At 37.8% G+C, this 144,179-nt stretch overlaps 1 protein-coding gene and 1 pseudogene across 1 annotated transcript; both read right to left on the bottom strand.

Annotated features, from left to right (window-relative positions):
- Positions 1–58,738: 58,738 nt before the first annotated feature.
- On the bottom strand, positions 58,739–106,159 carry LOC100976178 (nck-associated protein 1-like; annotated as a pseudogene).
- Positions 106,160–117,001: 10,842 nt separating this feature from the next.
- LOC129395372 (endogenous retrovirus group FC1 Env polyprotein) lies at positions 117,002–123,951 on the bottom strand. The gene is made up of 2 exons (XM_055106627.1): positions 122,937–123,951; positions 117,002–120,236 (listed from the first exon to the last, which is right to left on the bottom strand). The coding sequence occupies exon 2, from the start codon at positions 119,486–119,488 to the stop codon at positions 117,734–117,736; it is 1,755 nt and encodes a 584-aa protein (XP_054962602.1). The 5' UTR covers positions 119,489–120,236; positions 122,937–123,951; the 3' UTR covers positions 117,002–117,733.
- Between the last annotated feature and the right edge of the window lie 20,228 nt (positions 123,952–144,179).

Raw genomic sequence — 144,179 nt, 5'->3', positions numbered from 1 at the left:
ACTTAAATGTAAGACCTAAAACTATTAAAACCCTAGAAGAAAACCTAGGAAATACTGTTTCATACAGAGGCTTTGGCAGAGATTTCATGATTAAATGTCCAAAAGCAATTGCAACAAAAACAAAAATTGACAAGTGGGACCTATTAGGTTGGTGCAAAAGTAATTGCGGTTGAGAGCATTACTTTTAATGGTAAAAACCACGATTACTTTTGCAACAAACTAATAATTAAACAAAGAGCTTTTGCACAGCAAAAGAAACTATCAACAGAGTGAACAAGACATCCCACAGAAAGGGAGAAAATATTTGCAAACTATGTATCTGACAAAGGTCTAAAACTCAGAATCTATAAGGAACTTAAACAAATCAACACGCAAAAAGCAAACAACCCCATTAAAAGAATGAGCAAAGGAAATGAACAGAACTTCTTAAAAGAAGACATATATGCAGCCAACAAGCATATGAAAAAAAGCTCAATCACCACTAATCATTGGAGAAATGCAATTCAAAACCACAATGTAATACCATCTCATGCCAGTCAGAATGGCTACTATTAAAAAGAAAGAAAGAAAAAAAAGACACATGTTGGGGAGGATATGTAGAAAAGGGAACACTTATACACTGTTGGTGAGAATGTAAATTAGTTCAACCCCTATGGAAAACAGTAAGGAGATTTCTCAAAGAACTAAAAACAGAACTATCATTTGACCCACCAATCCCACTACTGGGTATCTACCCAAAGGAAATCATTTTATCAAAAAGACATCTGCACTTGTATGTTTATTACAGTGCTATTCACAAAAGCAAAGTCATGGAACCAACCTAAGTGCCCATCAATAGTTGATTGGAGAAAGGAAATGTGAGGTATATATATACCATGATATACTATGCGGCCATAAAAAAGAACAAAATCATGTCTTTGCAGCAACATGGATGAAGCTGAAGGTCATTATCCTAAGTAAAGTAACTCATAAACAGAAAATCAGATACCACATGTTCTCACTTATAAGTGGGAGCTAAACAATCGATATACCTGGATATAAAAAATGGAAAAAATAGACACTGGGGACTCAAAAATGGGAGAGGGTGAGAGGAAGTGAGGGTTGAAAAATTACCTGTTGGGTACAATATTCAATATTTGGGTGATAGTTACACTAGAAGCCCAAACCTCACCATTACTCAATGTATCCATGTAACAAATGTGTACGTGTACCCCTGAATCTAAAACAAAATAACAACAACAAAAAAATATGTGCCTGAATCTGATTATGAAAGTACAGGAAAAAAGCAAAAAAAAAAAAAAAAAGGAAAATTATCTCAATAATTGTCGTGGGGAAATGATAGGAAAGATACTTGTGACCCATAGTTTTACCCTTAGATGTTTTATCACAATTTCAACAGTATGGGTAGTAAATGAAAGTAGCTTGAAATTCTCACACAAAGAGGTTAAATAAAGTTGACTAAGTGTCACTGAGACTTGGGAAGATAGTCAATGAAAAACTGCAATTAATGGTAATAATCTATTCAAAAATAGAAATCACATCAGATGTTGCAAAGTTACAGAGCAAAAAAAAATCCATGAATCTTGAGGCAAAAGCATAGTGAGGAGAAATACCTAAATAACATTATCTTGCGAATTCCATATGACCTGTTTGGCCACGTGGAGGATATATGGGGGATACTTTGAGTATTTGTCACACAACTAACTGGTGCATTGGCAAAACAAACTTTAATGGGGACTTGAATTTCAAGAACTATGCGTCTCAGTATTCTGAAAGCAGAGCATATGATGAATTCTTGACTTGCCTAACAATTTTACCTTATAGTCATTCTTCATTGAAGAAGGAATGAAGAAAACGATTTCTCTGAAAGTAGGGTTGTCAAGAATATGTATTGCACACACATAAAGTATTTTGATTTCAGCAAAATATATAACAAAAATGCTCTATGATTATTAGGGACAAGATGCTAAAATATGTATATGGATTGTACTATCCAAGCAGTTTCTGAGAGCACTGGGCAAGACACCGAACAAAAGAGTGTTATATTGATTCAAGGCAACATTTACTTCTGGAAGCAGAATAAACAGTTACATTTGAGTAGCTTAAATAGTCATGAGTCATATGAGTTTCAAAACACTTAAATGCATAAACAAATAAATAACTTTATCCCTAGAAACTGAAACATAAAGTGACACGGTGACTACTTCAGCTAAGTATACCTCTGTAAAAAACAGACTTTAACCTACTAATTCAAAGACCAGGAGTATAAAGTTAAGGCAATCAAAATTCAGCAGCAAGAACAAGCTAAAAGGATATCATACATGCATAGAAATTTATAAGTGGAGTCTCCTTTCATGACCTCTTATGGGTCAAACAACTTTAAAGCCAAGCAACTAGATAACTCCTCAAGGGACCTGGGAATGTTCTCATCACTTAAGTGGTCACTTGCAAAATTATAAACTTCTTATGGACTAAATATAAAGATAATTCTGGCAATTGCCTACACTAGCTACCAGTGGGATAATAACTGCGGAGCAAAGAAGGAGGAGGGTGTTAAGAGAATTTATCAAAATAATTACAGGAGAATACTTTCATTAAAAAAATAAATTGGTATAATTAGAATAGAATCATAACTCTTTCACAAGTGCTTCTGCGTACACTCCATCTTTGTTACCTTTAACGATTTGACGTTCAGTTAAAATTAAGTACTTCTTCCAGAGTATGGAAAAATTCGGATTTACTGTTCTATTCAATTCTTTGCATAATTGGAAATGATGCAGAATTAGTTACTTTTAGCAAGAGATTATCTGTCTTAAACTTGTTGAATTGTATCCACTCTCTGCAACTAAGTAATGCAGAAAAATGAGAATAAAAAAAGGTGACTTGTCAAAATATAACCAAGAGTGTCTTTCCTGTAGGACAAAGAAATACTAAAAATTAAAATAGAAAGAAACAAGAGTCGGAAGAGTTATAAATACCTAATAGGATTTGTCAGTTATAATAAAACCCAGTATGTTTATAGCTCCTTTTGTTTAAAACCCAGATATTTCTTGATCCTCAAATATATTTTACAAAGACATTAAAAGGGAGTATAAAGAGATACTTTTCAAGTCTGCTTTGAATTCCTTCAAAATAGACTCTCTAAGACCCTGATAACAACCACATTATCATAATTGGCTCATACATGTCCATGTTGTGAGGACATGAAAAGCAGCCATACATGGGCAAATACTTCATGACAAAAACACCAAAAGCAATTGCAACAAAAGCCAAAATTGACAAATGGGATCTAATTAAACTAAAGAGCTGCTGCACAGTGAAAGAAACTATCATCAGAGTAAACAGTCAACCTACAGAATGGGAGAAAAATTTTGCATTCTCCCCATCTGACAAAGGTCTAATATCCAGCCAGAATTTACAAGGAACTTAAGTATATTTACAAGAAAAAACAAACAACCCCATCAAAAAGTGGGCAAAGGATATGAACAGACACTTCTCAAAAGAAGACATTTACATGGCCAACAAACATATGAAGAAAAGCTCAACATCACTGATCATCAGAGAAATGCAAATCAAAACCAGAATGAGATACCATCTCATGCCAGTCAGAATCTCAATTATTAAAAAGTCAGGAAACAATAGATGCTGGTGAGGCTGTGGAGAAATAGGACGCTTTTATACTATTGTTGGAAATGTAAATTAGTTCAACCATTGTGGAAGACAGTATGGCAATTCCTCAAGGATCTAGAACCACATATAGCATTTGACCCAGCAATCCCATTACTGGGTATATACCCAAAGGATTATTAATCATTCTACTATAAAGACACATGCACACATATTTATTGCAGCACTATTCACAATAGCAAAGACATGGAACCAACCCAAATGCCCATCAATGATAGACTGAATAAAGAAAATGTGGTACATATATACCATGGAATACTATGCAGCCAGAAAAAAAGAATGAGATCATGTCCTTTGCAGGGACATGGATGAAGCTGGAAGCCATCATCCTCAGCAAACTAACACAGGAACAGAAAACCAAACACCACATGTTCTCACTCATAAGTGGGAGGTGAACAATGAGAACACGTGGACACAGAGAGGGAAACAACACACACCAGGGCCTGTTGCAGGATGAGGGGTGAGGGGAGGAAACTTAGAGGATGGGTCAATAGGTGCAGCAAACCATGGTGGCACACGTATACCTATGTAACAAGCCTGCACGTTCTGCACATATATCCCTTTTTTTTTTTATGAAATAAAAAGAAAAGAGAGAAGAAAAGAAGCCATAAGGAGCCACGACACCCAAAATACGTACAAATTGGAAATAAGCATTTCTAAAATATTTTCCCAAGTAGAGGAGTTCAAAACTTCAGCTTGTTCCCCTAATATTTTCAATGAGTCCACACTGTTGAAAAAACCTTTCTTTCCCCAATTCAACTTCCCTCTCCTTTTTCCTAATTTCCTAGCTATATTTCCTTCAATATGTCTTTTGTACATTAGTATCAAATGCAAGTAAATTTCTACCAGGTATTAACATCTCTGTACCTTGATATTTAGGTATTCGAAACATTTTTAAAATATGCAAATCTTTAAAAATGAATCCAAATGCAAAAATTCAGGAAAAAATCTATAATATCAAAATTAATGAAAATCACAAAGTAGATAACATTTTCTCATATTTAAAAAGCTTTATAAGAAATACCTTATCTGCATTTTCCTCTTCCCATTTTGCAGATGAGGAAGTTGACACACAGCAGGACAAAGGTGTTTGCCCAAGGCCATATGATATAAGTTCTCTTACCTTCTACACTTGTGTCATGGTTGACTTTGGCAACTTGTAATTCTGCAACTTCAGATTCAAGAAGTTGCCTTGGGAAAGCTTTGGCAATGGTAACACAGTTTTAAGTAAAAAGCAAGGATATTGAATAATGGGAAAACTTAAACTAAGATTAACCAATTATCTCACACAGCATGAAAACATGATTCTTGAATGTCTGACTCTACTTAAACTTAATGCATAAATAAATAAATGAAGATAAATGAAAATCATTTTTCTTGGGCTTAGTGTAGTTAAGAAATCATTTAATAATATGCGTCGGTGCAAAAAGTGAAAGCCTGGGTACAAAGGATACAGAGAGGAGTTCATTTGATGAAATTAATGAAGTCCATAACTTATGAACTAAATTCTAATTTACAGAATCATTAACCTTTGAGTTGGAGGCAATTTAGTAGTCACCTAGATTGGTGGTTCTCATCCCACACCTATTAATTTAGACTTGATGGGGTTGCTGCAACTGGTCTATGGATGAAAGTTTGGGAAGTACTGACCTCATCCATCCACTATGCTATTGCAGGAATCCCCTCTACAACGTCTCCAGTATATTGCCATCTACTATGACCACCTCATAATATAACAAGGAACTTATGGCTTCAAAAGGCAACTCTTTCTAAAAGCTCTGATTTCCAATCAAACTCAATTTGACAAGCATATATTCAGAGCCTACTATGTTCCAGGCGCTTTATATACATTTTTAAATTCTTACAATAACTCCAGAAGAAAGGATTAATTCTCCCATTTGCAGATTAAGAAAAATGAAGTTTTGAGAAGTTGAATGGCTTCTCCAAATTCACATATCTAAGGGATGGAGCTGGGATTAAAACTCTGTACTGCTTCTTGCATACATTTTCTCATTTAATTATTAAAAATACCTTATAGAGTATATATTATTATCCCAAATTTACAAATGAGAAAACCAAGGTTTGGAGAGATATAGTGGTTATCAAGGTCAAACAGTCAGTAAGTGATGGATTGGTAATTCAAACTCAGTTCTATCTGATTCCAAAATCTGAGATCTTAACCATTATGCCTTAGACCTTCTCATACATTTTAATATAATACTTTGTGATAAATTTTAAAAAATAAAAGTAGCATGGAAGAGAGAATAGCCAGCTCTAGTAGCAAAGGGGATCAGTTCAGCCTTCTAGGTGAGGTGCTATCTGAGCTTGATTTCAAAAGGTAAACGGAGATCATCCAGGCAAATAAAGGAGTGGAGGACAAATGGGGGAAGATGAACATGTGAAATGGTGTAGAAATATGACACGTCATAATTCCAATGTGTCTTCATGTATCTTCTACACACAATTCTCTGGAATGATGTTCCTTTCCCATTCTTTGATCTGTCACCTTACCATGCTTTTCGTTCTTCAGAGCATTTATGACTATAACAATAATAGTTATTACTGAATACTTACTTTATACCAGACACTGTCCACAGAACTTTACATGGAGTGCCTCATTTAACCCTCACAGAACTCTTTGAGGTAGGCACTATTAATATCTCAATTTTACATATGAGAAAATTGAGTTACAGAAAGAGTAGATAACTTGTATAAGGTCACACAGAGCTGGTAAGCGTGAGCAAAGATTTGAAGCCAGGCAGTCCAGTTCCAGAGCCCTCACTTTTAACCACTCTCTGTCTGGTATTACATTATGTAGCTATCTGTTCAGTTTATCTTCTCTCTCCTCTCCTTAGAATATAAGTTCTACAAGGACAAGGACCATGTTTGTTTTGTTCAATGCTGTATACTGAGCGCTTAAAATAATAACTGCCATATAAGAAAATAATTTTTCATTGAATGAATTTTAACAACTTTTTTTTTTGGTATCTACTGTGTACCAGGCTGTGCTAGGTACTAAATGTACAGAGGAAGCCTAATCATTATTAGATCATTATTAGAATCATTATTAGAATCATTTCTAATAAATAGACACTCTTTTTTTATCCCTTTTAAGTTTCTTCTTTTCTAGAATCAATAGCCCTAGTTTGTTCCATCTTTTCTCATGTGACATGATATTACCCAGGCCTTCCCCTCTGGACATTAGCAGTTCATCAATAAAAAAAAAAAAAAAGCAGCACAAAAACTTAACAGAGTGCTTTTGGAATGATCTAACTCCCTTTTCTTGTACTCTGTGCTTCCTTTAACTCAACCCAACATAGTCATTTGCTTTTCTGGCTGCCATATCATAGTGTTGGCCCATGTTGAGTTGGCAGTGCAATAAAAGGCTGAGTCTTTTTCATAATAATGCTATGATACTAAGCCATTCACCATTATGAATTGTACAGTGGAAATTCTATGAATGTTTCTATGTCTAAATCAATGTATAGAACTTCATCATTACCCCCATTAAATTTCATCTTATTACTTTGGGGCCATTCTTCCAACCTATATATGAGTTTGAATCTTGAGTCTTTTATTCATCTTACCTGTTCTCTTTCTCAGAATTGAATCATCAGCAAATTGTACAAGCAAAACTATTGTGTCTTGATCCAGATAATTGTTCAATATATAGAAAGGAACAGAAGCAGATACAGAGTTTTGTGGCAAGGCACTAGAGATCTTTCTTTAGGTTAACAATGATCCCCAATCAAGACTTTGCATTGAGTTATTCAACCAGTTATGAATATGAACCTGCCTTTACAGTATGGTCCATATCCCTATTTTAGCATTTAATCCACTTTTGTAGATTAAATCATTTTTGCCATATGTTTTGCTGAAATCACAATACCTCATACATAATGCATATTCTTTGCAATCCTAATTCCAGAGAAAGCTTTCCTTCATTGCTTCTTCAGTTGCCGATAAGGTAAAATTGTTAGGCAAGTCAAGAATTCATCATATGCTCTGCTTTCAGAACAGTGAGACTTTAGACATATCTCTTGAAAATTCAAATCCCCATTAAGATTTGTTTTGCCAATGTGCCCACTTGTGTGATGGGTGTTGAAAGTATCATTCATATCCTCCATGTGGCCAAACAGTTCATATGGGATTCTCACAATTATGTTATTTTGGTATTTCTCCTCACCATGCTTTTGCCTGGAGATTCATGGATTTTTTTTCACTCTGTATCTCTGCAACCTCTGATGTTTTTGCTCCTGTTCAATCTGTTTTTGAACAGATTATTAGCATTAGTTGCAATTTTTCACTGAGTATCTTCCCATCAAGCTTCAGTGGCACTAATTAGAATGTATTCAACTTATTTGTGTTAAAATTTCAAGCTAATTTCCAAAAGGATTTGCTAGCATGTTTAAAGGGGAGATTTTCCAATGTTGGTCAAAAGGTACAAACTTTCACTTAGAAGAAATAAGTTTTTGAGGTATATTACAAAGCTTGGTGACTATAGTTAATAATAATGTATATTTTGAAGTTGTTAAGAGAGAAAATTTCATGTCTTACCAAAAAATAAGTGAGATGATGGATATATTAATTAGCTTGATTTAATCATTTCACATTTTATGTATCTATCAAAACATCACATTGTGCCCCATAATTATGTACAATTATTATTGGCCAAATAAATCTTTTAAATTTAAAATATTTTTTAAAATTGTTTATATAAGAATAAATACAGGAAAGTTCTAGTATCACTGTGTCTCACTCATTCTCTTTATAGCTATTCTAATTCCAGCACCATTTTGCTGGCTTCCTCCACCTTCGTCTTTTCCTGAGACTATCTCAAACTCCACCTCAGATGTCTCATTTCCAAAGAGGCAAACAGTCCGTACTAGCATATATTCTAAGTATCTGCCATATAGCAGAAGAAAGACCATTGATCTTGCTCAAAAATTGCTGTTCTCATGGTGCTCCTGAAATAAACTAGATTCAATGAAAGAAAAAATTTAAAACTGATTATAATGTGCTCATATATTAGATAATATGGATACTAAGCAAAGTAAACAAATATTTATGTGAATTTAAATTAAAGGAAAAATGCAAAATTTGTGTGTGCTTTTATCTGGAAAACTGATGTCTGAGGATAAAAATTAGCATAAACCTCATTAATGTATAATATTATTGTTCAAACCAGCAGATATTACACTGCAGTTAATTGTATTAACAATTAAGACAAAGGAAATCCTTTATAGCTTGAATAGCAGCTTTAAACTACTCATTTCAAACATGGGAAATGAAATGAATAATTTTGTTTAAAAAGCATTTGTCCTTTGAACTTCAGTCTATTCAACTTCTGAAATGCTTATTAAAACAGAGCTCTGCTCAGCACATTTTAAACTTTAAATAATTATACCACCCAGTGTGCATTTCCGTAAAACATCAGTGGTTGACAATACTATTTCATAAAACATTCATATTAGATTATACAGTTGCTCTTACAGTTCAAAAGGAAAAAGAAAAAAAGAAAAACTTTGTTAATAAGGTGACAAACTGAAGGGAGTTACAGGGAACTTGTTCAAGGACCCCCAACCTTCCTAAATGATCCAAAGCCTTAGAACTAATGACGGTAATGTCTTCAACTTGCTAAAGGAAATCAATACATTCTCTGATTGTTATTCTCTTTGCCAGTTGGTCAGGCCCATATCTGATAATGACAAAATGAGGTCTTCCTCTGAGTAGTGTCAGCTCAAAAAAGCTACCTGAACAACTATTGCTAAATTAAGTATTGATGCAACTATAAAAACCTTTCCATCAAAAGATAATCCTTTCAGGTTCGACCTTATCATTAGAAATATACAAAAATATTGAGTTCTATTGCAAAACACTTCATTAATGTATACCAATCCGCAATGCAGATGGACAAACACAATGGCTTTAAACATACAAACACACACACACGCCATCTCACAAGGCAAATTGGGTTAAGAAAAACATGGTAAATTCAATGTGTGTCATAGAATTTAGTGTCATCACTTAAGACATTCAGTCCTCTGCTGGCTTTAAAGTTCATACAAAGTTTAAAAGTATTTCAGCAATGGAATCAAGGCAAGCCCAATGTTTTCCATTAGGAAGGAGATGAAGCATAAGGAGTATATTTCCTACTTCAGTTCATAACTTAGCCCTATACCAAAACACCCAAGCTGGAAACCAAATTGCTTAGTAACTTCCATGCAATATAAATTATTTAGTGCCAAATACACAGAAATGAATGGGCCAGAACTAATAACTCTTTTCACGAATCTAAAACAGAAGCAGGGAAGATAGGCAAAGGAAATCTAGCAGGGAAGATACACAATTAAATAAGTAATCACCATAAAATGTGAAGAGTATTTTGTAGGGTATTAGGAGGGAACATACTTGAGAGTGTTTTTTTAGGAGATAACATCAGCTGTGAAATCTGAAGCTTTAGTAGGACTTCCAGGTGAAAAATTAACCAAGTATAAAGAAAACAAGGCCCTTGCCCCACCACACGTGAAATGGCCCAAGTCTTCAGCATTTCTTACCTGAATTATGCAATAATTTTTGAACTGGGTCCTGTTGTCTTTCTCCAGCCTAACTTCTCTACAGTGCTCCCGATCGTCTTTCTTAGAGATCAAAATTCTTCAATGACATAATGCTCTTGAGTCTAGAGAATGACTCGTAGGCCTCCTAGCAGACATTTGAGCTTCAGAATGTTACTCCAGCTTCTCTTCCCAGCTTCATATTCCATCACTTTGGGAATGTAATGGCCCCCAAAGATGTCTATGCTCTAACCCCTGTATCCCGTGACTATATTACATAGCAAAAGAACTTTACAGACATAATTAAGACTACAGAGTTTGAAACAGAGAGAGTGTCCTGGATTGTTCAGGTGGGTTCAATTTAATCACATGAACCCTTAGAAGCAGAGCACTTTCTCTGGCTGGAGTCAAAGAGATGCAGCAGAAGGAAAAATCAGAATAATCTGAAACAAGAGATGCGCTCAATGCACCATCATTGGTTTGAAGATGGAGGGAACGATGTGATAAGGAACCCAGACGGCCTTAAGGAACTGAGAGAGGCTCCCTGCTGACAACCAACAAACAGAGACCTCAGCCCTATGGCCACAAGGAACTGAATTCAACCAGCAATCTGAAAGAGGTTGGAAGCAGATGCTCTCTCAAAGTCCTCAGATAAGAGTTCAGGCCAGCCAACACTTTGATCTAGGCCCTGTGAGACTCTGAACAGAGAGCAATGAGGTGTTTATCACAGCTCTCGAATCCCTGTGCACCTCAGCTATCCCAACCTATACGCACAGAGATTAAAGAAAGCACTAAAAATTGAATGTTAACTGATTGAATTAGTGATTCCATTGGCTCCACTGCATGCCTATGAAGTTAGTATTAGAAGAATTAAGTGAAAGAAGGAAGAAAATTGTCTATCCCTAAAGGTGTTTAATTAGAATATCCCTTTCTTTGTGACTGCTCTCTATTTTTGGTAAGAGCATACTTTTTTAAATTGAAACAAAAATTGAATATTAATTGTAGTCAGCACTCCCCTCATTTCCATATCTACTTCTATCACCTCTATTTTACCTTGTGCTGAAATATTTAAGTAACCAGAAACTAAGTTATGGTAGGCAGAATTCTAAAGGTACTCTCTCCAGCTTCTTGTCTCCGGACAATGAAATAACCCAGACACCATTGTGAAGGAATTTTGCTAATGTAATTAAATGTCCATGTCATTTGACCTTAAGATCTGAGATTTTCTGTGTGAGCCCAACCCAAAAGGAAAATAGGTCTTAAAGTGAAGAGCTTTTCCTGAGTAGTGGCAGAAGAGAAAGGCAGAGAGGGAAGTCAGGACGATTCAACTCACAAGAAGGAGTCAATATACTGTTGTTAGCTTTGAAGATGGAGGAAGCCATGAGGCAAGGAAGGTGCACAGTTTCAAGGAGCAAAGAATGGTGCTGGCCAACAGCCAGCTAGGAAATGAGACCTCAGTTCTACAACCTTATGGAACTGAATTCTGCCAACAACCTGAATGAGCTTAAAAGCAGATTCTCTCCCAGAGCCTCCACATAAGATCCCAGGCTTTCTGACACCTTGATTCTGGCCTCGTGACAACCAAAGCAGAGAACATAGTTGAGCCCACCTGGATTGTGGACCTACAGAAATCCTGAGATAATAAATGATTGTCACAGGGCATGATGACATGCAACTGTAGTCCCAATGACTTGGGAGACTGAGGTGGAAGAATCACTTGAACTCCAGAGTTCAAGGCCAGTCTGGGCAACATAGTGAGACACCACCTCAAAAAAAAAAAAAGTTTGTCATGGTAATTTGTTATAATGAACTTATAACAATTGAAAACTAGTATTAAATGTATTGACATAACTACAAATCTAACACAGCTCCTATGATATCCATTCCGAGTGGCTTTTCCCTAAAAAGTCTGAAAACTATCAGTGTGGTTTCTGGATATTCTTGTCCAGTCTTGCCTTAGTAGGTGTCTCATATGCTAGGGTGACATGTCCCAGTTACTTAATCTTTGAGAGTCTCAAATTCCTAACCTGTAAAATGCAGATGATAAAACAAAAATAATACCCACTTCAAGGGATTAAATGAGTTAATGCTTATAAAATACTTGGACTACAGCCTGGCACATAGTAAATATTCAAAAAACACATTTCATATCATTTTGTCTGCTCTCAAATGGCTCTTCTTGCTTCATGCCCCAATAACCAAGTCTTGGTCTTTGCAGGTAACTTTGCTCAAAATTAAGTCTTTATTCATTGGTGCCAATGAAAGATTAATATGGAATTTCTCTCTCTACAACCTGAGAGTTCTGAGTTTCTTTTGCTAGGAACAACTAAATTAACTTTGTGGTATCTGTGCGTGGTTTCTTATGCTGCTCTAGGCTTTGGCTTGAAGAATCCTTTCCCCCTTGGGAGAAGTTTCCATTTGTGTAGCATCATTTCATTCCCAGTGTAACATTGTTAATATCTCCAGGCAACCATGGCTAGAGACATTACTGATTGACCATTTGGTCCCACTTAATGCATTTTATGCAAATTTTTCATCCATTTTTCTGTAGTTGAGACTTAGTTTTTAAGAAACATCCATTTTTAAGATGAATCATTCACCCTCCTTAGTAAACAAATTAACTGGTATTATACCAACAGGAAGTATGAATTAGATTATTAAATCCATTTATTTCTTTCTGTTTGGTTTTGTTTTTTGGGGGCAGAGTCAGCACTCTGTCACCCAGCTGGAGTGCAGTGGCGCAATCTCAGTTTACGGCAACCTCCACCTCCCAGGCTCACGTGATTCTCGTGCCTCAGACACCGGAGTAGCTAGGATTACAGGCGCCCGCCACCACACCCGGCTAATTTTTTTGTATTTTTGGTAGAGACGGAGTTTCGCCACGTTGGCCAAGCAGGTCTCCAACTCCTGGCTTCATGTGATCTGCCTGCCTTGGCCTCCCAAAGCGTTGAGATTACAATCCTAATCCAAGTTTACATCCTGGCCTGTAACGTGTAACACTCTAAGTACGTATCATTGGTTTTCATTCCAGTTGATACGTATGTATTATGAAATTTCCTCTGAAAAAGTGTTCATTCAGGAATAATCCTTAGATCTAAGCTCTAGATTCCATATTATAATTTAAAATTACCCAGATCCTCCAAACAATATATCCTCCTTCATGAAAACCACTAGCCCTACCTTTCTTTTTTGAGCAGGGGTGGGGGTGGGGAGGAATCAATCTCAACAAATTTTATAAACAGTAAAAAGAAAAAGAGATACAAAATAATATGTATAGTATAAGTCTGTTTATACAAAGTTCAAAACCAGTGTTTGCCATATTTTCAAATGGCTCAGCAAATAAAGTACATATGTATATCCATCTCTTGACACAAAGAAAACATGGGAAAATGTTAACAACTGGGAGTCTAGGTGAAGAATATGAAAAAGTTCATTGCACTATTTTGCTACCTGTTTATAGGTTTGAGATTTTTCAAAATAAAAAGATAGGAAAGAATTCAAAAACCAGACAAAACTAATTTATATTGCTAAGGAGTACAAACATGGGTAGTAAAACAATAAAGAAAATAATTATCAAAATTCAGAATAGTGCCAACTCTGGGAAGAAGGATGAACTTTTGCTGAGGGAGACCCTAGTGAGAGGCTTCTGATGCTTGCAGTTTCTTTGCCTGAGTGTAAATATGTGAGCTTTCCTTTATAATTATTTATTAAACTATCCATGTAGAGTCTATGCATTTTATGCATGCATATTTCACAAAAGAGAAACGGTATTAATGAAAACAATGTGATGAGGTATATAAAAATACTTGCAAAGAAAATGTACTAGATGATTGTTAAACAATATTATTTTTTAAATATCCTGCTTTTGCTTGGTAACAAGCAAACCTAAGTAAGGGGGGCTTTTGCTATGTGAGTCCTTTACTCAAGATCATTTATCAAAAGGTGCTTATAAGGACCAAGTTTTGAGGCTAACAATATGATAACATTTTATTTTTACATGACATAGTTTTTATACAACCATCAATTCTGAATCTGAATCTTGTTTAGTTTGGTATCAGGTAATACATTCCTTTAAATAATTCCCATGAACTGCAATGTGATACCCCAATACTCATTTTGGCAGATATTCTAGCATAGGCAACTTGAAAAATTATTATAAGAAAACTCTGGGCCAGGCATAGGGGTACACACCTATAGTCCCAGCCACTTGGGAAGCTGAAGTGGGAGGATCACTTGAGCCCAGGATTTCAAGATCCTTATCTCAAAAAAAAAAAACCCAAAACAAAATCCACTATGAATGAAAGTTTTATAATTCTTCTAATATCATACATGATTTATATTGCTCTTGTATAAATTTTGCCTATTTTCTATAGCTATTTCCTCTACCCCTGTATTTCACTCAGCTCTGCAAATTGACTCAGCTCCAGGTAAAATCGAGAACTTCTCCCGCAAACAGACCTTCAGCTTCTCCAGTGAGGGCGTGTTTGGGAAAGGAGGGTCTCTGTTTCCCACTTCAGCAGTTGGGGCACTCACAGTTTTGAGGGGGTCTCCTGGGTCCTGCAGGAGCAGTCTGCCTCCTTCAGAGCGTCTGTGGGTCCTCCGACTCATTGATTTTTTGAAGAGTTTTTCGTGTCTCTATCTCCTTCAGTTCCACTCTGATTTTGGTTATTTCTTGTCTTCTGCTACCTTTGGGGTTTGTTTGCTCTTGGCTCTCTAGTTCTTTTAGTTGTGATGCTATGGTGTCAATATGAGATCTTTCTAGCTTTTCGATGTGGGCATTTAGTGCTATAAATTTCCCTCTTAACACTGCTTTAGCTGTGTCCCAGAGATTCTGGTACTTTGTTGCTTTGTTCTCATTGGTTTCAAAGAACTTCTTGATTCCTGCCATAATTTCATTATTTACCCAGGAGTCATTCAGAAGCAGGTTGTTCAATTTCCATGTAGTTGTGTGGTTTTGAGTGAGTTTCTTAATCTTGAGTTCTAATTTAATTTTTAATGTTAAACCAATCTTGCATTATTGGTATAACCTTCATTTATTCAAGATATATTATCTTTTTAACATTTTTAATATACTACTGGAATTAGTTTGTTAATATTGTACAAAGAATTCTCTATGTGTGGCTATATGAAAGATATTGGTTTTTTATTTTTTGTTCTTTTAATGCCTTTCTCATATTTTGGTAGCTGTATTATCCTGGCCTCATAAAACACATTAGGAAAGATTCCTTCCTCCTTTATTTTCTTAAAACTTTCATGTTAGATGAATGTTATTTTCTTCTTAAATGTTTCACATAATTCATCAGCAAGAACTGTGATCTAGGGGTTGTGTGTGTGTAAGTACTTTTATTACACATTCCATTTCTTTTATAAATGTCATGTTAATAGGGATTTTTATAGTTTTTACATCAGTTTTGGCAATTTGTGTCATTGAAGGAATTAGTTCATATCATCTAATTTGTCAATTTTTTGGCATAAAATTATTCATAATATTCCCTAAGTATCCTTTTAAAGTATGTGAAATCTGGAATAATATCCCTGCATTTATTCCTGATACTTATAATTTGTATTTGCTCTTTCATTTGTTCATTGGCCTACATTAGATTTCATCTAATTTATCAATCTTTACAAAGAACCAGCTTTTTTTATTTTCAGATTGTTCATATACTCACTAATTTTTTATTTAGATGGTCTCTCACTTACTGAGAGAAGAATGTTACTATATCCAACCATGATGGTGCATGTATCTATTTTCTCTTTAGTTCTGTCAGATTTTGCTTTTGTATTTTGAAGCTCTTTTATTAGGTATACATTATGGAATGTTTTTGTCTTCTGGATGAATTGACACTTTTATCAGGATAAATGTCTTTATTTTCTTCAGTAATCCTCCATTTCTTGAATTCTATTTTGCCTGATATTTTAATCAATTCAGCTTTCTTATGCATTTATATTGTATATACAAATACCATTTGTATTGTATATATTTTTACATTTTTTAAACTTTTGTTATGAAAACATCTTTATACTTAAAGCTAAGGTAGCATATAGTTGTGTCTTGCTTTTTCATGTAAAAAAATCATTGCATTAATCCAAGTGGGAACAATAAAGGAGAAACAGAGAGAAAAAAATGCAGAACAGCTAGCAAAATGATAGATTTAAACCTAACCATATCAATAATTACATGAAATGTACGTAGACTAAGCAATAACTTCCAATTAAAAGCTTTCCTTTGGCTCAATCTAATAATTTTTATTATTCCATTTTATAATATTTCCTCTATTGGATTTTTATTTTTACCTCTTTGTATTATTTTCAGTAGTTTCTCTAAGAATTAAACAATGCATCTTTATCATAGCATGGTGTACTTAGAGTAAATATTTTACCAATTCGAATAAAAAGTAAGTACCTTGAAAGGTAGAAGTTTATATACCCACCGCTCTTTCTGCTATTATTGTCATCTGTTTTATATCTACATATGTCATGAACTGAACAATGCAATGGTTTTTACTTTAGTCAGTTGGCTTTTAAAAATATCAAGTAGTGGGAGAATATTTTTTAAAATTTACCTACATGTTCATCATTCCTGATGACTTTGCTTTCTCCAGGTAGATTAGAGTTTTCATCTATAATTTTCCTCAGACTGAATAACTTCCTTTAGCATTTCTTGTAGCTTTGTATTCTAGTAACAAATTTTCTCAGCTTTTGTTTATCTAAAAATGTCTTTTTTTAGCACTTTCAAGATGTGATTCCAGTTTCTTTCAGTCTCTATTTTCTTTTTTAATCTTTTCCTATAAGCTATCTATCATTTTGCTGCTGATTTCAATATTATGTCTTAGCTTTGTCTTTTCATAGTTTGACTATGATATGTCTAAATGTGGTTTTCTTTGAATTTATCCTACTTTGTGTTTGCTAAGCTTCTTTGCTGTGTAAATTAATGATTCGTTATTTTGTTTCTTTGTTTGTTTGTTGACTAGTTGTTTCTCATATTTTACTAAATTTGGAAATGTTTAAACTTTTATATTAACAATATTTTTATACTCCATTATTTCTGTGTTCTCCTCCAAGAGTCTAATTTCATGTATTTTAAATGCTTTATAATTTATTAGAAGTTATAAATACTCTCTTCATTTTTGTGTCAGTCTTCCTTCCTCTTTGTTCTTCATATGAATAATTTTGATTGACATATCTTCAAGCTCACTTACCCTCACTTCTATTATTCTCAGTTGGCTGTTAATCTCATCCAATGGAGTTTTCATTTCTTTGTTTTGATTTCTACTGGCCTCCAAGTAATAATAATTTTTCCTTTTTTAAACTTTTATTTTATTTTATTTTATTTTATTTTATTTTATTTTATTTTATTTTTAAGATGGAGTTTTGCTCTTGTTGCCCAGGCTGGAGTGCAATGGCGCAATCTCGGCTCACCACAACCTCTGCCTCCTGGGTTCAAGTGATTCTCCTGCCTCAGCCTCCCAAGGAGCTGGGATTACAAGTGTGTGCCACCACACCCCGCTAATTTTGTATTTTTAGTAGAGATGGGATTTCTCCATGTTGGTCAGGCTGGTCTCAAACTCCCGACCTCAGGTGATCTGCCTGCCTTGGCCTCGCAAAGTGCTGGGATTACAGGCATGAGCCACCATGCCTGGCCAACTTTTATTTTAATATTTTTTAATTTTTAACATTTGTGGGTACATAGTAGATGTATATACTTATGGGGTACATGAGATATTTATATACAGGCATGCAATACATAATAATCGCATCATGGAAAATAGGAGATCCACCCCCTCGAACATTTATCTTTTGTTATACAAACCATCCAGTTATACTCTTTTAGTTATTTTTAAATGTATGATTAAATTACCTTGATAGTAGACACCCTGTTGTGCTATCAAACACTAGGTATTATTCATTCTTTCAAACTATTTTTTGGTGCCTATTAACCATCATCACCCCTCCCCTGCCCCCACCCCCCACTACCCTTCCCAGCCTCTGGTAACCCTCCTACTCTCTATCTCCATGTGTTCAAATGTTTTGATTTTTAGACCCCACAAATTAGCGATAGCATGCAATGTTTGAATTTCTGTGCCTGGCTTATTTCACTTAACATAATGATCTCCAGTTCCATTCATGTTGTTGCAAATGACAGGATCTCCTTCGTTTTTATGGCTGAATAGTACCCCATTGTGTATAAGTTCCACATTTTCTTTACCTATTAATCTGTTGATGGATACTTAGGTTGGTCCTAAATCTTGGATATTGTGAACAGTGCTGCAACAAACATAGGAGTACAGATATCTCTTCCATATATTTATTTTTCTTCTTTGGGGTATATATCCAGCAGTGAAATAGCTGGATCATATGGTGGCTCTACCTTTAGTTTTGTGAAGCACCTCCAAGCTATTCTCCATAGTGATTGAACTAATTTACATTACCACCAACAGTGTACAAGGGTTCCCTTTTCTCCACATCCTTGCCAGCATTTGTTATTGCTTGTCTTTTGGATGTAAGCCATTTTAACTGTGGTGAGATGATATCTCATTGTAGTTTTGATTTTCATTTCTCTGATGATCTATGATGTTGAGAACCATTTCACATGCCTATTTGCCATTTGTATGTTTTCTTTTGAGAAATGTCTATTCAAATGTTTTGTCCATTTTTTATCAGATTATTATATTTTTTCTATAGTGTTTTAGTTATACCTAGAAATCAAAAACAAGAGGAATTTTGGAAACTATACAAATACATGGAAATTAAGCAGTATGCTCTTGCATGACCAGTGGGTCAATAAAGAAATTAAGAAGGGAACTGAAAAATTCCTTGAAACAAATAATAATGGAAACACAAAATACCGAAACCTATGATATACAGCAAAAGCAGTACTAAGAGGGAAATTTATAGCTATAAGTACCTACATTTAAAAAAGAAGAAAAACTTCAAATAAATAACCTAAGGATGTATCTTTAAAAACTGGAAAAGCAAGAGCAAAATGAACCCAAAGTAAAGAAATAATAAAGACCAGGGCAGAAATAAATAAATTTGAAGTGAAGAAAACAATACAAAATATCAGCAAAACAAAAGTTAGAATTTTGAAAATAAAACAAAATTGACAAACTGTTAGCCAGACAAAAGGGAGAAGGCCCAGATAAATAAATCACAGATGAAAAAGGAGGCATTACAACTGATACTACAAAAATTCAAAGGGTCATTATTGGCTACTATGACCAAACTATCTGCAATAAATTGGAAAATTTAGAGGAAGTGGATACATTCCTAGACACATACAACCTACCAAGATTGAACCATAAAGAAATCCAAAACCCGAACAGATCAATGACAAGTAATGAGATTTAATCCATAATAAAAAGTCTGCCATAGAGTTTTTCAAAAACAAACAAACAAACAAACAAACAAACAAACAAACAAAGTCTGCCAGTAAAGAAAAGCCTGGGAACCAATGGATTAGCTGCTGAATTCTACCAAACATTTAAAGAAGAACTAATACCAATCCTACTCAAACTATTCTGAAAAATATAGGAAAAGGAATACTTCCAAACTCATTCTACGAAGCCAGTATTATCCTGATACCAAAACCAGACAAAGACACATCAAAAAAAGAAAACTACAGGCTAATATTGCTAATGAATATTGATGCAAAAATCACCAACAAGATAGTAGCAAACTGAATTCAACAATGCATCATTCATCATAACCAAGTGGGCTTTATTCCAGGTATGCAAGGATGGTCCCACATATGCAAATCAATCAATGTGATAAATCATTTCAACAGGATGAAGGATACAAACCATATGATTATTTCAATTGATGCTGAAAAAACATCTGATAAAATTCAACATCCCTTCGTGATTTAAAAAACCCTTAAAAAAATTGGATATAGAAGGACCATACTTCAACATAATAAAGGCCATCTATGACAGACCCACAGCTGGTATTGTTTAATTTCCATATAATTATATGGTTTTGAGCTCTTTTCTTTGTATTGATTACTACTTTTATTGCACTGTGGTTCAAAAGTATGGTTTGTAGGATTTTTAAAAATTTGTCAATGATTGTTTTATGTCCAATTGTATGGTCAATTTTAGAGTATGTGCCATGTGCAGATGAGAAGAATGTATATTTTTATGTGTTTGGGTGGAGTATTCTGTAAATGTCTATTAGGTCCATTTGGTCGTGTGTCAAGTTCAGGTCCTGAATATCTTTGTTAATTTCTGCCTTGATGATTTGTGTAATATCATCAGTGGAGTGTTGAAGTCTCCCACTATTATTGTGTGGTTATCTAAGTCTCTTTGTAGCTCTCTAGGAACTTGGTTTATGAATTTGGGTGCTCCTGTGTTGGGTGTGTATATATTCAGGATAGTTTGGTCTTGTCAAATTGAACCCTTTATCATTATGTAATGTTCTTCTTGGTCTTTTTTTATCTTTGTTCTCTTAAAGTCTGTTTTGTCTGAAATTAGAATAGCAACCCCTGCTTTTTTCTGTTTTCCATTTGCTTTGTAGGTTTTCCTCCATCTCTTTAATTTGAGCCTGTGTGTTTCGTTGCATGTGAAATGGGTCTCTTAAAGACAGCATAGTATTTGGTCTTGCTTCTTTATCCAACTTTCCACTTTGTGCCTTTTAATTGGGGTGTTTAGCGAGTTTATATTCAAGGTTAGTATTGATATGTGTGGATCTGATCCTGTCATCATGTTGTCAGCTGGTTATTATGCAGACATTTATATGTGGTTGCTTTATAGTGTCACTGGTCTATGTACTTAAGTGTGTTTTTGTAGTGACTGGTAACAGTCTTTTCTTTCCATGTTTAGTACTCTCTTCAGGACTTCTTGTATGGCAAGTCTGGTGGTAATGAAATCCCTTAGCATTTGCTTGTCTGAGAAATATCTTATTTCTCCTTTGCTTATGAAGCTTAGTTTGGGTGGATATGAAATACTTGGTTGGAAATTCTTTTCTTTAAGAATGCTGAATATAGGTCCCATTGTCTTCTGACTTGTAGGGTTTCTGCTGAAAGGTCCTCTGTTAGCCTGGTAAGGTTCCCTTTGTAGGAAAACTGCCCCTTCTCTCTAGCTGCCTTTGACATTTTGTCTGTCACTTTGACCTTGGAGAATCTGATGACTATGTGTCTTGGTGATGGTCTTCTTATGTACTATTTCTCAGAGGTTGTCAGCAATTCCTGCATTTTAATATTGGCCTCTCTGTGAGTGAGGTTGGGGAATTTTTATGGATGGTATCCTAAAATATGTTTTCCAAGTTGCTTGCTTTTTCTCTCTGTCTTTCTGGGATGCCAATGTGTCATAGATTTGGTCTCTTTACAAAATCCCATATTTCTCAGATATTTTGTTCATTCTTTACTGTTTTTTCTTTATTTTTATGTGAGTTATTTTAGATAACAGGTCTTTGAGCTCTGAGATTCTTTCCTCAGCTTGGTCAAGTCCTCTGTTAATACTTGTAATTGTATTATGAAATTCTTGAAGTGAGTTTTTCAGCTCTATCAGCTCAGTTTGGTTCTTTCTTAAAATAACCATTTTGTTTTTCATCTCCTGTATCATTATATTGTATTCCTTAGATTCTAAGGATTCCTTGGATTGGGTTTCAACTTTCTCTTGAATGTCAGTGACCTTCATTCCTATCCATATTCTGAATTCCATTTCTGTCATTTTAGACATTTCAGCCTGGTTTAGAATCATTGCTGGGGAATTAGTGCAGTCATCTGTAGGTAACAAGACACTGGCTTTTTGAGTTTCCAGAGTTCTTACATTGGTTCTTTCTCATCTGTATGGGCTGATCTTCCTTCAGTCTTTGAAGTTCCTGTCCTTTGAATGGGGTAGGTTTTGTTTTGTTTTGTTTTGTTTTGTTGCTTTTATCTTCTTTGATGTCCTGAGGGTTTGATTGTGGCATAAGTTGAGTTCAGCTGATGGGCTTCATTTCTGGTAGATTTGGGGGATTGTGGGGAGCCAAGGTTCAGTTCAGTACTCCTGGACTGCATGCTCTAATTCTAGGGAGCTGGTATCGGGTGCCTGGCTTTGTTCTCTGGCCCCTCAAGGTGAGAACCTGCTGTGCTGAAGGGGCTGAGGTGTTCTGAGACCACTGGCCACAACACTTTGAAGGATGGTTCCAGCCAAAGCAATTTATCAGGTGGTGTCAGCAGGATCTGTGCTTGTTTGCATGTGCTAGCAGCAGTGGCAGTGTGGCAGGGTGCACGCACATTGGGTGGTGTGGAGCACTGGGAGGCCCAGGGCTTCCAGCCTTTGTTTGGGAGTTGACTGAAGCAGTGGTGGTATCGTGGGGGTAGAGGAGTCAGCACAGGGTGCCCACAAATGCAGGGCTGGTGACCTCTGTGCACATGTTCATGCTGCTGGTGGTGGTGGTATGGGGCAGGGGGCAAGGTTGCTGGTGTCCGTGCAGCATGGGGGTGGGTGCGCTTGTGCTGGCAGCAATGGCATGGTAGGGTGCACACGCATGCATGCACCAGCAGGGAAGGGGAAGTGAGGCCTACCTTCACACACGTGCATCAGCAAAGCAATGGGGGCTTTGGCTGTGGGCAAGTGTGTGTTGGCCAAGTGGCACAGGGGAGGCTGCAGTCAGGGAAGGGTGTGAGTGGGCTGGTCCACATTGGTGGAGGCCACTCTGCTAGAGCTTTTCAATGGTCAGGTACACTCAGCCAGTGCAAGAGCTATGATGTGGGCCCCTGCCCTGGTTGGGCATCTAAAGCTGCACTGCAAGCAGGCCCTGCCAGGTTGGGTCTCCAAGAGAGGCCAGCAGACAGAAATGAGCTCAGGTCCTACTGGCCCCATCTCATGGTCAAGATTGCCCTCCTCTGTTCAGGTTAGACAGTTCCCCTAAGGCTAGAATCTCCTAGGAGAGCATAGCAAGCCTTGGGGGATGAGCGTGCCTGGGTCATGCTCCCCTGAAGATGTTTCTGCACCAGACACTCTAGACTCCACACAGGCTGGGATCCTGCCCCTACTACCTCTCTAAGCAACTCTCCCTGCCAGCTCAGGTGCCCATGCAGGTCATGGGGTCTCCTGCTGCCAGGATTCCAGAGGTCCATATTAAGACAGGCTCCTTCTTGCCTGCTTACCTCACCCCTTCCCCAAGAGTCACTGGAGGCCAGGAGTGAGTCCCATTGCATGGTAGCCCCATGCAGGGTTCCCAGCTTCCTCCCACTTCAGCCCAGTGCCTGTGTCACCCCTCCATCCACTCTCAATGTCTTCCTTACAAAGATCTGCTGGAAGTGTGCCAGTCTTCCCAGTGTCCTGGTCTCTCAGTGGTAGATGTTCCTCCTAGTTGCATCCAGGTAGCCATCTTGCCTCTAAATTGAGTTTTCGTTTCTAATATTTAACCTTTAAATTCTAAAATGTTCATTTTTTAATAGATTCTGTTTCTTCACTGAGATTCCACAACTGTTCAATCATTTTGGCAATTTTCTTCCTCTAAGACCTTGAACATATTTATAATGGCTGCTTTAAAGTGCTTATCTGCTAATTCCATGATCTGGGTCATCTAAAAGTCATTTTCCACTAATTGCTTTATCTCTTTATTATAGATTAAATTTTCCTGTTTCTCAACAGCTATCATCAATTTTTTTTAGATTTTTATACTAGATATTTTGGATAATTCATTGTAGATACCCTGGATTCCATTATGTTCCTCTGAAGAAGGTGTGTTATAAATAATTCGATGATCAAATTAACTTGTGGAAGCTTGATTTTGTGCTCTGTTAGTGTGACTCTCTTTCAGTTTTTCCCATTGTCCTAAGGTGAATCCCTTAATATGGAAACATAACTTTTACCTCTAAGACATGATCCTCCTGGAGTTTCAGTGGTAAGCCCCGTATATTCACCAAGCCACCTTAAAACTCCAAACTGTCTTTTCTGCCATGAATATCTACTGAAATAACTGCAGCATTTTCAGTCTTCTATCCCCTCTTTTCTCCTGGGATTTTTGGGGTCTTTTCCTGCCCACCCCCCACCACATGCATGGTTCAGATCATACAAGATTTGAAAGCAGTTTATAGGCAGATTCGAGGACTCTCCTTCTGTAGCTTCCTCTTTGTCAGAGTCTCTCCCCTTAAATTCTATCTGAATTGCCATCCTCGAATTCCACTATTTGACCCCTAAAGCCAAGCTTTCCTTTTGATTTCTAACTGCCCCACATTTCATGTTCTTGGCACCCATATCGGGATAAAAACTGCATAAACATGGATCTCATAATTGCTGCCTTAATGAGAGTTAATCCAAGAAAAATTCTTCCACCATTACCAGAACCGGAAAACCAACAAACTAATATTCAAAGGGACAACAGTAGAACATTTGTCTTTGCCATTCTTTCTTTGTTCAACAATTTATTCTTGGATTAACATGAAATAGAGTGTCATCTGCTTCTCAGTAACTCAAGTTCCTATTTTAACTTTAAATCCAACTTTATGTGCCAAACCCTCTAGCCAAAGGCTTATTTTCTTAATTGATTTTGCTTGATCTTTTCTGAATTTTCTATTCCTGAACCTGTTGGTAGCACTAGCATCACACCTACTCATGTAGGCTGCCCTAGACTTCTAGGATCTGATTGATGAGATATCTGCTAAGTAAACCCAAACTACTAATAGCATGTGACTTTAATGAGCTATTTGAGTAGAACTTACAATGCAGCAGCATACTCTGCAAATTGGTCAGAGGAACAGACAGGCAGTGTAGCTTATGCTTATGGAATTTTATTGTTTAGCCAGGAAGAAAAAATGCATACTTCTTTTTAAGAGAAGTATGACTTCTTTTTTCTTTGACCATGTTGATTTTAATACTGTTCTCTTGGCCTTCAACACCAGAGCAATTGCCTCTGGCTTTATTTGACTCTTGTCATACAATTTACCCCCATGTTACACTCCTGCCATTCTATATCTGTCACTGCCCCGACATTTTCAAATGAAAGGAAATTTGAAGGGCATCTATACTCTGACACAAACTTTCTCCCACAAAAACATATATAACATGTGATAGTAGTGATAGTTCTCAGCATTATGACTTTCTCTAAACCTTAGTGAACAGTTGGAGTAGAATGGATTGACAGAGTTGAGGAGAACCTAGTTCATGGGAAAAGCAGATAGAAATGTTGGTACAGAGGCCGAGCACGGTGGCTCATGACTGTAATACCAGCACTTTGGGAGGCTGAGGTGGGAGGATCACCTGAGGTCGGGAGTTTGAGACGAGCCTGATCAACATGGAGAAACCCCGTCTCTACTAAAAACAGAAAATTAGCCGGGCAAGGTGGCACATGCCTGTAATCCCAGCTACTGGGGAGGCTGAGGCAGGAGAATTGCTTGAACCTGGGAGGCAGAGGTTGCGGTGAACCGAGATCACGCCACTGCACTCCAGCCTGGGAAACAAGGGTGAAACTCCGTCTCAAAAAAAAAGAAAAAAAGAAATGTTGGTACAGAATACCAGGAGGCAAATCCTACAAAACTAAAGTCATATGCAAGATTTTTCTTCCAATAATATTCTCAAATTAAGAGTATTTAATGTTTCTCTTGAGAAGACATTCAAGTAAAAGAAATATATGCTTTTGAAATAAGGAATAGGTAGGAACATCATATAACTTTTATTCTATCACCTACTAATTTATGTATGTTTCTTCCCAGTAGATTGTAAAGTCTTTGATAACAGAGTTTAGCTTTTTTATCTTTGAATTTCCATATTCTCCCAGCATAGATCCTTGCTTGTAATCAGTTCTTAATGAGTGTATGTTGCGGTTAAAATTGAGATTATTTAATTTCAGTGAATTCTGGACCTAAATTCTGTACTATTTTTATTTGTGAAGAGCATGATCCATTCTATTGAAGAAAAGGTAATCCATTCTCCAGTTTCCCTATTGTTCAATGTTAACAATTGAGAATTTTCTCTACAGTATTTGATTTGGAGGAAACATTCACATTAATTAAGTATACTGGATTTTCCATGCATTTGTGAACCTTCTACCCTCATTTCTACTTTGAAAACAAAAGATAAGATGGATTGGTTTTGATCATAATGTGTGAATTCTATATGTAGAATAGGCACTCATAGCTAAATTATACCTTATCACCTTTGTCAAGGAAGAATTAGAAAAGTGATTAAAACCCAGAAGAAAATAGCATAAAGAGAGAGCAGTGTCTGAGATTATGCTAGTCTACTGGACAGTAACAAGATATTTCAAATTTTACTCAAAATGCTTCTCTGAAAAGTATGCAGAAGAGGTTCTTTGTAAGTAATTTAACAACTAGTATTATTTATTCCATGGATGTTTAATATTGCCAGCAGTCACTTATATTTTTGCATTAATTTGTATAGAAATAAGTAAATCTTGAATTTAATAAACCCTCGTCTCAGTTGTTTTTATGATTTTATTGAGAAAAAGTGCTCTTTTATCATAAATAACTTACAGAATGACAAGAGGGCAAATTGTTTAAAGTCCTAAATGTATAATTTATACGTCTGAAGTTTTGTAGTGTAAAGATATGTGTCCTTTTATGCATTTGTGTACATGTGTAAATTACAAGCCTTGCAGATATTGTTTGGCTATACTCAAAATGGCTGTTACTCAAAAGACAAATCACTTGAAGTTCTTCTTCCCACTTCCAGAATAACAGCCATTGGTTTACGGCTATAACTGGTTTTCATAGAGCCGACTTAAATGTACAGATTCCTTTGTGTTTCCTAAAATATTTTTTTAAATCCTACCCCATCTGCTTTTTCTACTGTTGGTTCATCTGTCTGCTGCTAGTATTTACCTGTGGTTCACAGGCAAGCTTCATTACTTAAAATTTACTTTTACTGGATCCTTGAAGCATATCGTATATCCTTGTTGATTGCAGTCTCCTCTTCATGTGGAATCTATTTCATCATGTTGCTATATATATATACATATCATTCTTGTTCATATATATATATGTGTGTGTATATATATATGTATGTGTACATAAATCTTGTTCTTATATATAAACCAAAAAGATAGCCTAAATCTATATGATATTATTTAAGGAGCATAAAAAAAATCCTGGACTAAAATCTCTTCCTGACTGGATTAACTGTAATTCAAGACATTAAAGCCCACTGTTAAAATGCAAATGCTTCCTCAAAGGGGCAAAACATAGAATTTTTTCAAAGCATTAACTCCTCACCTTGAATTATTTTATCAGACTAACCATAAAATAGAATATGACTGAAGAGTGGAATATATAGGATGAGTAAGTAATGAAGAAAAGACCAAAGAAGAAAAAGATCCACAGCATTGGTCTGCCTGATTCTCATGGTATTTAGCAGTGTTAGGATCTCAGTACCTAGAAGACAGCAGTAGGTCACTGGGTACCTGGAAACAAAAGGGCTGGAAAAGTACGACAGAAAGGAATCATCTATTTCACAACTTTTACAGGAGCTCACCTTCCCTGCTCTAATCTACCTCAGATATCCTGCTAGTGTTGGGATAAGAGTTGGTTCAATGCTAGTGGCCTGGTTGCATTCTAGCACCTTATTGTTGTTATTTAATTCTGGGTATGACTTATAGATGCTGTTGATTAAAAAGAAACAAACACACATTTAAACAGCAAGACATTGCATCTTCAGAGGGTGATGTGCAAATTAAGGTGAAATCACTGGTCTGTAATTCTTGATAACTGTTCTTATCTTATGCAGAAATTGCATAGATGGGGAGGGGAAGCAATTCACTGAATAACACTTTTGGGTAAAAAAAAAAATCATCCAGAATAGGATGGACTATTTACAAATGTATCATAGGGCAATATTCAAAACTGGAATCCTTTTCTGTCCAGATTTGTGCCCAGTAAAGTCCTATGTATAAAATTCCCAGCATAAGAATCTGGCCCTTTATTAGCAAATGCTTAGTTTCTATATAGGGATTAAATAGGACCCAAAGGCATCTCCGAATTGTGTCCCTGTAAATGTCTAACAGTTAGAAGAGGAAAATGTAATTTGATCATCTGGGCAAGTAACTATTATGCCCTCTTTTTAGGCCTCCCTGGTCTGCTTTTTACATTGCCCAGACTCTGTGTGGTGATTGAACATTGTCCAAGCTGTGCTGCTGTTCAAAACCAGACTCATGTTGAGTTTGTGCAACTGCAATGAGAAAGTGCTGGGGAAGACAGCTTTCTTATTCATATGACTATGCACCAAACACTGGGAGGCCTGAGATGTGAAACAGCCAAACAGTCTGTCAATTGTAGCTTTTTTTCAACTCTGAAGTAAATCTTAAAATAAATCTTAACTTCATGACATTTGTTATATCAAAACTAGATCTTTGCCAGATGTAGAATAGAAAGAAACAACCTCTTCCCCTGTGGCTAGTACCAGAAATAGCCAATTAGAAATCATGCTTTGTGATGACTGTTTCATGCTAAACTGGATTAATTCAAGAAGTACTCAGAGGTTTGTTTGTTTGTTTGTTTGTTTTCAAGCCTACAAATGAGCCTTGTGATAGGCCAAGTCTAAGCATGTTTTTTCTTAGTAGCTTTGATCTCTTTCTCTGACTTTCTCTATGTGTCTCACTTATTATGACTTTTTAAAAACAACTTTATTGAGATATAACTGCCATACCATACAATTCACTCATTTAAAGTGTATTATGCGGTGATTTTCAGTATATTCACAGAGTTGTACAACTATTACCACACTCTAATTTTATAAAAATTTTATCACCCTAAAAAGCATCCATTAGCAATCATTCCACATTTTTCCCCAAACTGCCAGGCCCTAGGCAGCCACTGGTCTACTTTCTGTCTCTATTGCAGGTCATTTTTGCATGTTTTTCAATTTAATTGGCACAGTCATCTTATGTGATTGGTATTAGTCTCTCTAGTTTACAGATGAAGAAACTAAGGCTCAGATAGACTGATACTTTCCCAAGGTCACATAGTTGGTAGAGCTGGGATTTCAATCTAGGCCTGTCTGCTCAAAGCTCTCATGTTTTTTCAAGTATGCTAAAGTGAGGTATGGCATAGGATCTTAACTCTTAGATTGAATCATATGAAATTGCCAACATGAAGTCATTTTTCACCTACAAAAATGGCAATTTCATAGGGTTTAACCTAAACAAATACTGAACACCTTCTGTAGGAATGGGCCTTAATGAATGATTATTGTCCCTGTCCTCAAAAACCTTTTCATTTGCTTAAGAAGTTAGCATCTACAGATGATTTTATAGCTCAGATGTACTCCTGGCCCTCTTTTTCTTTCTCCTGAAGACACGGTAAATATCTTCACATCCATGAGGCCATCCATCTGGTTTCAAGTGAATCGCTTAAAACAATTGTAGGGTTTTTTTTTAATGTTGAATTGCATATAAAAGAAATAGAGAAAAATGCAGAGTCTTTTGCAAACATAAGGAATGCTCTTGGTCCAACTTGAATATGGCAAGAGCCCATATGCCCCAATGACTGAGATGTCACAGCTCCACCCTGTTCCTTACCAACATCTCTCACAATGAAGATCTGGGTTGGGATAGAACTCAGGAATAGGGCAAGGTTCAGGGAAGAGGTAAGGATTTCTATTTTTCACATTATTTGGTAATGGCTACATCAAAGCAACTGTCAAAGTGTCATGTAGACTTCAAGATATGAACTACTCTATAGGCATGGGACAGAACCTAGAAGCCTTACCTTATTAGCATAGAGCTCTGAGCTTCTTTTCTATTTTAGCAAGGAATCACACACTACTAACTATAAACAGTGCAGTGGGGAGGGGGATACCTAATAGAAAAAATGTCTTACTGGGAATGGCATGTCTTGCATCTGAAAGAGCTGTTAACCTTATTCTCACTGACTTTAAACACACATATGCACATGATAATGGTATGGGTTGGTAGAGGAACAGGGTTTCTCTCTCTCTCTCTCTCTCTCTATTTATCTCTCTCTCTTCATTTTTCTCTCTCTCTTCAGTTGAGCAGGATTATCATAAATCTTACTTCCTTTAGAGTACTGCTTATGGTGTTTTATTTATATTTAGCTGTTTATGCTTTTGAAGAATACCTGATAGATCATCCTTATGTGAAAGAGCCGGAACATTAAAGATGGATAACTACCTAACAAATTATATTCTTATCTAATTTCTATCAAATAATTCTGTATGGTATTATAAAATACTATAAACAAGAAACTCAGTAAACTATTGTGTTTCCCTTTATTAATTTTGGCAGCAATTACTCTAGCTGCAATTAGGTGTTATGTTATCTTTTCAATATGCCATATGATAGGAAGTAAAAGGGAGAGTTTAAATTAAAGAAAGTTCTAAATTACTTCATAGGTCTTGGTTCTCTTTCATCATCCTCTTAAATCCCTATCATTGCAAGGAAAGTAAATAGCAGGTTGTGTTATGATGGATTAGCATTGGCAGATGCACAGCTGGGCATAACTAAGACAGTTGTTGGAAGCCAAAGTTCTTATGGATTGCCCACATCTGTTGCCCAAGTTTCCTGTGTCTATTGACACTAATGATAATCCTCCTTCTTAACAGGCTTAGCATGCAAAATGTCTCTGGAGACTTCCCCAGGAGAGGTGCTGCTTTTCTGTTGATTTAGAGATCTACCTGTCTAACCTATGACTTCATCCAAGCTACACAAACTCTTCCTGTATGTGTATTTTGGATAAGATGATATTATTAAAAAGACTAGCAAATGCTTCTCTTTTTAGATATAAATCTGCAGGAAGGTGCCACTGGCAGACTGTTGGCATAATTATTCCCAATTTCTGTGAATCATTGTGCTCAGTTTCTGAAGACAGTCTTCACTGAGGTTGTTGTAAGGTTCATAATACACACTTTTAATTTCCTTTAAAATTCTGCCAATTAAAACTGTACTCATCTCGGGGTCTTCTCAGAAAGTAATGACACTTTTATCCTTTAGGCTTCCAGAAGTCTGGGGATTTGCAGTCACTGAAGTAATCTCCTGCTTTATTCCATATTCTCTGCCTTTAATTCAGACTCTTATAGATAAATATTAAACTCTTCCTGCAAAACCTATAAATCTTTGGGTAACTCTTATGGCAACATTATATAAAGGGATTCTTTCCTTCTGGGGGTTGAACTAGCAGGTAATAATTTATCCAGTACTATTATCATCTTAAAAATTTTTGTCATGCAGAGTCCCATTAGGTTAAAAAATGTCTCATCATTATATTATACAGAAGTCTTGACTTCTTGCTGAGCTATCTCTTCATTCAGTTATAAACTGCATCTGGAGAGTGACATTTCAGGATCAACATTGTGTGCAGAGAATGAACCTGCTCCTCTAGCATGAAAACCATTATTTCCTTAAGGAACATTGATATGCTAATTATTTTTTACTGAGAAATTGGGTCAGGGCTGTACATACCACAGCTACCAGACAATCTCTATCTTTGAATAATGTAATGGATATCTTTTCAAAACAGTTCCTAATATGGAATATCTAACCCTCTTACAATCTCCATTTTGTTGCTCTAACTGACACTTAGAGTTACAAATGAGATCAAAGTTGATGCACTCTGAGAATAAGACCAGCTACCATTCTACAAGTGAGATTGCTGTTAGCTGCTTTTTTCCACCTGAACTTGTTTTTATTTCCTCTTTGTTAAGACACTTCAAAAGAAAATTTTAAATCTGATCTGAACATCCCACAATAGGGCTAAATGTTTGGGTACCAAAATCATTCAAATATTATAGTGTGGTAAGTAAATTTTATATCTACAGTAAAGTTTATAGCTACTAGAAAGGAAGTGCTGTGTTTATTCATTGCCCCCAAGAGAATGCTTTCTTTGGAAATGGATGGCTTCTTTTCATTTTTAAGGAATGGGAACCATACAAATGGCAAAGGAGACTGAGCTGAGACTGAGCTCAGGGGAGGATAGGCTGTATGTACAAAGGACTTTGCCAATCAAAGAAATGTTGGTAGTCATTGGAAAGAGTCATATTTCATTAGTAACCTTGAGTTTTGATATTTTGTATAAATTGGAAAAAAACTTACTTGGATGTACTTGCATGAGCCCAGTGAAAGGTGGTGAAGAAAACACCCCGGGGTTGGTTAACATTGGTTATTGCAGAGAGAGATTGATAGTAGGAGTGGAAAGAGATACTTAAGGGCTTTTTTTTAATGCAACTTTGTGTTGTTTCGCTTGTTATAACACACAATTATTGCCATTGTAACTTTTAAAATCAAAATGTATTTTTTGATGAACTTACTTTTACTAAGAAAAAAAGTGGTTAAACCTTTATCGCTGGTAGACTTTTCATTAAGCTATATTTAGATTAACAAACATGGAATGTTGTAAGTAGTGTCCACAACCACAGAATTATAGATGTGGTTTTAAGATTGTTTTTATACTTCATACCTTAGTATCATTGAGAAACCCCAAACCACAAAAGTGATTGCCCACACCTCCTGAACAGGTGAAAACGTACTGTGGATACTGCAAGATCATATGAATACGCTACTAATATTAAATGGAACCTTTTCCCCTCTGGCTTATCTTCTTTCAACCAAGAAAGACAAATGTTCATTAAAGAAAATTAGGAAAATAAAAAAAAAAAGAAAGAAAGAAAATTAGGTAAGAAAAGAAGCATCTTGTCCAGACCTGAAGATTCCTCCCTTTCAGACAAAATCAAGAAAAGAATTTTGTCCTCTGACAAACTCAACTCTTTTTATCACAAAATATAAAATTGTAAGTTAGAGGAGACTTTGAGAATCCATCTATAAGTCCCTTCTTTAAAGAAAACAGGTGACCAAGTAACAAAAAACCCTAGGTATTAAGAGACTGCCCTAAAGCCATACAGTTAGTAAGTCAAATCCCAGTCTACTGTTTCCATTTTCCATTGTGACCTACAGCTCCTGCTCTTGGAAATTTTGCAACCACTGGCAGTATAGGAATATGAAACAGAAGTATCCCTCAAAGGTTCCTGTCATAATGTTGTAAAGCAAATGGGACAAATGTAACTTTGGGAGTACTTTTTTCATGCAAATTGTTCACATTATGGAGAAACAGAATGTTATCTTATAAGAAACATCTATAACTGTAAACAAATGTAGATGCCCCTGAAACATTGTAGAAGTAAACATGTGTTTTATTATAGGATATTAATGTGTGCTAAATTATGCAGTTATGATAATTGTTGAGATATATAAATACTTGGCCAGGCCTGGTGGTAGGTCATGCATGTAATCTCAGCATTTTGGGAGGCTGAGGCAGGCAGATCACTTGAGGCCAGGAGTTTGAGACCAGCCTGGCCAACATGGTAAAACTCCGTCTCTACTAAAAATGCCAAAATTAGCCGAGTGCACTGGCATGCACCTGTAATACCAGCTACTCAAGAGGCTGAGGCATGAGAATTACTTGAACCCAGGAGGCAGAGGTTGCAGTGAGCCAAGATCCAAGATCTCACCACTGCACTCCAGTCTGGGTGATGGAGCAAGACTCTGTCTCAAGAAAGAAATTAAAATAAAAATAAAATAAATATATAAATTCTTTCTAAAACTACAGGAAAACTCAAAATTACAATAGTGTGGTGACATAATGAGAGTGTGTTCTGATGGGACTATTTTGACATGATCAAGACAATGGAATAATCATCAGCTACATTTGGTTTCCCTTTTTTTTGTGACCTCACATCGAATGTTTATAATTGTATGGTTTGAGCATTATGAGAAATAGTGTAACATGTAAAACAATGTAAACAGAGAATATTTTTCAAAAAGAATAGTAAGAATTTGAAGAATAGATGAGGCATTAAAATTCTGCTGTTGCTTGCTTATGACAAAGGCTTAATGAAAAGAAAGTGGCACTATTAATTTATCCTCATGATAAAGTTTTCCAGAGGGAAACAAAACAAAGCACATGGGTATGAATACTTTTTCATGACAATTTTTATACTCTACATGGTAAACAGCACCCCAAGTGTTAACTTCATCCTAGGAAGAATCAATATAATGCTACAATTTACTCCAAATCATTCAGCCTACAGAATTATATGTAGTCAGTCAGAGTAAACATTATGTATTACTTTCAAAAACTACGTGGGCTTCTGTGTTGTATTTGCCTTTTTAATTTAATTTTATTTTATTTGTAAATAGTTACCAGATCACCTCCCTCTGATGGGGATTAAGCACAAAGTCATTTCTCATAAACTATATCTTGTTTTTACCCAGAAAAATATAATAACCAAAAATATATGCTGTTTATTAAATCCCAATTATGAGCCCATTATTAGAAGTATATCATGTACTTCTCACAACAAACCTGAAACATAGCTATTATTTTCCTCATTTAGTAGACATATAAACTGGAGCTGAGAGGAGGTAATTTGTGCATTTACTGAAAGCTGTGCCGGGATTTGATCCTCAATCTGTCAAAGGCTGGAGCTGAAATCTATGCTGTTTCCACAGTACTATACTTTTTCCCTAAGAAAATCATGCCAGTGTGATTTTCTCCAAAAAATCCAATTTCTTTTTGATTTGGAGCTTCTCGTAATAAATTCTTCATTAATGTTGCATACATACTGAAGAGCTATCTATGCATGACAGGCCTATATCCAGCAACTTCCACATTTCTCAAGACCACCCCAAACCCCTTGCCTCTTTCTCTTTTGGTTAGCGACTCTTTTCTCTGCATTCCCAAATGTTTTTGGATTCTCCTAATTATTCCATTATTCTTTCTAGAAGACCTCGATTCAATTTTGTGGGACAATCCTGCTGCCTATTGAAAAATTTCAGTGGTATAAGACTTCTTTCCAGAATCCCTTTTCAGAATATCTTCTCTCTCAAGATGTTTAACTTTTCAATTCCACAACCTTGGTTTTCATTATCTTCATCTTCTTCACTGTTTCAGCTTTTCTTTATTAATGTAGCATACATACTGAAGGGCCTTTACCCTCTCTGAGAAGAAACTTGTACCCACTGTCCCACTGTGCAGTGCCAAGAGAGCAATTTCTTTCCCTTTTCTCTTTATTTTCTCAACAATAGTTTTGTTTCCCCTCCTGCTTCTCACAGTACTGTAATTGTTGCAGTCCTTCGTATAATATGTCCTTTGTTCTATCTGGAGTCTATTTCTGCTTTTTGGCAATCTGGAATATCAAAAGGTATTCTTTAAGCTTACTTTCTCCTTTTTCATGGTGAATATAAATGATGATGGCCTCTGACAAGAAAGACAAATACAGCAAACTCCCTGCAAGTCAATAAAACAAATACCTTGAGGTACCAATCTTATTTGAGTATAGCTTGATTCACAAGTGGAACACCACAGTCCTTTGTAATTTTCCTCCATAGCTGTCTCAGTGAACTGCGAGTTGTGCTGGGCTCTGCTCTCTCTGGGCTTTGAAAGTTCACTTTGTTCATCTGTCTGCCTGTAAGTCCACCAAGGACCACTGATTGACAGTTGCTGACATAATGTCAGCAAATTTCCACTGGTCATCATGAGTATCTTGAAGGCCTAGCAGATTATAATCCACCCAGAGAAACAGAGTAAAACTCTAGGAGAATTTTAGGTAATAAATTTCTTAATTCTGCCTTTTAGCCTTTGTTGTAAGGTCAAGATGTACCTATTCACCCCAGACAATGACTGTCATTTAAGGAAATTGAATATAATAGAAAAGAGTCAGAGGAGAGCTCTGAGGTCATGTCTCTTAAAAGTACTAATAGAGTAATTCAGCCATATATAGAAAAAAATGGATATATTTTTTTAAAAAATGGTTAGGACCAACTTTTCTTTTCTGGGTATAAGCAACACCAGTGTTTGATAAAAGACAGAATGTATTGAGTATTTCTTCACAATCAGTATTGAAAAATACAGTATCATAACCTGAAATGGGAAGTGCAAGTCTAAATGCTTAAAATTATTTTATCTTGACATTGGAGAATTTTTGTTCATCTGAGAAAGTAAAGCTTCTGAGGGTTAAATCGGGAATACTAGAGATATCCTGAGAAACAGAAAAGGAACAAGTGTAACTGTATATGTTGACTGATGGTCTCACTGTGATATAAGATGCTTTAGGAGAATGGAGAAAGGGCCTTGTCAGGGAAGGATGTTAATTAAGTCAAAGCCCTGTCGAATGAACCCTAGCTCTCCAGCTCTTAGTTAAGAGCAGCCACTGAGCAGCAATTGGGTGAGTTTAGTGCTTTTGATTTGTTTGTAAAATAGCATCAGCTGAGCCATAGGTCGCTACCCTTTTAAGAAACACCACAAGATTATGGACAGTGATAAGTTTGAATCTCCTACCAAGAGATGCTGAATGGTTTCCTGGAACCTCAAAAGCAAAGCTATTCTGTGTAATTTCGCTATCTCTCCTCTGTTATTTCAGCCTTGTTTCAGGTGTGAAGCAGGGATTATCATGGCTATCTTCAAAACATTATTCACTCTGGCCCAGAGTCCTCTTTAGAGGATGCTGATTATTTGAGATTTATAAGATGTTTTGACACTGTTGATCGCAAGAGTCCTGTTGGCCTGAATGATAGCTCTATGGCTGCTATAAAACCCAAAAGGACTCTGGAAAGCAGAACGGGCAGCTCTAACCCCTCTAGGTCCTTAGCTATAAAATCTGTTGGACATTATCTGATCCCATGCCTTGTTTTTCACTAGCATGCCTATGCCCTCTATCTGCTAGTATTTCATGCCATATATATACATTTTTTGAGACAGAGTCTTACTCTGTCACCTAGACTGGAGTACAATGGCATGATCATGGCTCACTGCAGCCTCAACTTTCCTGGGCTCCAGAGATCCTCCAGCCTCAGCCTCCCAAATAGGTGGGACCACAGGCATGCACCACCACACCTGCCTAATTTTTGTATTTTTGGAAGAGACTGGGTTTCACCATGTTGCCAAGGCTGGTCTCAAACTCCTGAGCTCAAGCAATCTACCTGTTTCAGCCTTCCAAAGTGCTGGGATTACAGATGTGAGCCATCATGGCCGGCCTACTTCATGTCTTAAATGTGAGTTTTAAACAAAGAGGTTTGCCTCAACGGTGACCAAAGCTATTTTAAAAATGGTTATAGAAGAAGAGCTGTCAAAAAGCCATCAAGGTTAACTCTAAGTTAATTTTGAAAAATTTGAAAGATGTAGACATGAACTAAGCTGCTTCAATAGTGAAAGAGTGAATATTTAAAATATAGCCATGGTATTCAAGGCAGGAGTAAATAGCCACTGGGCTTTGAGGAATCTTTGGGCCACAAAATCCTCCTTGATTATTTCTGACCTATCCACAGGCCTGTCTCCCTCGATAAAGAGTGAAGGACTTTACAATGAAAATCCTTGGTGATTTTTCATTCAATCTGAATAACTAACTCATTCTATCTGGACCTTACACAGATAGATAAAAATTGCAGTTGGTGTATAATGAAGCAGCATGATTTCTGGGAATCCAGACTGCTAATATCCTATCACAGAGGTTCCTAAGTTGTGTGTGACTTAATTAGGTAATATTTATTTGATTCAATACTGTGTCTGGCAGACTTAAAAAGATTCTCAGGAACTTTAAGGAAACTCACACTGGGGGTGACAAGAGAAGAAAGAGATCAAGGAGTCTTGATCAAGCAAGTTAGAGTGGGAAGTCCTAGAATAAAAAAATGAACATGTACTGAAAAGGAAATGTCTTTTTCCAGATTTGATTATTTAGGAAGGTCACTAGACTATATGTGCTCAAAGAAGAGTACATGAAGGCAAAGCGATCAACTTAGAAACACATCCCTATTGAGGAAAATGATCCAATTTCTGCTTGTCTGTTTGTCTTTTTATCATTGCTGATCCAATGTGTGTTACCTGCATTGTGATGATGATGTCACAGGTGTATGCAAATGTCCAAATTCTTCAAATTGTACACATTAAATATATGCAGTTATTTGTGTATCAATTATACCTCAAAAAAATGGGGAAAAAAACCCCTACTAGCCTAGCCAATAGACTGAACCTGGAATTAATGGATTTCCTAAATACAATCATGATAGAGGTTGGACAGAATGGAGCACACCTAATTATGAGTTGGCTTTGGCTGTGCATGTTGAAGGTTGGTGAATGAACTCAATCAAATCCTCTATTTGGGGAAATGCAAATGCTAGATAAAAAAGAAAAGGCAAATCATGTGACTTAAGGGCATTATCCTGAATGACACTGAGGTGTATTCTGATTTTTTTATGACATGTGCAATAATAGCTACAATAATGACTACTACTATTACTACCACCACTACTACTACTACTACTACAAAGTAGCTACCATAACTTGAGAACCTGCCATGGGTCGGACATTGCAATAAACTTTTTACATGAACCATCTTGTTTAATCCTCATTCATCCCTGTGAGATGTATACTATTTTCATCTACAATTTAGAGATAGAGAAACTAAGACACAAAGTGCTTTAACATCTTGCCCAAGGTCACACAGCTTGTAAGTGGCAGAGCCAGGATTCAAACCCAGGCAGATATCCAAGTCTTGGAAACATCAGTAACCAGAGTGACTACGCAAATCATGAGTGACCTCACTACCTCATTTGCTCATGTACTCTTGCAATAAACCTCCATCCTTGAAGGTAATCTGGGTGTGTCTTTTCCTTGCAGCTTTAAAAATCCTAATATCACCACTCATATCTTACATTCCTGTTCTTAGTTGTGGTCTATTTTAAAACAGGATAAAAACCTCTTTGGTGTAAATCAGAAACAACTAGTAAAAATAAATATATATTGGGTACCTACTCAGTTCAAGACATTCTACTAGACCGTGTAGTGAATACTATACAAAGAGCGTCATTATAGTCTCTGACTTCACGAAGTTTATAATCCCGGTAAAGTGTGCTACGTATATTGTTTATATAAAAAGAAAACTCACAATACAAGAAGCGTTTGAGAATAATGCTAATAGCTAAAACCTAGTAAGTGCATATTATGTGCCAGACACTAAGTGAAGTACTCTATATCTTTTATTTAATCATTACACAAACACTGCAAGGTAATTGCTGTTGTTATTTTTTTTAAATTATACTTTAAGTTCTGGGATACACGTGCATAAGGTGCAGGTTTGTTACATGGGTATACACGGGCCGTGGTGGTTTGCTGCACCCATCAACCCGTCATCTACATTAGATATTTCTCCTAATGCTATCCCTCCCTAACCCCCCACCTCCTGACGGGCCCTGGTGTGTGATGTTCCCCTCCCTGTGTCCATGTGTTCTCATTGTTCAACTCCCACTTATGAGTGAGAACATGCAGTATTTGGTTTTCTGTTCCTGTGTTAGTTTGCTGAGAATGATGGTTTCCAGCTTCATCCATGTCCCTGCAAAGGACATGAACTCATCCTTTTTTATGGCTGCATAGTATTCCATGATGTATATGTGCCACATTTTCTTTATCCAGTCTATCATTGATGGGCATTTGGGTTGATTCCAAGTCTTTGCCATTGTGAACAGTGCTGCAATAAACATACGTGGGCATGTGTCTTTATAGAAGAATGATTTATAATCCTTTGTGTATATACCCAGTAACGGGATTTCTGGGTTGAATGGTATTTCTAGTTCTAGATCCTTGAGGAATCACCACACTGTCTTCCACAATGGTTGAACTAATTTACATCCCCACCAACAGTGTAAAAGCCTTCTTATTTCTCCACATCCTCTCCAGCATCTGTTGTTTCCTGACATTTTTTTTATTGTTTGATTTTATATATTTTTTTCCGTTAAAAATGTTCAGTGCTGGCAATATTTATTGTGTACTGAAATTTTTGTGTTTGTGTGTCTGTGTGTGTGTGTGTGTGTTTTATTATTATACTTTAAGTTCTAGGGTACATGTGCACAACGTGCAGGTTTGATACATGGGTATGCATGTGCCATGCTGGTTTGCTGCACCCATTAACTCAACATTTACACTAGGTATTTCTCCAAATGCTATCCCTCCCCCAGCCCCCCACCCCATGACATGCCCCAGTCTGTGATATTCCCCACCCTGTGTCCAAGTGATCTCATTGTTCAATTCCCACCTAGGAGTGAGAACATGTGGTGTTTGGTTTTCTGTCCTTGTGATAGTTTGCTGAGAATGATGGTTTCCAGCTTCATCCATGTCCCTGCAAAGGACATGAACTCATCCATTTTTATGGCTGCATAGTATTCCATGGTGTATATGTGCCACATTTTCTTAATTCAATCTATCATTGATGGACATTTGGATTGGTTCCAAGTCTTTGCTATTGTGAATAGTGCTGCAATAAACATATGTGCGCATGAGTCTTTATAGTAGAATGATTTATAATCCTTTGGGTATATACCCAGTAATGGGATTGCTGGGTCAAATGGTAATTCTACTTCTAGATCCTTGAGGAATCACCACACTGTCTTCCACAATGGTTGAACTAATTTACACCCCCACCAACAGTGTAAAAGCCTTCCTATTTCTCCACATCCTCTCCAGCATCTGTTGTTTCCTGACTTTTTAATGATCGCCATTCTAACTGGCGTGAGATGGTATCTCATTGTGGTTTTGATTTGCATTTCTCTGATGACCAGTGATGATGAGCATTTTTTCATGTGTCTGTTGGCTGCATAGATGTCTTCTTTTGAGAAGTGTCTGTTCATATCCTTTGCCCACTTTTTGATGGGTTTTTTTTTTTCTTGTAAATTTGTTTGAGTTCTTTGTAGATTCTGGATATTAGCCCTTTGTCAGATGGGTAGATTGCAAAAATTTTCTCCCATTCTGTAGGTTGCCTGTTCACTCCGATGGTAGTTTCTTTTGCCATGTAGAAGCTCTTTAGTTTAATTAGATCCCATTTGTCAATTTTGGCTTTTGTTGCCATTGCTTTTGGTGTTTTAGTCATGAAGTCCTTGCCCACGCTTATGTCCTGAATGGTATTGCCTAGGTTTTCTTCTAGGGTTTTTATGGTTTTAGGTCTAACATTTAAGTCTTTAATCCACCTCGAGTTAATTTTTGTATAAAGTGTAAGGAAGGGATCCAGTTTCGGCTTTCTACATATGGCTAGCCAGTTTTCCCGGCACCATTTATTAAATGGGGAATCCTTTCCCCATTTCTTCTTTTTGTCAGGTTTGTTAAATATCAGATGGTTGTAGATGTGTGGTGTTATTTCTGAGGCCTCTGTTCTGTTCTTTTGGGCTATATATCTGTTTTGGAACCAGTACCATGCTGTTTTGGTTACTGTAGCCTTGTAGTATAGTTTGAGGTCAGGTAGCATGATGCCTCCAGCTTTGTTCCTTCTGGTTAGGATTATCTTGGCATTGCGAGCTCTTTTTTGGTTTCATATGAACTTTAAAGTAGTTTTCTTCAATTCTGTGAAGAAAGTCATTGGTAGCTTGATGGGGTTGGCATTGAATCTATAAATTACTTTTGGCAGTATGGACATTTTCATGATATTGATTCTTCCTATCCATGAGCATGGAATATTCTTCAATTTGTTTGTGTCCTCTTTTATATCGTTGAGCAGTGGCTTGTAGTTCCCCTTGAAGAGCTCCTTCACATCTCTTGTAAGTTGGATTCCTAGGTATTTTATTCTCTTTGAAGCAATTGTGAATTGGAGTTCACTCATGATTTGACTCTCTGTTTGTCTGTTAATGGTGGATAGGAATGCTTGTGATTTTTTGCCCATTGATTTTGTATCCTGAAACTCTGCTGAACTTGCTTATCAGCTTAAGGAGATTTGGGGCTGAGACGGGGTTTTCTAAACATACAATCATGTCATCTGCAAACAGGGACAATTTGACTTCCTCTTTTCCTAATTGAATACCCTTTATTTCTTTCTCTTGCCTGATTGCCCTGGCCAGAACTTCCAACACTATGTTAAACAGGAGTGGTGAGAGAGGGCACCCTTGTCTTGTGCCAGTTTTAAAAGGGAATGCTTCCAGTTTTTGCCCATTCAGTATGATATTGGCTGTGGGATTGTCATAAAGAGCTCTTATTATTTTGAGATATGTTCCATCAATACTTAGCTTATTGAGAGTTTTTAACATGAAGGGCTGTTGAATTTTGTCGAAGGCCTTTTCTGCATCTATTGAGAAAATCATGTGGTTTTTGTCATCGGTTCTGTTTATGTGATGGATTATGTTTATTGATTTGCATATATTGAACCTGCCTTGCATGCCACTGATTCAGCTGACTTGATCGTGGTGGATACGCTTTTTGATATGCTGCTGGATTCGGTTTGCCAGCATTTTATTGAGGATTTTCCCATCTGTGTTCATCAGGGATATTGGTCTAAATTTCTCTTTTGTTGTTCTGTCTCTCTGGGCTTTGGTATCAGGATGATGTTGGCCTCATAAAATGAGTTAGGGAGGATTCCCTCTTTTTCTATTGATTGGAAGAGTTTCAGAAGAAATGGTGCCCGCTCCTCTTTCTACCTCTGGTAGAATTCAGCTGTGAATCCGTCTGGTCCTGGACGTTTTTTTTGTTGGCAGGCTATTAATTATTGTCTCAGTTTCAGAGCCTGTTATTGGTCTATTCAGAGATTCAACTTCTTCCTGGTTTAGTCTTGGGAGGGTGTATGTGTCGAGGAATTTATCCATTTCTTCTAGATTTTCTAGTTTATTTGTGTAGAGGTGTTTATAGTATTCTCTGATGGTAATTTGTATTTCTGTGGGATTCGTGGTGATATCCCCTTTATCATTTTTTATTGCGTCTATTTCAGTATTCTCTCTTTTCTTCTTCATCAGTCTTGCTAGCAGTCTATCAATTTCATTGATCTTTTCAAAAAACCAGCTCCTGGATTCATTGATTTTTGAAGGGTTTTTTGTGTCTCTATCTCCTTCAGTTCTGCTCTGATCTTAGTTATTTCCTGTCTTCTGCTAGCTTTTGAATGTGTTTGCTCTTGCTTTTCTAGTTATTTTAATTGTGATGTTAGGGTGTCGATTTTAGATCTTTCCTGCTTTCTCTTGTGGGCATTTAGTGCTATAAATTTTCCTCTACACACTGCTTTAAATGTGTCCCAGAGATTCTGATATGTTGTATCTTTCTTCTCATTGGTTTCAAACAACATCTTTATTTCTCCCTTGATTTCTTTATTTACCCAGTAGTCATTCAGGAGCAAGTTGTTCAGTTTCCATGTAGTTGAGCAATTTTGAGTGAGTTTCTTAATCCTGAGTTCTAGTTTGATTGCACTGTGGTCTGAGAGACTGTTGTGATTTCTGTTCTTTTACATTTGCTGAGCAGTGCTTTACTTCCAATTATGTGGTCAATTTTAGAATAAGTGCAATGTGGTGCTGAGAAGAATGCATATTCTGTTGACTTGGGGTGGAGAGTTCTGTAGATGTCTATTAGGTCCACTTGTTGCAGAGCTGAGTTCAGGTCCTGGATATCCTTGTTAACCTTCTCTCTCATTGATCTGTCTCATATTGACAGTGGGGTGTTAAAGCCTCCCATTCCTATTGTGTGGGAGTCTAAGTCTCTTTGTAGGTCTCTAAGGATGTGCTTTATGAATCTGTGTGCTCCTGTGTTGGCTGCATATATATTTAGAGTAGTTAGCTCTGCTTGTTGAATTGATCCCTTTACCATTATGTAATGACCTTCTTTGTCTCCTTTGACCTTTGTTGGTTTAAAGTCTGTTTTATCAGAGACTAGGATTGCAACTCCTGCTTTTTTTTTTTTTGCTTTCCATTTGCTTGGTAGATCTTCCTCCATCCCTTTATTTTGAGCCTATGTGCGTCTTTGCACATGAGATGGGTCTCCTGAATACAGCTCACTGATGGGTCTTGACTCTTTATCCAATTTGCCAGTATGTGTCTTTTAATTGGGGCATTTAGCCCATTTACATTTAAGGTTAATATTGTGTGTGAATTTGATCCTGTCATTATGATGTTCGCTTATTATTTTGCCCGTTAATTGATGCAGTTTCCTCATAGCATCGATGGTCTTTACAATTTGGCCTGTTTTTACAGTGGCTGGTACCAGTTGTTTCTTTCCATGTTTAGTGCTTCCTTCAGGAGCTCTTGTAAGGCAGGCCTGGTGGTGACAAAATCTCTCAGCATTTGCTTGTCTGTAAAGGATTTTATTTCTCCTTCACTTATGAAGCTTAGTTTGGCTGGATATGAAATTCTGGGTTGAAAATTCTTTTCTTTAAAAATGTTGAATATTGGCCCCCACTCTCTTCTGGCTTGTGGGGTTTCTGCAGAAAGATCCGCTGTTAGTCTGATGGACTTCCCTTTGTGGGTAACTCAACCTTTCTCTCTGGCTTCCCTTAACACTTTTTCTTTCATTTCAACCTTGGTGAATCTGACAATTATGTGTCTTGGGGTTGCTCTTCTCGAGGAGTATCTTTGTGGTATTCTCTGTATTTCCTGAATTTGAATGTTGGCCTGTCTTGCTAGGTTGGGGAAGTTCTCCTGGATAATATCCTGAAGAGTGCTTTCCAACTTGGTTCCATTCTCCCCATCACTTTCAGGTACACCAATCAGACATAGATTTGGTCTTTTCACATAGTCCCATATTTCTTGGAGGCTTTGTTCGTTTCTTTTTACTCTTTTTTCTCTAACCTTGTTTTCTCTCTTTATTTCATTAATTTGATCTTCAATCACTGATACCCTTTCTTCCACTTGATCAAATTGGCTATTGAAGCTTGTGTATGCATCATGAAGTTCTTGTGCCATGGTTTTCAGCTCCATCAGGTCATTTAATGTCTTCTCTACACTGTTTATTCTAGTTAGCCATTCATCTAATCTTTTTTCAAGGTTTTTAGCTTCCTTGTAATGGGTTCGAACATCCTTCTTTAGCTCAGAGAAGTTTGTTATTACCGATCTTCTGAAGCCTACTTCTGTCAACTCGTCAAAGTCATTCTCCATCCAGCTTTGTTCTGTTGCTGGTGAGGACCTGCGATCCTTTGGAAGTGAAGAGGCACTCTGATTTTTAGAATGTTCAGTTTTTCTGCTCTCATTTCTCCCCATCTTTGTGGTTTTATCTACCTTTGGTCTTTGACGTTGATGACCTACAGATGGGGTTTTGTCGTAGATGACCTTTTTGTTGATGTTGATGCTATTCCTTTCTGTTTGTTAGTTTTCCTTCTAACAATGAGGTCCCTCAGTTACAGGTCTGTTGGAGTTTGCTGGAGTTCCACTCCAGACCTTGTTTGCCTGGGTTTCACCAACAGAGGCTGCAGAAAAGCAAATATTGCAGAACAGCAAATATTGCTGCCTGATCCTTCCTCTGGAAGCTTTGTTCCAGAGGGGCAGCCACCTATATGAGGTGTCTCTCGGCCCCTACTGGGAGATATCTCCCAATTAGGCTACACGGGGGTCAGGGACCCACTTGAGGAGGCAGTCTGTCCATTCTCAGAGCTCAAATGCTGTGCTGGGAGAACCACTGCTCTCTTCAGAGCTGTCAGACAGGGACATTTAAGTCTGCAGAAGTTGTCTGCTGCCTTTTGTTCAGTTATGCCCTACCCACAGAGGTGGAGTCTCAAGGCAGTAGGCCTTGTTGAGCTGTGGTGGGCTCTGCCCAGTTCAAGCTTCCCGGCTGCTTTGTTTACCTACTCAAGCCTCAGCAATGGCAGACACCCCTCCCCCAGCCAGGTTGCCATCTCGCAGATCAATCTCAGACTGCTGCGCTAGCAATGAGCAAGGCTCCGTGGGTGTGGAAGCTGCCGAGCTAGGCATGGGAGAGAATCACTTTGTCTGCCGCTTGCTAAGACCTTTGGAAAAGCACAGTATTTGGGCGGGAGCATCCCGATTTTCCAGGTACTCTGTCACAGCTTCCCTTGGCTAGGAAAGGGAAATATTCTGACCCCTTGTGCTTCCTGGGTGAGGCGATGCCCCGCCCTGCTTCGGCTCACCCTCCATGAGCGGCACCCACTGTCCAATCAGTCCCAATGAGATGAACCAGGTACCTCATTTGGAAATACAGAAATCACCCATCTTCTGTGTCGATCATGCTGGGAGCTGCAGACTGGAGCTGTTCCTACTTGACCATCTTGGACCCAACTCTGTTTCCTGGCTTTTTAATGATCGCCATTCTAACTGGCGTGAGATGGTATCTCATTGTGGTTTGGATATGCATTTCTCTAATGACCAGTGATGATGAGCTTTTTTTTATACGTCTGTTGGCTGCATAAATGTCTTCTTTTGAGAAGTGTCTGATCATATCCTTTGCCCACTTTTTAATAGGGTTGTTTTTTTTCTTGTAAATCTGTTTAAGTTCTTTGTAGATTCTGGATATTAGCCCTTTGACAGATGGATAGATTGCAAAATTTTTCTCCCATTCTGAAGGTTGTCTGTTCACTCTGATGATAGTTTCTTTTGCTGTGCAGAAGCTCTTCAGTTTGATTAGATCCCATTTGTCAATTTTGGCTTTTGTTGCCATTGCTTTTGGTATTTTAGTCATGAAGTCTTTGCCCATACCTATGTCCTGAATGGTATTGCCTAGGTTTTCTTCTAGGGTTTTTATGGTTTTAGGTCTTACATTTAAGTCTTTAATCCATCTTGAGTTAATTTTTGTATAAGATGTAAGGAAGGGGTCCAGTTTCAGTTTTCCGCTTGTGGCTAGCCAGTTGTCCCAGCACCATTTATTAAATAGGAAATTCTTTCCCCATTGCTTGTTTTTGTCAGGCTTGTTAAAGATCAGATGGTTTTACATGTGTGGTGTTATTTCTGAGGCCTCTGTTCTGTTCCATTGGTCTATATATCTGTTTTGGTACCAGTACCATGCTGTTTTGGTTACTGTAGACTCGTAGTATAGTTTGAAGTCAGGTAGCATGATGCCTCCAGTTTTGTTCTTTTTGCTTATTCTTGCTTAGTCAAGTCCAGTCTTGGTTTATTCCAGTCTTGGCTATATGGGCTCTTTTTTGTTTCCATATGAAATTTTTTTCCATTTCTGGTAAGAAGGTCAATGGTAGCTTGATGGGGATAGCATTGAATCTATAAATTACTTTGGGCAATATGGCCATTTTCACAATATTGATTCTTCCTATCCATGAGCATGCAATGTTTTTCCATTTGTTTGTGCCCTCTCTTATTTCGTTGAATAGTGGTTTGTAGTTCCTCTTGAAGAGCTCCTTCACATCCCTTGTAAGTTGTATTCCTAGGTATTTTATTTTCTTTGAAGCAATTGTGAATGGGAGTTCACTCATGATTTGGCTCTCTGTTTGTCTGTTATTGGTGTATAAGAATGCTTGTGATTTTTGCACATTGATTTTGTATCCTGAAACTTTGCTGAAGTTGCTTATCAGCTTAAGGAGATTTGGGGCTGAGACAATGGGGTTTTCTAAATATACAATCATGTAATCTACAAACAGAGGCAATTTGACTTCCTCTCTTCCTATTTGAATACGCTTTATTTCTTTCTCTTGCCTGATTGCCCTGGCCAGAACTTCCAACACTATGTTGAATAGAAGTGGTGAGGAGGGCATCCTTGTCTTGTGCCAGTTTTCAAAGGGAATGCCTTCAGCTTTTTCCCATTCAGTATGATATTGGCTGTGGGATTGTCATAAAGTGCTCTTATTATTTTGAGATACGTTCCATCAATACCTAGTTTATTGAGAGTTTTTAGCATGAAGGGCTGTTGAATTTTGTTGAAGGTCTTTTCTGCATCTATTGAGGTTTTTGTCACTGGTTCTGTTTATGTGATGGGTTATGTTTATTGATTTGCATATGTTGAACTAGCCTTGCATCCCAGCGATGAAGCCAACTTGATTGTGGTGGATAAGCTTTTTGATACACTGCTGGATTTGGATTGCCAGTATTTTATTGATGATTTTTGCATTGATGTTCATCAGGGATATTGGTCTGACATTTTCTTTTTTTGTTGTGTCTCTGCCAGGTTTTGCTATCAGGATGATGCTGGCCTCATAAAATGAGTTAGGGAGAAGTCCCTCTTTTTCTATTGTTTGGAATAGTTTCAGAAGGAGTGGTACCAGCTCCTCTTTGTACCTTTGGTAGAATTTGGCTGTGAATCTGTCTGATCTGGGGCTTTTTTTGGGTGGTAGGCTATTAATTACTGCCTCAATTTCAGAACTTGTTATTGGTCTATTCAGGGATTTAGCTTCTTCCTGGTTTAATCCTGGGAGGGTGTATGTGTCCAGGAATTTATCCATTTCTTCTAGATTTTCTAGTTTATTTGCATAGAGGTGTTTATAGTATTCTCTGATGGTAGTTTGTATTTCTGTGAGATCGGTGGTGATATCCCATTTATCATTTTTTATAGCGTCTATTTGAGTCTTCTCTCTTTTCCTCTTTATTAGTCTTGCTAGCGGTCTATCACTTTCGTTGATCTTTTCAAAAAACCAGCTCCTGGATTCACTGATTTTTTGAAGGGCTTTTTGCGTCTGTATCTCCTTCAGTTCTGCTCTGATCTTAGTTATTTCTTGTCTTCTGCTAGCTTTTGAATTTGTTTGCTGTTGCTTCTCTAGTTCTTTTAATTGTGATGTTATGCTGTCAATTTTAGATCTTTCTTGCTTTCTCCTGTGGACATTTAGTACTATTAATTTCCCTCTAAACACTTCTTTAGCTGTGTTCCACAGATTGTGATAGGTTGTATCTTTGTTCTCATTGGTTTTAAAGAACTTATTTACTTCTGCCTTAATTTCATTATTTACCCAGTAGTCATACAGGCACAAGTTGTTCAGTCTCCATGTAGTTATGCAGTTTTGAGTGAGTTTCTTAATCCTGAGTTCTAATTTGATTGCATTGTGGTCTGAGAGACTGTTTGTTATGACTTCCATTCTTTTGCATTTGCTGAGGAGTGTTTTACTTTGAATTATGTGGTCATTTTTAGAATAAGTGTGAAGTGGTGCTGAGAAGAATGTATATTCTGTTGATTTGGGGTGGAGAGGTCTGTAGATGTCTATTAGGTCCGCTTGGTCCAGAGCTGAGTTCCAGTCCTGAATATCCTTGTTAATTTTCTGTCTCGTTGATCTGTCTAATATTGACAGTGGGGTGTTAAAGTCTCCCACTATTATTGTGTGGGAGTCTAAGTCTCTTTATATGTTCCTAAGGACTTGCTTTATGAATCTGGGTTCTCCTGTATTGGGTGCATATATATTTAGGATAGTTAGCTCTTCTTGTTGCATTGATCCCTTTACCATTATGTAATGCCCTTCTTTGTCTTTTTTGATCTTTGTTGCTTTAAAGTCTGTTTTATCAGAGACTAGGATTGCAACCCCTGCTTTTTTTGCTTTCCATTTGCTTGGTAAATATTCCTCCATCCCCTTATTTTGAGTCTATGTGTGTCTTTGCACATCGGATGGGTCTCCTGAATACCGCACACTGATGAGTCTGGACTCTATTCAATTTGCCAGTCTCTGTCTTTTAATTGGGGCATTTGGCCCATTTACATTTAAGTTTAATATTGTTATGTGTATTTGATCCTGTCATTATGGTGCTGGCTGGTTATTTTGCCCATTAGTTGATGTAGTTTCTTCATAGTGTTGATGGTCTTTACAATTTTGTATATTTTTCAGTGGCTGACACTGGTTTTTCCTTTCCATATTTAGTGCTTCCTTTAGGAGCTCTTGTAAGGCAGGCCTGGTGGTGACAAAATCTCTCAGCATTTGCTTGTCTGTAAAGGATTTTATTTCTCCTTCACTTTTGAAGCTTAGTGTGGCTGGATATGAAATTCTGGGTTGAAAATTCTTTTCTTTAAGAATGTTAACCTGTAATCCCAGCAGTTTAGGAGGCCGAGGCGGGTGGATCCCGAGGTCAGGATATCGAGACCATCCTGGCTAACATGGTGAAACCCCATCTCTACTAAAAAAAATACAAAAAATTAGCCGGGCGTGGTGGTGGGCGCCTGTAGTCCCAGCTACTCGGGAGGCTAAGGCAGGAGAGTGGCATGAACCCGGGTGGTGGAGCTTGCAGTAAGCCAAGATCACGCCGCTGCACTCCAGCCTGGGCGACAGAGCGAGACTCCGTCTCAAAAAGAAAAAACAAAAAGGAATGTTGAATATTGGCACCTACTCCCTTCTGGCTTGTAGGGTTTCTGCAGAAAGATCTGCTGTTAGTCTGATGGGTTTCCCTTTGTGGGTAACCCAAGCTTTCTCTCTGGCTGCTGTTAACATTTTTTCCTTCATTTCAACCTTGGTGAATCTGACAATTATGTATCTTGGGATTGCTCTTCTTGAAGAGTATCTTTGTGGTGTTCTCTGTATTTCCTGAATTTGAATGTTGGCCTGTCTTGCTAGGTTGGGGAAGTTCTCCTGGATAATATCCTGAAGAGTGTTTTCCAACTTTGTTCCATTCTCCCTGTCATTATTCAGGTATACCAATGAAATGTAGGTTTGGTCTTTTCACATAGTCCCATACTTCTTGGAGGTTTTGTTCATTCCTTTTCATTCATTTTTTCTCCAATCTTCTCTTCGTGCATTATTTCATTAAGTTGATCTTCTAGCTCTGATATACTTTCTTCCGCTTGATTGATTTGGCTATTGATACTTTTGTGTGCTTCATGAAGTTCTCATGCTGTGTTTTTCAGCTCCATCAGGTCATTTATGTTCTCTAAACTGGTAATCTAGTTAGCAATTCCTCTAACATTTTTTCTAGGTTCTTAGCTTCCTTGCATTGAGTTAGAATATGCTCCTTTAGCTCAGAGGAGTTTGTTATTACCCACCTTCTGAAGCCTACTTCTGTCAGTTTGTTAAACTCATTCTCCATCCAGTTTTGTTCCCTTACTAGTGAGGAGTTGTTATCCTTTGGAAAAGAGGCATTCTGGTTTTTGGAATTTCCAGCATTTTTATGCTGGTTTTTCCTCATCTCCGTGGATTTTTCTACCTTTGGTCTTTCATGTTGGTGACCTTTGGATGGGGTTTCTGTGTGGATGTCCTTTTTGTTGATGCTGATGCAATTTCTTTCTGTTTGTTAGTTTTCCTTCTAACAGGCCTGTCTGCTACAGGTCTGCTAGAGTGTGCTGGAGGCCCACTCCAGACCCTATTTGCCTGGGTATCACCAGCAGAGGCTGCAGAACAGCAAAGATTGCTGCCTGTTCCTTCGTCTGGAAGCTTCATCACAGAGCGGCACCCTCCAGATGCCAGCCGACGCTGTCCTGTACGAGGTGTCTGTCCAACCCTGCTGGAAGGTGTCTCCCAGTCAGGAAGCACAGGGGTCAGGGACCCACTTGAGGAGGCAGAGTGTCCCTTAGCAGAGCTTGAGCACTGTGCTGGGAGATCTGCTTCTCTCTTCAGAGCCAGCAGGCAGGAGCATTTAAGTCTGCGGAAGCTGCACCCACAGCCACCCCTTCCCGCAGGTGCTCTGTCCCAGGGAGAGGGGAGTTTTATCTATAAACCTCTGACTGCGGCTGCTGCCTTTCTTTCAGAGATGCCCTGCCCAGAGAGGAGGAATCTAGAGAGGCTACAGTGGCTTTGTCAAGCTGCGGTGGGCTCAGCCCAGTTTGAACTTCAAGGCGGCTGTTTACACTACGAGGGGAAAACCGCCTATGCAAGCCTCAGTCATGGCGGACGCCCCTCACCCCACCAAGCTCAAGCGTCCCAGGTCATCTTTAGACTGCAATGCTGGCAGCAAGAATTTCAAGCCAGTGGATCCTAGCTTGCTGGACTCCATAGGGGTGGGATCCGCTGAGCTAGACCACTTGGCTCCCTGGCTTCAGCCCCCTTTCCAGGGGAGTAAATGGTTCTGTCTCGCTGGCGTTCCAAGCACCACTGGGGTATGAAAAAAAAACTCCTGCAGCTAGTTCGGTGTCTGCCCAAATGGTCACTCAGTTTTGTGCTTCAAACCCAGGGCCCTGGGGGGTGTAGCCAGCAGAGGGAATCTCCTGGTCTGTGGGTTGCGAGGACTGTGGCAAAAGCATAGTATCTGGGCTGGATTGCACCATTCCTCATGGCACAGTCCCTCATGGCTTCCATTGGCTAGGGAAGGGAGTTCCCTGATCCCTTGTGCTTCCCAGGTGAGGCAATGCCCCACCCTCCTTCGGCTTGCTCTCCGTGGGCTGCACCCACTGTCTAACCAGACCCAATGAGATGATCCGGGTACCTCAGTTGGAAATGCAGAAATCACCCACCTTCTGCACTGATCTCGCTGGGAGCTGCAGACCAGAGCTGTTCTTATCGGCCATCTTGCCAGCCCTACTCCTGTTATGTTATTTTTACAGATGAGGAAACAGGCTTGGTAACACGGAGCATTTTGGTCAAAGCTGCCCAGCTAGTAAGCAACAGAACCAGACTTAAAACCCAAGCTGTCTGACTCCAGAAACTGAGTTCCTAACCAATACATGACAATTATTTTTAGAGCATATAGCTAAATAAGTGGCACTGTCAGTAAATATTTAAGAATACAGAAGAGGAAGAAAATTTTTCCTCTAGGCTAAAAATGATAAATAAATATATATATATATATATAGATAGATGTGAATTTTCATTAATATGTAAAGTTTAGTTGTACTTTGGAGCAAATGAGCTTGATATATTAAAATGGAAACTTGAAAATAGAACCATTAGAATATGAACATTTGCATTACAAAGGTTTATTTGCTTTACAAAGAATCATCACAGAGTGCTGGCTTCCACAGCACATATACTGAAAACAATCATCACAGGTTTCCTTTAAGTAACAGTATTCTCCATTGTGCTCAGAATACAATTGGCTCCCTCCCCACAAAGTAAAGAAAGAAATTAAAATACATAATGTTTCAGTAATATGACTATTTTATACAACAGCATACAACTTTACTAAATTTCATATGCAAACTCTGAGGCCTTTAACAATACCAAATAGATAAGAAAAAAAAACCTTAGTAATCATCTTATCTGACTCCCTCATTTTATACATGAGAAAATGGGAGCTCAAGAGAAGTGATTTGGCCAGAATTTTACAGCTAGTTAGTTAATGGCACCTTCATTAGGGGTTTGCAAACCCCATGTCCTTTGTCTTCCCACCCAGTTTTCTTTAAAACTATACCGCCTCACTGTTCTTTAATAAGAAACAAAAATAACATCAATACATGTTAGGTAACATATACTTACTTCTCTATTGTTTTAATGCATGGACATATGTGATCCTAAATATGAGAAGATTAGGAAGCAATGAAGTATCCCATATTTACTTGGAAACTCCTATTGCAACAACTCAAGTTTCATGTGTTTCTCTCATCCAATTTCTCTCACCTTGTTAGGGTCTCCGTTCATGTGTCTGAAAACTAAGAGGGTATTTTGTTGGTTCTGTGACTACATCCCTTTATCAGTGGACTCTCACATGTTTCAAATGTGATGTCAAATGTGTGTAGTTGCTTTACATAAGTGATTGAGAAAAGCTTTCTCTAATTCACCAGGCGCAATAGAGTTACTGTATAAATTATTGGAGTAATACTTATAAAAGGTTAAAGGTAAAACTGTCTATTTTCACTCCTGATTTCTCTGGAGCATAATATAAGCAGTAGATAGGTGAGGTATGAAAATAAGTTATAAAGTCCCAAGAAGAATTTTCACGTGGATGATCATAGATGAAGTATAAGCACTGACTCTCTTGAACTGTGGTGGATCTAACAGTCTATAGTCTATGTGACCAGAATTTCTATCAAGTCAATATCCAGTCCTCACTCTTAGGGGTATTTGACTCATACCATTTATATTTTGGTCTGGTTCATTAAACATATAATTTATTGGTTATTAAAATGCCCTGCAGTATTTTTCCATTACAGAAAAATATAAAAAGTGATTTATGCAGCTTGTGTGTAAATTGATACATGTCATAAAGACAAGAGCAGTAATTTGTTTCCAAACAGTACTTCTTTACTATCAGAACCGGTTACAGCTTTCAAAGCCTAATCACATAGAAAACTTGATTAAATCTGCCAGTTGTATTGGTTTGTATGCAAAATGCTCCCTTCATGAAATCTATTGCTCTAGACAGTATGTACTACTCTTTTAGCCTTTGGTCACAGGATGCACCTGTACAAATTGATATATAAAAATGGACCTATCAAGGAAAAGAAAAATTCTTGGCCCACATGAGGTTACCTATTTCATGCTTTATTTCCCCAGCAGTCATTTCTAGCAGCAGGGCAGACAAAACTGAAGACAAATGGTGAATCAAAGGAAGGACAAAATGAAATGAAAACGAAGGACAAAAACGATAAGATATTTGCAATGAACATCTCTTTGATGTTATATCTATTGATCATAAACAAAAATCCAAGCCCACGGGTTATGGTTCTGGGTCATCAAACCTCATCTTGACTCAAAGTGGCTACCCAAAATATTCTTCCCCAAACACCAATGTTTGCTTTTTCTAAACAGAATATTTCTCACCATAAAATAAAGCATTCTCATTTCAGGAAAAGGTCAACTATGGCTGAAAATTCCTTATGGTACTAATGACTTTTTCAATCATATTTCTCCTTTGAATACATATGGTTTCTTTCCCTCTAGAATGCCACTTATTTGCTTTTAGCTTCTCCCTTGCCTGCAATGCTAGAGCTATGCATACCATGATTCTAAGAGTAAATCACATGCTTGTCATTTCAGAGCCATTAATTTCAGTAAATAAGCATGTGTTGGGTTTTAAGTATTCTATTATCAAATTCACCATGTATTTGGTGCTCTTTTACTCCAAATAATATTTTGTAGGGGAATTTTAATGCCACTTAGACACCATTATCATAAATGAATGGTAGCAATGTTCTTAAGAGCTGCAAATTCTGCTACTTCACCTTCTACAGCCATAAACTCATTCACCCTACCCATCCTAATGGGGCTAGATTAATGAAGCTTTCAAAAGGGCAACATTTGGTGAAAATTAGAGAAGTACCTGAAAGACTGGTTATTTGCAAATTCACTAGCAAATGAGATTGTGATTTTGGCTGCTGACTAGCGTGTATGTAATATCCTTCTGTATTACTTCTAATATGCACCACATCCAAGTGTCTAGCATCCACACTAATGGAAGGGAGCAATAAAACAGATAATATGAAGTGGCAGGTGATTTGCTGATTTCCTTGTTAAGGAGTAGAGAGAAAGGGGTGTAGGAGCTGCCACAAGAGAAAAGTGCAACTTATTTTTTCCTTTTAAGGGTAGCCATAAGAAAAAAATCAAGTACAAATAATTTGTCTTTGAAAATTACCTACCTTGCCCATTACCTACTTTCCCCATGATCTAGTATCTTTGTTAATCTCCTAGCTGTTGAGGATGCCCACAAGGCTATTCCTCTTATTCTCCCCAAAGGGCTTACTACTCTGCACATATCTTTGCTCTCTTACCCATCCAAAATCAAGCCATGCTTTCTCTGTGTTACATTTCATTTTGTCACTTATGCTTTCCAAGGTGACTTGGCACACATGCTGCCATTCTGTCCCCCAGATGCCCATGGCAGGCCACAATAGTCAGATATTCCACTTTTTCTAACTAGGCCCAGAGTCAGCCTCAGAGCCTTTCTCAACAGTCCATGCAGTCATTACTATTTCAATGAAGCAAAAAAAGTATGTGATAAAAATTAGGTTATTTGAATACAAAGATACTTTTATAGTTTGATAAAGGGTATCACAAGTTTTAGCAGAAAATCACTAGACACATTTCCAATAAAGTGAGAAAGAAAATACAAGTGTTTTTACTATTGCTGCAGTTATGTAGCATTGGAAGGGTGACAATGACAAGTGAAGCATTCTGAAGTCTTCATGTAGTTTAGGTGGAGGGTAACAATGCTGACAATTTTACAATTTGCTTGGCTGAAATAAACATGTTAAAATAACTAAGTAGCCACTAATTTTTTAAATGAATCAATCCAAAATGTTACAAGAAAGTAGAAACAAACAGAAAAAATAGTACAAATAGAGGATACATAATTTATACACACTCAATTACTCAGTAGGTACTATAAATGTAAATGGACTAAACTCTCAAGCTAAAAGACAAAGATTGTTACATGGACTCTTAAAAATATCCATTTGTACACCTTTTAATAGAGTATACAGAAATATTAATGTTAATAGATGAAAACGTTATACTATGCAATTGTAACTCAAATAAAGTGGCTATAGATACATTAGTACCAGATAAAACAGACTTTAATTAAAAAGAACAAAAAAAACAAAGAAAACACCTTGTACCAAAGATAAAGATGGTCTTTACATAATAAGAAAGGTTCAATTTTCCAGAAAAATAAAGCAATTCTAAACTTCTTTTAATGAAGTAAGATAGCTCCCAAAACATAAAACAGTAACAGATTTACAGAGAGAAGTTGAATAATATATCATCATTATGAGGGCTTTCAAAATGAGCCTTTCAGTAATTGACAATTTGAATATATTAAAAATTAATGGGATGTGGAAGATTTGAATCATACAATTCACAAGCTTGATCTAATGGACATAAATAGGATATTGTACCCAACAAGTGTACACTATACATTTTTTGTAAGCGTACAAGTCACATTTAAGAAAACTAACCACAAGCTAGGCTGTGAGGATAGCTTCAACAAATTTGAAAGGAATGTTATCATATGAACAACATTCTTTGACTATTCCATAAGTAAGTGAAAAATCACAAACATTTTGATATATAACAAGAAAAACTCATTTATCAGCAACTAAAGACAAACAAATTCTAAACAGCTCATAGGTCAACGAAGACTTTATAATGAAAATGAGAAAATACAACTAAATGATCACAACAACATTAAGCATTCAAACACACAGGATTCACTTAAAGTGGTATTTGGAAGACATGTTATAGTCTTAAAGTGGTATATTATGAAAGAGTAAAGGTTGAAAATAACAATTAAATTATTCATATCAAAAACTTCAAAAAAAAATCAAAGGAAAATGAAGAGTAGTATTTAATAAATTAGAAAACAAATGTACAATAAAGACCAACAAAGATATAAGTTGTTTCTTTGAAAATTTTTTTAAATGAAAAATTTCTAATGGAATTAAGGAAAAAAGAGAGAGAGAAAGGGCAACAATATTAGGAGTGAAAAGAGGATAACTATAGATGTTGATATTAAACAGTGCACAATTTTTTATAATAAATTTGAAAACTTAAATGAATGAGTAAATTTCTAGAAAAATGTAATTTATCAGAAGTGACTCAAGGAGAAATCAAAAACCTGAATAACCCTCTATCTATTAAATAAATTTGGCTTATAGTAAAACAAAACAAAAACATTAAAAAAAAAACTTCCAATGAAGAAAACACCAGGACCAGGCTCTAACAAGTTTCCAGATAAATGCCAAGAAACAGATTATTTCAGTCTTACTCAAAGTCTTCCATAAAATACCAAAGGCAAAACCCTCCTAATTTATTTTGCAAGGCCAATGTAGCATTTATATTAGAACCAGACAAGAAAATTCAAACAAAAGCTTGCATGCTTTTGATGAGAATGTACTTTGTTCCCACCACTTTGCAAAACAAAGAATGCTGACCCTATGGATGAATAATGATATCAATTATCTCATTTAAGATTTATGATAACTTTAATTTCAAAAATAGGAAAAAAATAAAGTAGGGGTATCATATGATGGTGAAGAAAAAAAAATGCTTTGTAATTTTATTAGGTAATGGTGATCCGTTCCCTCTTTCATTCCCCACAGTGGTTAATTCAAACTTTTAATGCTATGCTTTTCAAGTTCACTTCCTCTTCTTTGCCTCCTGCTTCCACTTCCTTTTTTCAGAGATAATGCAGAAGTCATTGAGTCTAAAATCTCTCAATATTATTTCCTCCCCAACGCTCATTTATATCTGTACATAATCTTAGCCTCTCTCCTCCCATTACAGAAAAAGCAACGGATGTAACCCATCCACCTGTACCATTTCCCATCTCCTCCATCACTTCATTCCATCAATTATTCCCATTTTGTCCTGTATCTCCAACATTGCTATTTCCATTTGTTCTTTTTCAATTTAAGTTAATAACATCATCATCCACCCACTCATTTAAGCAAGCTAAAACATGAAAAAAGTTCCTGACACCTCACTCTTCCTTGCTCTCCCCCTTCCAAATCTGCACAATAACCAAGTCGTCTTGCCAATTATATCCCTTCAATATTTCTCACATTTTCCCTTTCCTTTCATTCCACTGCCACTATCTTGGTTCAGGCCTTCATCATCATTCATTTCTAGACTGATACAGTGCTTCCTAATTAATAGCATAGCTCAGAAGAAAAGCATGGACCTTGAAGTCAGTTCATATTCAGATACCAACAATATATTTTACTGCAGTTGTGACTGTAGGGAAATTAACCTCTTTAAACCTTATCTTCCTCAGCTGTAAAATGGAGATAATAATGCTTGTCAGTAAGTATTATTGTAGTGATAAGGGGAAATTATGAATATAAAACATTTAATACTATACCTTGCACATAGTGAGCACTCAAGAAATGTGAACTCCTTGTCTTCTTATAACTTATTCTCCTCCAGCCCCTTTGCTACCCTGCCATGTGACTTTAACAGAAATCTGATATGTCACTTCCCTAATGAAAATCATTTGGTGGTTTTGGTTTGACCACATGTTCAAATTCAAACTCCATTAACTTAAGACATAAAACTCTTCATATGTTGACTCTCTACTCCTGTCTTCATTCATGCTTCAAATTCATGAGCTCCTTGAAGACATAAAGGGAATTTGTCTTATCCATCTTTAAATCTCTAGGGTCTAACAACAGTGTTAGGTTCAAAATAAAGACTGTCAACAGATGATAATCTTTTAAAGAGTGCAGCCATGTGGTCTGGTTTGTCAAAGCTGGTCCACATTTGTGTTAACACATCAACATTCTCCACAAATTTCTTAAGTTTAGCAACTTGTGATGAAATATGCCACATAAGGCTTTCACTTAGGAACTTCATACCATATGGGCCTAGCAGTTCTAATAATGACCTCATTTCAGATATGTCAGAATATTTCTCTGCATTGAATGTTAATTCATTTTCTGTAGGTAATGTCACAAATGCTTTAATTGCAGGGAAATAAGCTATATGAGCATAGCTGACTTATCTTAACAAAGTTTCCAAATACCAATTTGTGTATAGACTCGTAATGATTGGCTCTCCATAGCTGCCCAAATGTTGTGTTTGTTGAAGAAGAACATCATTGAATACTCTTATAATATCAATCTACATGTAGTTTTATATTGGCTGTAGTATGGTCATGTGTGCTCTTACACCTGTTAGAATCTCTGATGGTTTTGCATTTTGTGTGTGGCTCAATTATACATAATCATCCCAACAATTGACTTAGTAAAGAGGATTTCCAGATGGGAAGTCAAATATTCTCATGGAGTAAAGGTATGTTTCCATACCATCGTGTTTGAGACACAATTTAGAAAGTGCAGTGTGCAATTTGTCAAGTTTGGTCACAACCAGCCTGTTTTTCTTCATGTTCTTAATGCCTGGTTTCTCCCTTTCAGGTTACCCTTTCTTACTAGTCTATTTTGTTTTGTTTTGTTGATTTCTTATTCACTGCTCGACTGGTGGTTTTGGCATAATACTTGGGCGGCAACTGGTCACTAAGAGTACACTGTTCTGTGCAAATATCTGTGATGATATTTCAAGCTTGTTTTGCCTTTTCATCTAGAAATATATTACATAAGGGAAGACTACATTCTCCAATATGATGTAACTCTGCTGCACACAGTTCATGAATGCAACTGATAACACGAGTGCAATGTAGTGAAAATGCAGTTCAGTATCTTGACTGAGAAAGTAACTCCAAACACTATTAAAGCAACTTCTCAAGAGCATGACTATAAAAACAAAATATGTAGAGCTTTGATGTTTTAAGCAACATTTCCACCAAAGAATCTATTTTTGGTATGAAAAAATTATTGTATTCATCATGTTTCCAAGTTCTCTGTGATCTGAAAGGCCAAGTGAAGTCTTAGAGACACTAGTATAAGTCTGTAACCTAAACCAATCTAATCTCATTTCTCTGAAATCAAATACTCCCCCATCTTTAACTTGTTTTACACTTACAAAGGTCATAGTGTTAACAAGAGAGGACATGATGATTGAGTCATCTTCCCAGCAAACAGAAAGGTTCTGCATGAGTTCATTGAGGACAACAGAATCAAACCCAGAAGGGTACTGCATGTAATACCTTTGCATTATAGGTCCATATTTTAAAACATTTCCCAAACTAAATACCATAAAAATGCACAACATTAAAAATAGTAAAAGACTGCTTAGTATTAGAAGCAGACCATGTCCTGAAATTCTAAAACCAGCAGTATACGTTGTTGCTTGTATAAAGCCTAGTGATATTTTTAGACTAAATTTCATGGTGCCCTGTTGGCATTAGCACAACCATTGTACTCTGCTGTATAATAAACAATCTTAGAGATTTATCAGCTATTGATACAAATGTTAGTTCTTAACCACTTTTTATATGTTTTAAATTTTGAAAATGCAAGTGTACCTGCCATAACATAAAAATAAACACTAGACTGTATCACAAAAAAAGGTACTTTTAAAATACAGAATACATTTTCATTCAAATACACATTTAACTTTTAAATGAAATCCACTTCCTAACTATAAACTAGTTGATATTTGGAAATTCCTTGAGTGGATTTTGATGGAAGATACAAGTTGCTATTAAATTTTTTTAAAACGACACTTCTATTTTGACATGTTTGTTATTTTGTGATCACAGGCATCATCGGGTTTTGATTTACTCTGAAGTTTCTTAAACTGACAGGATAATATCATGCCTTAGGAAAATCGTACCTAAGTTAATCATGAAGAGATGGATCAAAGGGAAATCAATGGCATGTAATGCAAGAGTCAAACAAAAAACAACATAAAAAACATCTCAAATAGCTTAATTTTATGTGATAATCATGGTAGTATCACTTTGTATTTAATAAGGACATTCCTTCCAAAGATCTTAAAGTTCTTTTAATGTATTACCTTGTTTTTACTCACAAAATCCTTGGGAGATAAAGGGAAATTATAACTTAGGTAAATAAAACTTGATTTGGACCCTCGACATTTTTTGTTTTTAAACGTCAAATATTTCTGTTTTTACCATACTCATACCGCTAAGCACTAATGATGAAAATTTTACAACTAAACATGTTGCTAACACTATATATTCATGGTCACCACTGATCCCTAAACAATCTTGATTGTATCTCTGTGGTGTATTGATCTTGTTTTCTGTCTTCCTGCATTTCCTATAAATTCATAGTTAGATCTAGAGGTTTGATCTAATTTAGATTCAATATTTATATTAAGATAAATATGTCATAGACAGTGCTGTGTACATAATACCCACTGCCATTGATGATCATTTCTCAGATTCATTATTTTATCAAGGGTTTGAAAATTTATAATATTCTAATTATATCAACAGAATGCTTTGTTTAAAAATATACATATAAAAATGCCATTCCCCTGCATAAACTTCTTCAATGTCCATTATTGTTGGGATAAAATCTAAATTCCTTAACATAGATTCTTACAAGTGTATCAACTGGCAGTTGTTTATCACTTCAGTCTTGTATTGTGTCACTCTCTGCCTCACACTTTAGGCTTCAGACATGCTGCTGACCTTTTCGCAGGTTTCTGAATGAACCTTACTCTGGACCACTTTAGGACATTCACATGTGCTGTATCCTTTGTCCAAAATTCTTTCCTCTCACTTCCAACTTCACCTGGCTAACTTCACATCATTTTTTTATGCCTCCGTTTAAGTATAACTTCTTCAGGAAGACCTTCCCAGAAGTCAAAAACTACGTTAGCTCAACTTGTTATATGCTATTTTATATATATATATATATATATATATATATATATATATAGCAACCTGTATTTATTAACCTGTATTTACTACACTTTTGACACTTGTTTGAGCTGTGTCCTCCACCCTCCATTTTGTTCATCACTGTATCTCCAACACCTGAAGAGTTCCCAATACATAGTAGGTGCTCAGTACTTGTTAAATCGTCTTATGTCACTAAGATATCAGCTTTTGTTTTTGAATTGATAATAAAATGTTTTAATATTATGATCTTATAAAGCACTTTTTATATGTCAGCACATTAAACACCACAACATCCCAATGAAGACAAAAAAATACTTCATTGCGTGTCTTCTCTTTTGCTTCTGTGAATTAGGGTTGTAAACATAGCTACTGTGACATTCTGTCATCTTGAATTAATACGGTCTGAAATAGCTACTTATTTATCTCTGTTTTGTGTCTGGGATTCTAACATCTAAAAGAGCCCTAAGACCAAAATCAGAAGTGTGAAAGATTTCTATTGTATAACCTAACTTAAGTATATATTTTTTATCTAAATAGGAAGATACCACCCCTGCTTTCCTATTTCAGCATCAATGCCTTCAGGAAGACTTCCATGAAGAGAGTTGATAATATCTTCCTCTAAGCTATCTTTGAACTGTGTTATTACTTACTTCTGATATTATGCATAGCATTTTTTATCTACATCACTGTTAAACGTGCTAAACTGTGATCCCTATGCAGATATGTACTAAACATTATTAATATTTCTATATATTTAATGTTTTTAAATTGTGTATTAATATTTGATATTAATATTCTAGCTATTTAATATTAAATGCCTAACACAGTGCCTGACACACAATAGATTCTCAATTCATCACTGTTGAATCATTGACATGAAATAATGTGCCCTCTTTTCTGTAACTAATTCCCACATAATGAAAGATGGGTAGTTAAATTTGTTGTGGTGGTGGCGGAGGTGGTGTGGTGGTTACCCTGAAAAGGAAATGGAATCAGGACTCCCGGTCAAAATATAACAGTAAGACAACTAAGTATTAAAATGTTGCATCTCAAGGAGGTCTGGAATAGATGACGGATTGAATATAGGAAACTGATTTTAATGCCCCTCAAAACCCCACTAAAAATGGAGGGAAAAAATTGTTTACAACAAAAGTCCTGAAGACTGAGAAGAACATTAGAAGAGATAACAGCAACACAATTTTTTGAAATAGAAAGCAGAGGTATTAGTGTTAGTTGACTTGGGTAGACTTAGTTAATTGACCTAGGTAGAGAACTCAGCCAGCAGTGGAGAAAGCTGAGAAATAATTCAATTTACAATCCGGTATACCCATAAAGCCTGGAAATTAGCAAAACAAGATACCTTTGGAACTGAGAGAGTTCAGGAAAAGAGAGCTAAAATTAGGAGGTTTGGATGAAACTCAGTTAAATCTAGAAAGATCCTTTCCCTCATTCCAGAGCTAGGTAACTGTCTTTTCCCTACCCTGCAGATGTTTGAAAGATTATTCTCCAGCTTTCAGGAAAAAATAGAGTCACTGAACTGGAAGACTAGATATAGTGGACCTAGACACTTTACCTAAAACAATGAGATTAAGCAACCATATGCATAATAAACTGGATGCTTCCCTCACTTAGTGTGCAAAACACTGCAACCCAGTCTTCCATTCTCCAGGCAAGAGACTGGAAAAGTTTTCTCTGGAGAAACTGATGAGCCCAAGAAGAAAAACCTGAATATAGAGACACCAGGGAGCTCCCAGCGAACAGTCCACTCACACACCAAGTAAACCAACCATAGCCACAGACTCTGAGTTACTCTCAGCACTTTCAAACATGAACAGATGTTGAAGAAAAATTTTCAATTACATTGTTAAAGTATGGTAAGGAAGACCTTATTCAGGACCATCATGATAGGTATAAGGATCACTACAACGGGATTTTGCAGTGTGGGAGAGAAGTTGGGCTCACTTTCAAATACAGCATGGGAATTTACAGCCAGGGAGCCCAGTGGAGGCCAGTAGATGGAAAATTACTAAGACAGAATATCAGGGGTAAGGGAGATTCTGGCTAAACTGACCTAATAGTATCCTTGCTGAAGACAGGCCAAGGTGATCAGACATCACCTGGGAGACGGTGGACAATGACGAACCCGGTCAGATACTGAGGACTATCAAATATCAAGGCTGGGTGATTCTTGCTAAACTGACTTAGCAGGGTTCTTTGCTAAAACTGGATTTTACAAGGAAGTGCACAGATAGGCCTAGAAGAAGTTTCAGGAGCCTGACTAAAGTTCAGCCAAGCAAAGGATCCTTGTCAACAAGCAAGGATTGCCATATCCTGAGGAAAGTACACAACATAGAAGTTAGAGACAAAAATAAAAAATTAAACAATAAACAGAAGAAGAAAGAAACTTGAAGGAAATGGAGACTATGCAAGGAGAAGAAAACTTTATAAAACACTCAGTGATATACTCAGGTAAAGTATTATAGAGGTGAGACACAAGAACAGAAAGAATATCCCTTTAATGAGGAATATTCAGAGAAAAAATAAAATAACTTTTAGAAATTAAACAAATAAGCAATAAAGTGTTTTATGTAAAAATCTAAAGATTGTTATTTTTCTAAACTTTATGATATTCATGGTGTCTGTAAGCTTTTTAGTACTTGTGAATTTTGTCATTTATTCTCTCATTCTAAACAAATATCCCCATTTTTATCAGACATCTTATTTTGTTTTTGTAATTTTACATTCATTTTCCTGAGGAAGGTCCCCAAAATTGTATATAACCTTCAGGCCCCTCAGAACTTGTGCCCATTCCTGATGGCAACCTCATCTTTTCAGCTGCTCACATCTAACCATTGGCTTTATTCTTGACTCTCCTCTTTCTCTTACCCTACATTCAATCTGTCAGAAAAACTTGTTGGCTCTGCCTTCAAAACGTATGCATATTCTGACCACTGCTACCACCCTGGTCCAAACCACCAACACCACTTGCCTGGATTCTTGCAATAGCCACTTAATCTGTCTTCTTGCTCTCACCTTTGCCTCCCTACTGCATATTCTCAACACAACAACACAACAGCCAGAGAATTATCTTCTTAAAACTTAAGTCAGATAATGTAATTTCTCTGCTCAGAATCCTCCAATGGCTCTCCATTCATTTGAACTGACTCCACATTTCTTCTCTGACCTCCTATGGAATTATTTACTCTTTAGCTCTCTCTTATCTGGTCAGACTGACCCCTTTATTATTCCTAAAAGATAACAGGATTGGCCGGGTGCGGTGGCTCATGCCTGTAATCCCAGCACTTTGGGAGGCCAAGGCGGGCAGATCACAAGGTCAACGGATCGAGACCATCCTGGCCAAGATGGTGAAACCCTGTCTCTACTAAAAATACGAACATTAGCTGGGCGTGGTGGCACGTGCCTGTAGTCCCAGCTACTCGGGAGGCTGAGGCAGGAGAATCGCTCGAACCTGGGAGGCAGAGGTTGCAGTGAGCCGAGATCATGCCACTGCACTCCATCCTGGTGACAAAGCGAGACTCCGTCAAAAAAAAAAGAAGAAGAAGAAGATAAGAGGCTTGATGTGCCCACGTTACAGACTTTACACAGCTGTTTCCTTTTGCTGGTGTTATCCAAATATCTGCAAGACGATCTCTCTAACCTCTTTCATGTCTCTGTTTTAATGTTCCTTTCTCAAGGAAGACTATCCTATCCATCCTATTTAGAATTCTAACCCAATCCACCCCTGCTCCATGGCCTGGCACTCTTAAACTCATGTTCTGTGTCCTCTGTTTAATGGCACTTTTCACCTTCTTCACCTTCTTGTTTATTGTACATCTACTCCCATCGAATGATGACTACTTACAAGCAGGGATTTGGTTTTGTTCATTGTTATATCACTAGCACCTAAAATAGTGTCTGGCACATAGATGGGGTTCAATAAATCTGTGATTAATTTGAATATTACACAGATACAGTCATGCACCACATATAGACATTTTGGTCAACAACAGACCACATATCATGCCGATCGCCTAAGATTATAATGGAGCCGAAAAATTTCTATCACCTAATGACATCATAGCTATTGTAACATTGTAGCACAACACATTACTTTTCCTATGTTTAGATACATAAATACTTACCATTGTGTTACAATCACCTACAGTATTCAGTATAGTCACATGCTGTAGAGGTTTGTAACCTAGGAGCAACAGGCTTTTCCATATAGCCTAGGTGTGTAGTAGGCTGTACCTTCTAGGTTTATGTAAGTATACTCTTTGGTCTTCACACAACAAAATCACGTAAGAATGCATTTTTCAGACTCTATTCCTGCTATTAAGCAACACATGACTGTATATTAATATGCATACATATATATATGCTGTGAAGATATAATGGTGCACACACACATAATGTAAATGCATGCAATATCTCTGGATGAATGCATAAGTAAGCAATAGCATTGGCTGCTTCAGAAAAGAAGGGCTGGGTATCAGCAGAAGAAGGTGGAAAGAATGCTTTTCACTGTATGCTTTTTTTGTACAGTTTGGAATTTGAACCATATGAATGAACTACCTTTTCCATAAGTGAATCAAGGAACAATTGAAGTTGAATTTCATAATGTGGCTTTCTTCTCCATAGTAAGACCCTAGAAATATTATGGATTTCTCAAATTCCCAATCTTTGTACTATTATGTAAATGTTGACAAAGTTATTTTAAACACATGTATAGGAGTCAGTGGGTCATTGAGAAGCACAGACTACTTGGTCCTCAAAAAAAAAAAAAACTTGGCTACAATAAGGTGAACACGTACTTTGAAATCAAGTGCCTGAAACATTAACACAATTCAATACATGTTGATAAGTAAAAAAGAAAAAATCATGAAATTAAATATATAGCATTATTCTATTTATATTTTAAAACATCTCAGTGTGTGATGTTTATGCAAAAAAAAAATCCAGAAGGAAGGAGCTTTCATATTTTAATTTTTTTTAGTTTTCTTGAAAGTGATTTCAAACTTCAAAGTTGCAAAAATTAAAATGCACAAAATACTCACATATCCTTTACATAGATTCACCTCTTAGCATTTTACCGTATTTGCTTTATTGTTGGCTTTTTCCCTGCCATATTCATATACATCTACATATATTCACACATGCACACACAGACATCTGTACACACACGTATACACATAACATTTTTTCTGCACTGTTTGAGTGTAAGTTGCATGAGTCTCTTCACTTTTAAATACTGCAGTGAGTATCTCCTCTATATTGTAATATTTTTCTTATATTACCACAGTACAGTTGTCAAATTCAGGAAATTTAACATCAAAACAGTACACTTCCCTAATCTACCAGCCATATTCCACTTTTTCAGTTGACCTAATACTTTCCTATGTAGCATTGTATCATTCTGTGTTTTGCAAGGAACGTAGATTGCTTCTATAATTTTTAAAGCAATGTAAATTGTTTTAATTACCTAGTGAATTGAGATTAGCAAAATACCTCTCAAAATTTGACTTTTTGGGCCTCAGGTTTTGAAATCATTTCTTTTCGTAGAGTCACTATACATATATAGTTCTGATGCAGAACTGCTTTCTTTTTCTACAAAGCTACTAGTTATTCTCAGCTACTTCATATTTCTGACTAGATATCAGAATGATGAGTGGTACTGAATCCTGATACAGCCTCACACTTAAAGAGCCTTAGTCAAAAAAGGTAGGGTTCTTTATCAGCACCCTCTGAAATCTCTGAAAGAGTACAGAACCTTCTAGTCAGATCAGAAAGATCCTTGAACAGTTTTCTTTTTCACTTTTTGTTTTCAAATTAATTCTAAGAAGCCAGTTCTGTTGTCTTGACATATTAATTGTGTTGTTTCTCCTTTCAGAGAAAAAAAACACGAGCCCTTAAAAGAGTACCAGAATCCATTCCTCTGAGTCTTTCTTCCAAGTATTTGCAAATCAATTTCCCTTCATTCTCCTCTAATTCCTGTGGTGCGCAGGCACCAGCACTTCCACAACAATATCTGAGTAATACACTAGATCACAGCCTCCTCAACATAATCACTGGAGGGCCTGGGCAGTCTACTGGAACCAGATAGAGGCAAAACATTAACAGAGATTAAGAAATGCAGTTTTCCTTGAAAAATCACTTTTGAAAATTTTATAAGTATGCATAAGCATTGTGTAGAATTAAAGAAAGTCTTGGTTTTTACATCTCTTTTAGATTGAAAAAGAGCTGTTATGTTTTTTCTAAATAAATAAAGCAAATTATTGACTGCAACATTTAAAGATTAATTGAATTTATTTTGAGTAAATTGTGCAGGGCTTAAAACTCCTACCACATAGACATTTTATTGAGCAAAATTATTTTGAAAATATATTCATAGAATCATTAAGACTGTGTTTATTGGGCCATTTGAGGATAATCAATAAAATCACTAGCCATTTTTACAAAACCTTACATCAGAAAGTGAAGACTACAGTCACCAAAAAGACATTATTATCACAATTTAAAACTCCATATATATGGCATATATTAGCTATTTTCGTTAGGAAAAGTATTCTGTTATCTATACAGCATATAATACAGATTAAAGACATTAGGGCAAGTTTTATAACATTATATTGATAGAAAAAATAAATTTGAATTTAACCACCTACAAAGTACTCTACTGAACCATAGCACAGTGGGTACTGAAAGTGGAAAATAATGTTGAAAGCAACTGAGTGCTTATTTCTGTCTTCAGTGGGGAATGACAATATGTAATCCGGAGATTTCCCAGCATTAGCAAGACACTCCACAGTAGGGGGGTTGGAAATGGGAGCAATAAACAGTTAACTGCAGTATGCTGTAAGGCACTTTTAAAGACCAAGAACATAAGACTTGGCATGTTAATAACTCTTATATTATAGCAACCCTGCAGGTGAAAATGGAGCCTGCAGATGACTGCTGTTTCTCTTCCAATCCTACCCCAACTTTTTGCCAGTGCTCCTTGTCTTAACCTCTATCATGGAGCAGAAAGAGAGTCTAGGATGAAGGAAAAGTGAACTGGTGGAAAGGTAAGGGTAAAATATTGAGTGATATTTCAAAAGGCTTGCTTTGGATTTAAGGAAATTTATTTTTCCCCCAACAGTGACTACAATGATGCACATTAAATTCATAGATGATAGTACACTTAAAGGTAAGTGTCCAAGTCCTGCTCAGAGACAGAGAAAGAGAAATCAAGAATACCTAGATGAACATAAAAATTATGGAAAAACTTTTTACTTGTATAATCCTGCTCCTGTCACCCTATCCCACCACCACTTCCCCATAAAATATTTTACCACTGAAAAAGGTGAAGAGCTACCTGCAGTACATATTTCTCACCATAACTTTGGAAAGTATTCACAGCAAACGTTTCAAAGGCCGATGATAGAATTTGAAGAGGGACACATGGAGGAAGTAGAATATAAAGTGTTTTTAGAGGGGGACAGTTTAAATAAGTGCTGGGTGACATAGGTGAGGTAGAAGGTGCATTCTAACATTTTTCTCATTACGGAATTTTATTCCTTAAATTCAAGAAGTTATATGGCAAGCCTCTCTCTTTTTTGAGCTACAATATGAGTATTTTTCATTGTGTTTCATCCATGGGCTGATTCTGTTAGCAAGGGTGGCAGAGAGATAAGTTTCTCATTCAGCCTCCTGCTTGGTTTCTATTTCTGGTTCAGAGGCTGTATGGGGGAACTAGGCAAAAGAAGAATGAAGTAATTGGTAACTTGTATTTATCTATTTTTTTTAACTTATATTGTTTTCTATTTTCAGTTCCTCCAACATTTTATTTTCCATCTAGGGAAATATTCTCAGACTGAGATGATAATCTCATAAATCTCTTTTATCAAACTTCATAGGAGAATTATTCTTTGTTTCTCTGGTATCATTTTTTCTGCTTTAATCTTCAAATATGGAAAGAACTTTTCAGTGAAACAATTTTGAAAAGAGCTACTTTTGGAATACAATATGACAACTATGTTTTCTATGTTTACCAAAATTTCAAATAAACAGCCCCCTCTTTCACCAGAATCCTCAAATTACATAAACATTAAAACAGGCTTTTTTTGGAATCTAACTTTTTAGATAAAAGGGGCAAGTTGTAAACTAAACTACATATTAGATAATTACAAATCCAACTTCCAGGTTATATCCTGAGTGAACACAGACTAAAGACTTCCTCCAATGTCCTCTATAGGAATCACTGATGTGCAGTATGAACAGTCTGAGGCCCTGAAAGATCATTAGTCTTCAAATGAAGATTCAATTATGTTGAGAATATAAGGCAGAGAAATGGGCTCATATATTTTAAAAATATTGTCCAGTAAGTGTGTTGAAACTGAAAACTTTTATTGCTTAAATATCAGATAAAAGTTCTTTTAATCAAAGTGTTCTTTTTCTTGGACATTCCAGCTAATTGATATTTAATGCTTATACATTTTGAAACAATATAACCATACAATATTCTTAGGAAAAATATAAATACAATAGACAAAGCAATCTGGTCTGAAAGATTTCTGGTCTTGAAATCTTTTCCTCCTCTGAACTACTGGAGGATTTATTGGCTCTATGAGTCATTTATTAATTATTCATTCATTGCCTTCCAATATCTTTTTAAATCAATTTTATTATTTTTATGATAATAAAATTAAATGTGTTCTTAAAAATATAACTTATAGCAAGTTCTAAAGAACAAAATAAAAATTAGCCCTAATCCAACCAGCAAGAAAAAATCCTTACTAAGACTTAAACAAATTTTCTTTGCATTTATACATTATAAATGCATAACTGCTTTTATTGTTTATAAAATTGGAATACATTCTGTTCATTGTCATAGTTTTTTTTACTTATCATTACTGCAGAAACACTTCCCCATGCTTTAAATATTTTTGAAAAACTGATTAATAGAAATTCTACTTCCAGTATGAATGAGTAAGCTACTAAAAATTATCCTATGACAAATAGAAAACTATAAATTAAAAACGTGTATTTCAGAGAGAAGCCAAAGTTTGGAGGAAGCAACTGGCATAGAATAAATTCCATGTTTTCAGACAAAAGAAAACTAAGAGAATGAATCACCAACAGATTTGAATTATAAGAAATGCCAAAGAAAGTTCTTCAGCTGGAAAGAAATGACACCAGAGAGAATCTCAGATTTTTAGGAATGAATGAAAAGAATCAAAAACTTTTAAGTATTTGGGTGAAAATGAAAGAACTTCTTCTCGCTTAGTTTCTTTAAAATGCCTACAGCTATTTAAAACAAACATTATATCAATCCCTTGCAGGGTTAGAATGTAATTAATTATAATGTACATAACAAACATTACATTTAAAAGATGGGGAGGTGGAGAATATAGACCCATATGGTTGTAAGGTTACTACATTTTGTGTAAATGGTACACTATTAATACTTAGAAGAGTAACAACTTCAGAAAGCACACTCTAATCCCTAGAGCAACCACTAAATATATGTATATATTAAAAGATTATAGGGAAAAGTTAATAGATAAATTAAAATCAAATTCTAAAATATAGTTATGCATCACTTAATGATGAGGACACATTCTGAGAAATGTGACACTAGGCAATTTCACAGTTGTATGAACATCATAGAGTGTGCCTACAAACATCTAGATGGTATAGCCTACTACACTACTAGGCTACATGGTATAGCCTATTGCTCCTAGGCTACAAACCTGTTATGTTACTATACTGAATACCTTAGGCAATTCCACAGTAGTAAATATTGTGTATCTAAACATATCTAAATCTAGAAAAGGGATAGCAAACCATGATATTATAATCTTATGGAAACACCATCATATATGTGCTCCATCATTAACAGAAATGTCTTTATACAGCATATAACTGTATATTCCAATAACAGAGGGCCATGTCAGGAAAACAGAAAGACCAAAATAAGAAGTAGCAAACAAAAACCAAATAGTAAAATGATACATCTAAAGACAGCCATATGCATACCGTTTACAATAGCTAAGATTTGAGTGCAACCTAAGTATCCATCAACAGATGAATAGATAAAGAAAATGTACCATGTGTACACAATGGAGTACTATTTGGCTATAAAAAGAATGAGATCCAGTCATTTGCAACAACATGGATGAAACTGGAGATAATTTGTTAAGTGAAATAAGCAAGGCACAGAAAGATAAACAGTGCGTGTTCTCACTTATTTGTGGGATCTAAGAATAAAAACAATTGAACTCATGGGCATAGAGAATAGAAGGATGGTTACCAGAGGCTGGGAAGGGTAGTGAGGAGCTGGCAGGGAGGTGTTGGTGGTTAATGGGTACAAAAATATATATATAGAAAGAATAAATAAGCCCTACTATTTCCTAGCACAATAGGGTGACTGTAGTCAGTAATAACTGTACATTTGAAAATAACTTAAAGAGTGTAATTGGGTTGCTTGCAACTCAATGGATAAATGCTTGAGGGGAAGGATGTGCTTCATGATGTGCTTGTTTCACATTGCATGCCTGTACCAAAACATCTCATGTACCCCATAAATATATACACCTACTATGTACCCACATATTTTTTTAAAAAAATAAAGACAACCATATGCCTGGATATAGAGAGTAGAAGGATGGTTACCAGAGGATGGGAAGGGTAGTGGGAAGCTTGGGGGAAGTGGGAATGGTTAATGGGTCCAAAAAATAGGAAGAATGAATAAGACCTACTATTTGACAGCACAATAGGGTGACTATAGTCAATAATAACTTAATTGTACATTTATATTAAAGAGTGTAATTGGATTGTTTGTAACTCAAGGGATAAATGCTTGAGGGCATGGATACTCCATTCTCCATGATGTGCTTATTTCACATTGCATGTCTGTATCAAAACATCTCATGTACTGAAATAGCAACTCTTAGACAGAGAGGGCAGCGTGTTCAGACTCACATTGTGACTTTTTGCTCCAAGAAGTACTGCAGGAACATACCAGGACAGCCAAGAGAATGGAAATAACCTCAATTAAAATGAAAATGGGAGATATTAAGCCAACACCACAGAAATACAAAATATCATTCAAGGCCACTATGAGCACCTTTAAGTGCATAAACTGGAAAACCTAGAGAGATGGATAAATTCCTGGAAATATACAACCCTCCTAGCTTAAACCAGGAAGAATTAGAAACTCTGGACAGACCAATAACAAGCAGCAAGATTGAAATGGTAATTTTAAAAACTGCCAAAAAAATGTCCAGGACCAGAGGGATTCACAGCTTAATTCTATCAGACATTCCAAGAAGACCTGATACCAATCCTACTGACACTATTCCACAAGATAGAGAAAAAGGGAATCCTCCCTAAATCATTCTATGAATCCAGCATCACCCTAATTCCGAAATCAGAAAAGGGCATAACAAAAAAAAAGAGAAAAATGTAGACCAATATCCCTAATGAATATAGATGCAAAAATCCTTAACAAAATACAAACTAATTGAATCCAACAGCATATCAAAAAGATAATACACGATGATAAAGTGGGTTTCATACCAGAGATGCAGGGATGGTTTAAAATCTGCAAGTCAATAAATGTGATACACCACATAAACAGAATTAAAAACAAAAATCACATGATCATCTCAATAGACACAGAAAGTGCATTTGACAAAATCCAGCATCCCTTTATGATTAAAACTCTTAGCAACCTCAGCCTAGAAGAGACATACCTTAATGTGATAAAAGCCATCTATGACAAACCACAGCCAACATAATACTGAATGAGGAAAAGTTGAAAGCATTCCCTCTGAGAACTGGAAAAAGACAAGAATGCCCACTCTCAACACTTCTATTCAACGCAGTACTAGAAGTCCTAGCCAGAACAATCAGACAAGAGAAAGAAATGAAAGGCATGGAAATTAGTAAAGAGGAAGTCAAATTGTCACTATTTGCTGATGATTTGATAGTATACCTAGAAAACCCTAAAGACTCCTCCAAAAAGCTCCTAGAACTGATAAATGAATTCAGCAAAGTTTCCAGATACAAAATTAATGTACACAAATCAGTAGCTCTGCGACCAGGCTGAGAATTATATCAAGAACTCAACCCCTTTTACAATAGTGGCAAAAAAATAAAATACTTAGGAATACACCTAGCAAAGGAGGTGTAAGACCTCTACAAGTAAAACTACAAAGCACTGCTGACAGAAATCATAGATGACACAAACAAATGGAAACACATTTCATGCTAATGAATGGATAGAATCAATGTTGTGAAAATGACCATACTGCCAAAAGCAATCTACAAATTCAATGCAATTCACATCAAAATACCACCATCATTCCTCACAGAACTAGAAAAGACAATCCTAAAATTCATATGGAACCAAAAAAGAGCCTGCATAGCCAAAGAAAGACTAAGCAAAAAGAACAAATCTGGAGGCATGACATTACCTGACTTCCAACTATACTATAAGGCCATAGTCACCAAAACAGCATGGTACAGATATAAAAATAGGCACATAGACCAATGGAGCAGAATAGAGAACTCAGAAACAAACCCAAATACGTAATTACAGCCAACTGACCTTCGACAAAGCAAACAAAAACATGAAGTACAGAAAGGACACCCTATTCAACAAATGATGCTGGGATAATTGGCAAGCCAAAAAGAATGAAGCTAGATCTTCATCTCTTACCTTATACAAAAATCAACTCAAGATGGATCAAGGACTTAAATCTAAGATCTGAAACCATAAAAACTCTAGAAGATAACATTGGAAGAACCCTTCTAGAACGTGGCTTAGGCAAAGACTTCATGACCAAGAACCCAAAAGCAAATGCAACAAAAACAATGATAAACAGGTGGGACTTAATTAAACTAAAGAGCTTCTGCACAGCAAAAGAAACAATCAGCAGAGTAAACAGACAACCCATAGAGTGGAAGAAAATCTTCATAATCTATACATCTGACAAAGGACTAATATCCGGAATCTACAAGGAACTCAAATTAGCAAGAAAAAAAAAAATCCCATCAAAAAATGGGCTAAGGACATAAATAGACAATTCTCAAAAGAAGATATACAAATGGCCAACAAATATACGAAAAAATGCTCAACATCACTAACGATCAGGGAAATGCAAATCAAAACCACAATGCAATACCACCTTACTCCTGCAAGAATGTCCATAATCAAAAAATCAAAACTAATACATGCAGGCTGGGATGCAATAAAAAGGGAACACTTTTACACTGCTGGTGGGAATGTAAACTAGTACAACCACTATGGAAAACAGTGTGGAGATTCCTTAAGGAACTAAAAGTGGAACTACCATTCGATCCAGCAATCCCACTACTGGGTATCTACCCGGAGGAAAAGAAGTCATTATACGGAAAAGATACTTGCACATGCATGCTTATAGCAGCACAATTCACAATGGCAAAAATATGGAACCAGCCCAAATGCCCATCAATCAATGAGTAGATAAAGAAATTGTGGTATATATATATATATATATATATATATATATATATATATATATATATATATATATAATGGAATACTATTCAGCCATAAAAAGGAATGAAATAATGGCATTCACAGCAACCTGGATGGAATTGGAGATCATTATTCTAAGTAAAGTAACTCAGGAATGGAAAACCAAACATCACATGTGCTCACTCATAAGTGGGAGAGCTAAGCTATGAGGATGCAAAGGCATAAGAATGATACTATAAACTTTGGGGACTTGGGGAAAAGGGTGGGAGTGAGGTGAGAGATAAAAGATTGAAAATTGGGTACAGTGTACACTGCTCGGGTGATGGGTGGGTACACCAAAATCTCACAAATCACCATTAAAGAAGTTACTCATGTAAACAAACACCACCTTTTCCCCAAAAACCTATGGAAATAAAAAAAAAATTTTAAATCTCATGTACCTCATAAATATATACAACTATTATGTACCCACAAAAATTAGAAATAAAGGCAACCATATTAATAATTACATTAAATAATAATAGACTATATATGCCAATCAAAAGGCAGATATTATCAGAAATGCTAAAAAGCCAAGACCCAACTATATGCCCTCTATAACATACATACTTTAATATGACACAGATATGTGTGAAAAGTGTAAAAGTATAATATGTAAGCAGTAAGTATGAGGTCACAGTAGCTACATTAACACCAGCTAAAAGAAACTTTAAGATGAAGAGTATTACCAAAGGTAAAGAGTAACATTCTATAATGATAATTGGATCATTTTCCAGGAAAATATTCTAAACATACATGTGCTTAATAGCAGAACTTTAAAATTCATGAAGTAACAATTGACAGAATTAAAGAGAGAAATAGACAATTCCAAAATCATAGTAGGAGATTTTAGCACCTCTCTTTCATTAATTCATAGAATAGCTGGACAAAAGTCAGGTTAAACATAGAGGATCTGAACAATACTATCAACAAGTTTGACCTAATTGATATTTATAGACTGTGTCACTCAATAACTGCAGAATGAACATTTCTTTCATGTACACATGGTACAGTCACCAAAATTGACTACACGTATGACCATAAAACAGACATCAATGAATCTAAAAAGGTTTGAAATCATACAGAGTATATTTTCCGGCCACAATAGAATTAAATTAGAAACCAATAACACAATAAGAGTCTAGGAAATTCCCAGATATTTGGAACTTAAACAAGACACTTCTGAATAATTCATGAGCCAAAGAAAAATCACAAAGAAAATAATAAAATTAAAAAATGTTTCTAACTAAATGATAATGAAAATAAAGCATGTGAAAATATAGTGCTTAGGAGGAAATTGATAGTTTAAGATGCCTATACCAAAAAAAGAAAGAACTAATATTAATAACCCAAATTCCCACCTCAGGAAGTTAATATACAGAAAAGTAAACCAAAAGTTAGTAGAAGGAAGGAAATATGACAGCAGAAATAAACACAACAAAAAACAGGTAATACAGAAAATTAGCAAAGCCAAAAGCTGGTTCTATGAAAAGATGAACATAATTGATAAAACCCCTAGCTAGACTAAATAAGAAAAAGAGAAAATGCAAATCAATATCAAGAATGAGAAAGAGGTTAGCAAGACAAGTCCTAGATACATTAAACATATAATTTAAAATTTTAAAAAAATTATGAAGAGCTTCATGTTAACAAGTTTAATAACTTACTTGAAATGGACAAATTCTTGAGATAGATATACAACTATCAAATTTGACACAGGATAAACTAGAAAGTTTTCAGAACATATGGGAGGAGAAAGAACCTCCCAAATGGTTTTATGAAGCCAAAATATACTTAATATAAAATTCTGAAAAAGACATTACCAAAAAAAAAGACCAATATTTTTCACAAATATAACTGCAAAAAATTTTAATAAAATATTGATGAATCAATTTAACCATCTTTTTTTTTTAATAACACAATGGCTAAATTTGTTTTATCACTGGGATGCCAGGTTACTTTGGCATTCAAAAATAAAACAATATAATTCACCAGATTAACAGAATAAAGGAGAAAACATATGATTACTTCAATAGAGATAGAAAAAAGGGTTTGAGAACATTGAACAGCTATTATGATTAAAAATAGAAACAAACTGACATGAAACTAGGAAAAAAATCTCTTAATCTGACCAAAGGCATCTATTTTTTTTTAAAAAAAAGAACTAAAATAACAGCATATTTAATAATGAGACATTAAACACTTTCCCATAAGTGTTTGCTAGTACTCCTAGCTATTACAACAAGGCAAGAAAAAGAAATAAAAAACATAAAGACTGGAAAGAGGAAAGTATTGTGTGTATTTCCAGATGACACAATTATTTATGAGAAAATCCTAGATAATCTACAAAACAACTCATAGAGCTAACAAACAAATTTAGCAAGGTCACAGGATATAAAGTTAATATCCAAAAAATCAGTTATATTTTGATATACTAGCAAATGATAGAAAAATGGATTTTAAAAATAATTATTTGACAGTAGCCCCCTCTCCTCAAATATAAAAAAAAATAGGAATAAATCTAACAAAACACATGACACATCTCCTCACTAAAAATTATGAAACATTAGTGCAAAATATTAAAGACATAAAATGGAGAGAGCCATAATCATGGATTGGAAAATTCAATGCTGTTAACGTGTCAATTATCCCCAAATTAATCTGTAGATTCAACACAATCCTAATCCAAATTCCAGCAGGGCTTTCTTAAGTAGAAATTGAAAAGTTGATTTTTAAATGTATATGGAAATGCAAGTGACCTTAGAATTGCCAAAGCAATTTTTAAAAAGAAAAACAAAGCTGGAGAAAGTACAGTACCTGATTTCAAGGCAGTATAAAGCTTTAGTACTTGAGTGGGTATGAATGAAGACATATCAATCAAGGGAACAAAAAAGAGTCCAGAAATATTATATCCATAGTCAAAATATTTTTCAACAACAATGTCAATGCAATTCAATGAAGAGAGAAAATGAATGTTGATTGTTACCTCATTCTGTATGCAAAAATTCACCCCAAATGGGTCATAGATTAAATATGAAAGATTAAAGCTATAAAACTTTTAGAGTAAGGTGAAGGAAGAAATCTTTATGACTTTGGGGTTGTCAAAATTTTTTAGACAAATCACAGAAATCAATAAACATATAAGAAAAAATGATTAGATTAGAATCATTGAAATGAAAGACTTCTGCTCTTTAACGGACACTTTTAAGAAAGTAAAAATACAAGCCACAGACTAAGAGGAAATATCCTACAGAGCTTACATCTGACAAAGGACTTGTATCCAGATTATATAAAGTGCTATTACAATTCAATAAAGAAAAGACTTCCCCACAAAAAAAAATGAAAAATGGAAAGAATATTTGAACAGACTCTTAACAAAAGAATATACAAATGGCCAATAAGCACAGGAAGAGATGCTCAAGATATTAGTTATCAGAGAAATGCAAATTAAAACCATAATGATACACCACTAGAAACATACTAAAGTGGCTAAAACTAAAACAACCAACCAAACAAACGAAAAACCCAAGTGTTGATGAGGATGTGGGGCAATTAGCATTTTCATACATTACTGGTAGGAATGTAAAATAGTACAACCTCTTTGAAAAACTGTTTGGCAGTTTTTTAAAAATATATACCTATTATATAACTCGGCATTTTTGTCCCTAAGTATTTATGCAAGAAAAAACGTTAGTAGAAGCTTTTTTTTTTTTTTTTTTTTTTTTTTTTTTTTTCTGAGACAGTCTTGCTTTGCCGCCCAGGCTGATCTCGGCTCACTGCAACCTCCATCTCCAAGGTCCAAGCGATTCTCCTGCCTCAGCCTCCCAATTAGCTGGGACTACAGGCACATGACACCACGCTGGGCTAATTTTTTGTATTTTTAGTAGAAACGGGGTTTTGCCATGTTGCCCAGGCTGGTCTCAAACTCCTGAGCTCAGGGCAATCTGCCCGCCTTAGCCTCTGAAAATGCTGAGATTATAGGTGTGAGCCACCACACCCAGCCAGAAGCTTTATTCGTATTAGTAATACCTCAAAATTTGAAACAACCCAAATGTCCTTCAACAAGTCAGTAGATGGACAAATGTCATATATTTGTATAATAGAATACTATTCAGCAATACAAAGGAATGAATTATTGCTACATCCAACAAAATTAATATTTCAGAAAACAATCATGTTGAATGAAAGAAGCTGGCCAAGAAGAGTGCATACTGCATGATTTCATTTATTTGAAACACTAAAAAATACAAACTAATCTAGAGGGAGAGAAAGTAGATCATTGGTTGCCTGGGGCATACAGAGGCAGGGCTGGATTACAAAGCATCATGAACAAACTTTTGATGTTCTTTGCTGGCTGGAAAAAAGCAGGTGATGGAAATGGTACGTATCTTACTTGTGGTAGTGTTTTCATTTGTGCATTTAACCGTCAAAACTCATAAAATTATATAATTTTAATAAACTCAGTTGCTCATGTGCATATTGTGCCTCAATACAGTTGGTTAGAAAAAAACAGGATACTTGCTACATAATATTTATCCTTTGTATGTATAAAAATTTATTCAGTCAAGATTCTATTATTATTTAGAGAAATACTTTTAGTGTAAATAAATGATGGCAATTATGCAAATTCAAATAAAAAAGCCCAAACGTTATTGAATATAATCCAGGGATGCACAGAAAGAAGAGTTAGACAACTGAGAGACAAATATACCTACTGGGGAAACAAATGGGGTGAGGAAACAATGTTTTAGCCACGATGGTGACTGCTCACATAAATAGCAAAGCTCCCCTTTTCCCCTGCAGTAATGAAGAAGATTTTGACAAGTATTTTACTCTGCCATTTGTATGCCTCAGGTGTAGAATAGCTTAGATAGGTTATTTGTTTTGTGGTTCATATAGGTAGAGTGGCAAATATATACTTGACAGTAGTCCATGAAACACACTGCCTTGGGGAGAATTTATGAAAGATATCAGGGATTGTAGTACTGAGCAAATCCTATTGTGAGGCAGAAAGCTAACATCGTACTTTCTAAAAACTGAGACTTAACAAACCTCATTAGCTCTGTCCCTGACGCCACCTAAACTTCTTGTTAAAGGTGCTCCACTATTTGAGATGAATTGGGTGGCAAGATATCTTCCTCCTGAGCACTTTGGAAAAGGAGAACTATAAATCCAAACATTACTGTTCGTTGTTGGCTGGAAAAAAGCAGGTCTATTTGCTCTTTCCTGACACTGGTGGAAGACTTGGTTACCTATAAATTATTCAGTTACATCACAGAGGAACAAATGGACAGAAGAAGAACATCAAGGCTGTGAATCAATGCTCCAAAAGTTAATTTCTAATGACAAAGTTTGGCACCAATGAGAGTCTTGAATTATCCTGGCCCTTTTCCCCTCTATTTCTCCTTCTTTTTGTCCCTGGATAGACCCCTGATACTTTTTAAACCCTCCTCCATTGTTTTCTTTTAAAATAATAAAATATTTCAAAATATAGCCCACTCAGTTTCTAATTTCAATGAACTTTTAATAGCACTCAATATATATGGATAAATATGCATCATTTGAGAATGTCTACTCATCCTTCTTGCAATCCTACATTGACAACGGAAAGTTATCTGGATGAAGAAAGAAAAATTTCTGATCTACTTTTTTTTTTATTTGCTCCATGTAGAGATGTTTTCTATGGTCATGGCAGTGAAAATATTCAAGAAAGGCCCACCTATTATTGTATGATCAAATGAAATTTCCAATTTCTAAATGTTTATATTTTGAGTAACCAAAAGTTGCCTAAATGTGGACAATATTTCTTTAAGTGCTTTACTTCAAGTGTTGTTTTGGAATAATCAGTTGTTTAACTTTTAAAATTAAAGAGGAACAATTCTCTTAAGGGATGATAACCATCCTAGTGTGCTGAATTTCCACTCCACTATTTGCTATTATAACGGTGTTAGTATTTAGTTTTCAAATTCGTGTTGGAGATATTGAATAGCAATCAAATGCTTGAAGGTCTTATAGAGCTTTAGAACTTGATTAAAATAGAGAATTTATATTTTTTGTTTCCACTTAGATACAGAAGCATGAGTTTTAAAAGTAAAGTCTAATAGTGTTAGCAAAATCCTTTTGATTTCCCTGCTGATATTATCAGTCTACCCTTGCAGAATGTCAACTGCTAAACATATTCCAACCCTGGACTGGCACAGTACTAAGAAATTGACTTTACCATCTGGCTTTCTAGCATTTTTATCAGGTCTTTTTAATTAGGTTCAAATCGGTGATCTCCACCTTTCCCTGCTTCCACGTTTTTCAGTGCCATTAAGGCTGAACTCATTTCCAGTGCACTGCCGTGTGCTCAAGTGGAACTTAAATTGAATAGTATTTTCCCCCAGGTTTTCACACCTTACATATGCTAGCAAAAGTCATGTCATGCTTGCCCAGTAGTGCATATAATTCAATTTTTGTTTTATTAAGATATGAAGATGACCATTACATTAAAAAACCAGGCAGCCTTAAGAGACCTAAATGAAAAATGGGACCATAGTTAGAGAAATTAAATATCTCTGCAAGGTAAGGAAAAAGGGAGAGCACTGCAATTTTGCTCTTGAACTTAAACCACTAAAACAATGTGTATAATAGAAATTAAAAAATAAAACATTTTCAAGTTAAACCTAGTGATGCCGTCTTTAACAAAAATATTTCCACAGGGTTTGGAAGAGAAAAAAAAACTGGTCAAATTTGGTTATGTCAAATATCTCCTGCTAATTTTAAATGATCCCAATACAATAAAAATCTGACTTCATCAACAGAAAGCTGGTTGGGCAATGGTTGGGCAATGGAAGTTCATTTTTTATTCTGTCAGTGACAGCAGAGCTAACTAGAGGTTGCATTAGAGGTAGTTTGAAATCTTTGTTTTCTTGAAGAGGAAGAGTAGAGCAGTCATTCCAATATAATAAGCTTACTACCTTTATAATATTCACCTCATTATGGCCCTTATTCAAATAAAATTGATTTCCAAGAAAGAAAAGAGTGCTTTTCAAGGGTGGAGGAAGAAAGGAAATTTCTGAAAACTCTGTTATATTTCTAAAAAGCATACAAAGCATTAAGGGCCCTTATGCACTCTTTGTTCAATCAAATGCATCTTTTTTTCCTATGGCTATATTGAGATTTGCGCTATAAACTCAAACAGGACCAAAAAGACTGACTCTTCCTAATTCATTAAGACAGTCCTGGGAAGAGTGAGTTACAGATCTCTGAGTTCCTGCCACATCAACATGTCATACAGGCAGCCCGGTGCAAATCGAGCAGACCAGGTCTTTCATTTCCATATAATGTGGAATGCATAAATAGATTAAATTGTAATGTTAAATTCAAAATGACAATTCTGGATTCCAAAAGTAGAACGCTGAATGGGTTTGTACCTGTGGTGATTTTCTACAGTACACTGAGGTTTGGACTGAAAAGCAATCTGACCAACAAAGCTACAACACAGGAATTCTATGCACTTTTTTTTCTGAGTGGTTCTAATTAGTGCCTAGGTTTCTTCCACATGAACCTTCAAGGTTGAATTTCCCATTCTTCCTTTGAATAGCCTACCCACTCCTACCCACTCCGTAGCACAAAAGATACTTACTGATTTGAGAACCTGTGTGTGCAGCACCTGTTCACATTGACTTCAGAAGTTTGGGGATGGGGGCATCCACACTCAGGTTAAAATAGTACAAAGGGGGAATCCTATAGCCCAAGAAAATAATTTTTCACTGAGTTTTGCTCACCAGAGTGTAACTGCCCACAATTTCTGGATATTCTGCTCTCTGAGCACTTTATGAATAAATGTATGTTGCAGAAGCTGCAAACTTTCATTTTCATTTTTTTTTCTAGGTGGGGGATGGGGTGTCATTTGGAGGCTGGCTTCAACCTTCATTACACTAACCAATAGCTACAGTCTTTGCTAGCAGTTTAAGTGACCCTGAAATAATTTATATATTTTTAGAATCCTCTTCTAAGGCAGTCAAGCCAACTATGGATTATTAAATTCATTGAGTCCTTTTTACACATTTTCTTACTGCAGATGTGCTAAACCATTCAACAAAAATGTAGGATACTGCAGAACAAGTAGAGACCTGTAGAGCTGTAATAATTACAGGATAATGTAGAACTCAAATAATTCTTTTGAATGTTGAGGTTTAATATCATCTGTTCTTTCCCTCCACATTCCCAGTGGAACAAATGACTCAATTTCTCCAGGCACAAATCTTTCATAACCTCTTCCTAACTTTCTGAGTTCTTCTCCTAGCAGGATTCTATGCAGGAGCACGTGTCTCCCTCTCCACTGAAAGAGTCCATCACATTTGAACTCACCAGGCCTTATTCATCCATCTCTATCCTCCAGCACTGTTTTTAAGAATCACTCTTAGCCAGAGCAATAACTTAACAATCAAAGTAACAGATTTTGACAAACCTTTCCCTTCATGAGTAACAAGTTTGAATTCCCTTAAGATTGATTTCTTAGGATGAACTTAGTAGCACAACGAGTTCAAAGAGGAAAATCTTCCAAAGGGACCATAGTATTTCCGAGCCTCTAGAGATCTATATCACCTGCCTAACAGCAAAGCCTCTGCACAGCATTTTTAGGGCTGGTAAACTATCAAAGGTCTTAATCTTTTCTTTCAGACACTATATATGACAAGATAGCCTTAATGAGAAAGGCAAACACTTTTCCATGAGTTTGCTGTTTGTCTCACTTGGCGAGTAGACAATTACAAGGCTTTTTGTTTCCCAGACCGGCTATGGCTTAATAATATTTCAGTAGAAGTTTCTGAGTGAACAAGTCACCTTGTGATTTGCAGTCATGCTAGCCATAAATCTTGGTCATAGGTCAGGAATAGACTTAAAAATTTGTCAGTAACTCATGTTATGCTATGATATCTCATTTGGCTATAATATGATAAAGTGTGACAGCTACAACCTGTGACTAATCACAGCCTCATACTGAAGCCTTCCTATGTGGAAAGCAAGATTTTAGAGAGTTGAGTCTACCATATGAAAAGAAGCTGCTTTACCCATCAAGCAAAGTTTAGTTGCACATTCAGCTTCTGCTTTTTGAAGGAGGACAGAAGTTAGAGAAATGGCTCTGTGGTATTTGAGCTTTTTCTAGTTTCAGATTTCAAATGATTGATCATTGTAGCATTTCTGGATCAATATTCACATTTCCATTTTTCGGGCAGTAGAAAACTGAGGTAAAGATACTTTTCAGTGTTCCCGTGGAAAATGCATGGAAGAGGTAAAATGAAGATGGATAGATAAATTGCTTGATTGATAGTTCAGATATAATTCTGACTAGATTATCCACATCTTGATCATTGGATGTAACAGACAGAAAGAATAGTTCTCATGTCAGAAATATGAGGTATGTAAGAATTTGACATCTAGCCTATCTTTATTGGCTTTCCTCTTTTCAAAGCCTAATGGCTTGCTTCCTGCTATAGAGTCTGCCAAAATGCATAAAAATATTTCAAATTTCCAGAGGAGCTTCACATCCATTGATCACGGTTTATATATTGATTTGTGGCTAAGAGAAGACCATACTTTCCACTTTTCTCTGTTGTAATGAAAATGGAATGTATACTAATTTGAACTGAAAGTAGATATGTAATGGCTGAGGGTTGTTTCGGGTTTTTTTTGTTTGTTTGTTTGTTTCCATTTAGGTCTCAGAATGTTGGTTACATTAAATCATGCTATTTGTTAATGATTACAATAATAGTTCAAGCCAATCTTGATATTCCCTGAAGTCATCCTAAAATTAAAAGGTATGCTTGAGGATCTTTGGCACATGACTGTTAATTGTAGAAGTGTGAATCTGGATCTCCACCTGACAGGAAAGATAAATATTTTCAAGCTTTTAAAATTACATACACACACCCACACACATTATATACATCACTCATCTGTTGCCTTGATAAGAATGTTTATCAGGCTCAACCCAAGGTGAAACAAATTTATATAGCTTCTGCTCCATAGAAATATTTAATCTAAAACAGAATGATACAAATATTAAGGTATTAGGGACTTATAGAAAAATAGAAAGAAAAAATAAGTCGGAAAGTGAAATACATGAAACTTAGGTTGTGATGAATTCCTGGGAGAGCTGAAATTTGCAGAATTTTTTGACCAATAGTAGGGTAACAGCTTGGGGCTGGAGCAATATTTTAGACATTCGGTTTTTTTAAAAAGTTTAAAAGTCAAAAGAGAGACTTTAGAAGGTAGAGACAGATGACTGGCAGAAATGGACATTTAATAAAGGTGGCCTATTAAAAGGGTAGGGAGCACTCAAGAGGGTAAGAAGACAAACTAAATGAAGATAAAAGGTAGCTTAAGAAGGCACTTGGTCAACCTCTTTATCTCTGGACAAGATAAAACCTAAGCTACCCCTTAAAATTTGGCAAAAACCCTAGTTCTTAAAGTTTTCTAAACTTTTTTTTTCTTTTAGCAGGTAATTTCAATCGTCTCACAGGTTTCGATTTTTCCTGATACGGTTTTTATCAACTGAAATTCTCTTACTATTATCATCTGACTTATTTTTTAAAGGAAGAATGGAAATCAACAAATTTTCAAGGCTAATCCTCTAAATTCCTAGTTTTGAGAAAAGCTACACTTCCAACTCTTAAAATATGAACTATAAATCCGAATTTTATTTGGTTTCAATTAACATGGAAGTCTTCTTTAGACCAAAAATAGAGTGTTCAGATATTACATCCTCCTTTCTTGTTTATCATTGCCCTGCTAATCTTACTCTTCATTTTCTAAGATAATGTTATTTGCATAAATTGTTTTCTTTTTATTTGGATGTGACCAAAATTACTACTGTGAGATTCAAAATCCTTCTTCATTTTACCCATCTGAAATGTAATCTTGATATAGCTGTTGGCATCATGTAAATCTTGAAAGATGCTGTTTCTTTTTTGTAGCCCTGCTTTTACTTTTGTCATCCAAATGAAGAATATATTGGCCTTCAGAGTTCCGCTCAAATTGTTTCACCTCAAATATTTGTTGAGCACCTGTTATGTGCTGGGTACTGTAGTAGGCCTTAGAGATATGAGAACTCTCATCCGAGCCACTGTCATCTTTCATCTAGACAACCGCAACAGCCTTCTCCGTGGTTTCTCTGCCTTCAGAATGGCTTTCCTCCAACCTTGTCTCCATTCTGCAATCAAAGTGAGCTATCCAAAGCAAAACTTTAATTGTGCCACTCTACTTTTTTCAAATGGCTTCATTTTGGAGGGTCCAAAATGAAGTCTCAATACCTTACCTTGGTTTCCATAAGTCCTGCACAATTTCCATTCTCATCCTGCACCATTTTTTACTTAGGCTTCAGACATACTAAATTATTTATTTATTTATTTATTTATTTATTGAGACGGAGTCTAGCTCTGTCGCCAGGCTGGAGTGCAGTGGTGCGATCTCGGCTCACTGCAACCTCAGCCTCCCAGGTTCAAGTGATTCTCTTGCCTCAGCCTCCAGGGTAGCTGGGACTACAGGCTTGCCACCATGCCCAGCTAATTTTTGTATTTTTCATAGAGATGGGGTTTCCCCATGTTGCCCAGGATGGTCTTGATCTCTTGACTTCATGATCTGCCTGCCTCGGCCTCCCAAAGTGCTGAGATTACAGGCATGAGCCACCGTGCCCAGCCCAGACATACTAAATTATTTTACTTCCTCAAAATCTCCACGTGGTGTAACTCACTTGAGATATGCTTGTTCCTTGGTTACTCAATTCTCCTTCATTAGCCTAACTCCTAGTCATCTTCAAGTCTCAGCATAAAGATGACTTTAGAGTAGCAGCTCTCCAGGGTTCACAATGTGGGTTGTGTAACGTCCTGTTGAGTTTCCCTGCTTTATGCCTCCAAAAGACTCTAATATACCCCAGTCGTAGTGTAATAGTCTACAGGCTGCCATAACAAAATGCTACAGACTGAGTGGCTTAACCAACAGAAAATTACACTGTAAGTTCTGACATAGTAAGAACTTAATAAGTACTTTTGAATGAATAAAGAAGAATAAGACATAGTCCCTGCCCTCAAAAATCAACAAATCTAGCTTACTAATTAGACATAAGTCAAACTGGTTAGAATATAGCATAGCATCATTGGAAAGAATAATTCATTTATTAATTCTGATCTAGATGGGGTAAAAGTGGAGTGGGGATCAGAGTCAAGACAGGTTTCCCAAAGGAGGTGATACTTGAACTAGACCATAAGAGAAGAAGACATGTCTATTGCTTTCACTATCATTATAAATTGGGGTTGTTTCAAAAAAATCTGTGATGGCATTTAAATTGTGTATTTCCAATGACACCCTTGTATTGTGTAGTATAGGCTGCTTATTTATGCTTACAAACCCAAACTATACAGCAGAGTAGCCACTAGCCAATTTGGCTATTTAAATGTAAATTAATAGTAGTTAAATAAAAATAAGCATTCAGTTAGTCTAGCAACATTTCAAGTGCCTAACAGCCACATGTGACTACCATACTGGACAGTACAAATTATAATATGAAAAATTTCTGTCACTGCAGAAAGTATGTTATAAACAATGCAGTCATTTTACTATTTATTAACCTTGTATTGAGCATCTAGTATTCGCTTGATACTGTGTTAGATGGTAGTGTGTGCAAAGGTAAATGTGACAAAGTTCCTGGCTTCACAAAGCTCACGCTAGCGAACTGGCCTTGCCCTATTTCTGTAAATTGGCTCAAGATGAATTACATTTCTTTACTTTTGTAAACTTCAAAATTACTATCTTTAGGAGTTTGTTACTTATAGCTTATTGAATTAGAAGTTTTTCAGATGCTCAGGAATCGGAAGCATAGCTGTGAATGGAAGTTTGACTAAACCTACTCTTTATTAAGTACTCATTATGTGACCACCCTTTGCTGAGTACTGTGAAAAATACAAAAGAAATGTAAGACAAATTATCTTTTCTCTATGAGTTTATAAGTTAAATGAAATTTTGAATGTAAAACTGATTCATAAACCATGAACATATTTCTACTATTAAAGTATAATGGGAAAGACTGGATTCAGATAAATTTAGTGAGTAGGTAACAATAAAACAGTATATAATCAAGTGCTAGAGTACATACTAAAACTTATAAATCCTATGGAAATTCAGAGTTGAGAAAGAATAACATGAAGTAAAATGGTTAAGGAAGACTTTGGAAAGAAAGTGATGTTAGTCATGAATTATTGTGTTACATGTGACAGAAAACCAACACAAACTGACTTCAGTTACTTATGTAACTGGAAAGCTCAGTTGTGGACTTTAGACACAGATGCATTCAGGGAATCAAATAAAGTCATCACCTTTTTCTCTTCTCTCCATCTGTCAGCTCCACTTTCCTCCGTAATGGCTCTAAGGAAGGTTCTCTCCTCTTGGTAGCAAGATGGCTACCAGAAACTCTAGGCTTATATCCCATTCTCTCAGCAACCCCAGTGAGAGGAAAGCACCTATGCCTAATTTGTTCTGCTTGGGTCATGTTATTATCTGTGAACCAGTCACTGTGACCAAGAGAAGGCAATGCTCAGTTGGTCAGGCCTAGGTCACAAACTCATCACAGGAGGTGGGGAAGGAAGTTCTTAGAATTGGGCAGGTGTAATCCCATAAAGAAATTCCTGGAAATGTATTAAAATTAAAAACAGGCTGGGCATGGTGGCTCACGCCTGTAATCCCAGCACTTTGGGAGACCAAGGCAGGCGGATCCCTTGAGGTCAGCAGTTCGAGACCAGCCTGGCCAACATGTTGAAACCCATCTCTACTAAAAATACGAAAATTAGCTGGGCGTGGTGGTGCATGCCTATAACCCCAGCTACTTGGGAGGCTGAGGCAGAAGAATCACTTGAACCTGGGAACTGGAGGTTGTAGTGAGCCAAGATTGTGCACTCCAGCCTGGGCAACACAGTGGGATCCTACCTCAAAAAAATAAATAAATAATAAAATTAAATTAAAAAACAAGGACATACAAGAAAAACTGCAAAAGTCTAATTCAAACAAGGCTTTGAGGGAAATATCAAATTTGCTTCTTTCTCTGGTGGAGAGGTGAGCTGGGTCTTCAAAGAAAGGGAAAGAGAATAAATAAAGACACAGAGACAGGAATGAGTGTGCCATCGGCAGAGAATGAATTCTGTTTCATTACTTAAGAATTTATTAGATAGACCATCCATCTGGCTTTGATTTACCATCCTAACCTCACCCTGGGGCAAAATATTTTGCAGTCATTTAATACAAAACAAAACAAAAGCAGGACAATAAGAAAACCAATTGGTGAAATTCATATCTGCCCCCCTTTGTCTAACCGACTGCTTTTATTTTCGATCTTTCTATTTCCTGATTTGTATGTGCTCTCTGGACTTCATATAACCAATTAGTGTGAATGTTTCTTACCAATACGGCCACTCATCTTCTGTCTTCCTAGATCTCAAAGCAAGATTAATTCCTAAATGTAAGTCCTTCTTACCATTTGGGACCAGCCAAAGCCCATAGCTCTAAAACATGACTCATGTCATCGCAGATTAACCACAGCATATTGGGAAAATTGTCAGAGCTGCCAATTTTTCTCAGGCACTTCAAAAGCCCAGTTCTGTTAATGACATTGAACACTTTAGTGAGGAATATGAATACCACATACATATCTCTTTGCTTTGATATTTGTTACATTTGGCATCTTACTCAGGGAAGGGAAATTAGAGTGGTCTGTTCCAAGCCTAGAAGATAAGGGGATGCATTGTCTGTAGAAAATTTACAAACAATAATAAAACAAACTAAAAATAAATCTGCTTTTTATTATCACCATGCACCTGCATTGGAAACTAAGTCAAGGATAAAATACTCCTCTGGAGGGGGGTGGGAATCATTGGTCAGTCTAAGTCAGAGTTTCTCAATGTCAACACCACTGACATTTTGCACTGGATCATTCTTTGTTGTGTTGCCCTGTGCATTGCAGAATGCTTACCAGTATTCATGGCCACTACCCATTAGATGCCAGTAGCACCCCTTCCCAGTCGTGACAACCGACAATGTCTCTAAACATGACTAAATGTCCCCCGCAGAGCAAAATTGCCCCTGGATGAGAACCACTAGTCTAAGTTCAAAACAATTGCAATTATTACTGTTAAGATTTAATAATATATTTTTATTAATTTTTAATAATGATACTTATTCATATTGCTTACCACATAATGAACATTACATTTGACATGGAAGTTAAAGAACTCTCAGTTATATACTTGGCTTCTGTCACACGCAGATCCTTCTACATGCATTTATTTCCAAAGGAAGTTGCTAACATTTCAGACTCGTTTGAACTCACCCTATGTAGAGTTCACATCTGCAACCCTTGTGTTTCTGCATATTCCTGCATTTAAATATTAGATTCAAAGTAGACAATGATAAGACATTTTAGCAGCAAAGGACCTGAACCTGACTTGCTTCAATATCATCATTCTATGTGACTACTTGCATATTTTTAAAAGAATGAATGAATGAAGCAGAGGACAAACTGTAATGTATTGTTCCTTAGGTGTTTTGATTTGGTGCTTTGGCAGACTAGGTTTAGTATCCTGGTTTGGTTAGTGAAAATTTTAGTTAATAGATGAACTATATTAGTGAATTTGAATAGTATAGTTAAAATTGAAATTTAGTCTTCTATTATAATTTTTACTCTTCTTATCAAGTTGTTTTTTGTTATTAAACTGTGACATTATTTAATTATTTATTATTATATATAGGTGTAAGATTTTCCCTTAAAAATACATTAGTATAACTAAAAGGTATTAATTTATTATATCTATTACTTTTTTCTTTTTAATTTTGTGGGTACATAGTAGGTGATATGTTTATGGGGTACATAAGATGTTTTGATAGAAGCAAGCAGTGTGAAATAATCTATTACTTTATTTGTTTTGTATTATAAAATTTATTTCACGTTTAATTTTCTTATATTTTACTGGCATGATTACATATAAAAAAATTAAAGACTCTCAATAATAACAAGCTTCTCACTCTCTTGGATATTAATTTCACTTCATTATCACTGAAAATGATTTTTACCTATACAAGAGGGAGAGTCAAACATCTTTTCCAGGTGTCAACTATGTTAGATGTGCCACTCTGGCACAAAACAAATTTGTCTACTGAATGATCTTTCACCCAAAAACAGGAGTTCTGTACTGGAATAATTTTATCCCCCTCCCCAGGGGACTTTCTGCAATGTCTGGAGACATTTTGGGCTATACCAACTGGGGACAGAAGTGCTGTAGGCGTTTAGTGGGTAAAGGCCAGGGAAGCTACTAATGCTACAATACGCAGGCCAGCCCCCAGAACAGAAAATGATCAGCCCAAATGCAAACAGGGCTGAACTTGAGAAAATCTGGCTAAAGCAATGATTTCCAGATTTGCACAGTCACCCAGAGCCCAACACATATTATTAAGAATGTAGAGCTCAGCTCAATTAAATGCTGAAAGAGCCAGACACTTGTGTTACAAAACACTTCACCATCACACATTCCTGCCCACCCTGCTAGGGTTGTGCCATTGCCTACAGTCTCATCTAATAGATGTTGAATTGCCCCCATAATGGATTTATGTTTTCGGGTAGAGTTGGGAAAGGAAGTATATTCAATTATCATCATCTCTCAGATCTTCTCTAAGGACAAAAGGTAAAGAGTTAAATTTGGGAAACTGAAGGACATTTCAAATCCAAAAAATTTTGCCTGCATTTGCAGAGAAAACCTAAAACCATAGGAAATCCATGTGACAGTCTGAATCCAGAGTAAGGGAAACTTGGAAGTTTTAACAACCCAAGCTAAAAACTGTAATTAGGATTCCAAAAATGCCCGTATTGCAGCGCTCTTACAATCCTCCAGTCTTCTATGCAGATGAAAAATAAAATTCAAATTATCCACTCAGTGAGTCCATAGATAATTCAGTGACATCCGTAACCCAAAACAAACTTTCTGTCTGCTAAAAAAAAAAAAAAGAAAAAGAAAGAATTAAATGAAATGAAAAAGACAAGGAAGATAAAGACAAGAAATAAAAGTTGTATTTTCTCCTTGGAAAGAGAAGATACTCTATTTGAATAGGAACTAACTAGATATAAAATTTCCTTGATCTAAAACTAGGAACCCTGTTGCCTTGATAAACTCTCTTAGGAGCCACTAGTAAAAGCTATTTCATTTTCATTTTAATTACAATGAATTACTCATTAAATGAAAAAGTCTCCAATAGATATAAGTCTTACATACCAGTTTTCTTTCTGTCAGGGACCAGTTTATAGCCAATTCTATTTTACACCATCCAAGCCTATTTTATTAGCATATTATCAGTGCAGGTTATTCAGTCAGTCAACAGTGCTTCTTCAATAAATAGAATGACATCATTTCTCTTGTTGTGGATGCTATATTGCTTCCCATTTTTGTGCAGATGAAAGCAGGTGAGGAGGAAGGGAGATCATGAAGTTGTATTTTCATCTTATGAGTATATTAATGTCATGAGCTCAGATTCTTGATCTTATATGGGATTTTCTGACAAAGTCCGTCTGGAATAAGTTAAATATAAAGACATGAAATAGAGTTACAAAAATGTATGAGAATTTGAAAAGATTTGGATACATGAATAAACTGAGCCTGGAACTGCCAAGTATTTTATTACTTCTTATGAAGCAAAGTTATGTTTACAATAATGACTTTCTTTAATAGCTACAGTGAACTTTTTAATAGGAATTTCTAATTTAAAGTTAGTCAGCCCCAAATAATTTGTTGCCACAAATTTGATTAACCCTTTCCTGCGCTTAGAATCTACTTTACAGCAAGAGGAGAAAGGACAAACCACTGAAAGATAATGTCTTTGCTGAAATGTGGCTTCCCTCCAGCTCACCTCTATGAACAAAGGAGATTTAAATTTAAGTTCTAGCTAGATGCAATCGGTTCCTCATATATCATTTTGGGTGTCCAACATATACCACTAATTCTACATGCAATGGAATGCAGTTTTGATTTGTGCTTCAACTTCACTTACTGTCTGAATTTATAAACAATTAGAGATGCCATCATTCACTGCTAGATGAGCTTGACTTCCAGTTTCAGAATTGTTTAGAATCATGTGACACAGTAGAAAAATGGCAAGTAAAATAATAATAGCTGTAAAACCGAAGATCAGTTTCATGCTTTGCTGTGTATTATGATCTTCCCTCAAAGTTAGCATCTTGGCCTTTAGGGTGTGGTGGTACCTTTTAAAATAAATAAACTTTGAAATAAATAAGCTTTGAAAGCTTCACCCGGCATTTGCAAAGGTACATATTTTGAATGCCATTTCCAATCATCTAGACTGATAATACGGAGAATTGGCCCAGTCTTTGGATAATTTAAAACACCTCTGTATTAGTCAGAATAAGCTTGGCTATGCCACCAGTTTACTTCTTATTCATATACAGCATGATATAGTTCAAAACACTCTACTCCATCCTGTAGCTATGCCATATGAAACATGTGGCCTCCAATATCAATGCAGCAGAAGAGGAATAGAGGAGGCATAAAGGTCTTTGCTGACTCAACCCAGAAATGTCACATATTACATCAGCTCCATCCCTATTATCCAAAACTAGCCACATGGCTCCAACCTCACTACAAAGGAAAGTAGGAAGTCAAAAGAAACACATAGATGTTTGTTGAATACTATCTCTGCCACAGTCATTTTATTCAATATTCTACTCATAGTCATTTTGTCATTCTACTCATTTATCTGGGATTCAAATGTCTGCTACTGAAATTTAACTTCATTTTGTCTAGGTTCGACAAGCATGAAGAAACTTCCATGTCTTCATCAGTATATGCACTAATATAAAACATGAGGAAGGAATAAGTAAAGTTACTTTAGAAATGAGCCCATTGTGATCAGTCGAGATCGAGTTTAATTTTACTGTCTACAATATATGAATAGCTTAGGGCACACCTTGAAATTGCTTTGATTCGAATCCAGGAAGCCAACACACCTGGCCTGCTGATGTGCTGCAACCATTTTGCAATTGGCTAAGAGTATTAATCCTTAGGCTGTCACGAATGCCTACAGGCTGCCTTCAATAACATTGATTTGGCTGTCAAGTTGGGGTAAAATGTCAACATTTCATACTAGCCAATTAAGGCTTTAGAGACATACTTCTTTCAGAGAAACAAAAGGTCTCTCTCTCCTGATGTCTTACATAACTCAATGTATGCAGTGAACAACATCATATTATAGAGATACAAATAACTGTGGCACATGACACAGCTGGGACACAGATTCCACCGAAGTAAAGCATCCATGCCACTGACGTGGCAGAAGCTGCCCTCATTAGCAATGATGTACAAGGACAGTAGTGGCACATTGTTTTTCCCTTGCATCTTGGGTTGTCAGAAAGTAGTATCTCTGAAATTTTGCACATGTGGTTAAAAAAAAATAGCCTACCCAAATCCCTTAAATCTCCTGTTATTCTTTGAATTATAATGAAATGTAAGCCCCGACGACAGACATGAAGAATAATGGCCAAGTGGAAAATGGCATGGTCCTCTGTTGAGGAGAGGAACTTTCTTCTCAGCCCATTCTGCATGGTTCAACAGCTCTTAATAAGACCAATTGTAATAGGAGAATTGTCCCACACTGTTCTCAATTAAGACCAACCAAGGAATTTTTTTTTTTTTTTTTTGAGACAGAGTCTCACCCTATCACCCAGGCTGGAGTGTAGCGGCATGATCTCAGCTCACTGCAACCTCTGCCTCCCGGATTCAAGCAATTCTCCTGCCTCAGCCACCCAAGTACCTGGGACTACAGGCGTGCACCAACACTCCTGGCTAATTTTTGTATTTTTAGTAGAGATGAGGTTTCACCATGTTGGCCAGGCTGGTCTCGAACTCCTGACCTCAAGTGATCCGCCCGCCTCAGCCTCCCAACGTGCTGGGATTACAGGCATGAGCCACCGCACCCGGCACCAAGGAATTCTTTAGCTGCTTGCAGTAAGTAATGGTTATGGCATGGCTTTGGCTGTGTTTGAACCTGTTGGGTTTTGTTGCAACTTCAGGACTGATTTGAATTTGAATTTGAAAACATAAAACAGACTGGTTTTACGATACAGAAAATTCAGTATGAGGGAGGTTATATAGTTGCTAGGAATCCCCCCAAATTTCTTTCTCCCCTTCTTACTACACACATAGCTTGTCAACTGGAAACATTTCAAAGCTTCCCTAGCAGCCAGCGTCGACATGCTATTAAGTTCTCATCAATGGAATAAGAGCATAAAGGATGTGTCCAATTTCTGTCTCACTTGGTTAAAAGGAAATTGTTTGCACTGGACTCCCTCTTTTCTCCCCTTTCTGCAAGACAGAACACAGACATGCTAGCAACTCAGTTTTGACCGTACAGTCTAGGAAATGCCCCAGGAAAAGGCAGAGCAACAAGATAGAAGAAACCTGTGTCCCTGAATGACCTTGTTGAGCAGAGAAGGCCCACCATCCTAGACTAGCCAGACCTTACTTAAGAAATACATTTCTGTCTTGTTTAGGCCACTGTGTTTTCGGATCTCTTTGTTACAACAGCTTAACCTTTACCTTTACTGTAGCATTTGCCTCTCATGCCCCAGGTCACACCCCCTTGATCCACCTCTGATTTCAGCTGCAGCCTGCAGTGGACAGTTCCATGTGAGCTCAGACCCATCTTATGTTGACTGCACCCACCTCAAATGCATGCTGTGAAACTTTCTAATCTTTGCATCAGAGCTTTCGCCAATGCCTCAGAAGCCCTCACAGCCCTCAAATAATTAATGGAAGACAAGAGGTAGTGGTTAAATACCCCTGACTTCCTTCAGGCAAGCAATTCTGTGAGAATCAATGGTCAAGATAACTAAAAATGTTTAACCCAGAGAAGACCCATTAGAATCCAATCACAATTGTTCAATGTTTCTATTTAACATGTGTAGAAGAATGCAATTATATTTATTCTGTGAGAACCCCAAAAAGAATGGAGACTATGAGGTTGAAGGTGTAGTGAGAAAGATTTTAGGTCTCTCTAAGTAAGAACTTTAGAAATCCAAAGTTTTCAAAGTTAAGTTCAAAAACACACTTTTGATATATAGTGACAGATTACTTAAAATCTTCTAATGACTCCCCACCACCTTCAGAATGATGTTTGGTCTTCTGATCAGGCAGACAAGGCCCTTTGGGATCTAGCTTCTCTTGTTCCCTACCTTTCTCCAACTACAACGAACTGTGACAAACTACTTGGGATTGTTCTAACATGCCAGGTTCTTTAATCTCTCTACCTTTACACTAGGCTATTCTTTCTTCTCTTTCTACCTTATCATCCATTTGTTCTCCTAGCAAACCTCACGCATCAAGACCCAGATCTGTCATTTCTTCCTCTGGAAAATGTCTAAACCCTGCCCAACCCCGACTACATCCACACGCAAGTTAATTATTCTCTCCTCTATACTATCTGTTCCTTTTCTGTTCTTTTTTTTTCTTCTATTGCTCACGTTGTAGAAAATTTTCTGCTTGCATATCTGTCAACTCTACTCAACTGTGAGTTTCTTAAAATTAATGACGGTATCTTATTACCTTTTCTGTCTGCATCATGTAGGAAGAAAACTGGCTCATAATAGGCATTCAATTGTTTGAATAAATGAATTTAGGAAAGAAAAGAAGAGGGGAGGGACAGAGAGAGAGATGGTCTGAGAGTTTTTGGTGGGCTGTTGTAGAGAAAACGGAATCATCAAAAGGGAGGTTATACTGACCTAGCCTTAGGGTTTCTTCCAACTCTCAGTATCTATGATTCTACTTAAAAAACTGCCAACTGCTTCAGGCTTATGAGACTTATTTAAATGAAAATTAGTTTAAAACATCAGTCATCCCATAGTGAAGAAACTTTACCTCAAAATAAAAAGAAATTTTATGACCTGTTAATATCTTAAATTGTTGAGTTATATCAGTCAAAAGTCAGCAAGTGAAAATTCTTTATTATGCCACTTATTACCAGCTTGGAAATAAGTTGTAACTATTTTAGAGTCTCTGAATGCTGTGGAATAGAAGTAGAGATGTGTGTGTTCTCATGTATGTACATATATGTATGTACGCATGTGCAAATATGTTTGTGTGCATATATATCTGTGTGTGGTATACCATTGCATCCTGTGAAGCAATAATATATATTAATATTAACCCTAGGAAACTAATACAAAAGTAAAATTGATTGCTATGTCTTAAATAAAACCTCACAGTAGCAGCATTGGGAAGCCCTCATTTATTAATATCATTACATCACAATTCTCTAGCTCAAATCCAGCAGGACATTACAATAGTTCCAGTGTAATAGATTAAGCTAGGTGTTGGCCCCTGCTTCTCACTGGTGTCTTGGTTAAGGTGTACCAGAGCTACGGAAGATTATAGTTTGAGGGGCAGCTTACCCGAATCTTGCTTCAGCTACTTGTTGGCATGATGGTCACACCTAAGCCAGGGAGCCACAATAACAAGAAGCAATCCTATATTTTGGCCACATGCTAAAATTATTTTAACATCTCCACTATCCCCTCTGGCATAAGAGAATCCAAAGAGGGGGTGCAATTTTCTTTTGCAACCAGCTTTGCTGGAGTGTACCTATTCTGAATTTTAAGGCATATCTGGATTTCAATACTGATGGTAATTCTTAGAACTGGACCTTGGAAAAATTTGTGAAGATACCTTTAAAAACTCCTTTGAGTGTCCCCTTTCTTCCCTTTTGTGTCTCAGTTCTTAGTATTCTTATAATTCTCCTTGGTTGTCCCTAGTCCTCCACATTAACACTCTTCATTCTCTGTAGCATTCCATAATCCCTGTCTCAGTCACTCACCTTACAACTTACCGATACTGAGAACTAGTCTTTTACAGCCTTTCAAATAAACTAGCTAGACAATCTAATCCCTGACTATTATGTTAATGAATAATACCAACTACAGTTGGACTACAGCTCCACCACATCCTTTCAATATGTCCTTGAGCAAGTTATTTAACTCTTTTTGCATGACTTTCCTCATCTGTACAATGGGCATAAAAGAGCACATATCCTATAGGGCTATCATGAGAATTAAACAAACTAGTATGGTGTGTAGAAAGTTGTCAACACAATGCTGGTGCATAGTAAGTGCTCAAAAAAAATTAGCTATCAATAATCATATTTCGGAGGCACTTGAGTGTTTGTCAAAACTTCAGAACTTGTGGAAAATCCTTTGGGATTTATTTTGGTGGACTGTACCTTAACATAAATTCTGCCTACTCTATGAGGAGACCCTGAGTGTCTACTCTCTGCGGAGTTGCGCAGTACAGAAAGACCAACGAGAGACTACAAGTCCTTCCTCACTTCTCAGAGGTAAAGCTCTTTAACATAAAACTAAATAATCCCTTTAAGATAGACAAGTACTCTAACCTAGGATGCTCCTAGGAACTAACTCACTCATCGGTTTTCTAAAACTCTAGTGTCTTGTGAGAGGTTGTTAAAAATGCCTTTGCCTTTTCTCCCCAGCTTCTCTCAAGTGACAGCTATTCTCTTTCATTGGCTGGGCTTGTGCATTTTGACACACCTTATCAGACAAAACCATATTCCTGGGTTTGGCCTTATGCATCTTAATGACTAGTATCAAAAAAATTCCAGGAAAGTGTATTATGGCACAATGCAATGTGCTGAAAGTCATTTTTCCTTTTCATAGGGATCATCTCAGTTATAGAAAGTGTGTTTTTTAAATATATTAAAAGAAATTTAGACAAGTTTTTAAATCCTGTTATCTCTGTAATGGCAGTTTCTAGACAAAATTGGCATCCTTTTAAAAGCTTGATTTTTTTCTTTGTCTTCAGTTCCTTTCCTTTTTCATAAATGTGACCTAGAAGATAAACCTGTTGTATGAAGCCACAGACTGAAGGCAAAAACACAAGACAGGAAAGAGGTTACATAGTTTCATATAATAAAGCCAAGATAAGAGAGAGATCAAATCACTCTCATCTCTTCCCAGCTGATGTTTGAACTTGCCACTGTAGAAAAGATAATAATGCACACTTCTATCTTCCTGTTTAATGTGACTTTCTGTGTTCTCGTGTGCTAGTGCTATTCTATTCTTTTGTTTTTAAACACCCAGGTTTTGCTTTTCCTCCTCCATTTACAGTGAATTTCACACATTAGTTATTTTATATTTTAAAAGTTTTAATTGAAATGTCATCTTAGCTTTATAGTTCTTCTCCTCCCTTCCCAAACTCAGACACCAGCACCTTTGAACTTTCTTGAGTGACCACATTTGCTAGAGCTATTTCTGTTGTGAGCTTGAAAGCACCATGCATAAGTCATTCCCTATTTTCTTCTCACTCCCTTTCAATTCAAAGTGCATGCTCTCCTGGCAGCACAGAATGATACATTTCAACAGAGCACACTTTATAAAATGTCTGTTAGACCATTTTTATTTTATAGGGAATCAAATGCTCATGTCTTAAATATTGGCCAACACTAGGCACTTCAGAATTGAGGCTATATAAAGCATGGTCCAAATAATGGCAATGTAGTATGTCATGGAGTTACCTTAATGGTATTATTATCTTCAAATAAATGTTTCCATCCATCCTGCTTCTCATACCATTTTCAATTATAAATTATAAAGTAAAATATAAATTGTCAAGTTCCTTCAACAAGTGTTGATTAAGCACATCTCAGCTCTTTGAACTTTCTATCAACTGTAATACTGAGAACATGTATTTTGTTCCTTGATTTCTTTTCCTGTTATTGCCTTCCCATGTATTTTTGTCATTTATAATCTCTTAGCTACTGAGCTCCTGAATAGGGCCACTGAAATAACTACAATTGTTAGACTAACTTTGGAGAAAATCAAACCTTATTTTCAAGTTAATTTACTGAAATAAATGTTCAAGGGCAAAATTTGAAACTTAAGTACTAAGTCAAAATCGTATGTATTTCTAATTTATTCTTTGCAAGTAAAGAATACATTTTTAATCAGTTTTAAATAAGAAGTATAAAAAATCATTACTGCATAATAGGTACAGTCAGTCTTCAATATTTGCAGATTCCAAACTTATGAATTATGCCTGCTTGCTGAAATTTTATTTGTAACCCCACAATCAACATCTGTGTTGTCTTCATGGTCATTCGTGAACATGCACGGAATGGCAAAAAATTGAAGTTGTCCAACGTGCATATTCCCTGCTGAAATTAAACAAGGGAACACTCTGCCTTCTTGTTTCAGGTCTCATATTGTAAACCAATGTCCCTTTTGTGGTCTGTTTGGTGCCACATTTTTCGTTTTTCTGGGGGGATGATTTTAACAGTTTAAAACGGCCCCCAAGCGTAGTGCTGAAGTACCATCAAGTGTTCCTAAGCACAAGAAGTCTGTGTGTGATGTTTTTTTACAAAAAAAAAAAAAGACAACATGTTAACAAGCATCATTCAGGCATAAATAGTAGTGCTGTGGGCCATGAGTCCAAGGTTAATGAAACAACAGAATATGGTTTCTTTTTTGTTTTTTGTTTTGTTTTGTTTTGTTTTGTTTTGGAGATGGACTCTCACTCTGTCACCCAGCCTGGAGTGCAATGGCACAATCTCAGCTCACTGCAACCTCTGCCTCCTGGGTTCAAGCGATTCTCCTGCCTCAGCCTCCTGAGTAGCTGGGATTACAGGCGCGTGCCACCATGCCCAGCTAATTTTGTATTTTTAATAGAGACAGGGTTTCAGCATGTTAGCCAGGTTGGTCTTGAACTCCCAACCTCAGGACATCCACCCACCTCGGCCTCCCAAAGTGCTGAGATTGCAGGCATGAGCCACCACGCCCAGCCAGAATCTGTTAAATAGAATGTACTAAACAGAAACACACATAAAACAAAGTTACATATTGATTAGTTAACAAAAATGTGACCAGAAGCTTATAGGAACCTAACCTTACGTTTCTTCTAAAAGCAATGGTTCAGTACTTTATAAAACATAACTACCACAAATAACAAGAATTAACTGCATTTTAAACTCAGGTTTTATTAGAACTGCCAAGAAGTCAGCTACACAAATAAAGTATCTTTCTATGCCAACATTGCTGGGTCATAGACCCTTGGACTTCTCCACAAAAGAAGTACCAAAATTAGGTTTGATGTATTTTGACGAAGCTAATTCCCTGTTTTCAGACAACAAACGTGTTCTGTGATTGGCAAGTAGATTTCTAACAGTGCTTAAAGACAATATTTAAAGATTCTTAAAGTTACCTTATAAAGACTAACATTAAAAAAAATGAACATTTGTGATTAGGTTACCAAAATAATTGTTGCCTGTTGTATACAACCCCACAGAGTGAAATGATTTTTAAAAAGTCAGGCATCAAACAGATTTTTCTCTTCATCTAATTTCCTGAATGCATATAAGATATTGCATGAAGTAAATGAAGCCAAATTAAAATATAGCTAGATACGGTTTTGTTGTGGTAGTACTCAGGTGTTTGGCTGTTGGTGGTTATCCTTTGAGGTCAGTTCTTTTACTTCGGGTAGAAAATGTCATAGGTATAATGCATTGCTATATAATAAAACCATAATTTCTTTGGTTTGAAATAAGCTACTCTTTGATTTGCATCTCAATCCTTACAGCACCTTTCTTACAGATCTCCAATGTATGGAAGTCTACAATAGGTTTGACAAGTGACTTGGGTCATAAGCAAACAAAACAGTGTTCCTTCCATTTGCAGCTGAAGTGCAGTGATACACTTTAAGTAAGAAGGGCTGTGAAAAGAATAACACAGCTGCTTCGATCGTTCTATAGGCAAAGCACAATAAGTGTCGATTAATGTGAGATTTATTGACAGGTTATGAACCAAGGGGCCAAAAGGGTGGCCAGATGGTCACTACCTAATGTTTAAATTGCAGCACCCTAATGATTTTCACTTTGCTCCAGCACATTTCCTGTATTCCCATTTTAAGTCACTGCAGTAATAGATTTTCTACCAGTAACCTTCACCTACTCTTTAGCCATCAAAAAAGCTGCTTATTAGGCACTAATTCTAGATATTTTCCCTAAAATTTTCTTGGTTTTATTTCTTCCCATTATGCCTTTTAAATAATAAATGTAATTAGTGGTTCCATAAGGCTTAATATTGAAAGTACTTTCATAGCTGTTAAAAGTCAGTCCTTACCACATCCATGAAAGTTAGGCCAGCTCTGTTCTATTGTCTACCCTAGGCGCCTTCCTGTCAAAAATTAAAACTTCATAAACTCCTTTTAATGAAGAATCATATTCTGTATATCCACGTTTACCAGTGACTGGGACATGTGCTAAGATACAGCTGAACATATGCTACTTAGAAAAAGGGATTGGGTCTTATTTTATTAAGCTTGTGTATAATACATAACACATGTTCATGCACACCTGGGCAATCGAAAGAAAATTGATGACTATGAGTAAGGTAAGTAAAATATACTCCCTCCTGGATTCAAAGTGATCATCTAATTCAGGCAAATTAGCTTCTCCAGGATTTGCTTATAATAGAAAATGTAGCTCCTCAAAGCCTTAATGATGCTGAATTTGTACCCTTTTGAACTAAATTATTCCTTCAGAGAGCAAAATGGTCTTCTTGGAAGAGGTAAATTACCTTAAACATATGAGCACTTTACCTCCAAAAGAGAGTACCAATTTGTTCTGCCAGCTCCATTTTTAAGCTGCCCACACCCTCCTGCACGAAGAATTGGCCATTGTAAGCTATTTATCTACTACTCTCCATGTACTTCAAAATACAGCTGAAGTGTTTTCCTCCTTAAAGTTCCCATATTGGAATGTTAACTCTCTGAGGACACGGATGAAAATTTAGATTGTGGTAATTAAAATAGCATGTTTGTGAAAGGCTTGAGATTTTATGAGGGGAAATTTTTTCACTGCTGTGACTCTGGCACGAATGAGGTGAAAATGATTGATAATTCCTTTATTGGTAAGGCCTATTTCGGAGAATGGGCCACTCTTGCTAGTTGAATTCACTCTCTAATCTCTTGTAAAACAGCAATGCAGATCCAGACAATCCCCTTTGTTAATCTTCTCTAAAACAGTTCTTGGAAATGCTAAGGAAAAGCCTCCCTGATTTCACATATTTTGTATCGTAGACCGGCCCTCTGATCCAAGCACTGTTTTGGGAGCAGTGCCTTTTGTACAGACACTCTCAAATACTCCTACATTGTGGGTTTACTACTTGGACTTTATTTTTCTTACACTTTAATGCTGCCTTTCTGCATATTTGAGGAAACCATCCTTAAATATTTTTTATTGCTGGGATTGTTTTTGCTGCTGTTGTGGTTGTTGTTACTGCTGCTGCTGCTGCTGCTGCTGTTCAGAAAAGGAATTGGCAGGGGCCAGATAGAGGAAGATATGACTTATATTTCATTGTTTACCACTCAGTGTCTACAAGCATTCTATTTCCATCCATGGTATTTATTCTAAACCTACCCAGGTGAGGCCATGCTTTTTGTCTTTCTACCATGTTTCTAACCTGGCAATTCTTTGTTCTCTGTGGTGTTTGTAATAAATAAAACTTAATTCACTGTCAGCTATAAATGTAATGAATGTCCCTTGATCATTGATAAGGATGTTAAAGTAAAAGGGTTTTTTTAACCAGGCTATGTGGAACCTCACTGAAATCCCTTCCTTAGTAGTATATAATATCTGAAGCTATTCTGACATTATGCCGTATTTTCAAGCCACCTGATATTGTTCAAATGAACTCTCCTGATTTTCTTGGTCATCAGCAGATGATTCACTGACAATCATTTCTTGGCCAGACCTTTACAACCCAGTGTTTCTCATAAATCTGGTTTCTTTGGCCTGTTGATGTCAAGACTCCTCTCCTTGTCCACTTCAGAACACACTCAACAGAAACCAATCTTCCTCACACACAACCCTCTACCTGCACAATGGGATTCAGTTCAAAGAGTTGCATTTAATATATAGATCAGTGTGTTTCTGTTTGTTTCACCCATGCACTGGTATCCATAATTTTGCCTTAGTTAAGTGTGTATTTTACTTTGAAGACAACTATTTTTTAATTGTGTAACTGCAGCTTACCTTTACACCTAGAAAACAGCTCACTTTTCTCTCCTTTTAAGCTGTACAAATTGTCGACAAAACCTGATTTCATTGTACATCAAGCACATTGCCTTCTCCACTGGATTGTATCTTTGAAATGGTAGAGCAATGCAAAAATCTACCACACACATGTTTAATTCATTGGCTGACCTTTTAAAACATAGACTTTGTCATTAAACTAAAAGTGATCCAAACCTTTAGATATACAGTAGAGCAATATTAGACTTACAATAACTCTACACAGGGGTCCGTAGTTTAAAAGCATGGTTTTGGTCTTAAATAAGTTGATTTCTCTCTCTCTTTCTCCTTCCGAGTCACGCTCTACTTTTTGTCCACCTCTCACTCCTGAGAGATGAGGAAATTAACCCCTTATAGTTAAAGGGAGCAAGAGACTCTAGAAGAAAGAAGCCATTTTTCCAAAATAACATTTATTGATTGTGGACCCCAGTCACCAAACTGACTTTGCTGAGGTGGGAAATGTCGCAAGTTTCTCCTATCCCCCTGCCCTCCTTTACCCACTTCACTGCTAGTCTGCAACTTTACTATTCTGTATTGTGCAGAGACTTCCGGATTTGTGACCTCCTTGAGAGTTGACATGAGGTCAATTAATCTCAGTATCTCCATGGCCTAGCGCAGTATCTGGGACATATGTGGGCTCACTGAGCAAATGTCTGTAGAAGGATCAGTTAAATAATTAATTGCATATTAAATTTTTCTGATGCTCTTATACTTTTCTCCAATCCTAAAACTACAGTTAAGGGTGAATAGAGGGCAAAGCCTGACAATCACATTGGCCTGAATTACCTCAACTTTCATTCTGTGAAAACAGGGAAGGACATAATTATTAGAATGCTAAGAGGCGCTGGCCCAGTTTAATCTAATCTTTACTACAGCATTACTGTCTAAATAGAATATGTCGGCATTAACATTTCAATTTAATTATTTTTAAAATTCCAGACTTCCACTCAATGTGCTATGGTCAATAGGTTACTGAAAAACATTCACAATTGTTTATTGATGCTGGCAGAAAAACAAAGACAAGTAGACATACTAAAATTTATAATCATGCCTTCCTTTATGGGCTCTACATTTATCTGACAGTATGAATAAATATCTCTCTACAGGTACAATAATATCCAGGGCTCATCTGAAAAAGATTTTTAAAGCATTCGCACACTCACAGGAAATGACAGACACATGTAAGTGAAAACTTTATTAGAAAAATAATTGCACTGAATTCCTGTAATTGGATGGTTCTACAAATCACCACAGTTTCAATTACTCAAGAATTGTAATGGAATTTTGCTTCGTGAAAATGCAGGGAGTTGACCAAATTATTTATTTCTTTTAAATGGTGGATAACATGAATAAAAGTATTACTATGTTATTTAAATCTAATTTAAAAACATAATTTACATGATGAAAATTGCTCTACTTCTTAATCAGAGTCACTCTGATGGAACTGCTTTAATAAAAGTTTCTTTTTTACATATAATTTAGCTTCCCTATTAGAAAATGAATTCTTCTATCTCCAAGTTATAAATTGCCACACGCTTTCAACCTTTTCTTCGATGCTGAAGCTTGCCTGAGATGGAGTGAAGAGGGAACTGTCTGATAACCCCATCGCCTTTAGTTTGCATTTCTTTCCTGCTCAATTGTCAAACTTGTATTATGCCAGTCCCTGATTTAACACCAGGGACTGGGATAATGCAGCTTGCCAGAAAAGAAAATGGTGGAACTGAATGTTTTCCAGGCTGCTGCCCTTTCCATGGCTTCCCATTCATCAGAAGGCACCCAGCCTCCCTCAGCTTCTTCCTGAAAATGGAATTCCTTTCTCATCACCAAGGCGAAACCAGGGCAGCATGAACATAATATGCAACCTCAGGGAAAAGAAAGGAGACATACAAGCTAAACAGTCTTTTTATAGGTATCATGAGTCACATCAATTGTTGATACTAACCCTTGACAGGAAGAAATTGCATGGATTAGCAGAATTGAGAATCACACTTCTATGAATCATGTTAGGTCATAGGATCAAATTGCTGAAAGGCACCTTAGAGACCCTTTTGTCCAACCATCTCATTTTGTCAGTGAGGAAACTGGGGCTCAAGGAATACAAGTAAGTTGCCCAAAGTCACACAGCCCGTAAACACTGCATTATGAGCTAGAACCCGGATCCCTTAACTTCTAGCCCAGGACTTTTTCCACATCACTAACCTGGTTAAGATGAATAAAGCGGAGTGCCTCAGTGCAACCACTTCATCCTCACCCCCACACTCTGCCAAAAAGTCTCATTTGCATATCTGCCCTCTTCTCAATACATATTTACATTTGAATGTATTTTATAATGTAAAGCTATTTTCCCTAATTTTTAAAAATTATTTGTTCTATTAACTCCTACCAATCTAGCTTTTGCCAGCCTCACAGCCCCTCTGTCACCACAGGTCACAGCCACCTAACCCATTAGGCCAGATAGTTTAACTGTTCCGTAAGACTGACGGAGCTAGTAAAATTCAACACCTAGTGACAAAATTCATAGAGGATATTATTTAAAAAAAAAAAAGATGCAACAATTCAGTTAATTTAAAATACACTTCTAATGAATCTGAAGGAAAAGTTAGCACTTTCAAATACAAGCATAGTAAAATATAGATGCTACAGAACTATATGCAAAACTATTTTATCTTACAAATATGCCTTTTTAATTCCAGCTAATAGATATGAACATTTCTTTTTTAATGTAAGGAAACTGCATGTTAATTGATAAACTCTGCCTCACCAAAGTAGGGCACTGCATACAGGATTCTAGGCACCATCTTGATTTTTACATACTGTGTTAATGAGTATATAAAACACCTATTTAAGTTTTCATTTAGATGTTTTATTTAGAATGGAAAATTAGATTACGTGTAAAATAAACTGCCAGTGAATTATAATTATGCATAAATTATTAGCGTATGAGGTTTTAAAAAGTTTATCAGATAATGTAAGCAGAATAGTAACAATAAATAATAAAACAATAAGAAATAGCAATTGCCCTGGATTGTGTATTAAATATATCAAAAATGAATGACTATATAACAGTAAGATGGTTAAATGTCTCCCTCTTCCTTCTTTTCTATCTCTCCTCCCTCTTTACTATCCCCTGTCACTGGCCATTATATTCATTTTTTTAGGGTGTCTCCCAATCCCATGACTCCATTTCCCACAATCCTTCAACAGGGATGAACTTCAGGTGCTGTGTATGTACCATTTATATGATACCATCTCTGCCTCTGAGCCAAAGATGATTGGACATGTGGTAACATTTGACCTAAGCTGTGCTGATTTTTCTTTTGGGCCCTCCCCTAAACCATAGCTGATCAGGTTAAGGTAAACATTTACTTCAAAGTGTACCAATCAGATCCTTCTCTTAGGAATTTGGACTTGTAATGCAGAGATTGTGACTCAGCCTCTGCTGTTCAGTTGAACTGAGAACATAGAAATTCAGAGGCTGTAAAGAAGTCTAGGTTTTTGTATTTGCTGATATCATGAAAGTCAATCTGGAGAGAGAGGGGTAAAAGAGAGAGAAGTTGCCCAGTTTCTTGACAGCTTTCCAGCCATTGTTTCCAGTTTCTCATGAAGACCAAACTACTCTTTCAATCCGGTTTCCTTGAGATTCTCTGTTTCTTACAACAAATTCCACTTTTTTATTTATACTAATTTTAGTGGATTTATATTATTTACAACCAAATGCACAATGACTAAGATCTTTTTGCTGTTTTACCTTTTCTTTCTCTCTTTTTCTTGTAAGCATGAAAACAAATTACACACACACAGACACACTCACATATTCACACACATACGCACCTATTTAAATTATAAACTAAGAATTCTAGAATTTCATATGATGGGCGCACATTTGAGTCCTTAAACTTTGCCACATTGTACCTTTATTACTGTTCTTTGCATCAGCTGAAATGTTTCTTAGATATTTATAAAAATAACAGGAAATGAGTATTAAGGATCACCTATTCTAAAAAGTTTGCAATACATTGTCTTACTTTCCCTTTCCTCACTAGACTCTCCCTTAATAATGAATCATACTTAGTCTTACTGATATTTCTAATTGTTTACAGGGCATATGTACTCATTGAAATTAATAACATCTATTTTCAAAGTGAAGATTAAATGGATACCTTGAAGCTGTGTGTCCTTAGCTATATATGAGCAGGGGAGTTGCCATCCCTCTTGATGTATCCAAAATCTACACAAAGCATTTTAGGCATTAACTATAGTTTCACTTTTTATTCAGATACATAATTACAAAGATTGGACATGTTCTGCTGTTTTACAATTTGCATGGCAGATAAGATTGGTAGGGTTGATTTGCTTCATTTTTACCGTCTTGACGATTTGTAAATGATCAAACTGATACATTGTTTAGTCATCAAAGGTCACTGAAGTACAAGGTCAACTATGCTGTAGTCCATTAGTGTTGTTGTTGCTGTTGTTGTTGTTTCTTCCAGTAGTGTAAGTTTAACTTTTGCTGTATTTCATCATATATAATCTAAAGATATTCATATAATATCATCTCAGAAGTCTATTACCTTAAAAGCCTGGGAAAATTAAAGGCTGCAGCAAAACATTGTTAAATACTATCAATTTTGACTTTAAAAATATAAAGGCTCTGAAGGAGAGGAGTAAATCAATTAACAGGAGACAAGAAGACTAAAAAGTTTCAGTCAGTATTACTATCCCTACTTCCATATTTGATTTGACAACAACAATTTGTTGAGCACCTGTGAGTAATCTACACAGGTGCTATAGCTTGGATGTTTGTCCTCTCCAAATCTCATATTGAAATTTGATCCCCAATGTTGGAGGTGGGGCCTAGTGGGAGATATGTGGGTCATGGGGTTAGATCATGAATAGATTAATGCTCTCCCTGTTTGTGAGGGCAGGGAGCAATGAGTTAGTTCCCACTCTATTCCTTCCCAGAAAACCTGGTTGTTAAACAGAGCCTAGCCCCTCTCTCTTGTTTCTTCTTTTGCCATTTGATCTCTGCACATGCTGGATCCCTTCCCCTTTCTTCATGAGTGGGAGAAGCCTAAGGCTCTCACCTGATGCCAAATCTTGAACTTTCTAGCCAGCAGAAACATGAGCTAAATAAGCTACTTTTCTTTATAAATGACCCAGCCTCAGGTATTCCTTTTTAGCAACACCAAACAGACTAAGAGAACATGTATATTGTCAGCTGACTACACATGAGATTCTGCAACTGGCTAAGTGAGAGGTATAAAATGTAAAAGATAGAATACTTAACCAAAAGGAGTTTAGTATACAGTTGGCTAGAAAGACATATTCAAATTAAACAATAGGAGGGAAATTTGCCAAGTGCCAAATTATTAGTGGAGATAATCATGTAACATAAACCCTAAAAGGAAAAAAAAATCATTATGGGCTCAAGTGAGTAGGAATGATTTCTAGATGAAGTGGGACTTGAGTCTACACATTCATTCAGTAGATCATTATTGTGCCAAGGATTGTGTTTAACTCTGGAGTTGCATCTAAAAGAACAGATAATTATATTGGCAGAGGAAGATGAATAACATTCCTAACAGAATAAACAACAGAAACAAAAGTATAATCAAGGGAATATGCAGAGCATATTTTAGAACATTAATTAGATTCATTTGGTTCTTACCAGGGAATCATGAGATATATTTAGAAATATTGGGCTGGGCGCGGTGGCTCACACCTGTAATCCCAGCACTTTGGGAGGACAAGGCAGGTGGATCACCTGAGGTCAGGAGTTCGAGACCAGCCTAGCCATCGTGGTGAAATCCTGTCTCTACCAAAAAACACGAAAATTAGCTGGGCATGGTGGCGTGCGCCTGGGGTCCCAGCTACTCAGGAGGCTGAGGCGGGAAGATCCCTTGAGCTCTGGGAGGTGGAAGTTGCAGTGGGCTGGGATCACGCCATTGCATTCCAGCCTGGGCAACAAAGTGAGACTTTGTGGTTAAAAAAAAAAAAAAGGAAAAGAAAGAAAGAGAGAGAGAGAAAGGAAGGAAGGAAGGAAGGAAGGAAGGAAGGAAGGAGAAAGACACAGGAAGAAAAGAAAAAAAAGAAAAGTTGTTTGTTTCAGGCTATATGTAGAATATCCTTGAAGCCAAGCCAAGGAGTTTGGCCTTCAACTTTGAAGGTAGTGACAAGCCACTTGAGGAACAATTACAAGCAAAATTCTGAGCAAGAAAAATATATTCTTGCAGAGTTTTAGGAAAATAAATCTAGTGGCGAAGAGGTGATTTCAGGGTGTAAAGTTGAGACTTAAGATTAGATCACTGCAGTAGTCTAAGTGTGAGATGATAAAGGATGGATTAGGGAGTTGGCAGCAGGTAGAAATGGGAAGAAAAAAATTGAGAGGCAAGCATTCTAGAGATATGATTAGATGTGAAGAAAAAGGAAGAGGGGGAGAGTCAAAGGTTACAGTGATGTTTAAGGCCTAGGTGGCTCAAAGAAACTAAGGAATTGAGAAGCTAGTTTTAAGGAAATGTATGAGTTAATTGTAAGTATGTTGGATTGGAAATAATGTGAGGTCATCCAAATGGAACTATCAGGAGGACTAGTGCATGATAGAGATGGTAGGCTGAGAATAATAGATTCCAGAGTCGTATGCGTGAAGTATTGGCTACTATAGAATCTATCCCCATGTTAGGAGATGTTGAGGGAATGAAAAAAGTAGACAGCTCTGCCCTCAAGAGCTTGCAATATTGGTAGTCTATTAAATGCCAAAGTATGCTGTACAGTGCTATAAATGGTTACAGAAGAGACAAATAAACACAGGCCAGAACAATCACAGAAGGCTTCTTCAAAGAGGTGACACCTGAATCTGGGCTAAAGAAAAGCCTGTATGGCTCATGGAGGTTCTCTGCATAATGGTGATGTTCACAAAAGTGAGAAATATTTTACTTAATTTTGACAAGTTAAATAATAGTAGTGATAATTTCTCTTCCCAAACAAGAAAATGGGTCTTTCCTCAGAAGCCCAGACCTTAAAGTTGTCAAGAGAATGTGGCAATGAACTTAATGAAAATTAGGCACCAGCCTGAACCACCTGATAGCACTTTTTCTATCCCTTCTCTATCTGATTTACAGGACTCTGTTTCTGAGATATCGCTTTGGGCTGCACTACAGAAAACCACCTAACTCTCTTAGCTTGTGATGCGAGATTAAAAAATAAAAAACATCAAGTTGCCGTACAGGGTGAAATAAGTGACTAGAATAAAATGTTGCCTATATTTGGCAAACATTTTAAAGTATTTACTCTGCAAAGCACTAGGCTGGGTTGGGAGGAGGGAGAGTAGAGAGATACAAAAATGACTAAGGCACAGCCCCTGCCCTCAAAGGAGCTTATTGTCTGGTAGAGATGATCATCCAGACATAATACAAAGTACACAGGATCAAAAGGGAGGCGAAGGCAGTTCTGCAAGTTGTGAATTAAAACCCTTAGTGTATGGTATGAAAGGGTCACTTGTAAACCCTGTTCCAGTGACAGGGCTCAGCTAGTACCAGTTGGCAAGCCATATAAAATTATGATGAGCTTATCAGTTAAAAAAATCATTTACAAGCTGTACTCTGCATTTCCAGCACAGGCATTTATTTCTAAATCAACTGCAGTTTGAAGGAAAATGTAAATTAAGAGCTTCCTTTATTTTAAGACTTAATTTCTGGTGATGTCATGATTCAAGGCATCAGAAATAGTCTTTAAAATGAAAAGAAGCTTCTTTTTTAAAACTCACATTTTACAACTCTAATATTTCAAAGGAAGACTTGGATGAAAGTAAGAAAGAAAGAGAATTCAGGAGCTTTTTGGCTGGAAAGTTTGGCACTCTTCCATGACTTGCCTGCTGCAAGAGCCAGAATTTGATTCAGGGGGAGCTGAAAGCTTCTTCATGCTGCTCCAATGGCCCAGAGATTCTGGTTTTGGACAGCACCATCTGGACCAGTGTGAACGACAAAGTCAAACCTCCCACGTGCATTTGCCTGGCTGGGCAAATCAACTTAAGAGCAAGGGCACAGGCTGCCTCTTGGGCTCCGTCAGCTTTCTCCCCTGGTGGAGTGAATAGCTCCAAGGTGCCACTGCCATCAGGAAGAGAATAAGGCAGCTTTTCCTTTTGCTGTATGTTGCAAAGAGTCCAATTGTGACTTGCTATTTATCCTGTTTTTTGGCAGCTATAGTTACTCAGCCTCCTGTATCATCTTCTCCTCTGTGAATCGAGGAGCTTTCCTTGCATAGAAATCCCAACAAGTGTCTTCTTTGGCAGTCCCTCATTTACAGGAGGTTTTTCCTGATTGTTTTATAAATGGGGGGTGAATGTGCCTAGTGAGACTGAGCTGAACTCCATGGACTGTACTGCATCTCAAATCTCACTTATCACTTCAGTGTGTTAGTTATTTTAGTCATGCCTACTTTTCTGTTTCCTTACCCTTGACAACATTTAAAGTTCTGGGATCACATCGATAGATTTTGAAACCAAATGAAGTGGTCACAAGCCTTTATGGTAATTTATGCTTCCATGTTTAATGTCTCCAAGAAAATTGGAAGACCATCTCTAATGCCACTTTTTGTTTGTTTGTTTGTTTGCCTAAGTGTTTCCACCTAAAATCGAGGTGAAAGAGGAAGACACACTGTTGCTTGTTCAGTGCAATGAATAGCTGATGACGATGTTATCTTGCACAATAAAAATAACATTGTCTCTTTTTTAATTCGTTTCTTAACAGACAAATACAGATCTATTCCCAAATAAAGCAAAGGCAGTGCTAATGATTTAAAGCGATATCAACATGTAACCTGCCAATTTGAATCAATTTCCAGAATATCTGTGTAAACTTCTCAGACCTTGATAATTTCATCAGAATAAACTAGTCCAGCTAGTTTGCAAGTTCCCCCCAAATGAGCTATACATAAGCATTTTGATGCCCCTGACTTCTCAGCATGTAGGTCAGAGGACAGCTCTAAGAGGCTTTCTGCCTTCAGTTTATAAAACTGAATTTAAAAAAATAAAAGAAAATAAAAATACTGCCAGTTTGGTCTCAGTTGAGTGGATTTTCCAAAAAGTTGAGATTTAATTTTTAACCCCATCAAGCTCTTTGTCCTAGATTGGGCAAGAATACTCTAGTCAGTACATATGTGGCTTTAGTAAATAGCCACAAAAAATTATTTCAGGGTAATGTCAGATATAATCACTTTGTAAGAATGAAGATAATAGAAACCAACAGTCAGACTAAAATAGCCCACTCTGAGTACAGACTTTTAGATGAGTTACACACCTGGGAAATGCCCAGTCCCTCAGGGTTAGAAAAGATCTAAATAAAGGTATAATCTCATCAATTGCATTGTTAACTTATCTGAAGAATGTGCCTATACTCTGTGGTAGTTGCCTGCATGAAGTCTATAAAAAGGAGAATTGGCTAGAAAGAAATTGCTTGTGTTAACTAACTCTGTCCAGAAAGACAGGCACTATATATTGCAATAATGATAATGATAATTATGGAATCATAAACATTATCATTTATTGATGTCTAAGTGACTTAATATATGTGCAGCATGTAAAACAGTGCCTGGCACAAGTACATGTTCAGTAAGTATAAGCTATAATTATTATGACGCTGTAATAGTATAATAAAGCATTCTACTAAGCACTTTACAAACTTTAGTTTAAAACTAAAATCTAGAGCCAGCCCACAGCATTACCACTGTCCTCTCCAACTTCCCACCCTACCCCCACCACACACGGTCACATACCTTTAAGAGCTACTCTTCTACCATCCATCTAACTGCCCAACCCAGGACAGGGCATCATCTTGGACACCACCTTCTCCTTCACTCTCCAAATCTAATCCATTAAGATTTATTAATTTACTTTGTGAATATGTCTGGCATTTACTAACTTCACCCTACCTCCATGGTCACCACCCTGGTCCAAGTCTCCATTTTCTCCTCCCTAGACTACCGCAAGTGGCCTCCTAACTGGTTTCCTTTTGTACCCCCCATTTCCCATATTTAAGCAGATTCTCCATAGAGTAGACACAGTGACCTTTTCAAAACACAAATCTGATCACTCTCTTGAATGGCTTTCCACTGTTCCTACACTATTACTAACTAAAGTGTCACCTAGTTCTACAAGGCCCTGCTTGGTCTGTCTCCTGCCTATCTCTCTGATATGGTTTGTCTCTGTGTCCCGACCCATTTTCACCTTTAACTGTAATAATCCCCACGTGTCAAGTGCAGGACCGGGTGGAGATAATTGAATCAAGGAGGCAGTTCCCCCCAAACTGTTCTCATGATACTGAGTGAGTTCTCATGATAGTGAGTGAGTTGTCATGAGATCTGATGGTTTTATAAAAGGTTTCCCCCTTCACTTAATTCTCATTCTCTCTCCTGCCACCCCCTGAAGAGGTGCCTTCCACCATGATTGTAAGCTTCCTGATGCCTCCCCAGCCATGCTGAACTGTGAGTCAATTAAGCCTCTTTTCTTTATAAATCACCCAGTCTCAGGTATTTGCACCACTGCCACTCTTGTTTCATATGCTGAAGCTACACTGGCTTTCTTCCAGTTCATAAAAATGTAAGAGGAGAACTTGATCTGGAAAGTCAGGAAAGTCCTTCCAGAGAAAATGACGTTTGGGCTAAGAGCTGTAGGATAAGTAGGTGTTAAATTGATAATGGGGCATAGGGGGTAATTTGAGGAAGAAAAGGAGACCATTCCAGGAAAAGGGAACAAGTATAATGAGCAAAGGCCCTGGAGAGGAAATGAGCTTGGTGTGTTCCAGAAACAGAAAGACAGCGTGACTTAAGCGTAATGGGCAAGCAAGAGAGTAATCCAAGTTAAGGACAGTCAGGGAGGTGGAAGTCACAGTATGTTGGACCTGTTGGCCACCATATGGAATTATGAATACATGAACTAAAATATTAGACTTTTATTTTTGTAAACTACAATTTGGACCTTACTTAAAATTTTAAAAGATGAATTTCACCCTTGTTTTTAGCCAAATATATGTTTATGTTCTTCACTGAGTCATCAATGAAGTCTGTTGGACCTGGCTCAGTGGAGGGTAGCCAAGAGATGCCAGAGTATGGAGAAAGGAATGTGTTGCTGGTGGGTTGTCAGGTGCACTGGCACAACCATGTGAAACGAGAATCTTGCCCATATTATTTGAAATAAGCCAACTCTCTCCCTTTTGAATCCAATAACTATTACTCAACAGTTGAGAGAACAGAACCAACAAACAGATTGCCTAGATTAACCCATTGAAAGATGCACCTTTAAATTGCTTTTGAAAAATAAACTGGATTGGGGAGCAATTTGGGAGCAAAGAGAAATAAACAAACTACACATTTGCAATTCCACAATGATGTATTTAAATATACACATGAGGGCTAAAGATGAACAGACTGTAAAATGAAAAAATAAAGAGAAGAAAAAACCCTTCAAATGAAGATTAACCGATTTAAAAATTGGAGCATTTGTTGTTGTTGTTGTTGTTGTTGTTGTTGCTGTTGTTGGTAATTTCTAAGACTTCTCAAGGAAGAAACAAGGATAAAGGAAAATACTGCATTTTCTTATAATATTGCCTGGAAAAAAAATCTCAGTATTTTCCAAAAAAAGCTGTTTCCAGCAAAAGCTTGAAACAATTTCAAATTCTTCATGTATTTAGTCCTCAAGAAAAGCAATATAGTTTTCCATATTTTAAAAATTGAGAAACCAAGGCACTGCGTTGTTGTGTGACATATGCAAGTCACTCTTAAACAGAACATTAAATGGAACTGAGGTTTCTTGACAGCTAATCTACTTTAATTCACCTTTCTCATGTGAAATTCCTTGAGGGCAGGGGTCCTAATCCCATTGCCATTAGTGCCTACCAGAGCATTCCAAATATTTACATGCTCTATAAATATTTGTTAAATGACTAAGGAAACCACTCTGCTCTAGTTCAGAAGTGCCATTTGCTCTTCATTCATTATCTGGAGTTTCTTCCATCTACCAATAGAGAGCAATATAGAACTTGCCAATATCAGTGTCTTGGCAACTGAATATATAGCAATTTGGCTGGTTACATTGTCCCAGTTACACTTTAGAAAATAAGTTTCTTTTTAAACATCTGTTTGCTCAAAACTCTTGGGTTTTGTTAATGGTAGTATTTAAAGAAAATTATTTTTAGTTGACATTTTCCATTTTAACAAGGAATGAGCAAACCATGTGTTGTTGTACTACTGTCTTTGCACTCATATGAGGGAGGTCGTGGGCTCTGGTGTCTGCTGGTGAAGTAGGTGCTTGGATTAATCTTAGTTTGTCTGGCCACGCCCTTCCAAATCTTCACATTCCACAAAGTCTCAAGACACAGAGTAAGAGTAGCCTCGCTATACCCCATGTTGGAACCTACCTTGTTTATGTTTGAAGAACAGATTTCCCTCACTATCTAAATAATAGAATATACAAATCTTCTAGTTTATTGATGCTCATGTGAAATACAGATTATTGACCTATTATTCAGTTGTAGATTCGGTGTTTACTGAACTCATCAATATGCTGAGCATTGTGCCAGCCACTTTGACGCACTTGGTCTTATCGAATCCTCTCAGCAACCTTGTAAAATAGGTGCTTTTATTCCATATCACAAATGAGTAAACTGAGGCTCAACGGAGGTATGTACTTGCACATAATCATACAAAGGGGCATTCCGAGTTTCCGGAACTAGTGTTGCCTTGGCAACTAAACCATTCGAAAACAAATTTTGTTTTATTCATTTTTGTCGGGCTTGGGAAGACAGGTATCCAATGAGAAGTGCCGCACAGAATTTAGGTGACTAATGGTCAGAGGCGACCTGCTTTATTAATGGAGCTCTCGGGCGAGGTTCACTGGTCCTAACAAGGAGGGCCAGGGAAGTCGCACCCGACTGGGGCAGTAGAGGGTTTTTATAGAGCGTGTGGGGAGGGGCTTAGTAAGTTTCGGTTTTCTGGGATAGGTTTCGACTTCTCGGGGCTGCTGTCATCGGAAAGTGCCCGTCGGGCGGGAAAATCTGGTGGGAGACTCCAAGCGGTGGGGGGGCGGGGAAGAAGGGGTTGGTGCCGCCATCTTGGGTCCTGGGGGAACAGCCATCTTGGGTGACCTGCCTAACATTCTGACCTCATACTGTAAGAAAAAGGGGCGACGTAATCATCTGGCTGCTTCCTGCTGAGTGAGGGCGTCGTCATAGTGGTCTTCGGAGGTCGGAAGACGGGAGTAAGGGTGTAGTAACATTTGGTTGACCGTCACCCGGGAGACTTCGCTGATGCAGTTTTTGATGAACTTGAGGACACAGGGGGCTATGAGAAGTAAAAGGCAAATGATTAGGATGGGGCTTATGAAAGGGATAATCCAAGAGGTTAAAGGGGATTGCCACCACCCTCCTCCATAGTTGGGAGTTGAGGAGGGTCGATGGAGACCGTCCCGGATTTTATCAAGGGTGAGGAGGCTGGTTTCTACTAAGCCTGATTCATTGATGTAATAACAGCACTCTTCCCCGAGAAACATGCAGGTTCCGCCTTTGTCGGCTGTGAGGAGATCTAGGGCTCTCCGGTTCTGCATGGCCACCTTGGCCACAGACGTAATCTGTCTCTGTAGAGAGGCTAAGGATTCGGCTGAGGCTTCGATGGCCATCTGGAGCTTAATAGAGAGATCTTGGGAAGAGCTTATGAAATGTACAATAGCATCTGTGCCCAGCCCGGAGGCAACAAGTGAGGAGGTCAAGGAGACACCTATTACCAGCGGTGGGAAAACGGCCCGCTTCTGACGCATAGGCGGGTTGACAAGGGAAGAGAGTTCAGCCTCGCTGTACAGAGTGAGTCGAGGCACCAGAGAGATGGGGAGGCATAAGTTTCTAGAAAGGGTATTGTTAGAGGAAATATTAAGATGTTTTGTAAGGGTGAAGTTACACCAGAAGTAGCCACCTGCCGGTGCAGAGAGGTTAGATAGGGAGCCAGAATAGGTCTGGTTGCACCAGGATGAGTTAGGAGTGGTGTAGCAGAAGGGGAACTGGGGCTGGAGGGGGTCTCGGAAAAGAGGGACCTGCTCAGAGAAGACGCCGGAAGGGTGGGCAGTGTTGTTACCAGAGGTGTTAAAAGCCTGGGGTAGGGGTACAGCTACTAGTGGTGGTTGGCCGAGGGCGGTGCAAAGGAAACAGTGGGAGAGATTAACTAGGCCTGCCATATTAACAAGGCGAGCCCCATGGCGGACTAGGGTTATCCATGAAAACGGTCCTGCCTCAGCCTTGTCATCGTAGGTGACCATGTCAGCCTTCGGATGGGACTGCACCAAAGTATTGATGACCTCTTCCTGATGCTTAATGTTGTCTGCTTGGTCCTGTAAATTAGACAAAACCTGGGGGATAACTCGTATATAAGTCAGGAATATCCGGAGTTTGCCAACTGGGTAGGAGTCGGTGGGCCACCGGTACAGTCGACCAGTGACTCCACTGACCCACCGAGAATCCCATGGGTCTGGGATGGTCAGGAAGTAAGTTGTCCTTCCATCAGATGTCAGGCGATAGGTGTGTTGGAGTTTCTTGGCGGTATCGAGCTGGGTCACATGCATACGACAATAGGCATAGGGGCATCCTCCGTTTGTGTCCACCCAATAGTCACGGCAGTTGCTGTGTGTTTGATCATAGACAAAGCAGATGGTGGGATTGGACCAGCCCCACAGAACGCTTTTAAAGGAAGTGAAGTTAAAAGTTACTTGGGCCTGACAACCGTGAGGTTGGCAGTCCACCGTTGCCAGTGTGACAGTGGAGAGCCGGTTGCCTTGGGTCCAAGTCTCATGCAGGTAGAACCTCCATCGGAACGGGGGTTCAGTTAGGAGGGAGTTACTGGGCACTATGGGGGGTAGGAGGGTCAGGAGGAGTAGGAGGCATAGTGGGGAAGGTCTGGCCATGGGTGATACGAAGCCGGGTTGGGGTGAGTTTTGAGGACCAGTCGTGCTGAGTCGGTGCTTTCTTCAACTGTGACAAATGATACCAGGATGGTAGACCTAGTAACTTAGTGGCCGTCAGAGTGGTGAGGATCACGGTGTAAGGGCCTGACCACCGCGGGGTCAAGGTCTTGGGCTGTAGTTCCTTAAGGAGGACACTATCACCTGGAGAGAGCACAACAGGGGCGTCCGGGGAGGAGGGGGTAGGTTCGGGGAGGCAGGCGTCCGCGTGCTTGCGGAGAAGGTCGCGAAGGAGGGTCAGATAAGGAAGATAGGACGCGAGGGGAGGGGGCGAAACAGTGGGGGGAAGACCAGGAAGTAGGAAGGGGCGTCCGTAGAGAAGTTCGAAGGGGCTGAGCCCTGTGGGGCCCCTGGGAGCTGCCCGGAGGCGGGTCAGGGCCAATGGTAGTAGGGTGACCCATGACAGCTTTGTTTCAAGAGTAAGTTTTGTAAGGGTGTTCTTTGAGGAGGCTGTTAGCCCTTTCTACTTTACCAGAGGATTGAGGGCGGTAAGGGATATGGAGCTTCCATGTGACGCGGAGCGACTCGGATACTTGCTGAGTGATTTTTGAGACGAACGCGGGGCCGTTGTCTGATTGCAGGGATCGGGGAAGTCCAAAGCGAGGGATGATATGTTCTAGCAGGGCAGAGACTGCGACTTCTCCTGTCTCGCGTGCAGTGGGAAAGGCCTCAATCCAGCCTGTGAAGGTATCTACAAGAGTAAGAAGATAGCGGTAATGCTTGTGCCGCGGCATGTGGGTGAAATCTAGCTGCCAGTCCTCTCCTGGCTGATGCCCGCGGAGCTGGTGATGGGGCCCTGGGCGCCTAAGTCCTCCTTGTGTGTTGACTGTTGAACAGACAGCACAGGCTTGGTGTACCTGGTGAATGAGGGACTGTAGGGCGGGGCATAGAAAAATTGGTTCTAAGAACTGATATAAGAGTTTTGGGCCTATGAGTAGGGTCTTGTGCACATCGGTAATAATAGCCTGAGCCTGGGATTCGGGGAGGGCAATCCGGTTATCGACCCAGATTCAACCGTCTTGGTCGGTCATTCCTTTTAAGTTGGAAATGAGGTGGAAGGTCTCCTGTGGAGAATAGGCAGGGGTGCGTGAACCGGACAGGAACATTGCGGGAGCTGGGGCAGGGGCAGAAGTAAGAGCAAGAGACTTAGCAGTAGAGTCGGCTAGATTATTTCCTTGAGCAACAGGGTCTTTTGAGTGCTGGTGACTTTTGCAGTGTATGATCGCCACCTCTCGGGGCGCCTGTAAGGCATTTAAGGGTTTATGGATAAGAGGCCCGTTGACGATTGAAGTCCCTTTCATAGTAAGGAAACCTCGCTCCTGCCAGAGAACAGAATGCGTGTGTGCAATGAGAATACGCATACTTGGAGTCAGTGTAAATGTTGACCCGCTGTCCCTGAGAGAGGAGTAGAGCCCTGGTAAGAGCAAGGAGTTCAGCCTTCTGCGAAGTGGTCCCAAGGGGTAGGGCTGCCGCCTCCACTGTTTTGTCGTGGGTGACTACGGCGTAAGCTGCCTGTCGCCTACCGCAAGGGGTAAGGACTGAGCTGCCATCGACAAACAGAGTGCTGTCAGGATTAGAAAGCGGTCGATCGAAGAGGCCAAGTCGGGAGTTGGGGTTAGAGGTAAGGAGTTCGGGACAAGAATGCGACAGGACAGGAGAGGGCTCAGAGGCTTCTATGGGAAGAAGTGTAGCAGGGTTAAGAGGTGGTGAGGCGGTCAGGGTGATATCTGGGTTTTCGACAAAGAGCACATGAAACAGCTGTATTCTGGAGGGCGCCAGATGGGCCAGACATTTGTGAGAGAGTACATCTGTCAAGCGGTGGGGGGAGTATACTGTGAGTGGGTGATTGAGAGTAAGTTTGAGGGCCTCTTTGGTAAGCTCTGCCGCCGCTGCTAAGGCCCGCAGGCAGGGCTGCCAGCCCCGAGTGCTGGGATCAAGCTGCCTGGAAAGGTAAGCCACCACCTGATAGGTGGGTCCTACCGGTTGCCCTAGTAGGCCGGTAGCAACTCCCTGCAGTTCATCTGTGTAGAGGTGAAAAGGCCGCAGGGGGTTCAGCAGGGATAAAACTGGAGCTGTGAGTAAGCACTGCTGCAGCCGGCGGAAATGGCGGGCCACTAGGGCGGGATCAGACAGAGGGCTGGTGGGTGTTTCTTTCGCCGCCTGGTACAGGGGCTTATCTAAGACCCCGAAGTTTGGGATCCAGTGCCGGAAGAACCCTACTAGCCCTACGAAGGAGAGGATCTTATCTGCGTCCTGGGGAAGTTGGAGGTCTTTAATGAGGCTAACTCGGTCTGTGGTGAGGCTTTTGGTGGTGGCGGTGAGAGAAATGCCTAGGTATGTGACTGTCGGGGTGCAGAGCTGAACTTTGTGAGGGGTAACTCGATACCCTTGTTTTCCTAAGAAATTAAGGATTGTGGCTGTATCTTGCTGCGAGACAGACAGGGAAGGACTGCAAAGGAGAAGGTCATCAACATACAGGAGAAGGGTGCTGTCGGCCAAAGTGCATGTACTGAGGTCTTTAGCTAGAGCCTGTCCAAAGAGGTGAGGGCTGTCTCGGAAGCCTTGCGGGAGAACGGTCCAGGCAAGTTGCGAGGAGACATGGGTGTCAGGGTCTTCCCAGGTGAAAGCAAACAGGAAGTAACAGTCAGGGTGGAGGGGGATAGTGAAGAAAGCATCTTTGAGGTCAAGGACCGTGAAATGGGTGGTGGTCGGAGGAATGCGGGATAGGAGAGTGTACGGGTTAGGCACTACAGGAAAAATGGGGACGACAGCCTCGTTGATAATGCGAAGATCTTGCACTAAACGGTACACGCCAGAGGCCTTACGGATGGGCAGAATGGGCGTGTTGCAACGGGAGTTTACCGGGATAAGGATGTGTTGTTGCAAGAGCCTGGTGATGATAGGTTTTAACCCTTGGCGGTGTTCAACTGAGATGGGGAATTGTGGCCGCGAGGGAAATTTGGTAGGGTCCTTGAGTTTGATCATTATTGGGGCATGGTGTCGGACGATGGAGGGGGTTGAGATGTCCCATACTATTGGATCAACGGGCACAGGGAGCGATGGGATCGGCGAAGGGGTGTCATCGCTAAGTGCCAGCAGAGGAAGCAAAGAGATTGCACGGGAGGGGAGGCTGGGGCGCAACCGAATGGAGGCCCCTAACTTAGACAGCAAGTCCCTTCCGAAGAGCGGGACGGGACAGGAAGGGATAATGAGGAAGGAATGGGAGATGAGAGTGTCGTCCAGCCGGCAAGACAATGGGGGGGTCTGACGATGAGTGGAAGGGGTACGTCAATCCCCACTACCGTGACCAGGGACGGGAAACTGGGCCCACTGAAGGAAGGCAAAACAGAATAGGTAGCCCCCATATGCACAAGAAAAGACATGGACTTACCCGCTACCTGGAGCGTTACCCTGGGCTCGGCAAGAGTGAGGGGGGTTCCCGAGTCTGGGCCTCTTCGGTCGTCATCCATGCTGAGTAATTGGAAGGCGCCACCGGTCGTCTCGGAGTTTTCACAGCGTAGAGGCACTGTGGACGCTCCGACGCTGGGGCACTCAGACTTCCAATGTCCCATCTGGTGGCAGTTAGGGCATGGTCGGGTCGGTTCCTTCGGGTACGGGCATTGTCAGGCCCAGTGGCCTTCGTTCCCACACTTGAAGCAGGCACCAGGTGGTGCTCGGTGGCCGGAACCCCCTTTCGGTTGGCTCCCGGAGCCGGCCAGCCGCGGGGCAGCTACCAAGGCCTGGGTCTGGAGCTGTACCTTCTGCTTTAGCCTTGCCTGTCTTTGGGCCTCAGCCGTCTCCTCCCTGGAATTATAGACCCTGAAGGCCATTTTAACTAGGTCCTGTATTGGGGTTTGAGGGCCTTCCTCCGCCTTTTTTAGTTTTTTCCAAATATCTCCCGCTGATTGGGAAATGAAATGAGTAGCCAAGACAGTGGCCCCTGCCGGGGAGGTGGGATCAAGGCGGGTATACTGGATGAGGGCCTCAGTAAGGCGGTTAAGGAAAACTGCTGGGTTCTCGTCAGACCCTTGAATAATCTCCCGTAATTTGTCAAAGTTGACCGTCTTATTGGAAGCCGCCTGCATGCCTGCCAGAAGGCACTGAACCATTTGGTCACGGCGTCGACGGCCAGTCTGACCAGCTTGGTAATCCCAGTCCGGCTCGGCTGCCGGTACTGCTAGGGTTCCGACAGGCATGGCGGGGTCAGTTAAATGAATTTGGTCGGCATGTTGCCTAGCCACCGCCTGGACTCGCTCCCTCTCCTCTGGGGACAGAGTGGATGTTAGGATAATATGTAGGTCATGCCAGGTGAGGTCATAAGCCTGGCATAGGTACCTAAATTGTTTGATATACAGGGTTGGGTTGGCAGAGAAGGACCCAGGCCGCTTCTCTATTTTAGATAAGTCAGTAAGAGAAAAGGGAACATGGACCCTGACCACGCCTTCCGCACCGGCAACTTCACGGAGCGTACACAAGAGGTCCGTCTTCGACCGAGTGTGCGCAGATACAGGGGAAGGCGGTGGCAGAGCAGAAGCGGGAGGGTTAGCGGGAGAGGAAGGTGGTGTAGGAGGTAGCGGAGGAGCCGTTGGGGTGGGGCCAGAGGATCCTGGATAGGGAGGAGGGAGCGCGGCTGGCAATGGTGGTAAAGCAAGGGCTTCAGGAGGCTCGGAGAGAGGGGAGGAATCAGGTTCTTTGTTAGAGGGGGATGCCTTAGCCAGTAACACCTGTCCAAGGGAACACTTGGCACATAGGTCAGGACGAGAGCGTAGGTCCCAAAAGGCTTGTACATAAGGGACCTCTGACCATTTGCCTTGTCTTCTGCAAAGGTTGTCTAGGTCCTGTAAAATTTGGAAATCGAAAGTTCCTTCGGGCGGCCATCGAGATTGGTTGTCCAATTTGTATTGCGGCCAAGCGACCAAGCAAAAGAAAATGAGTCGCTTCCACTTAAGGTCCATACTGAGGCCTAGAGCTTCAAAGTTGGCTAGGAGACACCCCAGGGGTGTCTTAGGATCAATTTTGGATTGGGCACCTCCCATTGTCCTGAGGCGGGCGATTCAAGGTCAGGGAGGTTTTGGATTGGGCACCTCCCATTGTCCTGAGGCAGGAGATTCAAGGTCAGGGAGGGGCATCCCCCAACCTTCCTTGAAGCGCGGATGGCGGAGGCCGAGGAGGACGGACGTCTCCGCGTCCTTGGTCCCGTAGTCGGAAACCGATGGGGGGAAGACTCTGACGTGGCCGCGATTACGGACAGAGGTTCCCGGGGCCTACAGGACGGAGGGGAGACTTACCCAATAGCGAAGGCCGAATGCGCTGGCCCAAGTCTGGTTCCTGGCAGGTAGGGAGAGGAGATGCTCCCCGACCCTGGGTCAGAGAGGGGTCTCCTCCCGGGTTTTGGCACCAATGTCCGGCTTGGGAAGACAGGTATCCAATGAGAACTACCGCACAGAATTTAGGTGACTAATGGTCAGAGGCGACCTGCTTTATTAATGGAGCTCTCGGGCGAGGTTCACTGGTCCTAACAAGGAGGGCCAGGGAAGTCGCGCCTGACTGGGGCAGTAGAGGGTTTTTATAGAGTGCACGGGGAGGGGCTTAGTAAGTTTCGGTTTTCTGGGATAGGTTTCGACTTCTCGGGGCTGCAGTCATCTGAAAGTGCGGGTCCAGCAGGAAAATCTGGCGGGAGATTCCAAGCGGGCGGGGGGGGGTGGGTGGGGGGAGAAGGGGTTGGTGCCGCCATCTTGGGTCCTGGAGGAACGGCCATCTTGGGTGACCTGCCTAACAATTTTATGTTAATAAAACCAATGTATATTCATGGCAGAAATATCTTAGCATAGAAACAAGAAAAAGGAATGAAAACAAGAAAAAGGAAAAGGAGAAATAAAAGATAAAAAGCACCCATAATAAAAACCATTTAGAGGCAATTACTGGTAATGCTTTATGTTCTTCAGGGATCTTTCTATGTATACTTTTAAGGGATCACACTGTGGGTCGTTTTATAATCCTTTTTCTCAACAATAATGATCATATTCTATGCCAATAAAAATAGAAATCATAATTTTAGTGGCAGCAAAATATTCCATCTTATAGACATGCCATAATTTAATAAATCCTTTTGTATATACTTTTAAGTTGTTTCCAATGTTTTGCTATAACAAATCATGCTGCAACGAACTTCATTACAACTCTGTTTTGGACCACATCTTTATTAATTTACCTGAGGTATTCCTAAAGTAGAATTTCTGGATCAAAGGTCATGTACATTTTAAAGCCTTTTTGATATATATTCATTGTATCTATTAATTTAAACCTAGGAATAAAGTCCAGGTTGGTGGAGACATTTTTAAGAGTGGGAAATGTTGCCATGTTTTCTCTTCTCTTTTCTTACGATTATCTTATCCTCATCTGACTTGTTATCATTCCCCACTCATCTCTTCTTCCAGTCATTTGTAGTCTCTGCATTCATACTTTGCCAGTAATTTGCTTAAGACAGCCAAGAGGGCAAAGTTAGAATCTGACTTCTGTCTGTATATGAATGATGACTGGTCACAGGTAGCCACAGAACCATGAGCAGGCAGACATATACTGTAATTATTAGCATTTTGTTGCTGAATGGATCTTTCTGAAATAGCAACTTCTAAGCCCAATAATTCAGCTCTTTGAGATTTAATTCTATCTTCTTTCCATCTTTTTAGATTTCTCTTTCTGGTTATGATTCCTGCTTTCAGTCATTCATCCCTAATACATTTAAAAAATCATTAGACATATTTTTCTTTTTACATTTTTTCTTGAGAGGAAATGTGTTTTAAAATTGTCTACAAATACAGTTCAGGTTAAATGATTTCGTCCGCAATATTTACATGCAATTAGTGTTCAAAATGGCCTGTAAGAAATGCCCTATTTCAGTACCTTTGAATAGAGTGAAGTGGTATATATTTGAAAATGAATTTATCTCTGACAAATGAAAGGAGGATATTTGATGCCTTCCCATCTCCATTAAAGGCCTGCTTGCCCAATGTCACAACCCTTTTTTGCCATTTTCTTCTGTTAATGGCAAAGTATTCCCCTTTTAGCACATTAATAAATGAATGATCATAATGAAGGCATAGACCATAAAGCACAATCCCAGGAACACTAGATACATTTTGATTGCTTCAGGACAATTCTTATTATAACAAATACTATTAAAATACCATCTCTTTAGAGAGACAAACACAAAGATGGCTAATCCACAGCTGAGGGCCCCTATCAAACTAGACTCACTTCTGCCAGTATCTAACATAAGATGGTTAATATCATCTGTTGCAGCAGGATTTCACATGCATCTAGATTTCTCTGTCAATAGTCTGAATAGCAACTATTCTCAATTAAGAGCATCTTGTTTTTTTGCATGTTTTTAAATTGTGATTGTGATAGCATATGAAACATAAGCAACATAGAATATGGAAACAAGATTTCCAAAAAAGGCCTTTGCTGCACTTTCTCAGTCTCCTTTTCCAGAACCAAATCTTTGTTTAGAATTCTGGTCACCTTTCTCCTGGGTGACTACAGTTGTTTCACAATCTCCCCTACATCCAAATGCATTCTACTACAATAAATCCTGTAGCCCAAGTGACAGCATAAATACCTAATCTCTGGTATATTACTGGCATGTGAGAAATTATAAAGGAAAGTGGAAAATTAAAACAGTCAAGGAAGATAGGAGTTGAATATGAAGGATGAGGCATGGGTAAAAAGAATTAAAATATGTGCCCACCCTCACACTCAACAGTATCCCTGAAGAGATGGTCCATGCTGAGAATCTTCTTAAGAAAATTCGGGGAGGGGGGATTGAAAGAGAGAGAGAGATTGAGATTTGACTGCAGTGTCCCTGCCAGGCCAAGGCTTATTTAAGGTGCAGCTAGGAGAGCACTCACTTTGAAAGAACAGCTTAATACTCTAAGTTTCTCTTGCTACCCCTGCTCCTCTCATCCACATCTGGGGCTCAGTCCCCAGGAGGACTCAGGCAAGTTCCTCCATCCCTGTGGCCAGTGTTCTCCCTCCATATTGCTACAAAAGCCTGCAGCTGATGTTAGCAAAAAATAGAAAAAACAACCTAAATGGAAACTGTCCAGTAAATTTTCAGAGTCTCAAATGTTAGAAAAGCAATGGTACATTGACCTCTCCAGTTTATCTCCTTAGAGACTTCTTTCATTCAGATTTAAAGGAAGTGGCAGGAAGGAGACAAGTTGAGGAACTTATGCTCTGGATTTTCCTTACAGGCATCCTCAGCAGTGTTGTGTTTGTGCATGACCGTCTTTCTGTTTTTGTGTTTTAAAGTTTAACTCTTTTCTGGACAATACAGGGCAGCAGTTAAGTGCCTGGGGTTTTAAGCCAGACAGAAATGGTATTGAACCAAAGCTCTACCATTTACTAGTTGTGCGGTCCATGGGAAACATATTGAACCACCCCGAGCATTAGAGTTCTCATCTGCAAAAAATTAATGGCACCTACCTCATAGAATCACTGTGAATTTTAAATGAGATAATCTACATAGGGTATGTACTATAGTGCCTGGGCCCAAAGTAAGCAGTTAATAAATGATTGTTATTGCTGCTGTGGCTGTTTTTATTTTTATTTTTTACCACTAGAAACATAAAATGTGTGGTCTTTTTCCTGTCTCCTGACTCCACTGTGTTGGGAGGGCAAGTAATAAAAGTTTTTGACTTATTAGAGGGTGCCTAGTTTGGTTGCTTATTTATTGTCCAAGGACCTCACATTTGGATATGTTCTATTCCAATATTCTGGGAACTGCCCATCCCTTGCCTAGAGCACTAGCACCCTAAAGCATTCATTCATCAAATGTGTCTTGAGCACCTGGTATATACTGGGCATTATACTATGTCCTGGAGACGCAATTGTAAGCAGGACAGATGTGGTCCCTACCATTTAAGAGTTCATGGTTTAGTTTTGTCTGTTAGAAGGAGTGAGGACATGAACAGAAAGATGGACGGATATGGTAAGTTCTGTGATAGAAGTTAGCAGCAGATGCTAAGAAAGTGAGACGAGAAGGCAGCCTGGGTGACGTGAGGCAGGGTCAAGGAAGGCTTTCCAGAATTGTCTCTAGAACTGTGTCTTAAAGTATGTTTGGAAATTATGTAGGGGCGGGGGGGTGCAGGGTTGTTCCAGGTGGATCCAGTGGAATGTGCAATAATGTGGGTTATTAAAGACCAGAGCACAGAAGAGACAGCAAGTAGACCCAGTGTGACTGAAGGATAGGAACAGGGGCAGGGGAGAGAGACAAGGACTTGAGAGGTCAGCAGGGGCCAGATCATTAAGGTCCTTGGAAGCATTTTAATGAGTGTGTTTGTTATGCTGAGGTAAATAGAAACTTGTTGAAGTGTTTTAAGGACACTGACCTTGAGGAGGAAAATGTAGCATTAGAGGGACTGTGTACCAGTAAGATGCTGTTGCAGTAATCCGGATAGAATCATCAAAGTCTGGCAGCAGTGGCAATAGTGTTAGAAAAGGAAGAACACATGCGATAGAGAGGTAGGAAATAGAATCAACATGGTTAGATCTGTCATTTCATTATTTCATGTGTTTTACTACGGTTAACAAATACTCATCGAGCACCTACACATTCTATTTACACAGAAATGTAGAAGGCTCATGTATCTGCTTGTTAATAGAGGAGATGAGATGTATGCAATGTTTTGAGGTATGGAAGAAGGGCAGGCATAGTATGAGCTAAATGACATAAAAGTGGTGAGGGAGGGAACATCATTTCCAGTTGTGATTTATACAGTTAGGGAGAGACAAGGTGAAGGTGTTTTCTAAATCAGCTTACCCAGAATGATGCATAAATCAGAATATCGGGGTTTAAAATTTTCTTTTTTGTTATAAGATGTAAATAATGTCATAGTCTCTCTGATAAAGAAAAATATAATCAGGCAAGCCTGTTATTGTTACAAAGAGGTTCCTACGTAAGTTTGGAGCCAGAATCAGAAGAATGAGATGGATTATCTTATTAACTACTGCTATGGTCTGAATGTTTGTGTCCCCAAGCCCCAAAATTCATTTATTGAAATCCTAACCACAGGTGATACGGTTAGGATGGGGGGTCTTCCAGGGATGTGGAGCCCTCATTGATGGGATTAGTGTCCTTTTAAAGGAGATCCCAAAGAGCTGCCTTGCCCCTTCCATCATGTCCTGTTCCATCATGACACAGCAAGAATGTGCTGTCTATGAGGAATGAACCTTCACTAGACACCAAATCTACCAGCACCTTGATCTTGGACTTCCCAGCTTCCAGAACTGTTAGAAATACATTTCTGTTCTTTATAAGCTGCCTAGTCTGTGGTACTTTGTTATAGGCCCCAACAGATTAAGACCATGACTATCTTTAATTTATTAGGAAAGCCTCCCTGAAGCAGTGAGATCTAGAGGAGAAATAAGAATCAGCCGCATAAAAATTCAAGAAAAGAGTGTCCCAGGCAGAGGAAACAGCATGGTTGAAGGCTATGATGTGAGAAATTGTTCAGTGTGAACTGAAAGAAGTCTAATACATGAGTAATGAGGAGAGTGGTAGAGAGAAGGGGGAGAGATGAGTCTAAATATGAGAAGCCTTGTAAGCCATTGTCTGATTTTGCACTTCTCCCTAAAGGCTATTACAATTTGCTGAAGTGTTTTGAAGATGGGCCTGACTTGTTCAATTTTTCATTTTTTGATCACTCTGGCTGCAGATTGGAGTGGCATTTGGAAGTAAACAAGATTGGAGGCAGGGAGACCAGACAGAAAGCTCTTGCAGTATTCCAGGCAAGAAGTGATAGTGGGCAGTGACAGTGAACATGGAGAGAAATATTTAGGGGGTAGAATCAATAAAACTTGGCGACTGATCGAATACCAAGTGTGGAGTGATTCAAAGATGACACCCACAGATCTACCTTGAGCAACTGGATGGATTGCAATGGTAGAGAAAACATTGGAACAGAAACAGACAAATAGAATGAAAAAGATAATGAGTTCTGTTTGGGACCTGTTGTGTTTCAATTGCTTGTGTGACATTCAAATGGAAATGCCAAGGTAACAGTTGAATATGCAGATGTAGGGCTCAGGGTGGAGGTCTAGGCTAGAGAGCTCTATTTGAAAGTCAGGGGCACACTAAAGATGGTCTTTTCAGCTACTTCTGGGGATGGCCGGTAACCATTTCCAACTAATTACAGTTATTTTCTCTCATAGAGGATAATCTGATTTCATGCTTATTTACTGGTTTCAGTAATCAGGAAAGCCATCATGGAGCAGGTGGCATTTGAACTGAACTTCTGAAAGGCAAAAATAGTCGTGAAAAAAAAAAATAGGGTATTCTAGGCAAAGAGGAGAGGGATAGAAAAACAGCAGACTGGGGAAGATGAGTCTTCCAAATTGACTATATTGTAAGGATTACATATTTATTCAAGTTACTATGTGCCAAGAATTGTGCTAGACACTGGGAACATCAAGTTGAATAAGGTGTGGGGCCTGCACCCCTTTAAGAAGACTTCCTTCAACAACTGGTCTGAATTATGAGCACTTCCTTTGTACTTCCTGAGTATCCTGTGCTCGGTTTTGTTATTGCCCTTAACCGCATTATATTGAGAGTATTTGTTTCTCATGTCAGGCTCTTCCACTATAACAAGAATTCTTCCTGTCTTATTCACCATGTTATCCCCATGCTTAGCACAGTCACTAGTCATGATAAATATTCAAAAAAATTTTCATTGAAATGAACTAACTGCAACCAAAGAGCTTACACTCTAGTGAGGAAAATGTGCAAGCTAATGTTGGAGAGAAACATATTACTCAGAGATCTAAATGTAATATAAAGTGTTGGGATTATATTGGCAGGCAGTGGTATGTCAACAAATGTTTTTGAGCCTGGTTTATGAAACAATCAAAGTGTGTTTTTACAATATTGATCTGGTAGCCATGTCTAGAATGCATTGGAAGAGGTAAGATGTTAGTGAAAGGGTGTTGTCCAACAAGTAGTGCAACCAGCTGTCACATAGTAGGTGCTCAGTAGACATTTACTGAATAAATGAATTAAAGTAGAAGCAGAAAGTAGAGGATCCATGCAACTCCTAGCCAAGGAATTTGATGCATGCTCAGATACTTGTTAGCTTCCTGGAGTACTTCTACCACCAACAGCATTGGTGTATATTCTATACTACTGTAGTGTTAACCTGTTATAATAGGATCTCACTGCAGCAGCATAAACTACTTTGTTCTCCACACTTCTTTTTAAAGTTTCTTTCAATGAATTAATTTTAAAGAGATGATGTTATTTTACATGATGTGGTTGGGGACTCAGGTCATTTAGCTGCATGATTAATACTTTATCAGGAGCCTGCATGCCATCAGGCAACATACCCACACACTGAATGTTTCAATTTGACAAAAAGGAAACAGCTTTAACAGTGATTATTGTGTGTGAAAATTTTCAGGGGCGGGAGACTGCTATTATTGATCAAAATGAGCATCATTCTGCTGTCTTTGTTATTTTGTTGTGGAGACTCCTAGGTATTTGCATTTGATTATAGTCATTGCACAGCTGTTCTGCTTTCTCATACTTGCTGTCTGGTACAAAATACCATAGACAATCAATCAGAGCGTCAAAGCACCCTATTTCTAGATTCCTTCAGCCTGGAAGCCCAGTGACAATAAGCCAAGATGTATCTCTGGATCTAATTAATGTGTGGATCCAATTATTGTGCTATATGGGCTTGGTTTTCCTAAGTCAAGCCTGTGGATCTGTATTGTACCTAGCTGAGTTGTAGTACACTGCAATCAAATTGGCCAGTCAAACGGAATGGACAAATTGTATTTAACAAAAACCAATGAAAGCAAGGGAATGCAATTTTCCTTTTTCTTGGAAAGCCACTGGCTTATGTAACTACTATATTCTAGTCAATGTTGTAAGTTTTCATTATGAAGACATTGGATTTATTTTAAATCCATTTTTAAAAAATCAATGCATCTATTCCACCCGAGGGTTATTTTACGCTGAAAACAATAGCATTATTTTGCTAATATTGAAATAAGTGCCTCCACTGCTAAAATAAATGATTTATTTCAATACAAGAGAATTGACGTATGTCTAAAGCAGTTTTATTTCTTATGATTTATTTTATTTGCCTTTTATCATTTTATCTCTTTCTTTATGAATGAAGTTAAAGTTGGATTTTTATTTTTTATTCTGCTTAGCTCTTGTAATTTGGCCAATTTCTGCCTCAAACCAGTCTTTGCCGGCTTGTGTACATCTGTACTGAAAACATTAGCCCTAAGTGAGGCTAAGATGGAAAGCCGCAGGGCTGCCTACGCTCTCTGTAATAAGCAGATTAGAACATGACCATGTGTTCAGGCCCTAAAGGTAATGAGGGAGAGAGGGACTACTGAATATCAGGCAGAGAATTTACTTGAGTGCATCTAAGTCTTTTAAATTAGAGAATGAGCAGTAAGTTTTCTTCTTTTAACATCATATGTGATTAATGTTAATAATATGGAAGTTGGGGGAGATGTGGGAGCACAGTTTAAGGGGATTTATCTCAATCTTGACATAAAGACAAGGCCTAATTTAGGCATCCCTGTAGAAGGAAGTGAAGTTTAAAATGAGGTGTGAAGTGAACTTGAGAACAGGAGGGGGACCATTTAGTTATACTTCTTTAAAGTCTCCATTTTTCTGGCAAAAATGAAAAGTATATTTTCACCCTTTTTTCTCCGCCCATGGAATAAGAAAATATACATGAATATGCTAACTTGTACAAAAAGAAACAGGAAGGATAAAACATAAAATAATGTGACTGATTACCTACAGGGGATGTGTGGGAATAAGGTGGTAAGGATGGGGAGAAGAGAACAGAGTAGAAATATGGCTGGGGTTCGAAGTCACTTCTCTATCCCTTTTGCAGGGTTCTGACTTTGGAAACGATAGTGTTTCACATAGTCAAAAGTAAATAAATAACATAATAAATAAAATAAACAAGAGTGGGGGAGAAAACCCAAAATTGAACACAAACAGAAATAAACAAACCTGTCTTTATTGCAAATAAATAACACATAATCACTCTGAATAGAAAAAGAAACAAAACAAACCCAAGTAATTTTAAACACAGTGTTTTAAGTATATATATTCAGGTAAAAGGTAAAAAGAAGTATATACAAATATTAACCCTAGTTAAGTAGGTTTGCTTCTTCACAGTGCTATAATTAGCAATTCTGAAATCACTTTATGCATATTCTAGAATTGACAAATGAATAAATATATTGTGGATAATGAGAACCAGGTTCTCACTGTAGAAGAAGGGAGATACAGATATGGAAAGGAGGGAGAGTAGAATGAACCCTGTGGTATTGGATTAGAAATAGAGTTATCAGTATATACTTATGGTTTTTAATAGACAGCATAACAAATAGATAGGCATATAGATAAATTTAGATAGATAGATGGATGGATGGATAGATAGATAGATAGATAGATAGATAGATAGATAGATAGATAGCAATGAACTGATTGTCCATATCCCTCCAAGATGTCAATGTTGAAATCCTAACCCCAAAGTAATAGTATTAGGAGATTGGGTCTTTGGGAGGTGATTAGGTCATGAAGGCAGAGACGTCCTGAGTAGAATTAGTTCTCTTATAAAAGAGACCCCACAGAGATAAAAGGTCCTTATAAAAAGACCCTTAGTCCTTCTGCCATGTGAAGTCACAGTGAGATAAAGGTTCTCTACGAGAAAGTGGGCCCTCTCACCAGACACCAAGTCTGCTAACTCATTGATCTTGGACTTCATAGTCTCCAGAACTATAAGAAATAAATTTCAGTTATTTGTAAGCCATTCAGTCTAGAGTAGTTTGTTTGTTATAGCAGTCTGAATAATCTAAGATAGATAGATAGATAGATAGATAGATCTAAGTAAATAAACATATATGCATACATACCTACACATATATTTTTTCTAGCTTGTCTGCTGAGAGGGCTTAGAAGCAATAATACCCCAGTAGCAAAGAGCAAAACTAGTGTCCAATCTCAGTTTTTAATTATCATTCTCTACTAAAAAGAACCAGTGCCCCTTGGAGCTGATTTCAGAACAAGAGCAGAGGAAGTAGAAAATGATTCTTGAAACAACTTGTGCCAGAAAGTAAGAGAATACTCAAAGAATGGCAAGGTCATGTGAGGAGGATTCAGGATCCAGCCTGAGGGGGCTTGCATTGGCCAACTCTGGGACAATTTGACCATCAAAATACATGATGGCAATGGATTCACCCACAACATAAAATGACAATGCATGAGTCAATGTTAATATAAATAAATGTTTAAATAGATGGATAGGTGGATGAATAGATACATAGATGAGAACAGAAAGCTCTTCTGGGTGTAGAATTCAAACTAATAACTGCAAAAGAAATAATCTGGTGTACTGAGAATAGCACATCCTCACTTCTGTGGTATTCTGGAAAAAAAAACATAAACTAAGCATGCTAGTCCATTTGTATTGATATAAAGGAATACCTGAGACTGGGTAATTTATAAAGAAAGGTTCATTTGGTTCATGGTTCTGCAGGCTACATATGAAGCATAGTGCCAGCATCTGCTTCTTGTGAGTCCTCAGGAAACTTACAATCATGGCGGAATGCAAAGGAGAGCCAGCATGTCACACAGCAAGAGAGAGAGCAAGAGAGAGAAGAGGAGGTGCCAGGCTCTTTTAAACAACCAGATATCACATGAACTCATTGCCACAGGGAAGGCACTAAGCAATTGATGAAGAATCCGCCCCCATGACCCAAACACCTCCCACCAGGCCTCACCTCCAACATTGGAGGTCACATTTCAACATGAGATTTGGAGGGGACACACATTCAAACAATATCACTGAGTTTAATTAAGAAAAAACAATAAAGAAACACAAATTAATGAACATTCTATATAACAAATGGTCTGTTCTTATAAAAAATGTCAAGGTCATGAAAGTCAAAGAATGGTTGAGAACTGTTCCAGATAAAAGGAGACTAAAGAGACATAATAAGTAAATTCAATGTGTGATTCTAGATCAGATTCTAAGAAACAAATTTCTTTTTCTTTGCCTATAAAAGTCAGTGAAACAACTGACAAAATTTGAATAAGGATTGTAGATTAGATAATAGTATTTTATTAGTGTTTTTTTCTCTGATTTTGATGATTATACTATGGATATGTAAGGAATTATTCTTATTTTTAAGAAATATAGACTGAAGTACTTAGGGGTAAAGGAACAACATATCTGTAAATTACTCTTAAGCCATTCAAAAAAATTAAAATGATATATTGATAGACACACATACATATTATGAATATATATAATATCCATACATACTTATATAGACATGGACTACAAAGGTGGTAAAATGTAAACAATTGGGGATATGGGCATCTGGGTAAAAAAGATGGGGGATTGTTTGTACTATTTTTACAACTTCTCTGCTAAGTCCAAAATGATGTAAAAATAACAAGTTGAAAAATGTGAAAATACATTTTTTAATGGATCTATCTCACAGCCAAGATGCTTTGCATCTGGATTAATAAATTCTCTTGCAAATATAAGGAAGTGAGCCATAAAGAAGTAATTCTCACTGTCAAGGTAGTTTGGATTAAATCATTCTGGGGCTTATTTTTCCTTTTATTTTTCATTTATTGTCATTACTATAAGGAGCTAAAAGCACACAAGAGGGAGTTGCTAGATTGGCTCCAAAAAGAAGAACCAGGCGCAGTCTTTGCCCTCTCTGCTCTGTCTGGGTGTTAGTTTTACTTTAGTACATATCATGTATTCATCTAGGTGGAAACCTAACTTTCAAAGTGAAAATTGAAATATAAATCTAGGCCAGGCGTGGTGGTTCACGCCTGTAATCCCAGCACTATCGGGAGGCCCAGGCGGGTGGATTACCTGAGGTCAGGAGTTTGAGACCAGCCTGGCCAACATGGTGAAAGCCTGTCTCTACTAAAAATACAAAATTAGCTGGGCATGGTGGCAAGCACCTATAATCCCAGCTACTCAGGAGGCTGAGGCAGGAGAATTGCTTGAACCCAGGAGGTGGAGGTTGTGGTGAGCCAAGATCACGCCATTGCACTCCAACCTGGGCGACAAGAGTGAAACTCCGCCTCGAAAAAAAAAAAATCTAATTATGTCTCCTTCAAGGAGTTTTCCTTCTATTGCTATAAACTTTTAGGATTTCCCAGTGTTCAGTGCAACCTAATCAATACCTTTGGATCTTTTGCAAAGGTGTTTTCCTCAAGGAGTTTTCCTTCTGTTGCTATAAACTTTTAGGATTTCCCAGTGTTCAGTGCAACCTAGTCAATACCTTTGGATCTTTTGCACCCTTAAAATAAATCAGTGTGTTGGAAGAGTAATAGAACTGAATGGTTTTCTTAGACTGAGTGTTAGCACAACTACAGGCCTGGACTGAACATTTTCTCTCATTAAACAAAAGTGTATTTGAAAAGGCAAAATAATTTGAAAGACTTTTTAAAGTGAAAAATAAAATCTGAAAACAGAGCTCATTCACCTCCTAATTTGGAAATAGCTGGGGCATGGGAGGGGAAATGAAGGGGAGAGTAGAGAATAGAGGCTTAGATGGAACCATGTTGCTCTGTTTTGCTTCTGGAGCAAGGCGGGTCCTAGGATAAATTGTGAACTATACAAAATTTCCTTTCACTCTCCCCATTATTCCCCCCTCTCCAGGCATTTAGTGTCCTCTTTCTCTTTCCTCCTATTCCAACTTTCACAGTCTTCCTCACTCCCACTAGGGGGTAAATGACTGACAGAAACTCAATGTCTTACCTTTCCCAGGGGCATTACAAGTTAACAGATACTGATACCATAAGCCAAAAAGCTAAAATTCGAATCTTTCAGATTTCAGGCATCTAAAAGTAGATGAAAGAGATCAGGGAGAAGGAGGAAGGTAGTGATTCCGGGTCTTTCCGATACATTTGATAACACACACTTCTGTGGAGGACCAGCCCAAACCTAGTCAACCAAAATGTCACAGGTACTTTCTACCTTAAAGCAAGCAAAAAGCTCACCCTGAGATTTGATTACCCAACTCGGCAGACTGGCTGGCTTCTAGTCCAAAGACACTTTGTCTGCAGATATATAAGGACTTTCATTTTTGGGAAACACTCATGGAAGATTGAAACATGGTGTTTCCTTTTCACAGATGGGCAAATTGATTCAAAGTAGAGCACCATTGTCAGCTAGCAAGCAAAGTTAGCAACAGGAATGACAAGTGAGGCTTCTGCCTTTGCTTTCTATATCTAGAAAGAAACAGTTTTACAACTTGGACTCTTCCTGGTGTTTTGTCTTCTGTGGAGCCGGTTTAAAACCAAACCACCCAGAGCCTAGGTATCCACATTTTGTTTGAAATGCCATTTGGCTTTACATCATTTGCCAGTCTCTTTCCCAACTGGCCTGATATTCTCTCTTACAGAGGCTGTAGGGAGTATTCCAATGCTGAGTTGAAGGTTGGACCAGATGGCCTTAAAGGGCTCTTCCAAATACAAGATTCTCTAATTCTCTGATTTAATTTGGATGATTCAATTTTGTGACTTTGGCTATCACCAGATGAAATTATGTAGACATTCTGTCTTCCATCTGCCCTCAGATATGTGTCAACTTATCTCTATCCAAATTCATCACATCAGTCAATCATTAAGTATTCATTTACATGCAGTATTCTACAAAGCGTTCCTAAGGGCTCTGACCCATAAATATAAGTAACAGGAGCAGCAGGCATAGTAGAGATGGACACATCAGATTATCATAGCTTGAGGACACCAGCGAGTCTAATAGTCCAACTAACTCTCCATGTCTTGGTTTCAAGCCACTTAGCAAGCCTTTGACTCTAATTTAGCATCCCTCCTAGACTAGACAGTAGAATAAGAATCAGTTGATCAGCAAAAAATAATAACTAACAATTACTGAGCTGTTCAGTTCTTACTATGTGCAAGGCTAACAACATTACACATATTAACTAACTTTAATTCTCACAGCAACCCTATGAGGTTAGGACTAATAATATTATTGCCCTTATTTTACAGATGATGAAATCAAGGCATATAGAGTTCAAGTAACTTTTCCGAGGTCAGATAGGTAGTGAGTGGTAGTGCTGAGATTCAAACCCAAGCAATCTGGCTCTAGGCCCACAATGTCTGTTACACCGTAGTGCCACTGCAAATATGCAAGCCACTTGATAGTTGTATTTTTTTTTGTAAAGTAATCAATAGTCCAGCTGCTTCTAAAACTAAAGCCAAACAACAATGTGTCTCCTAATAACATACATAGTAAAACACCTTTATTGTGGTCTGAGAGGTTATTACATCTCAGTCTCTACTCACAACTATTCCAAACCTTTATTCTTCTTCAGCCTCCAACACATACTCCTCTCCTCTCACAGATGATGATATCACCTCCTACTTTTCAGAGAAAAAAAGAAGCTATCATATGTCAACTCCCACATCTTCCTGACAGCAAGTATATTAACCTACCACTGTACACATCCTGTCATCTTTCAGGGCTAATCTTTCTCCTGTGCTGTGTATCCTATGTCTTTCCATCTTCACAAGATTCTTACACTATCAACTACAGCTTTTCCAGCCTGTATATGAAACCTCATCCTTTCGACTGGATCCTTCCTACTGACTTTCATGTATTCTCAGACTGTCTGATTAAAACAACTGAAATCTTCACTGACCCCGTATCCCTTTCCAGCTATTAACCTATCTCTCTTCTCCCCTTCTTTACAATTTCTCAAGAGTTGTCTATCTTCCCTGTTTCTAGTTTCTCTCCCCTACCACTTACTCAACTCACTCCAATTTGATTTGTACCCAAGTCACTCTACCAAATCAGCTTTTACCAATTACCTCCCTAAATGTAACTAAACGCGCCACCACTTTTATTCCTTTTATTTGACTTTTAAGTAACTTCGGACACTGTTTACCACCCCCTTCTTTTCAAAACCTTCTCCTACCCTGGCTTCCCTTAGACCACACTGTCCTAGTTTTCCTCTTACACTTCTGGCTGCTTTTTCTCAGCTCCCTTCAGCAGCTCCTCCTCTACGAGCCATTGTATGTTCCTCAAGGCTGGTATACATCTAGGTAAATATAAACAACCATATTTTTCTCATTTTATTTAAAATACATGTGGCTACTTTAAGTCTTGTGAGGTTTATCATGTATATAAATGTAATACTTACGATAACTATAACAAAAAGGATGGTGGAGGAGAGGTTAATGGACCTCTGTGGTTTCAAGATTCTACATTTTTCATGAAGTAGTCCAGTGTTGAGTCTAAGTAGACTGGAAAGTTAAGGGTGTTTATTGTTATCTCTGGGAAACAATTAAAAAGTAACACAAAGAGATAAAGTTAAAAACCAATAGTTAAATTAAAATGGAGTTTGGAAATATTCAAGTGACCCAAAAGAAGGCTAGAAAGAGAGAGAATAGAGGCACCAACAAGAATACCAATGGAAATCAAATAATAAAATGGTAGACCTAAATGCAGCCATATCCATAACTATATTAAATATTCATTTTAATGATATCCAATTTATAAACCTTTGCCATTATGAATCAGTCTATTTTGTGTACTTCTTTAAGAGGTATAGCTGAGACTCGTATTCACGACTAACTCCAAAGCCCATTTTTTACAGCCAGTAGTTTGTAGTACCTCCCAGTATCTGTGTTTCAGGAGATCTGCACTCTCAGTCTTGGGCATAAAGGACTGCACAAGAAGTCTGGAAAAGAGAAAATCCAGGCTTCCTCATAAGAAAAGAAATCCCAAGATCCTGAAGGGCCTAAAGAATCTAATAACAAAAGACACAGCTTCTGCCTTTGAATGACTTACTGCTCCATCGCCCAAGGAGTGATATAAAGGTCTATATACAGGACACAGATGCTTACAGTGTAGGGTTTCCGTCTATGACAATTCAAACAAGAACTAGATGGAGCCACCGTTAGCCCTGCAGCCACACCAGTGTCACTAATCATTGCTTCTGAATATACCCAGAGAGTTCAGCAGAAGTTAATTTAGGACAGTGAGATTCTTTTAGAGCACTGAGTATACACTGATTGATTTTTGCTCTAAATCCAATTTAATCGATGAACCACATGTATATTGAGATTCCCTGCAAATTCTTGACCTTTTTTCTCCATCCACATATTACCTCTTGCTACATCCTTATGCCATCTACTCCTAAGTTCCATTCTGTTAAACTAATTAACAGTTATCCTAGGACTTCTGATTTCTCTTTTCACCCCAAATCCTTCAGTGTCCCTGAATCTTGTTTCCATGGGAACAACTAGATGGTTCTGTAACGTTTTATTTGATTTCTTTTCCTGTAAATTACCCTGTAACACACTGAAATATGACTTTTTCCTCCTCTCACGTACTGCCACACACCCCTTCATAATGAAACCCATCTTTCCAAGGTCATCAAAGGCCTCCATGTTGCTAAACACACTGGAAGATTTTCTCAGCAGTATTTAACATTGTTGATCATTTTATTCTTCCTGGGAAATTTTTTTCCCTCTGCTTTCTTTATAGTCATCCTTCTGGCTTTCCTCCTACTCCTTTAGCTGCACCATCACAATCTCCTTTAAAGGCTCTTTTTCCTCTATCTGTCAGTTAGATGTTTGTGTTTATTTAGGCTCTGTCTTAGATTTTCTGCTTTTATCAGTGTACACAGTTTTCCAGCATGGTTATAATTGCCTGCATTAGCTGCAAATGCCAGCTATATATTGGTGACTCCCACATCTCTGTGTCTATACTGAATCTCCTCTCTAAGCATCAGACAAGTCTGTTGAAAATGTCTGTTGGGCATGTCCACTTGAATGCCCCCCAAATAAGCTTACACTCATCATGCTCAAAATTAAATTGTCATCTCCTCACCAACTGCCTCCGACTTGCTCCTTTTCCTCATGTTGTCTGTGTTGGTGAGTTGCACTGACCAAATACCCAATCGCAATGGTTGGAAACCTGAAAGTCTTCCTTTATTCCTTTGTCTCTCTCATATACACCCCCACTCAATCAACCACTAGGTCTTATTGAATATAACTCTCTTTCCCTCTCTCACATCTGACTATTTCTCTCCATCTGTACTGTCAACATCATAGTTCAATCCACAATCACCAGTTGCATGAATTATCACAAAACCTTCATAGTTCATCGCCTTACCTCTAGTCTTGCTCCCACTTAAATCCATTCTTCACATTGCTGCCAGACTCATATTGGCAATATTCAACTTATTGAGCCTTTCAGTGATTGCCCGTAGCATTAGGGGAAATTTAAAACTCTTCACAGCAAAATCTAGATCCTTAGAATCAAGAGAGTCTGTGATTATCTGGGTTTAAATCTTGAATCTGCCGATCACTACCTAGGCTGTCTGGGCTATTGAGTTAACCTCACTGAGCCTCTGTTTCCTCATATGTAAAAAGAGGATAATAATAATAAAAATAATATCAAGAAGAAAAGAAGAAGAGCCTCATAGTGTGCTGTGAGGATTTAATCAATTTACACATTACCAAAGCACTTAGAATGCTTTCTGTCTCATAATTAAATGACTGTTATCTTTATTGTCATTGTTATTGTTGTTATTCAACAAATATGTTTTGAATTTGTACTATGTGACAGGAATTGTGGTAGATAATAGCAATGCTATTTTGAACAAAATAGACAAGGTTATAGCTCTCAGGGGAACTGATTTAAAATCTAGCTACATTTCTTACGTCTCACAAACTTACATTCTAAATTGTACTATTGTAGTCCCATTATATGCTGCTTTTCTCTTGCTGTTGTTCTCTGCTCTGGGCATTTTCTTGTATTCTTCCTGTCTTGGAAAACATTCTCTCCCCAACCTCCCTCACCTGTATAACTCGTTGTTCTTCAGATACCAGTTTAAATGTCACATCCAAGAGTTCTATAACTGGATTAGTTTCCCCTTAGTTTCTTAGATCTCCCCCTACCTTAACCCATTTGTATTTTACCTGTTTATGTATGTATATCCCAATGCACTCTAAACACCAAAACAGTGAGGGAGTCTGTAGGTCTTGTTTACCAGTGTTTCTCCAATATCAAGCATAGTGCCTGTTACATATAGGCATTAAGTAAATATTTGTGGAAAAAAATAAGAGAGTTATTAAAGGCCAGGAGGACACTTTTGCCATGATGGCATTTTTTAAGGGGATGGGGGAGGGTACTTACCAATGAACTGATGGTCACCTTTATATACTGCATTCTATAACCTAAAATGTCTTCATCATTCTCAAATCATCATCTGAAACATTTGTAGACTTGGAAGGCAGAGAGTAGGTAATATGTGCAGAAGATGTCTAGCAGCTATTACTTGAACTTGTAATTGTGCACACTTCCTGTCATTTTGCTTCATAATAATGGAAACACTATTTTGAATAAAGATTCACAAGAGTAATTAGTGTTAGTCAAATTGTTAAAACAAAACAAAACAAAACAGCTATCATGTAGTCTGAGATATTGGCATTCTACCCTAAAGTAGAACCATAACTGTACTCCATCATGTTGAAAAAGTGTGTGCATGGCTCTCTCCTAAGAACAATTAGTGTCATAGCTCTACACACCATTGTTAGACAGAGTAATAGGTTGTGCTGCTCAGAAGAATTTCAGAAGTGATTAGAAACATTAGTTGGCTGTCTGACCAAAAAGTTACTTGGCCATAGAAAGAAGCATACTAAGGCCAGCTGTGACAAGGCTGACAAAACTTGACAAACATTCTCAGCCAAGTTCTGGCATTCATCAGATTTCCTAGCTGCTAAGATACTTTGATGTTTTGAAAGATGTACTCACATATGGCAAGCACTTCTGACTGTAATATAGTCCTGGACAGCATTACAATTGAATCATGTTATGATTCCCAAATCTCTTTCTTCAAGAAATATCTTTCTAGGAAAATCAATATTTAAAATAGTTAACTTCTCTCCCTTCCAATCCCCTCAGTGGCCACTGAGGGTAGAGTAGAAAGATCATTGTACTGGCAAACACAAAACAGACTCAGAATCTCAGGGTAGAAATGGAACATCAGATAACTCAGTCCAACCATCCACCTTGTGCTTGAATTCTCTTCTACAACATGGTTCTTTCCCCTACAGCCTTTATGCTCTTGGACAAGTCATTTCCCCTCTGTAGACTTCAGTTTATCCATCTATAAGAAAAGGAGTTGGAGTAAATACATTCAAAATTCCTTCTATGCCATAAAAATATATGATTCAATAGCACTTAGAACACATAGGAATCCTGACCCACATAGAAAGCAAACCATGAAGCCTGTTAAGTTTTATATTCTATACAACTTGTAGTACAAAGAAATTTGATCTGAGGAATCTTACAAGACTCTAGGCAATTTTAGGGATTCGAAAACCACTCTGAATTTTTATGCAAAACTGGAGCACTCTTCCAGTAATGGAGTCCACAGGTTGGTTGATTGGCTTGTTTTACTTTACATTTATTGCAACATTTTGCATTTAAAAGATTGAGCCCAGAGTGTTCTTATAAGATTGTGTTTTGAGGGAGTGGTATTCCTTTTTCAGTTTTGCCTGTTTCTAGAGCACCCTGGACCTCCTTGGTGT

The sequence above is a fragment of the Pan paniscus genome, chromosome X (assembly GCF_029289425.2).
Source record: "Pan paniscus chromosome X, NHGRI_mPanPan1-v2.0_pri, whole genome shotgun sequence".
NCBI classification, from domain to species: Eukaryota; Metazoa; Chordata; class Mammalia; order Primates; family Hominidae; genus Pan; species Pan paniscus.
This window is presented reverse-complemented; position numbering and strand designations above follow the sequence as displayed.

Bases quoted from the DNA above. Each gene is read 5' to 3' on its own strand.
- LOC129395372 (XM_055106627.1), bottom strand. From the start codon at position 119,488: ATGGCCAGACCTTCCCCACTATGCCTCCTACTCCTCCTGACCCTCCTA.